This window comes from Argentina anserina, chromosome 6 (genome assembly GCF_933775445.1).
Source record: "Argentina anserina chromosome 6, drPotAnse1.1, whole genome shotgun sequence".
NCBI lineage: Eukaryota > Viridiplantae > Streptophyta > Magnoliopsida > Rosales > Rosaceae > Argentina > Argentina anserina.
The window spans coordinates 719,869-853,088 of record NC_065877.1 but is presented as its reverse complement, the minus strand read 5'-3'; the positions used below and the strand labels follow the sequence as shown (position 1 = coordinate 853,088).

General features: G+C 38.4%; 23 protein-coding genes across 41 annotated transcripts in view; 15 read left to right on the top strand and 8 right to left on the bottom strand.

Annotated features, from left to right (window-relative positions):
- LOC126799032 (cell division cycle 5-like protein) overlaps nt 1-1,594 on the top strand; it is a 4,968-nt gene extending 3,374 nt beyond the window's left edge. Inside the window, exon 4 of the mRNA XM_050526142.1 lies at nt 660-1,594. Within this exon, the coding sequence (XP_050382099.1) occupies nt 660-1,373 (714 nt within the window). The 3' untranslated portion in view covers nt 1,374-1,594. The remainder of the gene's footprint in view (nt 1-659) is intronic.
- An 876-nt stretch (nt 1,595-2,470) lies between these two features.
- LOC126797628 (low-specificity L-threonine aldolase 1-like) lies at nt 2,471-6,519 on the top strand. Of its 2 annotated transcripts, XM_050524299.1 has the most exons (11): nt 2,471-2,598; nt 2,742-2,819; nt 3,318-3,777; nt 4,226-4,337; nt 4,843-4,893; nt 5,085-5,156; nt 5,257-5,389; nt 5,521-5,579; nt 5,764-5,864; nt 6,109-6,175; nt 6,258-6,519. In XM_050524299.1, exons 3-11 carry the CDS (start codon nt 3,335-3,337, stop codon nt 6,297-6,299), a joined length of 1,080 nt encoding a protein of 359 aa, XP_050380256.1. In that variant the 5' UTR covers nt 2,471-2,598; nt 2,742-2,819; nt 3,318-3,334; the 3' UTR covers nt 6,300-6,519. The 2 variants fall into 2 exon arrangements, with proteins under 2 accessions (XP_050380256.1, XP_050380255.1); XM_050524298.1 differs by lacking the exon at nt 2,471-2,598 and having other exon boundaries at nt 2,669-2,819.
- Nucleotides 6,520-11,068: 4,549 nt separating this feature from the next.
- On the top strand, nt 11,069-12,516 carry LOC126797629 (protein LIGHT-DEPENDENT SHORT HYPOCOTYLS 1-like). Its single transcript, XM_050524301.1, has one exon. It carries the CDS (start codon nt 11,617-11,619, stop codon nt 12,226-12,228), a length of 612 nt encoding a protein of 203 aa, XP_050380258.1. The 5' UTR covers nt 11,069-11,616; the 3' UTR covers nt 12,229-12,516.
- Nucleotides 12,517-30,291: 17,775 nt separating this feature from the next.
- On the bottom strand, nt 30,292-40,945 carry LOC126801164 (uncharacterized). 5 transcript variants are annotated; one of them, XM_050528630.1, is made up of 33 exons: nt 40,835-40,945; nt 40,596-40,699; nt 40,064-40,151; nt 39,732-39,840; nt 39,380-39,478; nt 38,767-38,809; nt 38,515-38,586; nt 38,308-38,403; nt 37,965-38,174; nt 37,397-37,580; nt 37,200-37,305; nt 37,035-37,121; nt 36,777-36,915; nt 36,508-36,604; nt 36,346-36,405; nt 36,101-36,210; nt 35,739-35,843; nt 35,227-35,300; nt 34,937-35,012; nt 34,108-34,293; nt 33,721-33,792; nt 33,459-33,530; nt 33,311-33,375; nt 33,106-33,208; nt 32,899-33,030; nt 32,686-32,829; nt 32,102-32,209; nt 31,982-32,032; nt 31,838-31,915; nt 31,643-31,756; nt 31,235-31,431; nt 31,080-31,149; nt 30,292-30,702 (listed from the first exon to the last, which is right to left on the bottom strand). In XM_050528630.1, exons 2-33 carry the CDS (start codon nt 40,686-40,688, stop codon nt 30,514-30,516), a joined length of 3,429 nt encoding a protein of 1,142 aa, XP_050384587.1. In that variant the 5' UTR covers nt 40,689-40,699; nt 40,835-40,945; the 3' UTR covers nt 30,292-30,513. The 5 variants fall into 5 exon arrangements, 2 of the variants coding, with proteins under 2 accessions (XP_050384587.1, XP_050384588.1); XM_050528631.1 differs by lacking the exon at nt 40,835-40,945 and having other exon boundaries at nt 39,732-39,829; nt 40,596-40,611; XR_007672752.1 differs by lacking the exons at nt 30,292-30,702; nt 31,080-31,149; nt 31,235-31,431; ... (1 more) ...; nt 31,838-31,915; nt 31,982-32,032 and having other exon boundaries at nt 32,686-32,822.
- Nucleotides 40,946-41,804: 859 nt separating this feature from the next.
- Nucleotides 41,805-44,526, top strand: LOC126799007 (pentatricopeptide repeat-containing protein At1g08610). Its single transcript, XM_050526112.1, has 2 exons — nt 41,805-41,921; nt 42,330-44,526. Exon 2 carries the CDS (start codon nt 42,524-42,526, stop codon nt 44,273-44,275), a length of 1,752 nt encoding a protein of 583 aa, XP_050382069.1. The 5' UTR covers nt 41,805-41,921; nt 42,330-42,523; the 3' UTR covers nt 44,276-44,526.
- A 287-nt stretch (nt 44,527-44,813) lies between these two features.
- Nucleotides 44,814-46,789, bottom strand: LOC126797772 (pentatricopeptide repeat-containing protein At3g04760, chloroplastic). Its single transcript, XM_050524494.1, has one exon. It carries the CDS (start codon nt 46,670-46,672, stop codon nt 44,900-44,902), a length of 1,773 nt encoding a protein of 590 aa, XP_050380451.1. The 5' UTR covers nt 46,673-46,789; the 3' UTR covers nt 44,814-44,899.
- Nucleotides 46,790-47,008: 219 nt separating this feature from the next.
- Nucleotides 47,009-50,558, bottom strand: LOC126797773 (uncharacterized). Of its 2 annotated transcripts, none has more exons than XM_050524497.1 (10): nt 50,464-50,558; nt 49,785-50,147; nt 49,558-49,668; nt 49,147-49,237; nt 48,693-48,761; nt 48,492-48,569; nt 48,301-48,387; nt 47,736-47,786; nt 47,411-47,647; nt 47,009-47,322 (listed from the first exon to the last, which is right to left on the bottom strand). In XM_050524497.1, the coding sequence occupies exons 1-10, from the start codon at nt 50,547-50,549 to the stop codon at nt 47,167-47,169; spliced, it is 1,329 nt and encodes a 442-aa protein (XP_050380454.1). In that variant the 5' UTR covers nt 50,550-50,558; the 3' UTR covers nt 47,009-47,166. The 2 variants fall into 2 exon arrangements, with proteins under 2 accessions (XP_050380454.1, XP_050380452.1); XM_050524495.1 differs by having other exon boundaries at nt 47,011-47,322; nt 48,301-48,390.
- Nucleotides 50,559-51,413: 855 nt separating this feature from the next.
- Nucleotides 51,414-55,815, top strand: LOC126797625 (probable serine/threonine protein phosphatase 2A regulatory subunit B''delta). The gene is made up of 12 exons (XM_050524294.1): nt 51,414-51,721; nt 52,137-52,379; nt 52,506-52,611; nt 52,688-52,787; nt 53,363-53,462; nt 53,596-53,686; nt 53,864-54,005; nt 54,100-54,247; nt 54,352-54,461; nt 54,713-54,869; nt 55,242-55,367; nt 55,486-55,815. Exons 1-12 carry the CDS (start codon nt 51,572-51,574, stop codon nt 55,624-55,626), a joined length of 1,614 nt encoding a protein of 537 aa, XP_050380251.1. The 5' UTR covers nt 51,414-51,571; the 3' UTR covers nt 55,627-55,815.
- A 3,480-nt stretch (nt 55,816-59,295) lies between these two features.
- LOC126798285 (uncharacterized) lies at nt 59,296-62,770 on the top strand. 4 transcript variants are annotated; one of them, XR_007672503.1, is made up of 7 exons: nt 59,296-59,558; nt 59,642-59,819; nt 60,148-60,245; nt 60,343-60,389; nt 60,593-60,665; nt 61,727-61,823; nt 62,254-62,306. XR_007672503.1 is itself a non-coding variant. In XM_050525204.1 (6 exons), the coding sequence occupies exons 1-6, from the start codon at nt 59,343-59,345 to the stop codon at nt 62,473-62,475; spliced, it is 729 nt and encodes a 242-aa protein (XP_050381161.1). In that variant the 5' UTR covers nt 59,296-59,342; the 3' UTR covers nt 62,476-62,770. The 4 variants fall into 4 exon arrangements, 1 of the variants encoding a protein (XP_050381161.1); XR_007672502.1 differs by having other exon boundaries at nt 60,584-60,665; XR_007672501.1 differs by lacking the exons at nt 60,343-60,389; nt 60,593-60,665 and adding an exon at nt 62,422-62,770 and having other exon boundaries at nt 61,727-61,845; nt 62,254-62,339.
- A 338-nt stretch (nt 62,771-63,108) lies between these two features.
- LOC126798227 (putative lysine-specific demethylase JMJ16) lies at nt 63,109-71,042 on the top strand. 4 transcript variants are annotated; one of them, XM_050525121.1, is made up of 13 exons: nt 63,109-63,331; nt 63,877-63,927; nt 64,424-64,973; nt 65,084-65,155; nt 65,316-65,393; nt 65,511-66,029; nt 66,301-66,525; nt 66,893-67,054; nt 67,258-67,626; nt 68,023-69,322; nt 69,408-69,511; nt 69,931-70,128; nt 70,404-71,042. In XM_050525121.1, exons 3-13 carry the CDS (start codon nt 64,665-64,667, stop codon nt 70,722-70,724), a joined length of 3,657 nt encoding a protein of 1,218 aa, XP_050381078.1. In that variant the 5' UTR covers nt 63,109-63,331; nt 63,877-63,927; nt 64,424-64,664; the 3' UTR covers nt 70,725-71,042. The 4 variants fall into 4 exon arrangements, with proteins under 4 accessions (XP_050381078.1, XP_050381080.1, XP_050381079.1 ...); XM_050525123.1 differs by having other exon boundaries at nt 64,414-64,973; XM_050525122.1 differs by lacking the exon at nt 63,877-63,927.
- Nucleotides 71,043-72,131: 1,089 nt separating this feature from the next.
- Nucleotides 72,132-75,687, top strand: LOC126799417 (uncharacterized). Its single transcript, XM_050526621.1, has 5 exons — nt 72,132-72,402; nt 72,496-72,555; nt 72,923-72,979; nt 73,826-73,897; nt 74,425-75,687. Exons 1-5 carry the CDS (start codon nt 72,155-72,157, stop codon nt 75,017-75,019), a joined length of 1,032 nt encoding a protein of 343 aa, XP_050382578.1. The 5' UTR covers nt 72,132-72,154; the 3' UTR covers nt 75,020-75,687.
- Nucleotides 75,688-76,222: 535 nt separating this feature from the next.
- On the top strand, nt 76,223-78,520 carry LOC126799645 (F-box/FBD/LRR-repeat protein At5g22700-like). The gene is made up of 4 exons (XM_050526886.1): nt 76,223-76,331; nt 76,782-77,717; nt 77,804-77,947; nt 78,095-78,520. Exons 1-4 carry the CDS (start codon nt 76,305-76,307, stop codon nt 78,416-78,418), a joined length of 1,431 nt encoding a protein of 476 aa, XP_050382843.1. The 5' UTR covers nt 76,223-76,304; the 3' UTR covers nt 78,419-78,520.
- A 564-nt stretch (nt 78,521-79,084) lies between these two features.
- On the top strand, nt 79,085-81,268 carry LOC126800216 (putative F-box/FBD/LRR-repeat protein At5g22670). The gene is made up of 4 exons (XM_050527531.1): nt 79,085-79,179; nt 79,565-80,494; nt 80,575-80,718; nt 80,851-81,268. Exons 1-4 carry the CDS (start codon nt 79,138-79,140, stop codon nt 81,175-81,177), a joined length of 1,443 nt encoding a protein of 480 aa, XP_050383488.1. The 5' UTR covers nt 79,085-79,137; the 3' UTR covers nt 81,178-81,268.
- Nucleotides 81,269-81,630: 362 nt separating this feature from the next.
- LOC126798480 (diphthine--ammonia ligase) lies at nt 81,631-87,419 on the top strand. 3 transcript variants are annotated; one of them, XM_050525463.1, is made up of 12 exons: nt 81,631-81,834; nt 82,676-82,747; nt 83,207-83,286; nt 83,463-83,688; nt 83,771-83,803; nt 84,261-84,343; nt 84,509-84,581; nt 84,712-85,054; nt 85,152-85,483; nt 85,647-85,984; nt 86,550-86,892; nt 87,061-87,419. In XM_050525463.1, the coding sequence occupies exons 1-12, from the start codon at nt 81,757-81,759 to the stop codon at nt 87,271-87,273; spliced, it is 2,214 nt and encodes a 737-aa protein (XP_050381420.1). In that variant the 5' UTR covers nt 81,631-81,756; the 3' UTR covers nt 87,274-87,419. The 3 variants fall into 3 exon arrangements, with proteins under 3 accessions (XP_050381420.1, XP_050381421.1, XP_050381422.1); XM_050525464.1 differs by having other exon boundaries at nt 81,759-81,834; nt 83,207-83,312; XM_050525465.1 differs by lacking the exons at nt 81,631-81,834; nt 82,676-82,747 and having other exon boundaries at nt 83,207-83,304.
- Nucleotides 87,420-92,438: 5,019 nt separating this feature from the next.
- LOC126797796 (uncharacterized) lies at nt 92,439-96,063 on the top strand. 2 transcript variants are annotated; one of them, XM_050524519.1, is made up of 3 exons: nt 92,439-92,755; nt 92,969-94,847; nt 95,384-96,063. In XM_050524519.1, exons 2-3 carry the CDS (start codon nt 93,264-93,266, stop codon nt 95,765-95,767), a joined length of 1,968 nt encoding a protein of 655 aa, XP_050380476.1. In that variant the 5' UTR covers nt 92,439-92,755; nt 92,969-93,263; the 3' UTR covers nt 95,768-96,063. The 2 variants fall into 2 exon arrangements, with proteins under 2 accessions (XP_050380476.1, XP_050380475.1); XM_050524518.1 differs by having other exon boundaries at nt 92,439-92,777.
- A 2,576-nt stretch (nt 96,064-98,639) lies between these two features.
- LOC126799623 (uncharacterized) lies at nt 98,640-100,416 on the bottom strand. Its single transcript, XM_050526860.1, has 6 exons — nt 100,134-100,416; nt 99,862-100,027; nt 99,672-99,774; nt 99,452-99,580; nt 99,148-99,363; nt 98,640-99,059 (listed from the first exon to the last, which is right to left on the bottom strand). Exons 1-6 carry the CDS (start codon nt 100,321-100,323, stop codon nt 98,781-98,783), a joined length of 1,083 nt encoding a protein of 360 aa, XP_050382817.1. The 5' UTR covers nt 100,324-100,416; the 3' UTR covers nt 98,640-98,780.
- A 3,926-nt stretch (nt 100,417-104,342) lies between these two features.
- On the top strand, nt 104,343-106,076 carry LOC126797988 (uncharacterized). Its single transcript, XM_050524791.1, has 4 exons — nt 104,343-104,472; nt 104,552-104,631; nt 104,755-105,793; nt 105,890-106,076. Exons 1-4 carry the CDS (start codon nt 104,380-104,382, stop codon nt 105,968-105,970), a joined length of 1,293 nt encoding a protein of 430 aa, XP_050380748.1. The 5' UTR covers nt 104,343-104,379; the 3' UTR covers nt 105,971-106,076.
- Nucleotides 106,077-106,171: 95 nt separating this feature from the next.
- On the bottom strand, nt 106,172-109,886 carry LOC126797990 (peroxisome biogenesis protein 12). Its single transcript, XM_050524795.1, has 10 exons — nt 109,738-109,886; nt 109,546-109,651; nt 109,241-109,389; nt 108,517-108,766; nt 108,259-108,368; nt 108,001-108,075; nt 107,657-107,743; nt 107,106-107,192; nt 106,647-106,784; nt 106,172-106,490 (listed from the first exon to the last, which is right to left on the bottom strand). Exons 1-10 carry the CDS (start codon nt 109,843-109,845, stop codon nt 106,419-106,421), a joined length of 1,182 nt encoding a protein of 393 aa, XP_050380752.1. The 5' UTR covers nt 109,846-109,886; the 3' UTR covers nt 106,172-106,418.
- Nucleotides 108,009-119,098, top strand: LOC126797992 (peroxygenase-like). 2 transcript variants are annotated; one of them, XM_050524797.1, is made up of 7 exons: nt 108,009-108,032; nt 117,553-117,640; nt 117,881-118,030; nt 118,352-118,437; nt 118,561-118,655; nt 118,742-118,867; nt 118,945-119,098. In XM_050524797.1, the coding sequence occupies exons 1-7, from the start codon at nt 108,009-108,011 to the stop codon at nt 119,096-119,098; spliced, it is 723 nt and encodes a 240-aa protein (XP_050380754.1). The 2 variants fall into 2 exon arrangements, with proteins under 2 accessions (XP_050380754.1, XP_050380753.1); XM_050524796.1 differs by lacking the exon at nt 108,009-108,032 and having other exon boundaries at nt 117,502-117,640.
- On the bottom strand, nt 112,204-116,647 carry LOC126797989 (protein PHR1-LIKE 1). Of its 3 annotated transcripts, none has more exons than XM_050524792.1 (8): nt 116,561-116,647; nt 114,648-115,402; nt 114,256-114,454; nt 114,056-114,132; nt 113,914-113,953; nt 113,598-113,655; nt 113,165-113,237; nt 112,204-112,868 (listed from the first exon to the last, which is right to left on the bottom strand). In XM_050524792.1, the coding sequence occupies exons 2-8, from the start codon at nt 115,212-115,214 to the stop codon at nt 112,593-112,595; spliced, it is 1,290 nt and encodes a 429-aa protein (XP_050380749.1). In that variant the 5' UTR covers nt 115,215-115,402; nt 116,561-116,647; the 3' UTR covers nt 112,204-112,592. The 3 variants fall into 3 exon arrangements, with proteins under 3 accessions (XP_050380749.1, XP_050380751.1, XP_050380750.1); XM_050524794.1 differs by having other exon boundaries at nt 114,256-114,448; XM_050524793.1 differs by lacking the exon at nt 116,561-116,647 and adding an exon at nt 115,516-115,596.
- A 1,334-nt stretch (nt 119,099-120,432) lies between the features above and the next one.
- On the bottom strand, nt 120,433-125,203 carry LOC126798843 (histone-lysine N-methyltransferase SUVR4). Its single transcript, XM_050525906.1, has 9 exons — nt 124,989-125,203; nt 124,053-124,316; nt 123,521-123,815; nt 122,711-123,288; nt 121,940-122,205; nt 121,485-121,551; nt 121,299-121,349; nt 120,992-121,085; nt 120,433-120,824 (listed from the first exon to the last, which is right to left on the bottom strand). The coding sequence occupies exons 2-9, from the start codon at nt 124,236-124,238 to the stop codon at nt 120,799-120,801; spliced, it is 1,563 nt and encodes a 520-aa protein (XP_050381863.1). The 5' UTR covers nt 124,239-124,316; nt 124,989-125,203; the 3' UTR covers nt 120,433-120,798.
- A 3,040-nt stretch (nt 125,204-128,243) lies between these two features.
- LOC126800411 (uncharacterized) lies at nt 128,244-129,506 on the bottom strand. Its single transcript, XM_050527779.1, has one exon. The coding sequence runs from the start codon at nt 129,504-129,506 to the stop codon at nt 128,244-128,246; it is 1,263 nt and encodes a 420-aa protein (XP_050383736.1).
- Nucleotides 129,507-131,455: 1,949 nt separating this feature from the next.
- On the top strand, nt 131,456-132,546 carry LOC126799966 (plasmodesmata-located protein 2-like). Its single transcript, XM_050527227.1, has 2 exons — nt 131,456-132,208; nt 132,324-132,546. Exons 1-2 carry the CDS (start codon nt 131,488-131,490, stop codon nt 132,455-132,457), a joined length of 855 nt encoding a protein of 284 aa, XP_050383184.1. The 5' UTR covers nt 131,456-131,487; the 3' UTR covers nt 132,458-132,546.
- Nucleotides 132,547-133,220: the final 674 nt, after the last annotated feature.

Genomic DNA, 133,220 nt, shown 5'->3' with positions numbered 1-133,220 from the left:
AGACTTGAGAAAAACTTTCTGGAAAGACAAAAGATATGGTCATGATTCCAGATATGCTGTCATGTTTTTCTGTCATCATAGCTATTTATGATTATGCAGGCACACAAAAGTGTTTAAATAAGTGATTTCTGTATGCAATGAAAATGAGTTACTATCTATGCATAGTTTGTGTTTCACTATTTTGAATTCTAGGCTCAGATAATTTTGATAGGTAGGTTATATGTAAGGAATGCACAGAGTTTGTGTGGATTTACAATCTCAACTGTAGCTGTCCAGTAGATACACCGTTACTATATCTTAAATTAATTATTAGTATACAAATGCACCACCATGCTAATAAGTTGGCATCGATAAGATTCATCTTCACCCTTATGTCATGTCTGTTGTACTTGTACACTACTAAAACTTGTGATATGTTTTAGAAATAAAAGATGGTTCAAATCTGTGCATCTCAACTTTCCTACGTTATTGTGATGTTCTGAATATAATGTTTTGACCCTTGTGTCTAAGCAAGTTGTTTATATCTTCTTCTTTTTCTGTTTTAATTATGTCTACGTATTGCCTATTTATGCTATCCTTTTCTTTTTTATTTTTGGAAGTTGGTTCACGTCAAATGGACATTATGTATCTGAACCCCTTCTCTCTTTTAATGTTTCCAGATGCGAGCTAAAGACACTCATTGGCCTAAAATAGATGAAACTTTCAAGCAGTTGGACACTGCTGAAAAAGAACTGGAGTGCTTCCGTGCTTTGCAGAAGCAAGAACAACTAGCAGCCTCACACCGAATAAACAACCTTTGGGAAGAAGTTCAAAAACAAAAGGAGCTTGAGCGCACTTTACAAAAGCGGTATGGGGGTCTTTTAGTGGAGATGGAAAGGGTACAACTCCTTAGGGAGAAATACATTGCAGAAGAACAAGTACAAAAAGAAGCTGCAGCAAGAAATGATATCGAATTGGCTGATGCTTCAGCAGATGTGACTGTTGCTCAGCCAACTGATTATGTCGTTCCTACAGGTGCCACAGATGATCTTGCTGCATTTCATGGTGAAAGTACTGACCGTCAAGTGGTTGGTACGGAAGATATGTCAGTTACCACAGATGTTAATGTACCTATCAACACAACTTCTGTGGCAGAGGGTGAGAGTGACATACCATCACAAGTTACAGCTCGGGACTCTGTTACCAGTGGCGATGCTGTTTCAGGCACTGTGGGAAATGTACATCCTACAGAAAATATAACAAGCACAGCTGTAGCCAATGACAAAGTTGATGGGGCAGAAGTAGCTGAAGATGATGGTATTGTCAACACAGAGGTGACCACTGTTTCTGCTGGGGTGGTCGATTTGGTTGAAAATGCGCCAATGCAAATATAAACTTGAGAGCCTAGTTTAGGCGATCGACTTTTGCTATCAAATATGCGAAGTTCCAACTTTATATCGTTGAGTTGCTGATGTTGTATCTCTTTAAAACCCATTACCTTCGTGCATTCTCTGAAGCTTTATGGGACTAACGATTTGCTGGTGCTGAAACATTTTTGTTCATTAAAGATAGTCAACTAAACAGATAGGATGAGTTACGTCCTATTTATGCTACATTGAACTTTGATGATATGGGTTACGTACTCATGGATAACCTTACCAACTAAGCACAAGGTAAGATGGACCATCTTTCTTGCTGGAGGGATAAGCTTGACTGCTTGAGCAACCACTCAAGTTGACCTAATATGTAAAGACTATAAAGCAGTAGCTGTAAACTAATAGAATTCCAAGTAGAATTTCATCGATCTCCATCACCAATTCTGCTAGAGAAGAGGCTTGCCGGTGTGAGGTAACCCGAAAACAATTTCATCTTAATATCTTTTCACCTCTTTTGTAACAGAATTTGGTGCCATGTTGAGAAATTTCGAATCCAAACTTCGAACTTTCGACAATCACTTTACGATCTATGTCACGTCAAATCTTCTATATATGCTAAGCCTTTGTATCTGCATCAATCAGAAAAGATATGCGTGTATGTTCATTTTCAAATATGGTTGAGGGAACCTTCCTTGACCAAGAAAAATGTGTTTTTGCTCCACTTGTAGCTGCCAAACTTCGATTTGTTAGCTCTTGTAGCAGCCAAACATCAGTAATAGATTGATGTCCCAATCAAATAGGATGCCAAACTTGCGAACTAGCATTTGATCCGGTATATATATTAAGGCCTTTCTCTAGGACAAACTGTTGATTTGTTCAGGAAGAAAATGGAGAATTGAAAGCAAAATCAAATTTGGTCGTGGAAAAGTATAGTCCATTTTTTAAGGAAATATAACAAACTAGAATTGCCCCACATAGATTCCATATCAAACCTGAGTGCGATAGGTTAACTACAAAAATAACAAGTATGGTAAATGAAAACTATGATGCTTTGAAAGTGAGTTGTCAATAGTAGAAGCCACATCAGTTTGCATAAACACTTGGTGCATTGTCATCTTGTTAGATGCATGTCACTCCCTCACTCACAACCACTATATTGTTGTTTCTGGTGTGTGAATCCTGTGATTCATTTTAACTCTTTCTGAAGTGTCTGGGAAGAACTACGACCCTTCATTCACATTAGGTCTGGCCCTTTTGGAATCTTGTACAACAGTTTGTAGATACTTCTCGGTCTTATTCTATTATTCATTCAACAACCTTTGAGTATTTGAAAAAGATTATTTTCAGTGCTATTTATAGTTGATGCTTGATCATTCTGGTTCATAGGTTTTCTGGGCAGTGAAGAGTTCTGCTGAGATCAAAGTTGGGACTGAGACCCCATTGCCTTAGCATCATTTGTGATTGGTATGCGCATATATCTCTCTTTTTCTTTCATGCATGGTTTTGTACTAATGTAAGCTTAGGTGTCTTAAATTCCCTAAAGATCGGTTCTTGGGTGTGTTGGAATGGTCCAGTTGGATCCTGAAAAATTCTGTTTTGTTTTGACCATAAGAACTCCGAATCCAGATACCCTTGAATTAGGATCAACATAAAAGAAAGTACATGAATATCAAAGAGGGGCATGATCAAAATTGAACTCTAAATGCTTTTAGTTTCTACCCACATGCAAGAGATTCATACAATTTGGAACTTTCTTGGGATTCCTCTGCCACATTTGTAGAAAACCCTCTCAAATTTTTTCGTACTACTAATTGATCATTTTGGTTAAGTGCCCCAGCCATGGTTGCTGAAAGGGAATTCTGTAAGCATCTGTTATCTGTATTTAGTGTTAAGAATTCCTGATGTGATTCTAGTTGTAGTTAATACTGAACTCATCCATGTGTCTTTGTCGGTTGGCTCTAGTTTCTTGTTCAGCAAAAATGGTGACTCAGACAGTTGATCTCCGTTCCGACACTGTCACCAAACCGACTGAGACAATGCGCAAGGCCATGGCAGCTGCTGAGGTTGATGATGATGTTCTCGGCTCCGATCCAACAGCATTCCTCTTGGAATCAGAAATGGCAAAGATAATGGGCAAGGAAGCAGCTCTTTTTGTACCATCAGGCACTATGGGAAACCTCATTAGTGTGCTTGTTCATTGTGACATTAGAGGAAGCGAAGTCATTCTTGGGGATAATTCACACATTCATATTTATGAAAATGGAGGCATCTCAACAATTGGAGGTGTGCATCCAAGAACAGTGAAAAACAACAATGATGGCACAATGGACCTAGATTTAATTGAAGCCACCATAAGGGATCCAAGAGGAGAGCTTGTGTTTCCAACCACCAGACTCATCTGCTTAGAGAACTCACATGCAAAGTAAGGATTATCTTTTTCTTTCGTATATAGTAACACAATCAGTACATAATCACGTGTTGTTTCTTGAATAGATTATGATAACCGGCCACTTGATTAATTCTATATGATATCTAGACTCCCAGTCTTTCCACTTGGTTTTTATTACTCCAGGTTGTTGGTCTGAGAAACGTTTGTCATCTTGTATTATATATGTTGTTCTGTTGCTCATTATTTTATGTGACCAACAACCATGGCTATGGTTACTAGTTTGTTTTGTTAACTAAAATTCAAGGCTTGACTTGAGTTTCTTAGTTTCTTATATTATTAGAGGCCATCCTTCTCGTAACTGGGAGAAGGAAGAAGGGCCTACTTGGTTGATTTGCACAAGTGAAGCCTCTTTGCTTTGGATATGAAAGCTGTGTGTTTCACTCTGATAATCGGGTTGATTTCCTTATTTCCTGAATTGCAGCTGCGGTGGTAGATGCTTAACTGTAGAGTACACAGACAGAGTTGGAGAGATAGCCAAGAAGCATGGCTTAAAGCTTCATATTGATGGTGCCCGCATTTTCAATGCATCCGTTGTAAGTATATCTATCTTTTATGCTGTTAGTTATGAGCTGTACTAATGTAATGAACTTGTATAATAGTCTGCATAACAATTTATATCAATGATCTGGATTAGATGGATTGAAGCTTAGACTGCAAATGAACTAGTTATGCTTTTTCAACCGAAATGTTGAACTTAGATGCTGACCAGGGGAGTTAAATAAATGATTGTTTCCTATCATTTCCAACACTAGCATTGAGATCTTCAATACCAGATTTTATAATTTCAGTTACTTTAAACTACCTTTACATGCATAAAATTCTTCTGGTCTGTGTTACCGAGAGCATATTTGTGCTGATACATGACTTCATGCTTACTGTGATAGAGCAATTTGGATCTCATCTCTGCTTCATAATGCCAACTTGTTTGCAAAAGTACAGTTTAATTGAAATATTTTGTTTCATTTAATATCAGAGTTTGTCCTGATTTGAATATCGAAGGTACATTTTCAGTATCTAATTCAACATATTGGCTTACAGGCACTTGGTGTTCCAGTTGATAGACTCATTCAAGCTGCTGATTCAGTTTCGGTATGGTTCCTGTCATTGGTACTTTTAGTTATCAGTTCTCATCATGGTGCCTTTATTGACTAAACTACAGTTCATAGTGGAAAATAAGCCCCCCCCCCCCCCCCCCCCCCAAATCTTTGAATAAATTTACCACAATGATTCCTGTATAATGTAGTACAGTATTCACTTAATCACCCTCTCTATTTAACCAGGTTTGTCTCTCAAAAGGTGTTGGTGCTCCTGTTGGATCTGTCATTGTTGGATCCGAAAGCTTCATTACTAAGGTACATTGGAAATTCAAATTCACATTGTATATAAAAGGCAAACCTATCTTTTTCATAATGTTTTCTTTCTCGTTATGTTTATATTATTTTTACTTCTTAGGCTAGAAGGCTCAGGAAAACTTTAGGTGGTGGAATGAGGCAGGTGGGTATCCTTTGTGCGGGAGCATTGGTAGCTTTACAGGAAAATGTTGCTAAGCTTGATGGTGATCACAAGAATGCTAAGACTTTAGCAGGTATATTCTCAATCTAGATGCGGTTCACTATACCAAACTCTTATTCGAACTTTGAAGGAGAGCCATCACATCTATTCTCAAGCAATTGAGCATTTTGATGTTTCTCACTTGCCAAATTTTTGTACATTCAGACGGACTAAATCAAATCAAAGGAATAAGAGTCGATACTGAGACGGTTGAGACAAATATTGTGAGTACCGTGTTTTACCAATGTTCAAAACCTGTTATGCGTACAAACTTAATTTGATTACAATGCCAATCATCTTCGACATGATCTGCAGTTTCGAACTGTTTTTACCACAAGATATCAGAGAGTTGAAATGCCAGTGGTTATTTTCCTAAACTTGATAGCCCCTTAACATTTTGCATGACAGCTATACGTTCATGTTCTTGGGGGTTCTACGATCACTGCAGAAAAGTTGTATAAGAAATTGGAAGAGTACGGTATACGTGTGATGAAGGAAGGCTCATCAAGGTTTGTTTCACTTCTCAAGCTTCTTCTAAGCGCCATATATCAGTATTTTTAACGCACTATTATATTATTCAGTTCATTGCCAAAGAAAAAGGTTTTTCTTTTGCTTCACGAGAAAACTTGGAACCTGTTGGTTTTATTGATAGTTTTATGGTTTCCCATTGCATCAGCCAATGCATCTAGGTTATTGCAGTGGTAAAAAAGCATATACATGTGAGGCTAATCTTAAATTTTTCGTTTTCTTCAGCATTAGGATTGTTCTCCATCATCAGATTTCGGCAAGTGATGTGCAGTACACTATGTCCTGCTTTCAGGTAAACTAGATCATCACATTGATCTCCTACTACTATTTTTCTTGTTGCCCAAATTCATTTTTCTTTTATGTCAATGTCACAGAAAGCTCTGACTGGAGCCCCTGAAGAAAATGGACACTTATGAGAGAAATCTCACCATTGTCCTTCCATCCTTGTTTGAAAATGTTGTTTAACATCTGGGATAGTAATAAGTTAGATCTACCTGGACTTGGAAGTCATGAATATATGTACACAAGGAAAACTTGTTGAAAGTTGTTTGTGTAAACTTGTTGTATGGCACTTCATTTGGACGTTTTGAAAACTTTATTTGTACGCAATCTGTAACCCTCTTATGGGTTCCCTCACTTCAGCTCCTCCTAGCTTATTTCCTTTTGAAACAGACGTTTGTGCAGATCGATTAGGAACCTGAAAATGCATCGGACTTACAAATTTGGTGCAGAAGCTTCGTTTACTTTCCTATAGAAACAAGTCAACAACTTGTCTCGCCCCAAACTTTTTGGACATATCTAATCTCAGTAGACCAAAACTAATGATACTGGTTTATGATCTTATTCTTCCTCATCTACGAGGTGCTTATAGGCAACATATAAGTAAACACATCTCAATTACAACTGCAAAACAAACACAATCCATCCAAAATACGTAAGCCAAGAACCAAACACATCTCAACACATTTATTATAGATGCTTCAAGGTATTTCCCCACAATTTTGTTTCAGCCACATCAACTTTGCTAGTAGAACAAGATTTTTGACTCTTGAATTCAAGATATAAGAGATTTGAGGATTCGTGAATCAACGCTACTTGTACTACTTTTTGCTACAAGTAATCTCATACGTAACAGACTTGTTATCTGTATGTGCATTACTTTCCTACAGCCTTAAGTGTACCACTATTTATTCTAAACTGCCTTTGCATATGCATGTGATGTTGAAAGACTCATTTTATATGCATATAGTGTAAAAGTCCAATTATAATTAGTATAATTGTTCTATTACTAAATCTGGACCTGAATGCATGAATGCGTACTTGAAAAAAGTTTCCGCGAATTTGTAGAAGTCTAATGCCGCAAATGTGCAAACTCAGACGAGGTTTTACAGAGTTCTAACTGCCTTTGGTTACAAAACTAAAACAATGGGGTAATAGACAAGTATATATGTACTAATGTAGATAAAACCCTTGTCTTCTGTAAAACTAGGGCATTAAGGTGACCTAACCTTTAACAAGGGTGCCTACAAGACTATAGGTCCAATGAAGAAGTGCCCCAAATGAGAAATTTTCACGTCAAAGAGTTTCATCTCATCATCTTTTGCCCATAGTTTGTCATCTGGGAACAAGAGAGTCAAGCCAGAATCAATAATGTTAACTTCTTTTCTGACAACGAAATTGGTCGGTGAGTGAGGCCTTGTCAATGTGATCCTTTGATTTGGTGATCTAGCTAGGTTTTTTTTTATTCGGTGGTAATTCGTTATTAAGAACAATCTAGCTTTAGATTCTCATTCTCTATTAGAGAATCGATAAAAGTAGATTGTAAAAATCTATACTCTCCAATAAATTAAGTTGATTGAAATCATTGAGGAAGCTTTGGCTAACTAACACCGTGTTGGAAAATTTAGCGCTGGTTTATTTCCTGTCTTGTGATAAATTGACGAAGATAGGGACACGGGCAGTATTGATTGGAAAAAATTGACAAGTAGAGGAGAAGTCGTACGTTGTTGTTATTGTGGGGGTTTTGTTTTCTCTGTCAACAAGCATTTCCCGTCACGTACTCAAACATATACATAAAGGAAATTAAATCATTCTGGTTGTTTGCTAAAAGTGGGAGAAAATATTCGTTGGTGATCGATCTCTTTATTGGCGATGGAGTTGTGTCAATTCTTATGGGACATGATCGAGCAAGATTTTGGACGAACAAGGAATTTTCTACGAAGGTTCCTCACTAGTTAATGGATTTGCTGCTTTCTTCGATCTGAATTTTTATTGATTGATTACAATCTCTTCGATCTGTAAGCACTTCGAATGGCATAAACATATTACATATTTGTAATAATTCCTCTCAGAAAGCTAACTACCTAATTTTATTTTATTTTCAAACTTTGTTCTTCTGAAAATTATCCTCAAATGTCATCACATTAATTGGAGGCTTGGAGCAATGAAATTTACATCTTAAGTTTTGTGAAAATACAGACGTGTAAAGCATCTTAAAAAGAAATGCTACTAATGAAACTAATAATTGTTTGTTAAGATTGGAGCTGATCAGTTGATCTAATAACTGTGCAGATCAGGCTTAGAGTTGCTCTAGCGCACCAGAAACCTGCTGAATTTGAGTAAAACTATATTTTACCGGTTCTGCTCCCTAATATGTAACATAACTAAGGCCAAGGGAAATTAAAGAAATGTTTGTGACTCTGTGAATACTCGTTTCTTGTGTCTTCCTTCCTTCAACGGACTCCTAGCTAGATTGCTAGGTTGCATAAACTAGGCAATAACGTTGTGCAATGTTCAACGTATTTGTTTGTTGGGTTTGAGATTCCAGATGCAGGAAGTATGTTTCTTACCTTAACTGGAAAGCATGTATATATACTAGATAGAGTTTCCGATTAAGATTTACTACTGTGTAACGTTGTACTGTATGATGATTGATCGACTACTATGATCCTTGTGCGTCAAAGCTATAGGCCGAAGTGTTCTAAATAATTGTAGTGTGGTATTTTCTTATTCATTTATAATTTCAAATTTCGTAAGTTTGTTTCTTAGCCACTGTTTTTAGTGCTTAATCACTGTTGAATGTCAATCCATCAATCAATCAATCAAGTGCTATGTTGGACGAGTCTACTAAAGCAACCTCCCCAACTGGCCCCAACCAAAATAATCACTCCTAGCTAATCTCATCTCCATATTTTGAATTCCTTGCTATTATTGCTTTTCTACGAATCTACTGTCACTCGAAACATCTAAAAGAAAGATATAATTCCATTCTCAAAACATAAGAGTACCCTTTTTTTTTCTCCCACAAGAAGCATCTGAAATACACATACTTATTTTAGAGTCAAGATTAGGGTAGGTTTGGTTGTAGGACTTGTAGCTAGCGGCTAGCATATCGGAGTGTTGATCCTAAATTCCTAATCGACCCCGGAATAATTAACCAACTTGATCAATCCTTAAAGGTTGGAAACCAGATTAAACACTAACAGCTGACCAATCCAACTTTCTTTAGAATTCTGCTTATGCTCTACAGTCTAAACCATGCATTCGTCTCCTTCAATTCTACTGTTCTACAACCGCCTCTACAACACCAGCAAGCAACGTCCTACAGTTGGGAAGAACAGAAACAGAACGGCGAGTGGCGTTCTAATTTTCATCACACTTAGGGTTTGAGCGCAGATTCGCTGAATTGAAACGAGCACCGGCAATGGGATGTTGTGAGGTTGGGAGTGATGGTTTATTTTTCGGCCTTTGTCAACTAAAATGCCATGAACACGAATGCCATCCTAGCTACCTGAGATCAAGTACGTTAAGTGGTGACACCAAAAAATTGTAGGCCAAGTAACTTCACAAAATGACGGGTTACACTATGACTTTTATCTCAAGAGGGTGAAGATCAGCAAGCACATTTTGGTCATATCAAATGATTGTTTGGGGGTATCTCATTTCATTGTTATCAACCATCATAACGAATTGACTGTAAATTAACAGTATTGCTAAGCAAATCAAGATCAAGAAATAGAGGATGGTACAAAATTTTGGTTATAGGTAATTGCTTTGAAATTTCCCGCATTTGTTTCGGTGCATCGTATTATATTCTGCTAAACCTAGATATCAATTGCAGTTTACATTTCCATAGTTAATTTAACAACCGATCAGAGATTGCTTCGTGCGCTCTATTTCTCAATTAATGATGATATATAATGAGTTCCCGAGCCCTGGTGTGTATCATCATTATACTAGCTACTTATGCGTCACTTCATAGTACAAATGTGCAATACACTGCAATACTACCATGCGTACCATCACCACGGCTGCACGGCAGAAATGGCCATATGGGCGCCTTGAAGTTTTACTTAAGAAAGACACTGCTTGGGAAATAATATTACAACCGAGCCTTCATTTAATCTCATTGATAAGGTAGTTAAAGACTTGAAGACATAATGTCTTGTCAAATTTGATTTATTTGAAAGAATAACTATGTATAGCTCTCCACCCTCTCTCTCTCTCTCTCTCTCTCTCTCTCTCTCTCTGCAGATGACGCTCATGTTAGGAAATAGGAACATCCGAACATGTATTCCTTTTTCATTGATGATACATTCTCTCGAGCAACTTCACTAATCATTTATTCAATTAGTGTTTCGATTTCTTTAACCAAACAAATTATACATGTATAAAATCATGATAAAAAATTAAATGATGAGTTTGGTAACATGCACGTATTCACAAAGAATCGGTGAATTTCTGCATAACTTCTAATGTTGATCAAAATTCACATGTCATTTAGTATAAGTTTCATTGAGAACAAAAACAAAATGCGGAAGTAAAAAAGGGTTTGCAAATACGTAGTTTTTCTGAAGCAATTACGATTATACGCGTAGATTAAACTAGGTTCGACTTTAAACTGAGCTTATTGAGGTACATGAGGTACTTTGTAAAAATTACATTGTTAATTTTGAAAACAATTTGGCAATTTCAAAAACTCAAAAGTAATGAAAGTAATAATTTTTGAAGTTGTATGTTTCAGTTTCCATGGAGAGGAGAGCAGAGGAGAGGAGTTGGTGGTTTAATTTATATCAATGTCATGTATGTCAGTGTCTGTGTGGCAATGGTCACCATCAACTCTGCCCTCTGCCTAACTTGTCCTATTAAGGCAAAATATTTTTCCTCCATCTTTACTTCTTCCTCCTGTTAACTTTATTTCAACTCTCAGTCCCTCTCTCTTTAACACAGACCTGCACAGACTCCTCTCTTCCTCCTTGACCACTCTCTCTCTCTCAGTCTCAGGTGCTTCCCTTTATCCTCAAAGATAAAAAGATGATGATCATCATCACTATGATCTGAGAGCTACTGAGACTCCATCTCCTCTCTCGGACCCTCAAAAATTATTATCCAACTGCAGTCTTCCAAAGGTTTCCTCTGCAGGCCGGACTAGTTCGTCACTCGAACCAGCTCATTAAGTTGGCTAGTTTCCTCAACTAGATTCCCAAACCCTGATTCAGTTCCTTTTCCTTCCATTTCTGACAATCTTATTTATGGAAACCATGCACCTTCTCACCTTTATCTTCTTTGGACCAATGGTAACTCCACTCCTACAAGCATAAGATTTTGAGTCTCTCTCTCTCTCTTTCATTTCCCCCACTAAGAGACAATACACCCAGAAAGAGGAAAACCCTAGAAATTAAAAACCAAGGAAGAAGAAGATCCTACTCTCCATCCTCATCACCAGTACCAGCCATGGACTTGATTTCTGCAGCTCCGACCAACAATCCCAGCAGCGCCTTCGTAAATCCATCTGCCTTAGCCATTGGAACTAATCATGGTACAGTAACGAACAGTAGTACTACCAGTCTCATTACTTCTCCCAGTCGATACGAGAACCAGAAGAGGAGAGACTGGAACACCTTCTGTCAGTACCTCCGCAACCACCGTCCTCCGCTGTCCCTCCCCATGTGTAGCGGGGCCCACGTGCTGGAATTCCTCCGGTACTTGGATCAGTTCGGGAAGACCAAGATCCACAACCACAGCTGCCCCTATTTCGGGGTGCCAAACCCGCCAGCGCCATGCCCCTGCCCGCTTCGACAAGCATGGGGCAGCTTGGACGCCCTCATTGGGCGCCTCAGGGCAGCCTATGAGGAGCATGGAGGGCGGCCGGAGGCGAACCCTTTTGGGGCAAGAGCGGTGAGACTGTACCTCCGCGAGGTTCGTGATTTCCAGTCAAAGGCTAGAGGAGTGAGCTATGACAAAAAGAGGAAGAGGCCCAAGCCAAGGCCAACACCATCACCAGTACCAACAGCTAGTACCACGACCAGTGGTACTAGTACAACCTCGTCTGCAACTCTCGCATAAATGGGTATAATTCTCCTTGATCTCTTTTTCCTTTAAAGGAAACGAAATGTACGTTGTTATGATTGGTGATTTAATTTGTTTCTGATGCTCTTGAAAATCCTAGGTTTTGGGGGTTGGAGATCATGAGTTGGCCCTAACTGGGATCTGTGGGTAACTCTGAAATTACTCTTTCAATCTCTAGCAAATAAGCTAGTAGTAGTACCTAGGAAACGTACGTTAGTACCTGAATGTGGAATGGTGAATGTATTGCAACCTCAGTTAATATCAGATATTTTAATTAGTAAATTTGATCTAGTTTATTGGCCTAACTTCTATATTAGATGTTAAATCATCACACCCCCATATATACATGCATCTAGTTAGCCAGTGGCTGTCTGTAGAGATTTATTGTTGATTATGTATGAGTGCATGACATGATGTGCTGATATCATAGCGTTGGTTTTCAACTTATTTGCGCTTATAGTCAATCTAATATCAAGAGCATAGAATTATCAACAGCATTATTCAGTTTAATGTTAATTCCAGTTTGTATTCCCCATTGGGTAAGCGAGGATCATATTCATGCATGTATGATAAATAATTATAAGTGGAAAGCTCACGAGTTTACATATAGTGTTATATCTGGGTTAGGTATCATTTTCTAAGATAATCATATTAGCTCTATAATTAGGCAAAAAGACAAACCTTAAATTATCTTTGCTGTTACTGATTCTGGCAAGAAGACAAATAGATAAATAGATAATATGACCCATCAAGGCAATAAAAGATTAATAGTTTAGAGATTCAGACTATATCTAATCAACCTTTTCAAAGTAAATCTTGTATGGATGGTAGGGTTGTATTGAACAGCCCGTTTTGGACTAAATCTGATTGAATGTCTCCCTTGAAGGGTTTATGATCAGATCATTTTTAAGGTCTGAGAACCAGAGGTGGAAATTTGCATGTTTTTTCTATGCTTGTGCATATTCCAAGTTAAACAGCCTCTAAATTATTTGCCCTAATGAGTTAGGGATTCTCTTTCTTGGGCATAAACTCTGCATATTGATCACCTGTTCATGAATATTTATATATGTATAAAATAGACATAGTTTACCAACTACGTACACACTTTCACTGCACTACCTAATAAATACTCGATCTTCAGCGAGGACCTTGAGACAATAAGACATGAGTTAAGATGCTAAAGGAAAACTTAAGTAAAAGATGTAATACGTATGAATAGAAAGTTTGGCTTGATTGAAAAGTTGCTTTATTAATGGCCACAACGATTCTATAAACATATGAATATTTGTACTGACCAAAAGTCCAAAACATAAATCTTGAAATCATGATCTTTTGTGTATCAAGGCTTTCCTGCATCATGAAATTGGTCAGTTGAAAGCTTGTTCATTCATGCACTGTAACTTGGGAACTAGATTAAATTTTTTCTTTGTTTTTGATTGAAAGAATATCACATAAGTTTAGCTAGTACTTATTTGCTGTTTTTCTCTATTTGGATATATAATTTCATGTGAATTGAGAATGTAATCATAGGTACGTTTATTATTTTTCCATATCCTTGTGCTAGCTCTAAACTTTGTTGAAAGTTGGAGCTTGTGAGATCATTGAACAATGTTTCAACTTAATTAATTTCAGTGTGTCATATGCATGTGGTTGCAAATGCATGTAGTTTGCAATCAATTTATCGATTCAATAATTCGTTTTCATTAGTTTTATTTGTTGTTATACTTTGCTTACCAAAGGATGTGAATATAGCTTTACAATTACAATTTTATTAATTAGCTTCACACAAGAATGCAGGACTACTGAAATTTCCCGAGTCATTTCAAGTAGCTAGATAGCCCTCATAGCTAGAGACCTAGAGTATCTTTGTTTCTCAAGTTGAAAGTTTGGTTCAGGCCGGCTTTGTGAGTTGAGAACTTTTATGACAGTTTAAAGTAGCTTACTATTCAGTTCAATCGAACTATTAAATCTATCGCAACCAGATAATTTTAGAGTTGATCTTCCGAGCATATACCGCATTTGATATTTACGGGTACATACGTTTTATGCTCTGACATAAGATTCATAATAAGCTTGACTTTAAAGTGTTGAGCTAGTGAAATTATTTGTAAGACAAGGTGATAGGACAATTCTTCAGCTAACCAATTTGGCAGCCTCCGTCATTTTTATTTTTATTTTATCAACGGTTTTATAAATATCCGACCTCCTGATGAATTTGATCGATCTCTCCGGACCTACTTAGGCACCCTCATAGTAATTGCGCTTTATTGGTATACCATTTTAGTCACCAAGGGTATTCTACCAACACATGTCTACAGATTCAACTAGCAGGTAGGCAGAAACGTTGTGTTCTAAGCACAGGTCTACAGCATGCAAATGCCACAATTAGCGCATGCTTGAACAATGTTGATCAGTGCTCTTCTTTTTCTGCTAATGTTAGTTTACCATCATATATTCAGAAACAAGATGAGCACCAAAACTTGGTTGCAACAATCCCTATACAATTGACAAATAGCCATGCTCTGCCTTAAATAACTGTTAGGATTCACAATAAGCAATAATGCAAGGGACTCGTAATAATTAGTACAGTGAAAATTGGCAGTGAATCACGTCTCTTTAAGAAGTGACCGCGAGTTTTTTCAATTATCAGTATCGTTTATGTCTCTTTAAGAAGTAATAGCGTGGTGTCCAATTATTGTTGGTATAGAGTACGTAAATTGTGCCTCGTTATTGTGAAATAGATACTTTGAGGTATATATAACACTACAAATTGCATCCTAGCTACTATCATTGTATGTAAAATTAACAAACATGTGTTCAAGAATCAAGACTGAAGTTGCTATTATATCCATACCTAATATACTCTATCTAATAAACCAAAGAAGCTGGCATGGCTTGGCCCGCCGGGGATTACAATCTAGAGGCACCGTACAGGGAATCAAAGATCCCGCAATCCACGGGGTCAGGTGGGTCGGCTCGTGCGGCATCTCCGGTGGCCCCTCTACACCCTAAACTCTTCTGTTCACACGTGGATTCCTGGTGGTCCGTGTCGGCAACAGTGTCTCAGTCTCAGGGGAATGACATCATCGCAATGATGCTGCAGTGTGGCACCAGGGCCTTTTACGGCCGTCGGATTATGACCCGTACGAGCCAACGGAGACGAGGAGATTCGATAAGAGTGCGAGTTCTAGTTTTTACCATATTTGGATGTGAGAGCTTTGGTTTGCTACTCCTCTGTCTAGTGATTCACCAGTGGGGACCGATTTCTACTTCTTCTCCTTCTTCCTTGCCTTCTGGCCTTCTGGGAACCTTGATCATCCAGTTGGGTTCTGTGCATGGTTGCTCCATATGCTCCTGCAAATCCTGCAATGTTGTGGATACGTCAACATCACAGACTCGCTTGATAGAAAAATAGAGAACAGATAAACAGTACTAGAAGAAACCTTAGTTTCAGATGAATTGGTACTCGTGAGTGCACAAAAACTAAACCAAGTAAACACTACTATCGGCCAGGATTCCTTTTAATCAATCTGCAGTTCTTTATTTCTTGGATTAGGATGCCAGTAACTTGTTCATGCGCATATTGATGCATGTATGAAACAAAGTTATAGTTGACAAAGAATAAGTAGACAACAGCTATATATCACACCATATATTTTCTTGAGAACTCTCATTCATGCGACCAAGTAATCGTACAATCTTAATTACATATAATTAGCATTGAGAGTCGATCTGATAACATTTATAATGAAATAGCTGACCGGACCAATTAAGTACATTCAGGTGTCATTTTGCTGAGCTACTTATAGGGTTTAGGGTTTGGCCACGCAAGGTCCAGTCCGTCCAGACGTCCAGTAGTCAATTGGATTATACGGTATTACGTCCATTAGTTTTGTCCACGTACGCCTCCCTCGCACGTACACCTCTCTTTACCCTCTAGATCGACCAAACCAACGCCAAACCAACTACTGAAGCGCTCAATTTAAGCTATTTACAGGTTTCATACGTTAGTTTTGCTTGCATTCTCACCTCGTATAATTTAGTTTATCGAACTATTGTTGTGATTTGAAACAAGCTAGGGCATCGTATTCCATTTCTCGTTGTAATTGGGACATGTACGTTTATGTCAATATATTGCTAATCGTATCGCTTAAATATTTCTCGCTTAAATATTCCTAATCGTAGCTGTGTATATTAGTCTCTATCCAGATTGTACTTTCACTCTGAAATTACAGAGTAAAATTCTAATTTTGGTACACTTTTCGGTCATATGTTTTCACCCATAAGTCATTCAATATTTAGGTATGCCATTCAAGATCATCTATACAAAATTTAATCCAATTTAACAATGGTTTGAGCTTTCAAAATCGAGATTTACACGAACAGTTCACGTTAAACAGCTTTAATTCGTTCATTGATTTAATCTAATTTCAATACTTTAGCAATGTCCGAATTGGATGAAATTTTGTAGATATGATTTTGAATAACATACCTAAATATTGAATGAATTATGGTGAAAAAAATTGACTAAAAAGTGTGCCAAAATTAGAACTTCACCTTGTAATTTCAGAGTGAAGGTTCACTCTGCATGCATAGAGACTGTATGTATGTATATATATATATATATATATATATTTTAGGATAAATAATACATGTCTTATTGGCAGATTGGGCAAATTTGCCCAAGCACGTACTGGATTCACTTTCAGAAAGATTAATATCATCATCTGATTATCTACGATCGATACAGTGCGGTTATTAGTATGCGATGGTTTGGGGTGGCAAATCTGTTGGCAGCATTTCCAGGCAGATTATATGAAGCCTAGTTGGGATCGGAATGCTGCTGCCATTTCTAGGTAGCAGGCCGGTAGGGCCTAGCTTAGATCCCAACCTGTCGATCTGTGCCTGTTCTTTCATGTGGTGGTGATCGAGATCAGTTTGGGGGTATACGTCAAGCCAATCCAACGCCATTTCGGACTTGTCCTGCCTCCCACAATTTGACCAGCTTTATCCATTTTAGATATCGGAGTTAGCCTGTTGTCACCTCATTACTCAACATCGTTAATAAGCATCAGGGTTCTTGAGCAATAACACAAAAATGAATTGAAAGGGAATTAATCCCATAGACCCACCGATTTATAAGGTGCACTCAGGGTTTAGAAATTAGAATCTTATATGAGTTTCGTTCACGCCTCCCTCTCGTCATCCCTCGAGATCCAGATCCAAGGAGCTCGATTATTTTCGTCGAGAAACCAGCTACTGAAGCGTTAGGGGGGGTTTTTCGATCGTTCACAGAGATATCGTGCGTTTTTCAAACTATGCCATCAGGTATGAACTTTCTAGCTTCAATTCTAAGAAAACATGTTCTCCTTTTTGTTTAATCAAGTCATCATCCCATGTTTCGTTCAGCTATTTCTTTAGACTAGAGCATTGGGGTCTTTGGTAATGATACCAGTCCTAATGGGATAATTGTGTTCTTAATTCGAGTTGGGATACATATTCCAGCTCTGATATATAGTATCTACTCGGTTTAGCTTTTGGGCACTCACGATAATTGCTAGTTGGTTGATTATGATTTATCTATAAAATGTTTTCATCATGTAACTGAAATATATACATATGTAATGGTGTTCATAATCCTGACTGGAAATGAATTAATGTGTCTACATTCGTTTTCTTCCGTTCCGATTGTGATTGAGATATATATTTTCACCCAATTCCGTTCACACGGTCAGTAGTTGATTATGTGAACGGAATTTGGTGAACAGTTTCGTTCACACGGTGAGTAGCTGACTGTGGAATTCATGCTCAATTATAATTGGATGTAAATTCAAGAGTTGAAAAAAAAAATTCATAATAATGGAGTACGTGACCGTGTGAACGTGACTGTATTTTCACCATAATTCATTCACGATCCTACTAGCAAATGGAATACGTCTATTTTGAACCAATATATATGCCTCTAATCACATGAGTTTAGTGTGATTATAAGTATTGTTTCATTCATCACGGTCTCAACTCTCAACATTTGATCGATGGATGCTTTTTCCTTCTAAGATTGGGCAAATTTGCCCGAGCACTTATTGGATTCAATTTCGAAAAGATTATTAACATCATCAGATTATCTCCGATTCAGTTTAGTTTGTACGTCATGGTTTGGTGTAGCAAAACATAATCAGAGCCAACGCAAAAGTCATCAAGAACCTCCAATGCATGCTCCTGTTTCTCAATGACAAAGAAGATGCTTGGAGTCTATACAATATAGTCGAAAACAAGGTCCTTGATTTGCAATTAAGACTTCCAAATAAGCGATTTTGTGGTTCTTCAAAGGGATGGTTAGTTCTTGTGAAAGAAGATTTTTCCGTAACATTAATAAAGCCATTCTCTACGTCAAAAGATAGGGCAGGAAAAGAAAATATAGTCATTCGCCTTCCCCAACTAAAACCTCCAAACTGAGTATGGAACAGATCGGGAGCGAGGAATGGGTTGAAAATGGTGACTATTATGTCCTAAAGGCTACAATTATGTCCTATTCTTACGCCTTCCTAGACCGATAGCTGATCCCCTGCCACCCTCACCTACTTCCATGCGCCGCCACAGACGGCGGCACGCGCTCTACCACCACCACCACCTCCACCAAAAACTCCTCAAATCAATAAACTCTCAACATGAAAAACGTAGATCACAAGGAGAGAGACACAACCATGCCTTAAGTTCATCCCAAGCCGGCCGAAAACCGTCGGAATCACCGTCGCAATATTCCAGATCGGGGAGAGGAGATCGAAGCTGAAGCGACTTGATTCGAGCCTTACCCCCGGTGGAATCGTGCCTAGGAGGAGGAAAGAGGACTCGCCGTCACAGCCTTGTGCCCCTGCATCGATGATGCTGTTGATTTTGCCGAAGTTGCTGCTGCGTTTCCTCGGTGGCGACGTGTCACGGCGCGGGGTGGGTCGCCGCTGCAATGGGTCGAATCGTCTCGGTCGTGCGATTCCAACGACACCGGCGGTATCGTGCACGGTGGCCGGAGGAAGGAGATCGCCGGTGGTGAAGTCAGCGGAGAAAAGTCAGATCAGGGGAGGAGAGAGAAGCTCGGGGAAAATCTGATTTTTTTTGGAAAGTTTCCAAAAAAGTCCTTTTATAGCCTTCTAAAATCGGAAACCAACTTCTATTGATAATAATTTTCACCTATGACATCTGATTTAGGAGTCTCGCATGTCCACGAACTCGTATCGATAAGCTCTAAAACTCCCGTGAAGAAAGTTTTCAGAGACGAGGGACATAATAAAAGTCAACTCTCGAGACACAGAAAACGTAACGTTTTTCAATTTAAATTTCCGAGATCAATTTTGTTTCGCTTGACATCGACGAGAAAACAAAAAATGCGATTTTTACTCAAATTCCAAGTTTAATAATCTACAAGAATTATACGAATTTAAACCCAAAAATTCGGGGTATTACAAAGAGAAATGTAGACAGGCCGGGGACGGAGGTACATGACCTCAAATCGGTCGGCCATACTGATAGATAAAGCAAAGAGCTAGAAATGGAAAGGAATTGAAAATTAGATACTCACCCAACTCTCATGCCTAGATCTAGATCCGACACAAGAGAGGGGGAGAAGAAAAACCATGTTTGGGTTTAGAGAGAAGGCAGAGAGAAAGTTTTTAGAGAGAAGCGATAAGGTTGCGGAACTTAACATTACTATTGGAAGCTAGGATATATAGCACCCGCCATCGCACCTAAGCCAAGTGCTTTCCAGTTGCCTGGAATGTTGCACCTTATATTAGGCTCTTACCACTTGAAATAGTAGTAATTAAGGTGTTAGGTATTTGAGAACTGGTTCCTTTAATATGGAATGATACCTTTCTCTGCTCCTCCTGCTGTGTTTTCCAGTTGTGGAACAACATTTAGCTGGAACCTTAAACCATCCAGAGCTATATATCCAGAGAAAATTTTGTTATATTGTCTTGTAGCTCAGTCTACTTATAACTCCATCTGGTTATTGACTAAAAAGTAAAAACACTCATGTTCATAGAAAAATCAGAACGGTGACTTGAATCAGAAGAACAATTCTTTGTAGTCCTAATCAATCGATCATTACCACTGTCTATATAAAAGCAATGATACACTTTAAGTAGCTATGAGTGACATAACATTGTCAACATTAACAAGTTTGGCCCCTTAGATTTAAAACCTAAAAAGTGGCTCAGCGCCTTCTTCCTTCTTCTCTACGACGCCTTCAATTCCTTATCCATGGCTGCAATGACATTGTCTATTTCCCCCTTCTTCTTCCATGTACTCATGCTTATGAACAATCGGGTAATGCTTCTCAATCCCGGACTTGCGGATGAAGTACTTTTCCTTACAAGAGAGACAAGCAAACTTGCCTCATGCACTATTCCTCTGCATTTTCATATCTTCATCACTCTCAAAAGAGAGAGGGCACCTGGTGCATGTACTTCTCATCCCGACTCAAACCAAGCAAATCTTGATTTATCATTAACAGATAGATGACCGAGTACCTTGTCATTGTTATTTTTTAAAATATTATTATTGTTTGAGGATGAAATACTTGTATATTATTGAATGATATGAGGGCCTATATATAGGCATTTACAACACCACAATCCCGTAGGATTCGGAGTCCTAATCTACTACGGAGATGCTAATCTATCTCCTAACAGGAAACCTATTAGGCTAAGACACACACAAGGGTAGAATAGTAATTCTCCCGGAACACTCCCCCTTGTGTCGCATGCCTAGGTTGCATGGTGCACACATCGTTGCCTCGGTAAAAACCTTGTCAAGCAAAACAAAAACCTCTTGGGTAAAACAAAAGCTTGATCGAAGGGAAAAAGAGCACAACGCACCAACTACTTAAGGATCTTAACATGTGATGTAGACTCCCCCTGAAGTCTACCAAACTCTAGTGTTCCGATAAACGACGCATGCCAATGCTCTTCACATGTTTCACAAAAGTAGATTTAGGCAAAGACTTGGTGAACAAATCCGCAACATTGGATTCTGAACTCACTTGATTGATCTGAACATTCAAGAACTTCTGTTGTTGAACATTGTAGAAGAACTTAGGCGAAATATGCTTGGTGTTATCTCCCTTGATGAAACCTAACTTCGTCTGCTCTATGCAAGCAGCATTATCTTCATAAATGCACGTAGGTTGATCAGTTGTAGAGACTAATCCACAAGAATCACGAATATGGCGAACAAGTGATCGTAGCCAAACACATTCTTTCACTGCTTCATGGAGAGCGATGATCTCCGCGTGATTCGAAGAAGTAGCAACAAGAGATTGCTTTGTGGATCTCCAAGATATCGCCGTATTCCCAATGGTAAACACATAACCGGTTTGAGAACGAGCCTTGTGAGGGTCAGAGAGGTACCCTGCGTCGGCATAACCAACTAACAAGTTGTTTGGAGTCTTTGCATCGGGGGAAAGAGCTGCACGGGACCGGTGGCTGCTCTCGGCACCGCGCACGGTCTCCACGCCATGGCGGCCGGCGGCGTCGCTGCGGCGTACGGCGGCAAGGCCGGGGTCGGCGACGGCGGTGGTGTGGGGAGATACCGTGGCGGTGTTCTCTCTGCAATAGGGGTAGAACAATCCCATGTCAAGGGAACCTTTCAAGTATCGAAACAAATGCTTGATTCCATTCCAATGACGTAGCGTAGGTGCGGAGCTAAATCTAGCTAATAAGTTCACTGCGAAAGATATGTCCGGTCTAGTGCATTGAGCAAGATACAATAGTGCCCCAATCGCACTAAGGTATGGAACTTCAAGACCAAGAACGTCTTCATCATCCTCTTTAGGACGGAAGGGATCCTTCTTGATATCTAGACTTCGGACGACCATAGGAGTAGACAATGGACTGCATAGATCCATATTGAAACGTCGAAGCATCTTCTGCGTGTAATTTGACTGATGCACTAAGATGCCGTCGGCCCTATGCACAAGCTCAAGGCCGAGACAGAATTTCGTCCTCCCTAGGTCTTTCATCTCAAATTCCGACTTCAGATAAGACACGGTCTCTTCAATCTCATCAAGAGTACCGATTATGTTCATGTCATCAACGTAGACCGCAACGATGACGAATCCGGAATTTGTCTTTCGTATGAACACGCATGGGCATAGTTCATCATTCTTGTAACCCCTTCTCACCAAGTATTGATGCAACCGATTGTACCACATTCTTCCGGATTGCTTTAACCCGTACAACGAACGACGTAATCTGATTGCATGAGCACTCCGTGGTCTGGAGGCACTTGATGGAGGTAAAGGTAGTCCCTCAGGAGCTTTCATGTATATCTCTGCATCAAGATCCCCATAGAGATAAGCTGTGACCACATCCATAAGCTGCATGTTTAGTCTTTCGGACACTACCAGACTAATAAGGTAGCGGAAGGTAATGATGTCCATAACAGGAGAATAAGTCTCTTCATAGTCAATACCAGGTCGTTGTGAGAATCCTTGCGCCACGAGTCTTGCCTTATAACGCACGATCTCGTTCATCTCATTACGCTTACGAACGAAGACCCATTTATGTCCAACAGGTTTGACATCTCTTGGAGTCAATTCAACCTTTCCGAAGACTTCTCGCTTCGCTAATGAGTCAAGTTCTGCCTGGATTGCTTCCTTCCACTTCGGCCAATCTGCTCTGCGTTCGCATTCAGCTACAGAGCGAGGTTCAACGTCGTCTTCAGATATGATCTCAAGTGCGACGGAATAAGCGAAAACGTCATCAATGCATGTAGTGGCTCGGTTTCGGACCGACTGCTCACTTGTGTAGTTCACTGAGATTTCGTTGTTCTCTGGCATCAAACAAGGTTCCATAGCGTCCCACGGAAACACTTGAGTTGATTCATGGACATAGCTGTAATCAGAGACAACTTCATACGATGGTGATTCATCGTTGATGACGCGCTGTGCCTTAGTCATTCGCTTCTTTCTAGGTTTTGAATCCCTAGAGTTTATCGGTCTCCCCCTTTTTCTTTGAGGAGCCGAGGCCGAAGCTGCTCCATGCTGGGCCATCTCGGCATCGTCGCCACAAGGGGCGCCGGCAACACCACGGCGTACGGTGGTGCCGCCGTCGGCCTCCGTCCCACTGTCAGGGGCGGTGCCAACGTTGCTAGGTCCAGGAGCTTGTCTTCCACGCCCGTATTTCGGGACATCCAACCGTGCCGGTACGTTCACAGCGGGTATGTTTGATCTCGTCACTTTAGCAATATATACAAAGCCGTCGGGCATCGAATCCGCGACTTTCTGGAGGTCGATAATGCGTTGCACTTCTAACTCACTTTGAGCAGTGCGGGGATCATAATGAGACATAGTGGGGACACACCACGTCAATTCCTGACGTTCATTTGGAATGATAACATTCCCATCTCCCCCTAACGACGGGAAGCATGTCTCATCAAAGTGACAATCTGCAAATCTTGCAGTAAAGAGATCTCTGGTGGTTGGTTCTAAGTAGCGGACAATCGTTGGGGAATTATAGCCAACATAGATACCTAATCGTCTCTGAGGACCCATCTTAGTACGCAGCGGAGGCGTAATAGGCACATAAACGGCGCAACCAAAGATGCGTAAGTGTGAAATATTGGGTTCGTAACCAGTTACCATCTGGTACGCACTAAACGCTTGGTTAGCCGCGGGTCGGAAACGAATAAGTGTCGCTGCATGCAACACTGCATATCCCCACGCAGAGACCGGCAGGTTAGTACCCATAACCATTGCCCGAGCAACAAGCTGAATACGCTTGATGGTAGCCTCTGCTAGACCGTTCTGTGAATGAACATGAGGAACGGGATGTTCAACTTCGATCCCAATAGACGTGCAGTAATCATCAAAAGTTTTGGAGGTGAATTCTCCAGCATTATCCAAACGAATGGATTTGATAGGATAATCGGGGTGGTGAGCCCGAAGTTTGATGATCTCAGCTAATAACTTAGCAAATGCAGCATTCCTTGTGGATAGCAATGCGACGTGTGACCAACGCGTCGATGCATCAACCAATACCATAAAATATCGAAAAGGTCCGCATTCTGGTTGAATAGGTCCACAAATGTCACCTTGGAGACGTTGTAAGAATGGAATGTTCTCGGTTGAAGCCTTAGCAAAAGAAGGACTTCCTTGAAATTTAGCAAGAGAACAAGCTTTGCAAAACGAGCGATGGGCATTAGAAATTGCCATGGAGGCATGTGAAAGCACGGGAGGCATCACAAGCTCCTGTGAAGGAGGGGATGCCGCCACCGACGGCATGAAAGCCGTGGAGCTGCCGAGTGAGGCATGCTCGGCCTCACCATGCGGTGCATGGGTCGGCACGGCCTCACCGTGCGGAGCACGGGTGAGGTGATCCTCCAATCGCTTCCGGGACTTGAAAAATGGATGACCATGTGAATTCTTAAGAATTCTAATCATCATATCACGTCCAGGGTGTCCGAGACGGGCATGCCAAAGCATATAAGAGTCCGAATCACAAAAGTTGCGTTCAACCGCATATGATTCAAAGATCCGAATGGAAGTAAGATACAAACCATTCCCAAGACTCTTCATCTTCTCTAAGATGCGGCGATGGCCTGCTTTCTCAGAGGTAACGCAAAGATATTCCTCTCCATTCTCAACATAAGTATCGAGGTGAAAACCATTGGCACGTATGTCCTTAAAACTTAGCAAGGTGCGGGGAGACTTCGGCGCATAAAGAGCGTCTACGACGTTAAGAGTCGTACCATTAGGCAACATGAAAGAAGCAGTGCCTCTTCCTTGAATGATGGATTTCGAGCCAATCATTGTAGTCATCGAAGAAGTCGAAAACACTAGATCCGTGAACAACTGCCTGTGCCGTAGGACAGTGTGGGTGGTTCCGCAATCAGCTAGACATTCGATTTCACCGCGTGACATCTACAAAATGACAATTAAGAGAGTCAGTGACACGGGAACAATTCTATACAATACGTCGTAGGATATTGTAAGAAAGGGAATCGAAACAAAGCGCGATTCCATCGAATGTATCACATGGCAATAGTACTACATTCTCCAACTAAAGAGTTGGAAATCATGGTATTGAAGCAGTGAAATACCAAACAATAAACGAGGGTGGTAGAAACCATCCAATAATGGTGTGGAAAACACACACAAAGAGTACCGGTGAGTGCATAGAACGGACTTGGAGAAAACCGGAAAAACAAACCGGAAAACCATGTCAAAAGAACTCAAAACCGGGTGAATTTTGGGCGAGGAAAACGTGGCAGCTGGGGCTGCTGCAATATGCCGGAAGAAACACGAGAAAACGACGAAAAAATCGTCGAAAAACTCGGTGGAAAACCGGCGGCACCTATTGCCGGAAAAACCGGCCGGCGGCTGTCGAAACTGGCCGGTATGGAGGCCGGGACTTCAGGTCCGACAGGGGACGCCGGCAGGAACCGAGTGGCGGTGCCGGAAACGCCAGGAAATGGCCGGAAGACGGCGAATACGCCGGCAAAACGTGCCGGAAACGCCGGAATAGTAACCGGGGCCGGCCAAGGCAAAACGACGTCGTTTTTCGACGTTCCGAGGTTCGTTTTCCGAATTTTAAGTTCCAAATTCACAATGTAGTGCTATTGGGGTCCCATGTAACCCAAAAGCGTCCAATTTAAAAACCACGTGAGTTGCACACGTTGATCATCATGCTAAGTGTCGGGTAAATAAAATTCTCAAAGAGATCGTCTTGTAAGCAAGAATTGAGAAATTTTATTGAATGCCAATCTTTAATACATCACACATGAACTTCTAATTCCAAAATCAAAAGACTATTACAAAGTCAATGAAAATAACAATGGCGGTCGGCCATAACGATACTTGAATCATAAAGCTAAAGAAGCTAAAACGACTAATCAACGTCGGGAGTATCCATGGTAGCAACCGGAGGCCTAGCTTTAGAAGCAAGGGGCTCGGGTTTCATGGAGATATGGTGAGTCTCGATCTCATGGTCCTCATCCACATGATTCGATTCGGGTTGTAGAAACTTCTTGTAGGCGGAGTAAGCCTTGATCATCTCTTTGCTAGCGCGACAATCGCGATTAAAGTGCTTGAAGGAGCCACATTTGAAGCATGGAGACTTGCCATTACCGGAAGTGGAGGCATTAGGAGGCGCACGACCTCCTTGGAGTGTGGGACGGGGACGGCCTCCCCCTGAGGGTGCGGCGCCGCCACCATCACGGGTCCATGTCTTGGACCGAGGCCGAGATCGGCCTTGTTGCCTCCCACCACGAGAGTTGTTATTTTGGTGCTGATATGGAGCGTTTCTTGATTGATTCTTTTGCTTAGGAGCTTTCCCATAGTTAGCCTGTGGCGTAGAAATTCTTTTAGTGCCAACAGGTCTATTGTTGTTGTTGAGGAGAATCTCAGAATGTCTCTCCTTTTTAGCTAAGAGTGCCATTAGGTCGGCAAAAGACCGGATCTTCCCTTCTTCTACATGAGTGCGGTACGTATGAGCTTGAACCTCATAGTTGATTGGAAACGTATCCAATGTCTTATTGAGAAGATCTAGGTCGGTCTTGATGACACCAACGGTGCCAAGATCGGATTGCAAGCATAGCATATCCTGATTGAAATCATCCACTCTCTTATAGTCCAATAGACGGATGTTATCCCATCTAACGGTCAATTCAGGAAGAAGCTTATCATGAACGTTGTTGTACCGCAAGCGTAGTTTGTCCCATAATTCTTTAGGATCTTTTACGTTCAAGTATTGCCTCTTGAGAGTTGCATGGATGTGACGTCTCATAAAGATGAGAGTCTGAGTCTTAGTCATAGGTGGGAAATCAGCAGGAGGGTCGGCAAACATGCCTTCAATCCCTCGGCTCTCAAACGCGAGTTCCATGTCGGAAACCCAGCGGTGGTATTCCTTTCCTTCTAGATCAAGAAGGCCAAATTCCGGTCGAGATGGCGATGACATCTACAAAACGAATACGGAATCGATTAGATTCAAGTATAATAGGAATTAGAAGGGGTGACGTATATGGTCACAAGAAAAATCGATGCAAGCGGCGATACTCATGATCGCACCCAAAACAGCGGTGCACTCAGGCGACCACACGAAAATCGATTAACTTCCCTTTCAAAACAATCGTGACTCCCCCAGGACCGTCACACAGAAAACATCGACCAAGAGGGGAAACCCATCCCTCTATAGTCTCATCGGCGTTATAAGAAAGGCCGGAATTCAGACAAGAAGAAGGCTAATAGCGCCCGATATAATATATCTATACGTTCAAAAGCGGGAACGTTTATAAAAATTTACCTTGGGAGGTTTGTAGTATACGGGAGTAGCTTCTCTTGAGCGAAGTCCTTGCTTGTGAATTTCACGTCTCTTGCGTGAATATGCGGGAGGAGCAATTTTGAGTGATTTGATGCGGGAACTTGCGGGGCAAAGAGATTTCTTTGCGGGGCAAAGAGATTTCTTTGCGGAGCGAATGCAGAGGAAGCGCTGCGGGGCTGCGGGGCTGCGTGCAGGAGCTGCGGGGCTGCAGGGCTGCGGGGCTGCAGGGCTGTGAGGCTGCAGGGCTGCGAGGGCAGGGGCTGCGAGGGTAGGCAGGGGCTGCGGCGGCGGCAGGAGGATGCGGTGGCAGGGAGTTGCGGCGACAGCAGGCAGGGGTTGCGGCGGCGGCAGGAGCTTGCGGCGGCGGCAGGAGGGTGCAGCGGCAGGAAGCTTGCGGCGGCGGAGGAAGGAAAAAAATTTCGGAAGGCTCTAAAAGATTCAGGGTTTTAGGGCTTCGTGCTGATAACGTGTTTGAGGATGAAATACTTGTATATTATTGAATGATATGGGGGCCTATATATAGGCATTTACAACACCACAATCCCGTAGAATTCGGAGTCCTAATCTACTACGGAGATGCTAATCTATCTCCTAACAAGAAACCTATTAGGCTAAGACACACACAAGGGTAGAATAGTAATTCTCCCGGAACAATTATGAATATTTACCGGTACATATCAATACAGTGTATGACTATTTGTGGCAATCTGATAATTTATAGGGTTGGCTGTGCTTTTTACATCTACGGTGGGGGCTTGGGGCTATAAAAGCTAAATACCAATGTAAAATTCTTTCCCAAATTGCGATCTTGCCCCAAATTGCTTTTTTGGTTGTTTTGCGTCGTGCTCTATTTCATCTTGTTACCACTTGTGTGTGTGTATATATATATATATATATATATATATATATATATATATATGTTTGTTTTAAGAAAGAAAAATATACATGGCTTAATATTTAATTCAGGTCACCGTTCTCATTTTTCTATGAACATATGTGTTTTTAGTCAATCACAAGATGGGGCTGTAAGTAGACTGAGCTACAAGAAAATTTACAAAAAAATTTAGACGATGAAATTATAACAAATTCAAAACTAATTTGACAAACTACGAGAAAAGTCAATACAAAAAAAAAAGAGTCGTTTACAACTGGAAAGTTGGCATAAACTAAATCGGACGATGATTAATCATCTCTAATAATGTCATCAATTGTGTGGAGTTAGGCTTTGAAATGCTTTTCAATTCCACGTCGTACACACAATGTATCCATTGAGGTTTGAGACTGTCTTCGACAAGATACACAGATCAGGAATTTCTCATTTTCGCTCCCTTGACGTGTCGACAAAGAGAAATACATTGCTACTAAGAGTGGTATTGAAGCTCACATGGACAGAGATCACATGCATGCTTATCAAAGCAAGAAGGCAGAAATTGATCGTTTGCTTACAGAGGCAGCCAAAGTACTCAGGCAGATGCGCTGTTTGTGTTTAGTTCTGATCATGTTGCTTGATTTCGATTTTGATGCCATTAGTGTTCAATTTCAGCTTTGAACGAATGAAATTGTGTGTTTACAATGCCGAAAGTCGAAAACAGAGAACATGACTTCTTGATTTTTACTCCATGATCATAGTGTTTAATTCTGATCATGTGTCTACAACCTTGGTCACTATCATCACCATCCAACTCACTCTTCTGAGTCCCAAGGATTTCAACTGTAAATATACATGAATCTCAATCAGAAACAATTTTTTCAACAGATTAAATGTGGCAAGAACTTCAATTGTTTCTTGCAAATTAAAGAATGGAAAAAAAGAAGTTGAAATAAATAGAAACTGGTTAAAGGTTGAAACTTGTTCCGGAGGTTGAGGATGGCTTTGAATCGTGCTCAAGTGCAGCGCAGCTGGAGTTTTCCGGGATGATTTCTGCCATTCGGTTTAGGTCTGAAACAAACCGTCAGAGAGAGAGAGAGAGAGAGAGAGCTTACTCAATGATGTGGACTGCATGAAACAATTTGCTGAAGAATCCAGACGTAGACTTAATTTAAGTATGTTATCTAAAGAAAAATACTTGGTTGCAAAGCTTAACTATTGAAGCTTAATTGAATCCTTTGCATCCAAGAGTACTGGAAGGATGATTTTCAATAACAACATTACATATTTAAGATCTTTATTTGAATTAATGGTTTTGGATGAATTTGTGATTGCTTTTAAAGTTATGTTACTAGCAGATATATGTTGTTTAAATTTTAAACTTATTATATTACATTCATAGAAAAAAATTGTGACCATATTAAAAGATGAGGAGCCCCATTTTTTGTTTTCGCTCAGGGCCGGAGTTTCAAACCAAGCAAACCGTAATTAAACAACAATATAGCCCGTTTTTTTAGGTTCAAAAACAAAATTAATTAAAAATATAGCTACTAGTAACATAACTTTATAACAATCACAAATTCATCCAAAAGAAAACATATTTATTCAAATAAAGTTCTTAAAGTCGTCACATAATCTTGTAATGTTGCTACTGAAAATCACCCTTCTAGTATTCTTAAATGCAAAAGATTCAATTATGCTGTAGTCAAGCCTGTAGACTAATTTTTTTTCAAAGGCTGTAGACTAATCTAGTCAATCATATCTACCGAAATGTATTCAATTAGAAGATCCGATGAGAATGATGCTATTTATTCAACTGATATGCTGTGCTGTGATCAATTGAAAAACAGTCATAAATCATGATAAGAGAACAAATTCAAATAGAGAAAGAGTGAAAATCATTTCCTCAAAATAAATAGGTTCAATGAAATTGATAAACACATAACTTGAATGGATTGAGAGGGCTTGCAACTGTTATTTCCAGGCAAATATTCACAATCTGGGGCATCTATTAAAGATTTGTTCCGATAATTGTAGGAAAAAATGAGCAATCTTCTCCTCATATATTACAAAAATGTCTATATACATGACATATCAGTGATATCACATTGTTCGCATAAATCCTCGAACATCAACCAAGAAGTTACTAAGATTTTTCCGGAATATTTGACAATTTTTACGATCAATGGTAGATGAAAGCTGATTCGCGCTTGTGAGAGATTGTAATGCATTTGATAGTCTTGATTTCAATGTTTCATTTGCCTGCCTCTCTATCAACTCATTCCCTAATTTCTGTACACGCAATGAAACAAGAGAGAAGAGATTAATAAAACCCAGGGAAAGATGGGTGACGTGAAGCATAAAGTAATTCATTCAGCAATGTCGTATAAAGGGATTAACGGCTAGGAGATAGGGTTTGGGCATAGATGATGCAGCTTCAACCACCAGAAAATGGTCATACATAATATAATACAAAACTGTTGAAAATATGTGTGCATGGTAGCCTATATGGTAATTCATAGTAAATGTAGTCTTGAAGCAATGTAAGTTAGGCTGAAGTAATAGACACTTCATCTTACTGAACTAGTGCTTGAACTCTAACCAGGATTTTAAAAGCAAACAGCCAAAATGCAAAGAACATGGAACAGAAAAAGTGATCAAGAAACTACCTGGTATAAGCTTTGTTCACAAAGTATTAACGGTAGAAGAGCATCGGCTGCACTGCTGACCAGGTCAGGACTGAAATCATACGAAGAGAAGCGTTTAATAACATGCATCAAAAGCAATAGAGGAAACCCAACATGTCAATATAAGTGAACCTTACTTATAATCCCCAAGAAGGAGTAATTGCAGTACTGAACGAAGGAACCGGCTCAAAATGCCTTCCTGAACATATCCACCAGGATCCTTGAGGCCTGCAGCATGTGAGCCCAAGCCTACTTTACCAGCACTTGTTTCTAAATGGTGATAAGAAGCAAGAGCTCTTAAAGCTTTGAGACACATATCAACAACTTCGGCATCCTTACAACAAACATAAAGCATACAAGTCACAGATTAGAAATTGTGACCAATTTTGGGAATACAACAATACACAATCAAAGAATCCTCAAGAGAAAAGAGCAGAGGACAGATTATGCGTCGGTTACAGATACTGTATATGAACATTAATCATAGAGCAGCAGTACATGCATTACTTATGGAATTCAAGAATACAATCCAAACAATCAAATACCTGATGGTGAAGACCAAAATCAAGAGTTCCTAGTACATGAGAAAAGGCTTCGTTGCTTAGTTGTGCAACTGTTTCAGGATAGACCTCCAACATATGGGAGAGCAATGAGAAGTACTGCACGATAATTTGCCATATCTATTAGTTTTAAAGAAACAACACCAAGGCTTTTTCCTTCACGAAGGTAGAAGAGCTCACATCAAAACAAAACTTCGGGTATTTCAGCAGCTCCAACGATATTAGAGGAGTAACAATATGAAGACCGAAGTATACAACCTGCAAAAACTGATGCGTAAGGCACTATAATTTGGCATGAGAATAGTATACAAAATTAGGAATTACCTGTGATATGTTCGTGCTCTCTGTCTCAGTGGAATCTGATGAAAAATCAACCTGCAATTTGGCATAATAGGTTCATTAAAAGCTCAACAGAAAACAACCTGATACACTAAGAGGCCATACCAAATCTTTGGAGCAAAGGCTTGAAAGGAGCTGCAGTAGAGCACGCAGATCCTTGTACTTCTCAGTCTTGGCCTCAGTGCATAAGCTGCTTGAAAGACTTATTGATATCTGGAAAGCAATGAAGAAAGTAAGAACATGACCTATCTAGTTAAAAAGGTTTAGCGGGCAGGGGCGCATGGCTACAACAATTACGATAGAAGTAATTTTTTTAAAGCAAAATCAACAGCTAAATTTACTACATAATATACCTTGCTCCAACAAAAAAGGCAGAACAGTGAGAAAAAATTTCTAACACTACAGTGTTGTAAGAACTCCATGATTATTTTAAAACTTAATTTTTATTTTATAAATTATTGTACAGGGACTGCACCAAATAACAAGATGTCAAGTTCTGGCTAAGAGAATGACAGTTTTCTCACAAGAAAGGTCCGTGATTACCTTGCAAGTTGCATCATGATTTGCAAGTCAATAGTTTTTGCAATGACAAAAACATTTTATTCGAATATCTCCAATACATCCACGACAATTCCATACATTAATAAACAAGTATCACGCGAAAACAAGCATAATGCTAGAGAAAATACCTTGCCAATATTGTTCGATGAATACAGACGAAGCAAACTCATACAAAAATTGACAACAACAGCAGTTTCCTGAGCCTCTAGATAGCTTATTTGTCCGTCCACCCAATCAACGACAAACTTAAGTAGCAGATATATAACTGCAGACTATGCAATAATTAAAGATCAGCATAGATCATAGACAAATGTTAAATTTCAGAAGCAAATGATCAATACCTCATGTTTGTAAACCTCAAGAAGAACCAGGATAGGATTCATTGCAGAGAAACCCAGCTCATAAAGTGCTTTCTGCAAACGAGGTTCTGAGGCACTGGCAGCTCCACGAAGCCTCTCCAATAAGCAACTGACCTACAAGATGCTACAATGTTGATTGTGCTTTTCAAAAAGATGAACTAGGTTTCTTCTAAGATTTGGTGTCCTTACCGGCAGGATGATATCTGGTTGTTGAGCAACATTTCTGAAGTCACTCTTGCTAGTGATTTCAATAAGATATGTTGCCATATGACCCATGAGATCCCTTACGTACCTTTAACGAAATGGTACACAAAACTTAATTTCTCTGACATGTCACATGAGAACGACCAGAAGGTAGATGTTTCTATGAAGGAAAAATAAACAGAAGACCTACTGGGTTGATGCCTCTGAACTTCGAATACCAGAAGCTGACCGAACTAGTGTTTGAGCAAGGGAACGCTAGAACACAAGGAAAAAAAACATATAACTAACAAAGATAATTCTATTCGGTAGATTCCGATTAAAGCATAATATATTCTCACCTGATGAGCAGTGTTTAACAAGAACAAAGTTTTTTCATTAGCAAAAGCATTTGCAAGGTCATGCCATGAATCCTGCCCAACAAATTTATATATCATTCCTCCAGTAAAGTGACCAAAAAGGACAATAAGAGAGATTTGAGGGAAGATAACTAATATTTGGGAAAAGCTTGGATAATGGATATGGTTCACAAGAAATCCCATGTGATATATAAAATAACATATGTATTTAATGCATTCAAATGCAAGAAATGATCTCACCCACCAAAGCAACAAGATGAATGCAAATATTTTTTTGCCGAACGAGTGCATGAAGTAGCTGGAAACAAGTAAGCGCCTGCAAACAAGAACCAAAAGGCATAAATCAATACATTTTAATCTCAACAGAATTATATAACTTGCAGCCCAATCATTATGATTAAACACCAAGACTACAATCCTGAATGCTCTTGGACAAGTACCTGTCACATGTCCCTAAACGCTATATGTAACGTAAGACTATAATTTTGAATGACTTGGAATATAACCTTGTTAACCTCTCTCAATGTGTGTGTAATACATTATTCATAATTATTTGAACAAAGGCACAGGAATATCAGTAGGTTATGAATGACTATAAACAGCCACATCAAATAGGTTTTGTAGCACACACCTGCAGATACTTTTCTCCAGGATATGACACTAATGCTGTCAAGGATATGCGAACAACTATGTCCAGCACCAATTTTCCTTGACCGTGTTGTCCAAAAAACTTTAGCAAGACGGTTGTGGAGTCTCGACTTTCTTCAGGAGACATTAGGTACGTACAAGACCATCTAGCAAGGAACCATATGACGGCCTGCACAAAGCATAAGCTTAAAAGAGTTGATCTGATTGTTTTAAAAAGCAATATTAATTAAAGCTTTTGTTAAAGGTCATCAGAGATGATATGGGAGAGAGGCCAACTATCTTCTAAGAAATTAAAATGCCTCAGTCACTCATAAAGCTTTGAACTGTAAACAAGTGAACACTCCTAACAACTGAATGAAATCAACTATAACATCTTAAATTGTAACTTACTCCAGTTCTCAATCTTTTCAAACAAAACTTATCACAGTTGCAGCTTCCAATTAATTATACCCTACCCATGAATGTAAGCCATCTATGACATCTTCAATTGTATCTTTATTCAATTCTCAAGCTATTCAAAACAAACAGAACTTATCAAAGCTGCAGCTTCCTATTTATTACCCACAATAGAATGATTGATTCAATATCCAATGAAACAAGACTTGAGCAGAACCAATTTATAAAGGAATTGAAGTTTTGTAGACACCAGAAGCCTACAGGTTGGTTGGATGCTAAGGACATGTGGGTAACCATGTGCGCTCTCAGAGGTATATAGTTTCATAGTACTTATGCATTCAACACCCAAGATAAGGATATAAGTTATGCATTCACAGTTGGGTAATATGGGACAGCAGAAATGAACTGAATGCTACCTCCATGAGTCGGGGACTGAAAACTGACGCTCTCATTTCCGGTTTTAGACTTTCCTCAGCAAACCTTATGATTGAGCTGTGCTCAAATGATAAAAAAAATATAAAAGAAATAAAGAACAAAAAAAAGACATTAAGCTGTATCAACAAGCTGTCTAAAATTGCAGTACTCCGTTCTACTCAGTATGACTGATTCTATCATTCGTATTCTGGAAAATGAAAAATATACAGTTTTTTTGTTCATCTACATAAGAAAAATATATTCGTAGGAGACCTTATTTGGAGAAACATACCCACAAAGGATGACAATAGGATGCATGTCTGCTTCCAGATTGTGTGGAAGGTGAAATCGTATAGCATTTGGAATCTAAACAACACAGCAACAGAGAGTCACACCTCAATCAAAGTCACACAGTGAATGTTATCATGTTCACCAAGTAAAAACCCAAGTAAGATAAAGTCAAAGGACTTAAATCCACAGAAATTACAGGGACTAAATTTCAAGAGTCCAAATTACATTTAAATTAATTTCAAATTAGAGGTAAAAGTTTAGTGGCACCCTAGAATATCCTGAATTTATGACAATTAGCACACTTTAGACCTCTAAAGATAAACCATAAATCACTGATAAATTAGGATATTATCTCACATATAAAAGCTTTTGCAATGTAATATCTTTACATGAGATGTTTGTTGTTCTTGTGTGTTCCTATGTTAATAAAAAGTTCTTCTATAAATGAACAGTGAAGGATCAATATTAAACAGAAATCACATATGCAGTAGTTACTGCACAGCCCTAACTTACCAGAGGTGTTTCTCCCTCCCCTTCATCAGCGATTACGTGCCCAGTAATGAGTAGCAATGAGTAAAGTTCCTCTAAAGTTTCAGTTGGGTCAATAATGCCCCTGCCCTATAAGAGAGAACATAACTTGAGGTATCAGCAACTGAATGAAAAAGTGAAAAACAAGACTTTTAGTATCAGTTTTAGTTTCAACCAAATAAATCTAAAAGGTAAAGAAAAGAACACAAACAAAACAAAAAAAGTTGTACCATTCTCTTGTGCTTTCTAATGTAGGGAAAACGAATGAAGACCAAACAAAAGAAAATTAAACTGGAATCGTGTGTTTCAACAAGCAAACTGATGGTTTTTTTTTTTCAGAATTTCACCTTATTAAGTCGCTCAAAGCGCTCCGAAAACAGATTTGTGAGAAAAGGTATTGTGACGTCAATTGCTGTTCTACCAATAAGAGCATAGGAGCTTAGCCTCTCATCCAAGGCTGCATAAACCATACATTATACACATGAACAAAATTTCATGATTAAGATGTCGCTTATCCTTTTTCTTGTTTCAGCAGTTAACAATCTGTAAAAAGGAACTTTCGAATAAACATTCTGATAGCTTTCTTCCATACCAGAAATAGAAGCCTGAAAGTAGTCGGAGTCATCATCTTTAAAGGCTGAAGCAGAAGCAGCTGTAAGAAAAAGAATTAACAATTATGTATTGACAATCGAAAAAAGAAAAACAGATGGCTATGTTACCAGATAAACAAGAAAGTAGCATTTTTGGAAATTACCTTTCAGCTCAGCCTGTACAATTAAGGCAAACAAACTGGCAGTAGCATTTTTCCCTTCAGGTGGAAGGGATGCATTCACACCGTTGCTATTTACTGGCTGAATGGAATTGGTACAAGAAAAAGGAAAAACAAATCCAAAAGTTTAGTCTGGTTAGAAATTAGAGTGTCTCAACATATATGAAAAAAAAATACATAAAAAACAAATAACAAAACAGCAATATCCCCACAGAGAAACTAAAGCATATCATTTTGTGCGTTAAAAATTATACCACAAGGTGCGCAGTCCAAGTATCTAATAAAATATCACGTGCCTCCCAGCTCCAAGTCTCTTCTTCAGCGTTGTTAGTCATTAGGTTCTTGACAACTTCAGACATCAATATGCATAACAAGCTAAGAGTACCATAGGACCTGCATTCCCACACCGAAAATTTCCCCAATTCAAATACAGATTCAGTGCAGAAAATCGATCCAACCTAATATCACCCTTCATGTGATAATGTAGTTAACAATAAGATGATCATCAGTACCTTGTTGATTTTAAGAGTTGGTCAAATGTTGAAGGAGTTGTAACAGTTGCAATTGACAACAAAGCACGACAACCATCAAGCATCTCACTAAAGAAAACAAAAATGAGTGAGAAATTGTACATGCAATAAGATCTGGCAGGGAACAATATTATTTCTCAAAGATACCTTTCACTTTTTCCACATTCAATCGCTCGAGAAACAGCATCAGGAGGATCGATCCACTGTATTACTCCAGAAAGAAGTTGGAGGAGATGGTGTTCTTGCATTTGTTCTGTCATTTAACAAGTTCACCACATTACATTTTTTTAACAAGAGTTGATGAAACATTGAATGCTCAATATCAGAGCAAGAAAGAAGTTTACCAGATGAAAATATGGTTCCTGTCAAGGAGCAGAACTGTACTATTAACTTTCTCGCAGAGACAGCAACAGGGCAGTCGAGCCAATAACCTTCGCAAGAAAACTTCTGTCTCAGTGCCGCATATAAGGTCAGGAGCCAGCCGATATGGCCACCAGTAACCAAAACGTCACGCCAAGTAGGTCCAGGCTACAAGCACAGCATACCCATAAACCTTGTCAATGATATATTTTAAGATATTAAATCTGAAGTTTAAATCGAGATTGGAAGGCACATATGTATTTTTAACCAAAATCAGCAGCAGAAGAACAAGATTAATTGTTATTATTATTATTATGGTTATTATTATTACTTTAATCCATTTTTTTCGCTTACAACCCCTGTTGTTAAGCATAACAGACATATTAATCGTGGAATTTTGGACAGCTGATGTTTTATTTCAGTAACTATGCATCAACATAAGAATGGTAGAAAATTGGCAACATTCTCATGGCTGCTTCCAGTCAGAATTTTATGACAGATCATTTCTTCATAACAAGACAAGCACATCATTAAAAATTAAAAAACAATTACCTGGACAAGGTTACACTCCGATTTTTTTGGTGAATCAGTACCCATCCTGACTCCAAGAGGGACTGCAACTGGACTGAACTCCCAGTTCAGGATTTGAAGCATGAGACGCAGAGCAGCAGTGCAGACTTTGACCTCTGGTACCGCGGAGTCAGACTCTACTATTCTATTTGTAACACTTAATGCAGCATCTCGTGCCCAGCAATAGAATGTCTATCCATTGAGATTGACAAAACATCAGCGTCAAAGCAACTAAAACAAATCAGGCAAGACAAAAGAAAACACCCCTCATCTAAAGGAAAATCAAATGTACTTGTAGGCAGGATGAAATTGGCAGTAGTTATACCTTCAAGTAGTCAAGCTCTAATGACTTCCTGCAATGCTCATGAAACTCTCTAGGTAGACCCATCACACTAGATGTAGATGGAGAAAATTCGGAAACCTTAAACAAGATATAAAAATCCTTAGTCTTACATCTGACAACATCCTGAATGCTGAAGCAGAAACAAGTCAAAGATCATAAACTATAAAAGATATAGTAAGATAGATATACCAAAGATTCAAGAAAATTAACTCCAGCGAACTGCACATCTACACCATGAATCCCATAAACAGCCTGGTTTACCTGTTATACATGACATCGCCTGAATATCAAAAAAGATCTCAAGAATTGTTTTTGATAATGCATAGAATGAACACAAGTGGTTTTTTTCCCTAGTAGACTCAAAATTGGAATTAACAGAATTTTTTTAATTAAGGAAGTCAGGTTTCTTGTGTGTGTGTGTTTGTGTGTATTAACGCGCACCTGATAGAAAAATTCCTCCTTCTCAGCAGCTGAGAAATCAAGCCTACATAAAAGTAATTGGCAAAATAAATTTCCAAAGTCTCATTTTCTTCATAGATTCTCTCCTATCATGACTTCAAGTACCAAAAACTGATTTAATAAAATACAAAAGTGCAAAAACAGCTTGTAGAATATAACAATGGAAGCTATTATAACATATACATAAATTCCCCATACAAAATCCAGAAGTAAAGGCCTAGACTTATAATGCTCAACTCAAGAAAGCTAAAGAAATGCATTTTCTAACACTTAACTCAATTTGGTTTTAGCTTCATGAATTGAAATAAACTCATTATGCTCCAAAATCAGAGAATACACAAGCTACTATCCTAAATCCTAGATGAACTGATGATCAACTACAAGTTACATTCTAGTCAAATTTTAAAAAAAATTATTCTTCTGCAGGTCACGATTAATGTCAGTCAAACTGGAGTGCTCCAGTTACCACTAAAACATGAATCTATTATGCTTGGAAAGTCTTGTTAAAGGTTATGTGTTGAAACATCTGAAGGAGCGTTTTTACATAAACATGTAATACATTCAATATTCACATATAAAATCAAGTGCCACTTACCAACCCCTTTTCATCAATTGAGCAGCCACAGAGGACACTTTTGCTTGGACATAACCCTCAGGTGAATTAGCATGTTGCACAACAAAACAAAGACAAAAACTGCAAAAAGAAAAATAAAATCATACAAGGATTGATTATCAATGATAGGAGCTAGGCCTGATTATAAGCATAGGTAGATATGTTTGATCTTAGAAAGACAACTTTAGTGTTTAAGAAAGATCTGTGGCAGTTAATTAATCTTACTTTCTTGTCTTTATGTAACGAAAGCAAACTATGATGGTGATGGACTGGTATTACTAATATTGGTGTTAGAAACAACGAGTGATGATAAGTGTAAGGAGTGTGAGATAACCTAATCATGGTTCTCTTTTCATCTGAGCTAAGAAAACCCCATTCTCTAATAGCTGCATCACGAATTGCCGCTGCAGCTTGAAACCTTGCATTTGCCACCTGAGAGTTCTCTGAAACAACGAATTAGCTATCAGCATGACAAATACATAAGACAGCCAAATGACCACAAATTCATAGGAAAACATTTGCCCATGTATGTTTTTTAACTATATTCTTCTTCTTTTTTAATAAAGGGCTTTTAAACTATATTTTGTGCATGAGGAGAGAGCATAGCATAATAGAGCAGCAAATTCATATTTTATGTCCCGCAAGCAGAAAATGTTTTTGACTTACCCAGAATGAATTTACATGTCTGGTATGGCTGAGGAGCCTGGGAAAGTGACAATATAGTTGCTTCAGCAGCACCTAAGTTCATCTGCATCTGCTCAAGGTTATTGTTTTAGTAACTAAGAGGATGTTCTATGCATATCAGATTGTACACACACACACACACACTATCCCCAAACATGTCCACTTCAACTTCATCATCAGCCTCAAAAACAGATAACTCTGAAAGAACAAAGCTTACACCAAAACCCATCTTTCTTTTCCATTTCCACAACAACCCATCAGCACTAACACCAAACAGGTTCACTTCAACGATTGGCAATGTGGGCTCCTCACCATCACCAATCTCGAAAACAGAAACCTCCAAAAGAACAAAACTTTATCCAGAACCCATCTTTCTTTTCCATTTTCACATTAAACCCATCAACACTAATCCCAAACAAGTCCACTTCATCTCTATAATCAACTTAGCAATGTGGGTTCTTCAACCATCATCAATTTCTACAACAGAGACAATTCAAAAAGAACAGAGCTTTACCTGAATAGAAGTACATGCGATCTCAATGGCGTGCATGGTGGACTGGAGCTGGGCCAAGTCCCCAGAATTACCTCTCTCCGTAAACCCTTGCATACTTTGTTCCTCTGAAAAAATCAAACACCAGTGTAAAAATGGTTACTTTAACACATATTTACTTCGATTCAATACAAAAAGAAGAATAAGAAGATGAGAGTGAGAATGAGGTGAGGGATTGATATAGGGGATGGGATTGGAAGTACCTGAGAAGCAAGAATGGGATTAGATCATAGAGAGGAGGAGAGAAAGAGAGTGAGGCTAGTTTTGGGTTCAAGAGAGGAAGTTGTATCAGAGAAAGAGAGAGCAGAGATTAAACAAATAGTGTGTGTGTGTGTGATTTGTTTGACAAGGGGTTTTTCTTTTATACCATTCACTAATTGCAATTTTTTCTTTAGTTTTATCAAAACTGGCCCCTACATTTTCAAATGTTGTGGTCTATGAGTCTATGACCCTCAAACATTCTAGGACTTCAGTATTGCCCAAGTTTCTTTACGTCTGATTTTTTTCTCTCTTTCGAGTGTGTGGATATATGTCCATTTTGAGTTCGACGTTGATCGTCTTCAAATGATTAAAGAGTTTACACTCGCAATGGTAGAAGCGTGTACTAGATCGGACAAAAAGTGTCTCTACTAATTCTGCATGTTTATGATTTATTAGAAAACTAGAAGCAACATGTGGTGTTTAACTAGAATGTACTCATATTCATATCATGTGTTTTATTTAGTAAAAGATAAATGAAAAATCACACTATGGGAAAAACCAAACAACCCTAGAATGTGAGACGTGCATGCCTTGGGTCAACATGAAGTTATGACCACCATGGACAAATATGATGAAGGCTAAGAGGAGATTTGAGAACAAACTTATTTACTACAGTACGAGAACAAACTTATTTACTACACTACTGTACTAAAATGCTAGATACTATGAATTATTTATGTATGTAAAATTTAGTAAGATTTAAGAGATTAATAGAAAAATAAAATTAGATTCGAGTAGTATGTGACGATGTAATATCTTTTTTATTGGGTAGAATGTAAAAGGTAGAAACTTGAGGGGAGGTTGATGTAAACTTTAATTTGACCTCCAAATGCAAATTGACAAATGACAACCCTAGTGTTCTCCTAGTTACTAACGTCCGCCCAGAACCCTCTACAAGATCTTTTTTAACACTTCTGACATTATCAGCAGCTCAACACACCTCTCTTTCTTCACTCTACAGAGATACAAACAGAGCCATCTTCCTTCTATCACTGCTTCACTGACCAAGACTCAAAACCCAGCTACAGAGTATGTTTCTCTCTCTCTCTCTCTCTGTGTTTATGTGTATATAATGGCTGTGTTTTAAGCTTAAGAAGGTGTTTAAGTGTATATCTATTTGTTGTGCTGATGAAACAATACAAGCTATGAAGTTAAGGTTGATATGCTTGGTCTTTGAGTTATGTAAAATGGTCCAAAAGGGTTGCTGAATAGATGACAAGAAAAGAGGGAGTTGGGTGTTTTGAATTTTGGTAAAAGATTGTAACTTTAAGTAGAATCAGTAATGAATTGAAAACCCATTTCTCACCAAGTTATGTGGTCTGTTGGGACTGTAAAAGATTCAATTTTTATTGCTTTTTCAGTGATTTTGTTGGTTGAAATCATTAGCCGCTTTTTGTTTGATGATTGGTGTTGATGTTGTAGTTTGGAATGTTTCAGAGTTGTGGTTCTCTGTCTAAAGTATGAGAATAGGGAATATGGAGAGATTGTTTTACGCATTTTGGGTTTATTGAAGGAGAATTACTAGCCATATAGTGAAGAGCTGAGACAGTTGGATTGTACAAGCTTGCTTCCTTCGGGTGGTTGTGTCTAGTTTCCAGTTTTATTTCATTTGTTCAAGCAGAAGGAGATAAATGGCGCATACCATTGCCCAACAGAATTGTACAGTTGATCTTCGATGTTTGCATGTGTGTGCAAAAGAGGTTAGCCCCTGTTCTGGCATTAGCCATTTACCAGTATCAAGGTTCTTAAGCAAGTATAGTCGTGAATCTCAGTGCTGTTTACGATGGGGAGGAGGTGCTGGTTCCAGAAGCGACGTGCATTGTTTACAGCATAGGGGTTTTCAGAGAAGTGTTTGTATTGATAAAGTCCATGAAGTGGACCTAGATGAGTGGATCATCGATACTGATGAGATGGGTATTGGGAGAAAATCTGGAGCAGAGATGTATGAGAAGAGACCTCATAGGGCTTCACCATTGGATCTAGATGGGCGCTTTGTTGGAAATGGTGAGGACAAAAATAATGATGCTCTTCGAAATTTCTGCAGCCGTGGTAAGTTAGTTAATGCATCCAGACTGATTGATATCATGGCACGTCGAAACCAAATCCCGGACTTCCCTTCCTGCAAGAACCTGATCCGAGGACTTGTGAAAATAGATCGAATAGATAAAGCTGCAAAGATTCTAAAGATCATGGTCATGTCTGGTGGGGTACCAGATATTATTACATACAACATGTTGGTGGGTGGTTTCTGTAGAAAAGGACAGTTAAGATCTGCAATTGATCTTCTGGAAGACATGAGCTTGAGTGGCTGCCCTCCAGATGTGATCACTTACAATACAATAATCCGCTGCATGTTTGCCGTTGGAAATTTTGAGCAGGCTATTGCATTTTGGAAGGAGGAACTGAGAAAGGGGTGCCCTCCTTATATAGTTACGTACACTGTTCTCATTGAGCTAATCTGCAGACACTGTGGAATCATGCGGGCTGTGGAAGTTTTGGATGATATGGTAGTAGAGGGATGTTATCCTGATATTGTTACCTACAACTCTCTGGTTAATTTTACGTGTAGACAGAATAAACTTGAAGATACTACTCTGGTTATCCGTAATCTTCTCTCTCTTGGGTTGGATCCCAATGTTGTTACTTACAACACTATTCTCCATTCTCTTTGTGGCCATGGGAATTGGGATCAAGCAGATGAAATCTTCACAATCATGAATGAGACTTCTGTATCCCCTACAGTTGTTACTTACAATATTTTGATTAACGGTTTGTGTAAATATGGAATGTTAGAGCGGGCTATCAACTTTTTTACTCAAATGATCTCGCAACATTGTTCCCCAGATATCATAACCTATAACACACTGCTGGGAGCTCTTTGTAGGGAGGGAATGATTGATCAGGCTATCCATTTACTTGAGCTTTTAAGTGGTACCAGTTGTACACCAGGTCAGATCACTTACAACACTGTGATTGATGGATTGGCGAAATCGGGGTCTATGGAGAAAGCCATGAGATTATATGGTCAAATGGTAGAAGGTGGTATCATTCCTGATGAAATTACCCATCGTTCTTTGGTTGGTGGGTTTTTCCGGGAAAATCTAGTTGAGGAAGCTGCTGCTATAATGAAGGAGATGCATAAACAAGGCCATCAGGTCCGAACTAGCACTTTCAAGCACGTGATCCATGGTTTATGTAGAAACAATAGAGTGGATATTGCAATACAGGTTCTAGAAATGATGATATCAAATCAGTGCATGCCAGATGAGGCAATTTATTCAACTATACTTAAGGGTGTGACTGCTGCTGGTATGACAAATGAGGCTAATCAGTTGCGTCAGAAGCTGATTGAATGGAAAGTTGTACGAGAAGATACCATGTAAAACCAGATGGGGCTTTTGCGAAATTTTGACCTGGTCTGCTACTTCTTACTGGACATCTAGAGTCTAGACAGCCATTTCTTGGTAGAAGTTGTGTATAGACATGCAATATTTTAAGGTTGTTCTCTGTAATGTTATTGTGAGAAGTCATTTCAGCTTGATAATTTCTTTATCTTCCATTTCAGGTTGATTACTATATCTTGTTGATCCATTTGATCTCAGTGCTACCCGTTAGTATACTGGTATAAATCTGCTTCAGTAATATGATTGTTTGATCATATCTTTGTTCATTCAATACTTTATCTGACAGCTATAGCAGTTTATTGTAACTTGAGTTTCTGGGAACATAGAGTCTGATGGTAATCATCGTCTGTTTATTTTCTTTCATTTTCTTTCAGATATAGGTCTTCTGCATCAGTAACTAACTAACTGACTATTATTTGCTCTCGTGCTATCATAATCATTAGTGACTTACTGAAAACCTCAGACTGGCTTTGGTGTTCTTTTGATTTTGTAGCTAGAAGTTGAACGAAAAGGAGAGACGTGTATTCATTGATTTTAAAGAAAGAATATGCAAATGTTCATATTAGTAAATACAGAATTCGAAGACAAAGTTTGCAGTGTTCTCTAGTTCTTAATCTCAGACAGAGTAAGCTCTTTGTAAACATCAAGCATGGGAAAGGTTCTGTTCAAGCGTTTAAAATTATCTTCACAAATGGCCCGTAAATTATAAACAGACTTTGCAAGCTCCATAGCTTCAGCTCGCCATCCTGCAAATCCTATTCCTTCAATCAGCAAAATGTAAGTAGTTTCGTTAGGCCGGCAACCCTTTTCAACCATTGCTGTGAACACTTCAATGGCATCAATAATCCTCCTAGCCTTGCTCAACCCAAGAAGAACAATGTTGTAAGTGATAACTGTAGGCTGAAAACCACCAGCTTCCATGTCTACCAACAAACCAATGGCCTCATTCACCATCCCATCTCTGCACAAACACGATATAAGCGAATTGTATGTAATTTCATCAGGCTCAATTCCTTTGCTTACCATGTCTGATACCATTCTCAAAGCCCTCACTCTATCTCCACTGTTCCACAAGGCACTGAACATTGTGTTGTAGGAACTCACATTTGGAGGACAACCGACTTCACCCAAGTTCTTGAAGATTTGCAAAGCCTGATCAGCATTCCCATTCTTGCACAAAGCAGCCAAGATTGTATTGTAGTTCACAATATCTGGCAAGCAACCATCCGATATCATACAATCTAAAAGCTCTATTGCTAAATCTAACCTCCCTTCTTTGCAGAAAGAAGATATCAATGGATCATAACTATATGCATCTGGAGTTAACCCCTTTTCCTTCATAATCTTCAACACATTCACTGCATCCTCAACTTTCCCATCGCGGCACAGCGTGCTTATCAAGATGCTATAAGTCACAACATTCGGCTCACAACCTCTTGCACACATATTGCTCACCAGATTCTCTCCTTCCTCCCATTTCCCACGGTTCAAAAGAGCACGCAACAAAATGTTGTATGAGACCACATTCGGCGCACAGCCCTTGGCATCATAGGACCTAACAAACTCGAAAGCTCTATCCAGCATTCCTTCCCTGCACATTCCTCTAACAATGGCATTGTAAGTATACATATCAGGTTTCAGCCCTCTGGACACCATCTCATCCAAAAGCTTCATAGCTCCATCTATCCCACCATCAAGTATAGTAGCTTCTATCAATATTGTGTATGTAATCACAGTAGGCTTGCAGTTATCATTCACTAAACGATCCATAACCTTTAAGGCTAACCCAAGCTTCCCTCTACTACAAAGACTCCCAATCATTATATTATATGTAACAACATCAGGCTTGAACCCCCGACTCTTCATTCTATCAAGAACTTTGTTTGCTGAGTCAATCCGGTTGGCCTTACAGAACGCACTGATTAAAGCATTGTATGCAAACAAATCAGGCTCCCCATACTGTTCCAAGATTTGCATAACCCGAATGGCCTTTTCGATGTTTCTTGAGTTGAAGAACCCTTTGATGAGCTTGGTGCAGAGAATCACATCAGGCTTGTAGCCCTTGTTGACCATGAGCTCAAGAAAGTAGAATGCTTCATTGTACTGCCCTGCTTTGCAAGACCTGTTGAGGACTTTCATCAAGTGGATCTCTTTGAAATCATAGTTCTGCAACTGTGTTGGCTTTGGTTCAGCAGAAACAGACACCCTTGTAAGGTTTCTGGAGCTGTTGTTTCTGCCATTTGAGATTGAAGAGGAAGCAGAAGCAGAAGAAGCTATGCAACTCAAAGCAGTGGGGTGGTGGGAATGAGAAGAGGGTTTGAGTTGCGTGGTAGGGTGGAAACTATGAGGGAATAACTCAGTGGAAACTACCGCCATTGATAAATGGCAATTGTTCTGCAGAAAGATTGCATGGAGATAGTGACCAAGGAAGTTGGTAGTTGAAAGTATTGTTCTTGTTACCCCATGAGCATGAAGACCATAGTTGGATTTCAGGACATGTATTCAGGATAAGATAAGGTAGGGTTTCGGGTCGGACCGCTTGAAAAAACCAATGACCCGACAAAATATAAAGAAAGATGATGCATACAAAGTGGCTCAAAAATAGAACCATTCCATGCAACTTTGCTCTTATAATCCCAAAATATAGCCCTCTTTTCAGTCTGTTCAATCAGTAAAAGATAAATTTAGACTTTTACCAGGTGTACTTAGATTTCTTCAATCACATATAATGCATCATTTGTCAGTGTTTACATCTTGCTTGATAGGAATCCTATAATCATGTAGCATCTCTATTGCAATTTGTAATTGTTGCAACTAATAATGGACATCACAGACTATATGGTCAACTGATAGTTGCTGGGTGTGGGGGTCTAACCCTCTTTTGCTAAATGGTCGAACGTTTCGACATCAGCCAGTATAGAATCCCAAGTTGAGGACTTTTCATGGCACGCCTTGTTGAGCAGGGCTTGCAGGTTCTCGGTTCTTAGCTTCTCCCGGAATTCAAAGCCACCAGAATCCGGGATTTGCTGATGATGCAAAGAGTTACATAAACATCCAGACAATTTTATCAAAAAGAAATTGGTTTAAAATTATACTATATTGCAATATTACCACCTTACTTAACCATAACATGTAAGTAGCAGAATGTGTAGCCTGTGCTTGGTAATCATCAAAATTATCATCTGGAATGATGGAGCACGACCACAAGAGATTAAACTCATGATCCAGAAAGATACTAAAGTCATTATTCATGCTGGCTTTGTGCTTTAAATCACCAGCCAGACGAGTATCACAAGTTGAAAAATGCTTTATCCAAAATAAGGATAGGAAGCGCCGATGAAGCCATAGGGCCTGTTAACAAAGAAAGCCAGTAGAGTCAGTTACTATAGCTCAATTTACAACAAATGAAACAAGAACTCAGTGGATAAAGAGCATTCACCTCTCTTCCAATGTAGCGCTTTATCAACATTTCATCCCAATCAAGCTCCTCCTGTATGTCCACATGGTCAGGCAAGGAATATAAAAGTAATTTCAGAAAACAAGTAAGACCTAGATGAGTAGTACTACTTTTCTGCTTTATGTTAGACTAAGGGCTTCATTGTATTGTCATTTCTGAGGAATGCTGAAAATGAAATTTACTTTCTCAGAGAAAGAAGGTAAACAGGTTTCAGTATAGAACACCCCAAACATTCCCCTGATTAATTAAAGCTAGAAATGTTGAATTTAAGGCAAAGTATAAAGAGATGATAGGATATTGCACGGTAGTTCAACAAAACTGAAGTTCTCACGACATTGAGTATGGAGTATGGACCATTTAGAAAATGCAAAATTTCATTTGAAGGTTTTGACAATTTAAAGGTCCAATCGTTTCACTAGTACTTGGTAGTAATAAGAATGCATGCATACTGGCTTGAACACTTCCCAGGTGTATAAAAAGATTTGCATGCAGAATGTGACAGTGTAATAGAATATGGACTATTGCAGATGGAAGACAATCTATATACCTTCCACAGTTGATTCATTGTAACACTACAAATGAAAGATATACTTTCTTGTTGACAGCTTCTGTCCTTTAAAATCCTAAGCATTAGCTGCTGCAAAATCATTAAAACACTAATTGTGAGCAATGATCACCTTATAATTTAGTTGTCTGAGGAAATCTTGATATCATATTGAAATGAAAACAAAGACCCACTCTGCGATAATGGAAGCAACTATGGTCCGCAACGTGCAAGCCAGCCCACTTTTTAGATCTCTCTAATTCATGTAGAGACTGCAAGATAGTCACCAAGGACCATATTACATACAGGAGAAGTCAAAATGGATATCCAAAGTCCTAGAAGGTAACCTCAGAATTTTCCATCAAACACAGGAGGATTGAGGAAATAAGCCTAACCTGCTCTGTTGTCATGTAGGACACCAACCAGCAACGATGATACCATGCACGGTAATTCATTTTTGACCTCTGTAAAGAAAGATTTGAGTTAAAGGAAAGAAAACCACAACTAAGAAACTTGTAATTTACCACCTCAAAATGCAGAGTACCAAAGGGATTTTTTATATACTATAAGTTTAAAGAGACAGACTTTGATTATCAAATTTAACATATATTGTTATTATGCATTGTTGAGGAACCTCATTTAAACTTTCATCTGAAAACATCAAAACATAAGTACTGAGCATTAGGAAGAGTGAAAAATAGCTATTATAGCTACAGTAATTGGTGTGACCTCAGCTGATTGCCCTAGGAACAAAGAAAATGACAAACAAACAACATATGCGGGAAAATGACAAAGTTTATATAAACCTTTGCAAATTAAAAGTACGCAATTCCTGAACTGAATATAAACCTCGGCTATTTTCTCCACCAGCTCAGACTCTTTGGTGACAATATCTTGCAGAGGTGAACACTTTCCAGCAATTAATTTGATGACCCATCGCCTGCCAATGAACGATATGCTTATAAATCTGTCATAGCACATACCATGGAAGAAGAAAAAATGCAATTCCGTAATAAGGGACCTGCTTAACACCAAACTTGGATGAACAATTTTAAATAAGAAACTATAAATATCATACAGGTAAACACGTGTGTGGATGTGTATTTTTGAAGTAATGCAGCTAGGTAAGAACAAAATATATGCCGACATGTCTTCTTCAAGTCAATAATGTGATTGTATTGACGGTAGCCATAATGCATAGCCACACTTGCTGGTGTATGTTTCAATTGTATAAATAATAGACATTGTCAAACACATTACCTGTGGCACCAAGCATGCTCAGATTTAGGTGCATATGAAAGAACAAGCGCTGAGAATAGAAGTTCAGCCAATAAAGTTGTTTGCTCTTGCCTTTTTAACAACACCATCTTCCTGTGTCATATATACAGCATTACTACCTTTCAAACACGACACTAACATAATCCGTAGGAAAGTATGACAAAGGAAAGAAGACTTGAGATCAACCCCAGTATGCCTGGGGTAAATACCTGGAATTCCAAGCAGTGCCATAATCAGAACTCACTAACAGAACAGCCCTGGTATGCCTCATGACTTCACTTTCAATACCATCATCCAAAGACAACGACACACACACCGAACTCTCAACCCCAGTCACATCAGACGTGCTGTTCAGCCCCTTATATTGTCGAACTGCTCCAATCAGCGCGTGCTTAGCTTCCTTATACAATGGAATAAGAACGTTGGTTGAAATTCCCAGCTTATGATCCCTATTCCAAAACACTGCACTCCCATCTTCCGAGCACACCACATTACCAACACTATCAGATGATGAGGCTGCCTCTTCATTCAAGTTGACAAACAGGGATGGATGAACAAATCCAATCTCATCACTGGGTTCAAGTGCAAAAAAAACACAAAAAAAAAAACCATAAGCCACTTCCATATAACCAAACACTCCAAATGCATCAATTACAAAAGCCCTAAACCCTACACAGAATCATATTGCTCCCAACTGAGCTAAACACAGTGAAGCACAATTGGTACGGACCCACTAAAATTTAGTAGTAAATGAGCTCAAAGTTTGAGCCTTTATAGCTATATCAACCCAAAATCAATAAACCCTAATCTTAAAGCCTCAGCTGGGTGAAGCAAAAAGCTGCAATATTTGATTCTAATTTGTATAAACCAAATGAATGGGTCACTTACATTGCAGGATCAGACTCCAAAACCTGCTCAAATTGCCTGAGAAGGTCTCCACCGTTTTCTTCTCCGTTCATCGTTGGCCGGAACATCACCGGAGAAAGTTCTATTACTTCAATTGCAGTCGATCACAGAATGTGAACCAGTGCCCTATCTATACCATCTAATTAGGGACAAGATGGTCATTACCGTGGAGGGAGCTCGATTCTGAGGACTTTTCATTTGCTGGTTCAGTTAGGTTGCAGGGAACTAAAATAGGACCGACTTCACCTGATCACTGACAATGAAAAGGCGGGTTGTTAACCAGATTAATATCGGAAAATTGGTCGAGCGGTTTAATATGGAAACCTTATATAGTTATATTTAGACTTTATTATGACTCAAATCCAATAGTTTGTGGCCTCAATTTTTGGATTCATGAATTTGTGAAACCATCTTATCCTAAGATTGATCAAGCGGCCTAACATGTAAACCTTATATCTAGAGTTTATGTCTCAAATCGGACTAACATACAAGTTCATGCATGTAGTAACGAGAGTTTGTTTGACTCTACTATAATACCACTCGTGAAACCTGATTTCATAATTTAAAGTGTGATAAAAATCTAACATAAGTTTCATAATTCATAGAAAAAAATTAAAGAGATGTCATTGTATACATTCTTCTCATAATACCAAATTACAAGTTAAAACTCTGAATGAAAGTCGTGATCATAGGATATTAGTATGAAATCATGTCAGATAATTTACACATTACAGAAAAACCGAAATCAAAGGCTTTAATATTTAAACCAACCTAAGTTAATAAATATTTTCCTTAAATTCTCGTCAGATTTTCATAATTCATATTGAAAATTGTTAAAAGAAAAACTAGAGCTTCTTTAGTTCTTTTCTCTCTCTCCTTCTCTATTCTCTTTCTTTCTTTCTTCTTCAGCTAAAAGTGCATCCTTTCTCTCTCTCTCTCTGATCTGGTTTAGTCTTCAGCTTTAAATCTCGGCCGTTGAAATCTTCGCAGCACATTGTTATCAGAAGAAAAATCATCAAAGGCGGAGCTGGGAAGGTGTTGGAATTGCGAATCTAGGGTTACGATATTTGATCTATTATATGTGTTTCCAATGAGTATGGAGATCGTGGCCGATGTGGCGGCGTTCGACGCCGACTTGTTGCAGCTCAATGAGGTGTCGCCGCTCGCCCTCAAAGCCAATCCGAGCTTCGTCGAGTCGCTCTTCGAGCAGTGGCTCTCTCTTCCTGAAACCAATCGCCTGGTAAAGTTTTCGAAACCGATTTTTGGAAGATTCTGTAGATTGCTGAATGTATTGGATTGTATTATGCATCTGAATTTCTGTTTAGCTTAGAAATTTCTCGATTGGAATAGTGCAATTTGTGTCTGAAATGCATGAAATGTGAGTAGTAATGGTGTTGGATTCGTGCCGAAATTGTAAAAGGAGAGTATAATAGGGGCTGATTAGAGCACATTGCGGTTTGCGGAACGAAAAGATGGAATCTCTGTTAGTCGAAATGTTGTTAGTTTATAACGAAAATGCTGCGAAATCGGTTGTGATGAGGAATCGAAATGCAAGTTGCATTATGTGCTGTATGTTTTTATTGATCGTCGGGTGATTTGTTTGTGTGTGGTGTGTGCTTATTGATTTCGGTGTTTTGTGAACTGTATGGGAGCAGGTGACGCAATTGCTTAATGAAGCCAAGGCAGGCGTGCCCTTGAATGTCCATGGAAACTCTTCTAGTCCGCATTCGTCTGCCAACAATGCTTTGCCTTCCATGTTTCCAGCTGGCAGTGCACCTCCACTGTCACCGAGAAGTTCAACCGGCTCCCCACGCGTAATGAAGCAGAGGGTTGGTCCTTCTCATTTAGGTTCTCCCCTGAAAGTAGTTAGTGAGCCAGCTAAAGAATTAATACCTCAGGTATGAAAAGCTTTCCGGGATGTGATAACCCTTTTTTGCAATTTCTTTCTAAGTATTGTGGACTTTGTTTAAGCTTGAAGGAAAATGTAGGTGATTACTTTTGAAATGGCTCTTATATCATTGCAGTTCTATTTTCTAAACGGGCGTCCACTTCCAAGAGAAATAAAAGCACAATTTTGTTCGAGAATTGATCGGTTTTTCTTCAGCGATGCATGTGGGCTCCAGATAAATGGTGAGATATAGTTATTTTATATGCTTTGTGTAAGATATACTAGAACTGAGCTTTAACTGCTTCTCTGGTATATTAGAATTCAAGTCAATTGCCAAGGACATCTGCAAGCTCCCTTCATTCTTCTCTACATCATTATTCAGAAAGATTGATGTTAATAGCACTGGATATGTGACAAGGTATATTCACTTTTCCTCATTGTAAATGAACAGTAGTTTCAACGTCTGCCTCCCCCATCCCAATTTCTTACTCGGGTTTATCATCTGTCATTTTCCAAATTTCCCTATTGATTGCTACTTTGATTGCTCTGTGTCAATAGACTACCTCTGCAATCTGGGAAAGACTTGAGAGGTGTCAAGTCTTGACCAATGACAACAAACCCTGTATTTCCTTTTTTATCTTTGTATAAACACTCTCCTTAGTAAAATTGATTGGGCAGGAACAACTCAAGTAGCTGTGTCCATGTTGTTTTGACATTGATTAAAGCTAGTATTTTGTCTGAGATTATATTGGTGTCATTTGGTTTTTATACCTCTTAGGTAATATGTTACTATGATTAGCTTGGGTAATGAAATGTGTGAATGTTGGCCAGTGCATCACTTAATTCCTTTCAGTTTGGCAGTTCATTCTTTACTGACAATACATGTCTACCTAGGTTTCAAATTGGGACTGTAATCTACTTGAGGTTTTCTTGGTGTTGAAGTTTGGGTATTTTTGCAAATCATTCTCTTACTTTGAAATAATGTGCTTTCAGGGATTCATTTATTATTTATTGGGGAAACATGTTGATGTTGGATGTAGCTACTCAAATATTTTCCATTTTAAAGCAACCAGATCTCAATTACCTAACTCAGGTACTTCCTTTATTTCATAATTTTTGTCCTTTCATCTTTCTGTTACAAAACTGTGTGCAGCCTGCCACCTATATTCATATAGTAATTGATATTACATGAACTACTGTCTAATTCGTACTCTTTATGATAAAAGGATGACTTCAAACCTGTCCTTCGAGAACTTTTGGCAACTCATCCAGGATTGGAGTTCTTACAGAGCACACCCGAGTTTCAGGAAAGATATGGTCTGTTCTCATCCAATTGATCAATTTTTATTTCATAGTATCATATCAGTTTAAAAAGATCTTCAGTCTCTCTCTCTCTCTCTCTCTCTCTCACATACATAATTTTACTCTGGTCATTTATTTAATTCTTTTAGTACGATACACTCGTTAACATGAAATATTATTGCAATGGACCAGCTGAAACTGTAATATACAGAATCTTCTACTATATAAATAGATCTGGGAACGGTCATCTTACCCTCAGGGAGCTAAAACGTGGAAACTTAATTGATGCAATGCAACATGCTGATGAAGAAGAGGACATCAACAAAGTTTTGAGGTAGAGATGTCAGTTACAGCCCTAATTTGTACTTCTTCTCGTGGTTATATGATAATGTCTTCGCTCCTTTACTTTCTTGTATGAACTGTTACAGGTACTTCTCCTATGAGCATTTTTATGTCATATACTGCAAATTTTGGGAGTTGGATACAGATCATGACTTCTTGATCGACAAGGAGAATCTGATCAAATATGGTAACCATGCACTTACGTATCGGATAGTCGATAGGATATTTTCTCAGGTTTGTGTTGTAAACTATTAGACAAGAAAACTTTCTCTTTAAATAAAATTTCTCCACCAGATTTAGCTCTGCATGTCTAGGTTAATGATGATTTACTTCCTCAGGTGGCAAGGAAGTTCACTAGTAAGGTTGAGGGCAAGATGGGGTATCAAGATTTTGTCTACTTCATTCTGTCAGAGGAGGACAAATCTTCTGAGCCTAGTCTTGAGTTCTGGTAATCATGTACCTCTTATTTTTTGTCATCAGTTTGCTTCACTGGACCTTTGCACTTAATTCTGATTCACGGGCGATCCCTCAAAATACATCTAAATGTATATGTGTGCTTAATTGTTTTTTCTTCTGTAGAGTAGGGGGTGTACTGTAACTGTTTTCATCAGTTCTTAATTAATTCACATAGTTTTGATCTCTTTATGGAGTTAATGTTATATGGAAACTGAGTCCCTGATACTTTTTATTCCTGGTTAGGTTCAAGTGCATAGACTTGGATGGAAATGGAGTTTTGACGCGGAATGAATTGCAATTCTTCTATGAAGAGCAATTGCATAGAATGGAGTGCATGGCCCAAGAACCTGTTCTCTTTGAAGATATATTGTGCCAGATTATTGACATGATTTACCCAGAGGTTTGACTTTTCCATTGTTCTGATTTGCTCAAAAGTGGTTTATCTTGTTCCTTCTGTATTTGCTGTGTATGAACATGAAGCATCATGGTTCTGGCTTGAGCACCAAATGTTTTCCATTTGTGCCAGTTCTTTTTCTATTTTCTAGCAGCGACTCCCTTCTTAGTTGGTGGTTATGTTGCTGCATTGCTGCCGCACAACATAAGAAAAACAAGAGTCCTATAAGGTTTTATGCATCATAGTTGTATAGCAAATTCCTGCTTCATGAAAGTTGCACGGGAAAATGCTTGTGTGAGCAATCTCTCATGTATCTTTTTCCAGACGCAATAGTAAGATATGGTTTTTGGGTGGTTGACTTGCAGTTTGTTCTTGCAGAATGAGAGCTATATCACACTTCGTGACCTGAAAGGTTGCAAGCTTTCAGGAAGCGTGTTCAATATTCTTTTCAACCTTAACAAGTTCATGGCCTTTGAAACTCGTGATCCATTTCTCATTCGTCAGGTATGTAAAGCAAGTGGAGCATTTTATGACTTGGAATTTCTAGGTTTCTATTTGGTGCTATAGAAGTGGATTGTGTTGCTACTATTTGTGACAGCTGTGCTGGTATCAATGTGTACAGGAACGTGAGAATCCAACCTTGACAGAGTGGGATCGGTTTGCACATAGAGAATATATCAGGCTTTCAATGGAAGAAGATGTTGAAGATGCTTCCAATGGAAGTGCAGAAGTTTGGGATGAATCACTTGAGGCTCCCTTTTAAGTTCTGCTCTGGTTTTAGTTGTTTCATTTCAACAGAAGTTTGATGCTTCATTTGTAAAATTGTTTAGTGAAGTTAGACTTTCTTCATGAAACAATGTTTTATTGGATATTAATCGAACTTCATTTCCTAATTTTCATTTACTCTGTTTGCCGGATAATTCTGATATGATAAACTATGATATTTATAGTATGTAGTTTTGGTACCAGTGCAAAACTATGATCCATCGGAAAACCCAAAGTAACGACCAATTCTCAGTGCCAAGTGATCAGCTTTTGGTACCTCTCGCCTTCTCGGAGCTAGGAAGTAGATCTGTAGATAGCTCTCTCCAAAACCGAAATCCTTTTTCATGTTTTTCTTCGAATATAGTACCAGATTATAAATATGAATTTGGCAAGCCTTTAGTTTGAACCTCTACCAGGCCACATACTTTGCTTCTGAGTCCTGATTCAATCTTAGAACCAAGAACAATATAAAGAGCTTTGGTGGAAAAATAAAACTTGGTAATCAATCGTCATAGATTCATATTAAAAGGATAGATAATCATAGGTGGACTGAACAATTGAAAGACAGACATTGGACTAGATGAAAGTGCAAGATTTCGTTTCAATTTATGGAAAAATAAAATAGAAAATGTACATAGTTAAGGGGAGCCTCTCTAATGAGGACCACTAAGTTCAAAACTAGTTTAGGACTCTTTCCCTTTCACCCACTTTTTCATGTCACATTCGCATCTCGACTGTTTAGTGTTTAGATATACATAAGTAGATTATTCATGCAAATTTTTATCCAAATTGATAATCGTTACAGTGTTCATAACTATAATTTACCGATTATGTACTTGAATAGTTCATATTTAACAAATTTGGTCCGTTCATTGATTTTGATGTAGTTGATACCCTAATTATCACTGAGTTGGATGAAATTTTGTAGAAGTGATATGCTTATATATAGCTAAACTCTAAATGGTTAGAATGCTAAAATGTGATAAAAATGGTCTAATTGTTGATTAATTAGAAAGTCCTCAACTTAATGATCCTCATTAGAAAAGCTCCGCCTAGTTAAGAAGTATGAATAAATTTTGTGCATTTAGTTAGTGTTAGTTTCATTATTAGACAAAAATAATGATACAGGAACAGAAATTACCCAAAAGTGTTATTTGTAGTTATGTTGATGAATGGTATAATGCTGCTACAAAGAATCATGTGGATATTGTCTACAGTTACAATTTTGTTGCTTGAACAATGCCTGCTGAAAATTTCTACAAGCTTATCATTGATGGTTCCAAAATCTCTCCTGCTAGTAGGATTGGTGCAAGGGGTGTCATCAGAGATCATCATGGTAATTGGATCAATGGTTTTCAAGTAAATGTTGGCACTGGTGATTATTGAAGTTGAAACTTGGGGTTTATTCTTTGGTCTGAAACTTGCGAATAGTCTTCATATCCACAATCTTGAAGTGGAATCTGACTCGGCTATCCTTGTTCAGCTGCTCTTAAAGGATGATTTCTCTTTACACCCTCTTGGGTCGTTGTTGCAGGGGTGGAAGGCTCTCATGAAGTCCATGAATGCTACCTCTATTGTCCACATATTCGGGAAGCAAATATGACGGCTGATTCTCTAGCTAAAATGAGCCTTAATCATGCTAAGGGTTTTGTTACTTTTGACAACCCTCCGGTTCATGCTGCTCAGTTCTACATAAATGATCTTGCTACTGTTACTAGGGCTAGGAGAGTTTCGTGCTCTAGCTAGTTTTTAGTTTTTCTTTCCGCTTTGTTTAGGCTCTTTGAGCCTCGCTTGTAACCAAAAATTTTTTTTAGAAAGTTCCACAATATTTCTCATGCCATGTATCGGTTTCCTTCATAAATTTGTTTGACTTTCTTTCCAATCAATCTTAGGAAAGAGGCGAGGATATTTGATCATTTTCTATTACACATAGCTGACGGTTTGTTTATGCTAAAGCTGAAGCTGCAGCTCTTCAAGTGTTTTGATGTAGTTATGCATTTCTCTTTTATTCATAAGATTCAAAAATTGAGTTTCTAAAATGAAGCTTTTGTTCATTCTATATATTTGGGGATACAATAATTTAGTATAGGTCTTGTTAGATTCTAGTATATCATGCACCGGCACTCGTTATAATATAAATGAACTGAACCTATTTAAAGTCTACATCAAAATTATATACAACTGCCTATAAATGACCAAACAAATGACCTCTTTGCAGTTTGTTTCCGTTTTCGTTTTTCAAAATTGATGATGAAAACTTCTACATTAACCTTTTAGGATCAAAATTTGTATGGTTCCCATTCAAGTTGTTTCCTCTGATCAATTTCAACCCCAGATGGTAGTGTCGTGTTTTTTTTTACCCTATTTTTTTTATCTGATATTTCTTTTCGCCTCTAGATATTTTGCATTTCCCAACTTTCAACACATATGCTACTGTGTTTTGTTTCCTCGACAATAACAAGTATTTCACTTCCTACTATTTACTTTGTTTGTGATTATTAATACTACTGATTTTGATATAAAAAATAATATGTCCACTTTTAACTATCTGATCTCTGTATTATGTCCAACTATTTGGCTGCCACTTTTGTTAATGATACTCTTAACGTTTTCTACCAATTCATTGGACATCTTAAGAGTACGTGACCTAAAACTGTACGTGGTGTCGTGGTGGCATATTCCTTGGTAAAAAAGTCTGAGAAGAATGTCGATGTCAAAGAGAAGGTGCGAGAAAGAGAAACGATTGCTGAGCCAATATTCGCCTTTGCCTCCTCCAGTGTTTTCTGTTCTGTCAGCACAAGTGTTGGGGCACGAATAGACTCCTACAGCTCGAGGAGTTAAAAGCAAAAATGTTTCGTTTAACTTCAAATCACTAAGAGAATGAGAATTTGAATGTTTCGTTTAATTTCAACATACTGATCAGTAATCTTTCTTGTTACAAATTTGTGGGAGTTGAGACTCATATTTATTAAAGCGAACTTTTATTTATATCTCCCAGAATATCATTTAGACCTCCATTTTTCTTTAAATTAATGTTGACTTTATTAACATATACGAAATTATCAATACATATAAATATATATAAAAACAAAAATTTCAATACAATAATACATCTGATTTCTCATTTTTTTGCTAACAATAATAATTTCAAACGGAGTCCTCCTTCATATAGCTAAACTATGATATTATCGTTTTTAATAATTCACATGTATGCATCGTAACAAAAATATTATTCTCACTTTGTAAACGTTTATATTTATATTTTTAACTTTTTATTCTTCTAATTTATCGTGATCCGCCTGTTTGAATGAATCTTGTTGTTATAAATTGTAGATAAATTATATTGTATTATGATTTTGTTCAAATTTAAGAGACTTGATATAATTATAATATGTTTGAATCGATTGAATGTATTTTTAAAATAAAAAAAATAGAATTTTATGAATTTCATTAAATTATGGGCATTTTAGGAAAATTAAAAAGTCTAAATAGTATTTTAATTGCTCGTCAAAGTAAAAAACAGAGGTCTAATTATCAGGAGGTGCAAGTACGTTTTTGAAGGTGTGAATATAACCTCCATTTATTAATTTTGGTAAAAAAACGTGTAATTTTCAGTTTCACTACTGGCAGTGAAAATACCGTTATAAGTTATTAACTTAAGACCCTTTCTTCAAAACCCTAGATTTGATTCGAGCTCTGCTCCCTCAATCATCCATGGCGACTCCACCGTCTTCTTCAGCTCCGCCCTCCGCCTCCTCCCAATTCACCTACTCCAACTCCCCCGCCGCCGCCTCGTCCTCCTCCTACTTCCCCATGCCCTTCCACCTCCAGCAACCCCAATACCCTGCCCCTTACGCCGCCCCTCCCGCCCCCGCCGTCGTCTACCCCGCGCCGGCCCCCGCCTACGCTCTCCCTCAGCAGTATCAACAGGTTCGTGTCAGCTTTTTGATCAATTAGGGTTTTTGAGACTAATGCCGACGAGGCTTTTTGTGGTGTTGATGGAATGTGAACAGGCGCAGCAGCTGTTTCAGAGAGACGCGCAGACGATCACGCCGGAAGCTCTGGAGAGTGTGAAGGCTGCGCTTGCGAATAGTGAGATTGAGCACAAAGCTGAAGCTAAGAAGAAGGCGGTTCCTCGAAGGGCCGCCGGGCAGTCGTGGGAGGACCCCACCCTCGCAGAGTGGCCCGAAAGTAAGCTTGTTTCGATTCGTTCCTTTGACCAATTAGTGTTGTTTTTTTATGTGGCATTGTTGAATTGGTACCGTAATTGCGCAAAATTGGCATCAATTGTGTGTTTTATTAGGTTTATGTACATGAGTAGTTTCGAATGTTGCCTCACTAGCATAAGGTTTTACTGATAGAATAGAGGTGGGAGCTTGTCTTTTGGTTTTCGGCCACTTTCTTATATGTTTGGTTGTACTGCTAGGTTTCATTCGCAAGATAAGCATGTTGATTCAATTTGTCTAGAGTTGTATGCTTTGTTTTGACTGGATGTCCTGTTGGCCTTTGGCTTTTGCAGATGATTATCGCGTGTTTTGTGGTGATTTGGGTAATGAGGTGAATGATGATGTTCTTTCGAAAGCATTTTCACGATTTCCTTCCTTCAATATGGCCAGGGTAATTTTCGGATGTGCTGTTTTATATATGTCATTTGAAATTCTTTTAATACTAGCTCTTGTTGGCTTGGTATGAACGTTTTACATGTCTTCTTCAGATTTTTATTTGAAGAGCACAGAGAACTTAATGATTGTGTATTCTAAGGTAGGTCTCATCTATAGTTTGCATTTTGGTTAGATGTCTGTTCTAAAAAGGTTACAAGTTAAAATCATGGAATAGATGATGTTTTCTTTCTTGAAATTATGCACCTCTACCATTTGGGCAATAGGAGTCTAGTTATGTAAGTTCGAGTACCTTTTGATTTTGAGCTCTTGAAATTAGTTGATAATTAAACATAGGTCGAACAGCTGAATCAGCGTGTGGAGCCTGAGCTGATTGAATTTGACCAGACTCATGCACTAGCATGAGTCATGTTGTCAGGTTAGTAAACTGCCTCTATGTTCAAGCGGCTTATAATTTCTAAATCACTAACATCAAGTCTGGGTCTTTAGTTTGTATCAGAGCCATGGGTGAATGGTTCTCCTCTATTCCTGTCCTTTTCTTCATGATAATGGCTGTTTCAAGCTGGTCTTACTTGTATGTTTATGTATGCTAGGTCTGGGTCTTTAATTTGTTCTAGCATTGAAGAAAATGGTTCTCTTCTATTTCTTTACCTTTTTTTGTTAGTCATGGTTGATTTAAAGTTTTGCTTCTGAACATGAACACAACATGGATTACAGTGCAGTGTTAGTAAATCTAGTACAGAACTTTATGTTCTAGAGTTCCATGCCATCCTTGATTTCTGAAATCGTATGACACTTGGCTCCACCTAGAGTAGCAATCAGCCCCTGGAAATTATATTTGAAACTGAAATTCATTACGTGATCAATGTCTTTCCGTAGTGACGTCAATGGTCTTCTTCATCTACTTTTGTGCGACAATGCAATCAAGGGGTTGGAGGGAATCTTGCAGTTTGCAAGCAACAAGTGTCATGAGTTGTGGTCTGTAAATCAGACATGGTAATGAGGGATGACGCTTATTTTACCATTTGGTCAAGATACATATGGCATCTTGCATGAATCTGTAGTTATAATCTAAATGGCTACAAGTAATCGTGCGGTCAGAGTCAATGAAGGCAAACCATTTTTCCCTCTATTTTTGGCTACTACTACTGCATGCATGCCCTTTATATGGAGGGGTGCCTTAAAATCTGATCTCTGGGTTGGGTGAATGACATCTAGTTTCATTGTGGGTTTCAGTTTTTCCTCTCCCCATGCAATGTACCTCGTACTGTTTTGTTTTGTGAAACTGTCCAGAAATTTAATTGTTTCCTTTATGCTCAACCTTTTACTTAGATTTGTGGCTGTTGCGTTCAATTCTTGTTATGTGCCGTTCCTAGCTTTTACATTGTGCTTAAAGTTCTTTCTCTCGTGGAATGAATATTTTTCTTGTTTGGTTTGAAACTAAGAACTCTTATAAACCTGGGTTATTTCTATATCTAGGTTGTCAGGGACAAGAGGACTGGCAAAACTAAGGGGTTTGGATTTGTTAGCTTTGCTAACCCTTCAGACCTGGCTGGAGCACTCAAGGAAATGAATGGTAACAAAACATTCCTCTTCATGTATATGCTTCTTATTTTTGTATGATTGTATGCTTTTACATTTGTATGCATGGCATGTAGACCAATGAATTTTAACATTGTTGGATCTTTACAAATAGACTTGCTAAAACCCCAATTGGACGTAAATATGATATGTGAATGTACAAATGTAACATAGAATAGATAATTGTCAGAAGGAAATTGTACCACTAGTTTTACATGCATGACTTCTTCACATTTGCATGGTACTACTAGGAGAGTAAAAGTACTAGGCTATACAATTTGACCACATTTTTTGGTGTTTGATATTATGTGAATAAACTGAATGCATTTTGTGTAGTTTTCTCCGCGTGGTATAGTCATTGCACATATATCCCCGCTTTTATAGTTTAAGTTGAAGTTGTATATTAATTTTTTAAATGATTGCAGGCAAGTATGTGGGGAATCGGCCTATTAAACTGCGCAAGAGTAACTGGAGGGAGAGGATAGATTATGACGCGGTAGAGAAACAAAAGGTATCATTTCCACTTATTCTGTTTTGATTTCGGATTACCAGTTGGCCCTGCTCTTGTCCTTACTACAATTACACAAATGCAGAACTTCTCTCACAAGAAGCCTAAGCATTCAAAGAAGAGTATACTACACAAATGAGTTTGGAGAATCTGTAAAGATGAAGGTGAATATGGAGATCTGTGAAATGAAGCATCTGTTCCCTTTATTCTTCATTCCTCTACTCCAACTTGTCTTCCTGTGATAAATCAAGTTGCTGTATGTTGAAAACAAAGAATGGCTAGCGTACAGTACGATATTGAATTGTGAGGGTTTACTCGGATTGTACTCAACCAATTCATTAGTGTACATTACTAACTTCAGCTTCTTTATGAGTTTATGTGAAACAATAATAATGAACCTAATTGATGTTTGACATGAGATCTGTCTTGTCACTCTTGTTACTATAGTAATTCCATCGATGATCGTTTACATACAATGTGTGTCACATCGACTTACTAATCATGAATGCATTAGTGGAGATTCGTATAGCAACACCAGACGACTGATATAGTAAATACGGATACCAAGAGGTATTCGGAGCGTATAATGTCGAATACAAGGACATTGATCGGTTTTATCCTATACAGCCATACGAGTTGACTACTACAACAAAGTAAACAAGTATACATTGCCCATAGTATTATAGTTGTCCTCATTAGTCATTACCCACACGCAAACCAAACTCACCCAAAGACCAAAGACCAACCCCTCATTTGAGTCATCTCCCCCATCCCCAAGATCTCGTCAATTTCTCGTCCCTTAATTCTTTACAAAATTAAATAAAAACTCCCCAATTCCCCAACCTATATATCTCCCAATTTCCATCACCCAACATCTGAAAAATTCAATTCCACTATTGAACCCAAAATTTACAGAACCAGCACAGCTTTGTAGCCCCATAAGAGGAAACAAGACTATCAATTATGGCTTAGGCAGCCTTGTAATAAAAAAAAAGGTAAAACCCAATTTAATGTTTTTTAACATATAAACTGGGGGAAGCACCCAACCCTATCAATTCTCTTGGAGAGAAGAGCAGCTCAAATTAGGGTTAGGGTTTTCCTATTTTGCTCTCTTTCTGGGAATTTCATATCCACCCCCAGTTTTCTGGGTTCAGTTTTTTTTTTTAAATTATTATTCCCTATTTGCCCTTGCCAGTATTGAATTTCTGTCATATTGAAATGCCCAGATCGTTGTCTAGACGCCTTTGAAAGTCTGGGTCTTGTTTGTCATTTTCAAATTTCTGTGGGGGTATAACAAGAAAAAAAGAAAAAGACACAGAGCTTCACTTTTTTGGTTCTCTTCAGTGCTTTTTTTTTTCTTTTGCCCTGGTGTGGTCTTCTGGGTTATTACAAACAGCTAGGGTTAGGGTTTTTGGATCTCTAATCAGATTTACCAATTTAGCCTTGTAGGGATTTTGGGAGCCTGGGTTTTAGTTTTCTTCCGATCAATTTTGATTTTTAATTTCCTGTTGTTGATTTGATTTTGGGTTTCTGGGCGTAGTGAGTGGAGTTCGAGCTGGCTGTGAATTTCAAAGTGTTAATTCAACGACATGTAAGCTCTAAAGTTTGGGTTTTGATTGATCTCATGTTATTTAATTTTGTGGAATCTAATTTTTGAGCTTGTTATTATGTAATTTGATCATGTAATGCTATATTTGTGGTCCTGGAATTAGTGAATTTGGATATGAGATCTTGTGGAATTAGGATCATAGATATGATTAGTTGAATGAGAATTGTTAGATTATATAAATAAATGCAATGTGCTTGATAAAGCTTGATCCTAGCTGCTGGATCAATAAATGTGCTAAATTACGATCTGGGTTCGTGTAAATAATTTGATTGAGTATATATTCAGCTGGTTTTTTGTAATGATTTAGTAAACTTTGGTCTAGCCGAAGCTATGTTAATGCTATTGAAGATCATGCTTAATCTAACAAATGTGTGTTCATATCGTGGTTATGTTAGAGTGAAGTAGAAGATGTGTATGTGGTCTTAATCATTTTACTTTACTTGGTATAAGAAGTTTATATTTATTTAGTGTTTTGCAGAACCCTATTTAACTGGAGCTTTGTAATAGCGTCTCTGAGTTGAGATTCTAGGTGTAAGGTTCTTCAGAAGATTGTTGGACTTGAGCCACTTGTTGTGGATCCTTTACTTTCGTAACATTGAAGTTTATAAGCCTGAAGATAAGGGATTAAAGCCTGCTTCCTTTGATCCTTACATTGATTATCTCCATATATACGAAACATTTCGGAAAGCTTCTATCCATTATTGGTAGCTGGAGATACTATGGGGACAGAACTCATGAGAGTTTGCATGAAGGAAGACAATGATGAGTTTCCATCTGTTCCACCTGGATTTGAGTCATTCACATCTTTCAGCTTAAAAAGGGTGAATGAAAGTGAGATACAAGATAGCGAAAACCTAATCAGTTGCTGTGCCACTACTAGTACTTCTGAATCACAGTCTGTTCAGATGGAAAGTCTTAGTGATGTTGCTGAAGGTGCAAAGAGGTCTCAACAGCGGAGACCATTGGTGAACAATAGACGGTATAATAACTATGCTGAGGATGAGTCTGATTATGAGAGCCTTGATCAAGTTAGTGTTGCAGTCCTACTCTCTTCATTGCTTTTTACTATGCAGTACACATTTCTCCAGTAAAATTATATACTTCTTCGTAGTGTTTCACATACCACCTGTTATTGCAGAGTCTTCTACTAAGGTCACTTCTTCCTAAGGGGGTTATACGCGGATGTCCCGAGTGTAATACCTGCCAAAAGGTAATTTATCAACATTCTTGCTTTGTAATCTTAAGTTTGATCATGTTGCATGGTTGCTGTGCACCTTATATAGTGCCCACTTCCCCTCTGTTACTCTCTTGAGTTGAAAAACTGTCTTGTCGCCAATGTCATAAAACTAATTTTTGAAATCTTGGAACAGGTATCTGCACGATGGCATCCAGATGATGGTCAAAGGCCTGACATCCAGGATGCTCCAGTATTCAGACCAACTGAAGAGGTGTTCATACTGATCTTACTTATTTTAGTTATTTACCTGTCCATATTCCTTTTTCTTACAATGTAGAGTTAATTACTTAGGGCTGTTCATGAGGCTCTTCATATTTGGAAATTTCAGGAGTTCAAAGATACTTTGAAATACATAGCAAGCATACGCCCCAAAGCTGAACCATATGGTATTTGTCGCATCGTTCCTCCCTCTTCATGGAGACCTCCCTGTCCTCTTAAGGAAAAGAATGTTTGGGAGACTTCTAAGTTTGCTACTCGCGTTCAAAGAGTTGACAAACTTCAAAATCGAAATTCAATGAGAAAGATTCCTAAAAGTCAGAATCATATGAAGAAGAAAAGGAGAAGATGCACACGAATGGGGGCTGATTGTCCTGGTGGTGGTAGAGGATTTGGGGATGATGGAAATTGTGAGGCAGAAAGGTTTGGGTTTGAACCTGGTCCAGAGTTTACTTTAGGAGCATTTGAAAAATATGCTGATGACTTCAAGAACCAATACTTTAGCAAGAATGAACATGTTACTGGTATAGGAGGTCACTTGAGTGAAGTCAAAGAGCGCTGGGAGCCTTCTGTGGAAAATATTGAGGGTGAATATTGGCGGATGGTGGAGAAACCCACAGAAGAAATTGAGGTATGTCCTGAGATATTGATATAAATTCCAGCTTTAGCTGCTCAAATTGATGTATTCTCTATCTCATACCCTCCCCCCTCTCTAGCTAGCTCGTTTTTCATGTGCAGTTTTGCTTTGCGCTAGTACAAATGATCTTTTGGTGTTAAAGCACATTGTACTTGCATACTTCCTTGAAGATGTTTCTCCTAAACAGAAAACGTTAAAAAATTAGTAGGACATTCGCCAACTGAAGATAAATAACTCTAACCCATGTGCTCATAATCTTTTCTAGGTTCTATATGGGGCTGATCTGGAAACAGGAGTTTTCGGAAGTGGTTTCCCCACGATGTCCGGTCCGGACGGTTTTACTTCAGAGGAGCAGTATATAACTTCTGGCTGGAACTTGAACAACTTTCCTAGATTGCCTGGATCTGTCCTTTCTTACGAAAGCAGTGATATATCTGGTGTTCTGGTGCCATGGTTATATATAGGGATGTGTTTTTCTTCCTTTTGCTGGGTAAGATAATTTCTTCGCTTTCTTTTTCTTGATAGCAGTTTGCATGCATATGTGATGTGTCAAATACCGATCTCGAGAATCTCAATTTCAAAGTTAGAAAATTATGTCTTGCAGTTGAAGATTCAGAAAGTAGCTTCTGTTTCAGTATTCTGCTTTTATGTCATTGTTCATTTTGTTAATTGAATATATTAAGACTTGTGGTAGCTGATGGACAGTGGGCCTTGAGGTGTTGGAAGTATTGGTTCTTATTATTGTTTCCAAGTGGTCAGAAATTGTCGGTTCTTACTAATGCTTTCATTCATTACAGCTCCTCTATAGATGTCATTGGTTGCTGACTCTTTCCTTTTCTGTTTTGTTCTGGGGACAGCATGTTGAAGATCACCACTTGTACTCATTAAATTACATGCATTGGGGTGCTCCGAAGTTGTGGTATGGTATACCTGGTAGCGATGCCTGTAAATTTGAAGAGATTATGAGAAAGAACCTCCCTGACCTATTTGAAGAACAACCTGACTTGCTTCATAAGCTGGTGAGTTTACGCTACTATGTAGTTTGGTGTAAAACATGTGTATCCTGCCAAAATCTGAAGCCAAACATATTCTTGATTTTTTATTTTTGTTTTTCTATGTATCTAGCCTTTCTCACCTCCCTTTACATCGTAGTCCTCATAGTGACCATTTTTTCTTCTTATCATTAAATGTCATAATGTTTTTTCTTTGTTTATTCATTTAGGTCACACAGCTCTCCCCCTCCATACTGAAATCTGACGGGGTACCAGTGTATAGATGTTGTCAGAATCCTGGAGAGTTTGTCCTGACCTTTCCACGAGCGTACCACTCTGGGTTCAACTGTGGTTTCAATTGTGCAGAGGCGGTTAATGTAGCGCCTGTTGATTGGTTGCCTCACGGACAGGTTGCCATAGAGCTATACCAAGAGCAGGGACGAAAGACATCCATTTCCCACGATAAACTGTTGCTTGGTGCTGCAAGGGAGGCGGTAAGAGCACATTGGGAACTCAATTTACTGAAGAAGAACACTTTCGATAACTTAAAATGGAAAAATTTCTGTGGAAAGGATGGGATCTTAGCCAAAGTTCTTAAGGTAAGCTCTGCTTTCAAATCATTAGCTCTGCTTTCAAATCATTAACTCTGCTTTCAAATCATTAATTTGTTATAGTATCACACTTGAGTATAATTAACTAAATGTTTAGTGCTAAAGATGATGAAACTCCCAACTGTTTGAGCGTAAAAGTTGGATGTAGAAATTGAAATTCAGATTTATTTTTAGTTGCAAAACCAAATCATGCCGGCAGTTGTTGGTTGGGTGAGTGTGGACGGGAAGGATTAAAGCTCCTGCTTAACAAATTTGTGTTACTAATTTGGACAGAGTTCATTTGGGTGTGGCTTGTTAGTCTCAAACATTCATATGTGTGTGTCTGTGTGACTGTGGTGATATACGATTAAAGATGTTTCCTTAAACCATAATTGTCTTGTCTAGGCACGTGTTGAAATGGAGCGTGTGAAGAGGGAATTTCTTTGCAATTCTTCCCAGGCATTGAAGATGGAGAGCAATTTTGATGCCACAAGTGAGAGGGAATGCAGTATATGCTTTTTTGATTTGCATCTGTCAGCAGTTGGCTGTCATCAATGCTCGCCAGATAGATATGCATGCTTGAATCATGCAAAGCAATTCTGTTCGTGTGCTTGGAGCTCTAAGTTTTTCCTCTTTCGTTATGACATCGATGAATTAAATATCCTTCTTGAAGCATTGGAAGGCAAGTTGAGTGCAGTGTACAGATGGGCTAGATTAGATCTTGGGTTGGCCTTAAGTTCTTATATTGGCAAAGACAGCATGAAAGTTGGTAAATTATCATACGTCTCCAATAACACTATACTTGAAGGTGTGAGCTCACAGCCGAATTGCTTTAAAGATCCACTAGGGAAAGAAATCTTTAAAGATGATCCTGGAAGGTCGACTGGGAGAGAAGAATCATTTCTTAGCACTGCGAACTCTCTGCAGGTTTGCCAGTTGTCACGAGAAGACACATCCTATGCTTTGAACTTGGCTGAAAAGGATTCTGGGATGAAGATGACTGCAATTGAGGATATCATACTTCTTAGTGATGATGAAAGTGATGAACCAAAGAAGGATGATGAAAGTGTTGAACCTAAGAAGCAACAATCAGACAGTATTACTGCGATATCTTCTGGTGACCAGTTAGAACTTTCTAATGGATTGGTGGCTTCTGATGCAAAAGTGAGCTCTTATGATGTTGAGACAGATGCAGTCTTAACTATGCCCGTAACAGATGCAGCTCTGATGGTTGAACAAGTTGCAAATCCGTTGGGTAGTGAGGATGAAAAATCTGATATTCTGAATGTAAAAGATGAACAGGAGAATGATGGTCAATCACGATCCAATTCACCAAATCTTCCTTCCACATGTGATTCTGTTGGGGCAGAACATGTACCAGACATTTGCCATGTTGGTGAAGCCAAGGTTTCTATTTCTAGGAGTGAACCAAAAGATACACAACCGTGTCCCAGTATAAAACCTGAGAATGAGGACAGACATGAAAACAAAGGAAGAAATGTCGATGCAAATATAGTGGATAATGTGAGAACTGCAAATGGAAACCCATCATCGGGCCTAAACAATTTGGACAGATATTATCGCCAGAAAGGTCCCCGTATAGCAAAGGTAGTGCGAAGGATCACGTGCATTGTTGAGCCTCTAGAATTTGGAGTTGTGCTCTCTGGAAAGTCATGGTGTAACAGCCAAGCCATTTTCCCGAAAGGTATTAATTAGATCTCTAGTTATGACACTATACATATGTTTCCTTGTCTCCACATTCTGATTTTAGTTTATTCTGTTTGGTGCAGGATTTCGGAGCCGGGTTAAGTACATTAGTGTTCTTGATCCTACTGTTTGGTGTTATTATGTTTCAGAAGTACTTGATGCAAGACAGGCTGGACCTCTGTTCATGGTATGCAGATCCTCTTTATCTCAAAACTTACTTTTGTTCTTGCTAAATGATGTTGTAATTTTGAAATTACATCTTACACAGTTGGAACTGGGCATGCTAGAGGAATTAATAGAAAGACATGAAAGAAATAGTTCTGAAATTATACTTGGGAATTTGAAAAGTTGAGTACCTCTATATGGGATCTGTAACAGTTTTACACTGAATAACTGTCGTCTCATATATGGAGTATGATGATACAAGGAAGAACTATATTGCGCTCCATGGATACTGTTGTCGTAATAAAATTCGTTGGAATCTAATTTTGGCCAGAAATAGTGAGATCATTATTATACGTGTAGCTTTTGCTGTTCAAAGTGGAATTGAATTCTGATTTAGGTTTTCAAAAAGTTTATATCCGTGATTATTTCCTGTTCCTGTAGGTTTCTTTGGAGCAGTGTCCAGGTGAGGTTTTCATCCATAATACAGTTGGCAGATGCTGGGAAATGGTGAGAGACAGGGTCAACCAAGAAATCACAAGGCACCATAAGTTGGGAAAACCGAACCTTCCTCCTTTGCAGCCACCTGGGAGTCTTGATGGCTTTGAAATGTTTGGGTTTACGTCACCAGTTATTGTACAGGTAATTTCACCAGAGAAACTTGATATTATTATGCTGGAAAACCCCTTCGCAATGATGTGACTCCTGTGGAATATGACTTCGTTTGCATCTGTACCTTGCACTTGCTTTCATTTACATACTCATTTCATTTTTCTTGCATAACCCAACATTCATTTGGGGATGTTAATATTAGAAGCTTTAATGCTTGGCATTATTAATGGTATACTCCGTTCAATACTAGTTAATAAACATTCATGACTAATCTTCAATGTTCATTTCTTCTCTTATTCGTACAGGCTATAGAGGCAATGGATAGGAATCGCGTTTGTTCCGAGTACTGGGACTCTCGTCCCTACTCCCGGCCTCAAGTGCAGATTCCACAAAAAAATCAGTCTGAAGAAACTAGAGAAAACTTTAATAGGAATGATCAAGAGGCTGCCGGCATCAATCTCTTGTCTAGTGGGGTTGATACAATACTTGGAGGCCTGTTCAAGAAGGCTAACCTAGACGAATTAAACTCATTGTACAGCATTGTAAGTGACAATCAGCAAACTGTTGGGCGAGGCCTGGTGACACGACTTCTTCTTGAAGAGATTCAAACTCGTCGGCCAACATGACTATGAGCTATGGCTTGGTTTAATTTAGGATTAGACACCAAACTTGCTGAATCTGCCAGGTTTGGACTTGTGTAAATACTGCTTCCCTGATTTCAGGTTGCATGTACATCTCACTCAACCTGCCCATTCATTTATACTAGGAAAAAGGGGGGCGGGAGAACTAGGGGGTGAAGAAAAGGCTCTTCTGTGGAGTTTTGGTTTCCGTGTAGCAGTAGGAACCAATCTCCAGCTATTTGTACTCGCCAAAAATCTTAGTGTATACCCATATGAATTGTCGCTGCTCCTCAGTTATCTAAACAATTGGTAGCATCTACTAAATCACTACATGTAGCTAAATTTTAGGTTTTAGTAATCGATTTAACTGTGTGTTTTTTTTTCGATTTACCAGTGTTGATCCAATAATAATTGCTAAATATTATATTTTAGAAAATTGTAGAGTGACACGTGTGAAGTGAAATAGCTAGCTAAATAATATTCGGCCATGCTTGACTCTATTGACAAATTTTGCAATTCTATCTTAGCAAATATCAAATTTAGCGTCTTTAGCGAATCTGTTGGAGCTCAAATTTACCTCGAAAGTTTCAATTTAGCAATACAGCTGGAGGATTCAAAATAAGTGTTGACTCAATATTTTCCTATTTCAACTAGGAATATTTCATAATTGATTTTTTGTTGACCAAGTTTTCCGCAGTAGACTGGTGATCAACTATTTCTTTTCGATTTTTTCTTTTTTAGAAGATAGTTCCACTAACCATGTCTAGAAAGAGCGCTTATGATAAGTTGTCTTGAATCTTAATGACTACGGGTGGTACTCTAAAGGGTGTAGTTGCTTCGAAAAGCTCATAGGTCTCCTATTTTCTTTGATTTTCATCTATTTAGCTAATCAACCAATGAATTGATTCAAGGTTGGAAGACCCACAAATTTTCGAAATCTTTAAGCGATATTATGGGTGGTACTCTGAAAGGCGCAGTTGCTTTGAAAAGCCCAAATGTCTCATATTTTCTTTGATTTTCATCTATTTAGCTAATTAACCAATGAATTGAATCAAGGTCGGAAGATCGAAAATTATGTAAGTGATATTCAGTAATGTTTTCATACCCATATTTTCATTTTCGAAAATGGAAATAAGCTGAAAACGTATTTGTTATGATATTTCTTAAAATACAGAAAGTAAAATTAAAAGTATTTTCAACATCAATTTAATGTTTTTCACTTTTTCTCAATTTCAATTTCTAAAATTAATTTTCGAAAAAATTATATTCTCATTTAATAATAATAATAATAATAATAATAATAATAATAATAATAATAATAATAATAATAATAATAAGTCTCAACCATGCAGAGAGGGGTTTATAAGTATAGGGTTTAAGAGGTTTCCAATTTCCCCCAAAAACAAACACGAACGAAGAACCAGAGAGAGAGAGAAATGGAGGTGGAGATAGTTCGTCACTTCGCCGGTGAAGAACAACCTCACTCTTTTCCGATCTCGCCTGCGGTTGTCACCGTGGGAGACTTGATGACCGCCTTGGAGAAGCAGCTCGGCCTCGACTCCCATTTCTCCCTGGCTTTTGTTCACCGGAAGTCCCATCCCCTCTCCGAGATTGGGCTGGTCAGCGGGTCCACGATCTCCGTCACCGACAGGAGCGCACGTCTTCTTTTGTCGTTGGACGATCTGTGAGTTTTCTCGATCCTTGTGTAATCTTCTTGATTAATTGTGGTTTTTAGATCTTCTTGATTATGATGTTTGAATCATCACTTTTTTCTCAGGAACAATGAGGATGATGGATTTGTCGCCGTCCCGGATGAGCCTGCTGCTCCGGCGGTGAGGTAGTTTATCTTTGAACTTGACTTTTAAGATTGCTAACTCTGGCTAGAATGATAAATGAACACATGACTGTTGCCTTTGATTTATGTGTGGTGCGGAGTTTCTGCATATTTAGCTTGTCAGATTGAAGGTCAAGTTAGATGTATAAAGACCTATAATGCTAAAAGTACAGTTGGTAATTAAGTGCTTTGTTCAACTTAATGGTGTGATGTTGTGATAATAGCTTCCTTATCTGTCAAGTTTACTTTAGAAGCCACATCGAATATTACCCGGATGTTATGATGTTTCGGTTCTGGCATTTGAACGTTCTTGTTGAGGTTCAGGGTTATTTGTATTATATATTTGATTAAATGTTTTCTGTGGTTTTAGGACTCAAATGCCTGTGGCGAAGCTTTCAGAGAATGTGTCATCTGATGGTATAAAATGGTAATTCATCGCCTTCTGTTTCGTTATTCTACTTCAATTGGTGCTTTATCTTGTATCGGTCATAGAAACTGCTGACTGCGTGTCTATTGATTCACTGTTATGTTGTGGGTTTCCATGATCTTCTTTTAGAGGAATGCTACTTTTGGTATTTTAACAAATACATTCAGTGATGGTATTTCTTCTACATATTGTTTGCTGGCGTGCAATGAAGCCTTGATTGGGTTTTTTAGTCACCCTGGTTGGTTAGATGTGTAGAAATATTAGATATGACATTACATTGTTTGGCCATATCTGAAACCTTATTGAGCAGCAGCTGGTTATGAATTGCTCAGTTATGGCCTGCTCGTCGTGTTAATGGTTGAATATTCTGCTTGCCTTTCAGGTTGGAGAAAATGCTACACAGTGGAATGATAGGACATTATTCCTTGTTTTATGAAATCTCTTTTGAACTAGACATGTAATTTAACTTTTGTATAAGAAGGAAGCAGCTCTTGTTAAAATTTGAGCGATCTTTTACATCTTTGTTGTTGGTTTATGTAAAGAAGCAGCTCTTGTGTCTTTAAGTCTACAATTATTTGTAATATTCTATGAATCTATGTCTTATAGCCACTATTTATCAATGATTAATACATTTATTTGAACTAGACATGTAATTTAACTTTCGTATAAAGAAAGAAGCAGCTCTTGTTAAAATATGAGCGATCTTTTGCATCTTTGTTGTTGGTTTATGTAAAGAAGCAGCTCTTGTTTCCTTAAGTCTACAATTATTTGTAATATTCTATGAATCTATGTCTTCTGGCCACTAATTATTAATGATTAATACATTTATTTTGGTTCAATTGCTAGCTCTGAATTGCTTTCCAGCACTACAAACTTAAATAGGATCCCAGAAGATGTGTTCCCGGAGAATATTACATGGTACTTCATTACTTTTGTTTCTTTATTCTAGTACAATTGGAGCTTTAATTTTTTTTATCAATCCTAGAAACAGCTGCTGCTTGTCCAGCGATTCAGTGATATATTGTGGGTTTGTTCTATGGATATAATGCTCCCTATTAAGAATATACAGATATATGTGAAAGGGTAGCTTCATTATTATTTTTGTTCTCTTATATATAGGAATTTTCGCACTGTTGATCTTAATCAAGAAGAACAATGTAGTCGTAAAAATTCTCTGCATTTTTCTTCTTCTTCTAAAGGGTAGTTTCATTATTATTTTTGTTTTCTCTTATATATAGGAATTTTTCACACTGTTGATCTTAATCAGGAAGAACAATGTAGTCGTAAAAGTTCTCTTCAATAAATCATAAATTTAAACACTCCCTTATTCTTTTAGATGTTTGCTACCTTTTGTCTTTTAACATATATTTCAGTGAGAGTAATTCAATAAGCAATGTACTGCACTTTTTTCTATTTATATTCTGACTTGAATGCTTTATTTTCAGGTTTGATGCAGCTAACATGATTGGAAAAGTGGAATATGAAAAGGAAGACTTGTATAAGAAGATTGTTGCCCCGAAAATCAAAATCAGGGTTCTGTTTGGAAACTTTTCGGTTGAAGTGAAGAAATCTGATGATGCTATTTCAACTAGAACCAACTGGGTTGCAGGCGCTGATGTTTGTTTGGATGCATTTGACTCTATATATGATTTGAGGAATGTTATTGAAAAGGAATCAGTGCTTCTGCCTCCTATGTTCACATTTTTCACCCTTTCTCATACAAAGTTAGATGAAAATCTAACCTTGTATGAGAATGGAATCAAGGATGGAGATGTTATCCTGCTATGCTCAGAGCGGGTGTGGAAAGTCAAGGTCTTTCTTTCATTGGAGGGAGCATCTCTTGAAGCATCAGATGTTATCACTGTGAGCCCAAGCAGCACTGTAGGTCAGTTAAAGAAGATGGTCCGAAAATCCGTACTAGGGAGCTACCTATCTGGGCTTGAGGACTTCAGTGCCATATGTGAGGGTGTGGTATTGGATGAGACAAGGTCGTTGGAGTGCCAGATAGCAGAGGAGCAGGTTGTGCACATAAGAGGATGATGAGGAACTTTCGTCTAATCAAGCTAAACAATGATGACCTTTACATGGTTGGATGGGACACTGGCTTTTGTATATGCTTGACCAGTAGTATGAGAATAGCTAGAGTAATGACATGATTTTTGTGGTACTTTGAGGCTCTCCTTTTGTCATGGATGGAGACATGGAGTTGCAATCCATTGCCTTTTAACTTGCAGCCTGTACAGAGGCATGAAGTGACTTGTTGTCTTGTTTCAGGAAGGGGACTGCCCTTCTGTTTTTGTTCATTATATGCCCCTGATGTTTTTAAATGTGGTGTTTCAGGAAATGTCCTTGTGTTTTTCTTCTGTTTTCTAGATTTGAATTTGGAGTCCTTGGTCAGAGAAATCGTTGGATACATGGATTTAGGCATGAGTCCAACCCAAGATGCTTATCACTGAAACCATAGCGAGCATCTGGATTAAGGGTTCAGAATCTTCTACTCTATTTCATAGTTTGAATAAGTTAATTAAACTCGTACCCTACAACCTTGTCCATCCCAAAACTCAGAAAAACCTTCAGAAAACATGTAAAGATCCGAGTTCCATTGGAGATTACTGGTGAACGGAATTAGTTCAATTTTGATACTCGATGCTTTTTTCTTCAGTGGTACGACGATGTTGCCGTCAAAGTGGCCGTGGCTGTCAGCATTAGATGATTACAAGTCCAAGTTTTCTAGATTTTTTTTTTGGCAATGCATAGTTTTCTAGATTAAACTAGGAGTCCCTGAAACTTAGCATTCTTAGATTTGGATATGTATCATTTCAACCTAACTAGTTTTTCCTATTACACTAGGAATGAGTCCTAGATATCTACGAGTACAATCTCACAATGTTTTCTGTTTTTTTGAAAGGTACAATGTCACAATGTTTTGGTGTATATATCGGATAAAATTCATCGATCGATTAGGATCTTGTTCCAATCCATATATTTCTTCTAAAAAAATTCGGGAGCATGATTGTTCTTTGTTTTTCAAAAGAAAATTTACATGCAAGTCTATGAATCCAAAACAAAAATATATAATTTTAGATTATTATTGTAGTGGAAGCAGGAAAGCATTTAAATCCTATTACAACTCGGAACTGAATTCTTTTGATTTGATTATATAATTCTACTTTTAGATAATACAATAAATTTGGCTATAAATAGTCGCACAACATGAAAAGGAGAAGACAAAACAAACAAAACAACATCATCAACCTCTTCATTTCACTCAAAACTAGCAGCGGAGATATCTCTGCTCTTCTCTTGGTCGATCCACCCAAACCCAATGAAGAGAAAAAGACCAACCTTTCAGGTATCTAATTCCTTTTACATCACCGCTGATTTGGATTTTGAATAATGTTTACATTTCTCAGTTTTTTTTCTATGTTTACATTTCCGGTATCTATTTCATAGTTTCCGGAAACGTTAATGGTTTAAAGTATGCGTCTTTGTCATTCTCCAGATTGAAATTGAATGCATTAGGATAAAGTTTGCATCTTTCTTACTACCCAGATCGAAATTACTTGCATACATCTCTGTTTCATTTGAATGATTGAAATATTGCATCCACTGTATGTTAATTGAGCATAATATAGTTTTGCAGATAAGAAACTACTTTGATTTTAGTTGAAGATTTCATATCTGTATAATTTTCAGGTATCCAACAGTAGAGAATTCAATAGTCTGATAAGAAGTAATTGACTGGGAACTTGCTACTTTTCAATTCCCCACATATTTACATTTTGGTGTTTGTGTTTATTAGGTTGAGAACAATGGTAAGAGGAGGAGAAGGAAATGTTGGGATGAATACAACAAGTTGGACAGGATCAGTGCATTGCCTGATGACATTCTTGTTTATTTAGTGTCTCGCTTGCCGCTAAAGGAAGCAGTAGCTACCAGTGTCCTTTCTAGGCGATGGCAGAATGTGGGACTGTCTACTAAGACCCTTAGGTTTGATGCTGTTGACTTCTCAGTTTATAATAATTTCCGGCGCTACTGGCCAGACCGACCAGAAGAATTTATAGAGCAGGAGAGCTGGAAGTACATCAATTGGGTGAATCATGTGCTGCAACAGCATAGAGGCAAACATGTAGAAGAATTCAGGGTTAGCTTCTGTCTAGATGGTCGCTTTTCAAGTTCCATTAATCGATGGATTCAATTTGCAATGGAAAATAGAGTTGAAATGCTTGAATTGGATTTTTATCCAGAAGCTTTTCTGAGATTTGGATTTGAAGATTATAAGTTTCCTCACAAACTGTTGGGGATTTGTATTCCAAGTCTGGGCTCTTGTGGGTACAATATTGGTTTTAAGTCCCTTAAAGTTCTTCAAATCCGACATGTTGGTGTGACTGGAGAAGTCCTCGAGTATTTCCTTTCCAGCTGTCCATTACTCGAGAGATTATCAGTGAGTTACACCCAAGATTTAGTCAATTTAAGAGTTATTGGTCCATCAATTGCATTGAAGTATTTGGTGATAAAAGATTGTGATAATCTGAAAAGCATTGAAATCAGAGACGTAAACATCGTCTCATTTATATATTATGGATACCGTTCGACAAACCTGGTTATCAGTAATGTACCATTGCTTACTGAGGTAAGCGTTTCCAAGGAGACTTGGAAAAAGGAATTCATAAGGGACTTTTTCACCCAATGCTGTCTTTGTAACATAGAGATTCTGAAGCTGCATATCCATGGAGCGGTTAGTATTTGTTGTTATTATCTGTCAGTTTTCTTTTATCTTCTTTTTGTCACTAGTTTCTCACTCTTTGTTTGTTTGGCTTTCAGTCCTACGACGAGTATCCTGCGTTACCTCTATTAGCAAGTCTGAAGCACTTGGAATTACAAGTTGTAGCAAATTATAATAGGGCACTTCATCATTTATATACCTTCCTTAAGTCATCTCCATACTTGCTGAGACTTGTATTGAAGGTATGTGGAACACTTGGTAGATTATGCAGTAAAACTTGGTAGTTGTAATTTTCTGCTCTTTCCCAGCTGATTTGAAGAAAATAGAAGTTATATTTTCTGTGGTATTGATAAACTATGCTAATAGAACTTATGTATGTTCTTGTGCAGTTGCAGCTGCTACAAGGGGGTCCATCATGCCCAGAAATTGGGGACATTAAGAAAGCACCTGATTGCCCCCATAATCACCTCAAGGTAGTAGAAATAGCTGGCTTTCGAGCTCATTTATCTGGTGTCGAACATGTCATGTACCTAATAAAGAATGTTGCCTCACTGGAGAAAATTGTTATTGATCCTGTACGGAGATGGAGATATCCTCCTAATGGAGTGAATAGGCCAGCTACAGAACTCAATAAAGAAGTCGAGGCTAGATATCATGCTAGCCAAAACCTTAAACCAAAAATCCCTGCAACTATAGAATATGTGTGCCTTTAGTCGTCCTTCTGATCTAGAATTGGCTTTGTATGTATGATGAATAATCAGACATGTCATGTTCTATGTAAAGATGAGTTATTTATAGATTATACACCTTTTATTTTTTCTGTTTACAATTTTGCACCACATGATCGATCTCCGTCCTTTTTAGCAATAAAATTGTTACACACGTCTTCTGTATTGCAGTTTACTGGTAAACTGGAAGAAGAACTGGTCTCTTAACCAGAAAAGAAATTGCCAGACCCATACTTGGTTCCATTCTCCCATTTAGAACTTCTAAACCCTGAAATCATTCATGTACGTCTTGTTATCTTTCATTTATTCCATGACTGCAAACCCAAAGCGTTAGTCAATTGCTTTGCATCGATCCTTTTTCTATCTTTCTCTCAAAGTTACATTGTATGATACTCTATTAAGTGCAGACAGCATGTTTGTTTTTCAGGATTTTTTTCCCCACTTTTGTCAGCTCTCCTTGATGGAACTTGTACATTTTTGTTTACATCAAACCGAACACAAGTAGAGAAGTAGTGTTTTTCCTCTGCATTTAAGAAATTGAATCCTAGTTGTACTAGGTATTGATTTCTTTTTCTTTTTCCCCAAAAAGAAAAAAAGAAGAAGATGAAAATCACACAACCTTATGTCAGCGAAGATGTCTATGCTCTTGCCTAGATCCATCTACCTTCACATCAGAAACACGAAAAGTCGAAAACTCATACCCAATGAAGAGAAACGGACCAACCTTTCAGTCTGTGGAACACCAGGTTGAACCTTTTACATCATCATTGATTTTGTGTTTTTATTTTCAGTTTTTAATTTCTACATTCCCAGAATAGTTATTGGTTTAAAGTACGAGTCTTTGTTATCCTCCAGATTCAAATTGAATGCATATGATTGTTTCCACATAAAGTCTGCATCATTCTTACTACCCAGATCGAAATTGCATGCATACATCTGTGTGTTCATTTTAATGATTGAAAATTGCATCACATGCATGTTAATTGAGCATATTATAGTTTTGCAGATGATCAACTGCTTTGATTTTAGTTGAAAATTTCATCTGTATATTTTCAGGTATCTAACAGTAGAGAATTCAACTAACTGCTTTGTTTTTCTTGTTCTTACAATTTTGGTGTTTGTATTTATTAGGTTGAGAACAAAGGTAAGAGGAGAAGGAAAAGTAGGGAAGGATACCATAACTTGGACAGGATCAGTGCATTGCCTGATGACATTCTTGTTTATTTAGTGTCTCACTTGCCGCTAAAGGAAGCAGTAGCTACCAGTGTCCTTTCTAGGCGATGGCATAATGTGGGACTGTCCACTACTACTCTTAGGTTTCATGTTGTTGACTTCTCAATTTGTGATAATTTCCGGCGCTACTGGCGATTCCAAACAAAGGAGTTTATAGAGCAGGAGAACTGGAAATACATCAATTGGGTGGATCATGTGCTGCAACAGCATAAAGGCAAACATGTTAAAGAATTCAGGGTTAGCTTCAGTCTAGATGGTCGCTTTTCAAGTTCCATTAATCGATGGATTCAATTTGCAATGGAAAATAGTGTTGAAAGGCTTGAATTAGATCTTTATCCTGAAGCTTTTTTGAGATTTGGATATGAAGATTATAAGTTACACAAACTTTTGGGGCTCTGTATTCCAAATCTTGGCTCTTGTGGAGGCAATATTGGTTTCAAGTCCCTTAAAGTTCTTCAAATCCGACATGTTGGTGTGACTGGAGAATTTCTCGAGCATTTCCTTTCCAGCTGTCCATTACTCGAGAGATTATCAGTGAGTTACTCAAAAGATTTGGTTAATTTAAGAGTTATTAGTCCATCAATCGCATTGAAGTATCTGGTGATACGAAATTGTGACAACCTGGAAAGCATTGAAATCAGAGATGTAAACATTGTCTCATTTAGTTATCGTGGTTTTCGTTCAACAAACCTGGTTATCAGTAACGTACCATTGCTTTCTGAGGTAACCTTTTTGAAGAACGCTTGGCCAAAGGATTTCATAAGGGATATTTTCACCCACTGCTGTCTTTCTAACATAGAAAATCTGAAGCTGCATATCCACGGAGCGGTTAGTACATGTACATATGTGTCAGTCTTTATCCTCTTTTGGTTATGTAATTTCTAACTCTTTGTTTGTTTTCCTTTCAGGCCTACAATGAGAAATCTGCATTGCCTCTATTAGCAAATCTGAAGCATTTGGAATTATATGTTGTGGCAAATTATCGTAGGGCACTTCATCATTTGAATAGCTTCTTGAAGGCATCTCCTTATTTGCTGACACTTGTATTGAAGGTATGTAGAATACTTGTTCAATGTTGGTATTTTGGCCGATCTTTCCAACCTGATTTTGAAGAAACAAATAAAAAATAGAGGTTGAATTTTCTGTGGTATTGATAAACTATGCTAATGGATGTTGTCGTGCAGTTGGACAAGTATGAGGGAAGGCCATTATATTCATGCCTGGAAGTTGGAGAGATTGAGAAAGCACCTGATTGCCCTCACAATCACCTCAAGGTAGTAGAGATACTTGGCTATCGAGCTCATACATCTGGTGTCGAACATGTCATGTACCTATTAAAGAATGTTCTTGCACTGGAGAAAATTGTTGTTGATCCTGTACGAGGATGGGGATATCCTCGTGGATTGGATAGGCCCGATACAGAAGTTGATGAAGAAGTCAAGGCTAGAGATCATGCTGAGCAATATCTTAAACCAAAAATCCCTGCAACTGTAGAATTTGTGTGCATGTAGTATCATCCTTGTGATCTAGAATTCACTTTGAGACATGTCATGAACTCTAATAATAAATATGAGTTTGGGTGAATAATTCTTCCCTTCTGTATTTGTTGATTATGTGATCTAGAATTGGCTTTCCTATGTATGATGAATGATTCAGACATGTCATCCTTGTGATTTAAAGTTCTGTCATTGTATTCGTTCATTATATTACATATTAGTTTTATTTTTTATTTCGTTATTTCGTTTACTAATATATTTTTTATATATATTCTAAATGAAACTTTTTATTTTTAGGTTTGGAGAAGTGGACTATACAAATAAAGATGCGTGACCCTGAAATTGAAGTCAGAGTTCTCTCTATTTGAATAATAAAAGTGTTTTAAAATGAATTTTATTTTAGAAGTAAAAAACAATTTCAATGGAATGGGAATGATTCCCTATATTCCTATTTCCATTGCCCTTGAGTAAAGACACGACCCTAAAAGCTTGGAAAAGGTAATCAAACTAAAACCCACACCCTAAACCATCGCAGAACCCATAAGAAGAAGAAAAAGCTCAAAGCTTTTGGGTTCTTCGTTTGTTGCTGTGGAGATGAAGGTGGTGGCTTTAGTGAGCGGTGGCAAGGACAGCTGCTATGCCATGATGAAGTGCCTCCAATACGGCCACCAGGTTTCTCCACAACTTTCTTTGTCTCTGTTTTATGCTTAGTTGAGAATGTAAATGGCTCAGAATTCAAATAAAGGTTGAAACTTTTGGATTGTTTTGTACTTTTTTTCACTTGTTGGATTCTGGGTTTTGGGTGAAATGTGAAAAAAAAAACCCAACTTAAGTTGAGCTGAGTTTGATGATGGGATTGGAATTTGATGAATGATGGGAGTTTGTGGAATTGAATGGAGGAGCATAAAGTTTGTTCCTTTTCGGGTTTTCATTCAGTGGTCTATTTGGTTCCTGGGAAATGTAGGAGACTTGAATGAGAGAGCATACAGTTTGTTAACTTGGGTCCAATTTTGTTGGGTGAATATTGGTTTAGTACAAGTTATTGGAAGATATGGATTAGCCAAGCTGTTTGAGTCTGAATTGGATTGAAATTTTTGATCAAGTGATACTACAGTTGAAGTGTGTTCTACTTTGCTGTGGCAGCTTAGGTGAGAGTTCCATTTTTTGAATTGGGTTAAGACATTGGCAGCATGGTATACTTGACATGCAAAATCAGTTGTTGTTTCAGCCAAATGTCGTTCTCATTCAGAATTTTAATCGAGTTGCCCTGGGCCGGTACAAAAAGCAAAAACCTTTTCATGGTATGCGAGCAGAATGCTTGCTTGAGTATTGACTAGTAAACAGTTTGGTTGGTTCTGTCATAATATGTATCCAAAAGAAAACGTTTATTATAATACCCCTGGCAATTGCTCCTGCGTTTGTTTCTTCATTTTTCTCTGCAGAAGATGAAAAGGGAAGTCTTTCTAATATAGTTTATGAATGCTGAAGATTGACATGTGTTGCTATCACCCAGATTGTTGCTGTGGCAAATTTGATGCCAGCTGATGATTCAGTGGACGAGCTTGATAGCTACATGTATCAAACTGTAAGTCTCCTTCCTCTTGTCTATATTTCACCTTATTTGTTTGTTTCTTTATTAAAAAACGGAGGAATTGAGTTATGTATGTTTGTTAAAGCTTAAGAGTCGTCAACAGATCATACACAAAACTTGGGAGAAATGAAAAACATGCATCGTTACTCTGTGGTTGGTTGTATTTGAATTGCACTTGTGTAAATAGCCAAGTTTCTCAGGTTACTTCAAATAATAAGAATAAGCAATTAAATAGAGCATTTTTTTAACTTTATTTTCTTTATATCATAAGCAATTGGAGATCCCAAACAACTCCATTAGAAAAAGATGTGTGCATCTGATGTTGTATTGACATGCTTACTTCAGATAAACAGTCTCTTGTTAAGTGACTTGTTTTTATGTATAAGTGAAGCTGGCGATGACATTCATGCAATGTCATTACTTTATCTACTACTTGTTGATCACTTCTCTCAGGTTGGGCACCAGATAGTTATCAGCTATGCAGAATGCATGGGAGTGCCATTGTTCAGAAGGCGAATACAAGGATCCACAAGGCAAGACTTCTGAGAAGGGTATTTTGGTATATCTTATGTTGGCTAAGTTGAAAGTTCTGTTTTTGTTGGTCACTGATTCTTTCCTGCAAAAAATTTCTATATTGGGTTTATCTACTTCATTTATTGTTCAGGTTAAACATATTTTAATTTTCCAGTGGCTCCTGTATATTGTATAGGCATCAGAAGCTTAGCTACAGAACGACTCCTGGTGATGAAGTTGAAGATATGTTTCTCTTGTTAAATGAAGTGAAACGACAGATTCCTTCTGTAACTGCTGTATCTTCTGGTGCTATTGCATCAGACTACCAAAGGTTGAGGGTTGAAAGTGTCTGTTCAAGGTTAGGGCTTGTCTCTCTGGCATACTTGTGGAAACAAGATCAGTCATTGCTCCTTCAAGAAATGGTAATTTGTGTTAGCGAATTAGCAATATAAATGTATTCAAGTAATCATAAGCCTGTATTAATTTACCTTTTCTGCCATTCAGATAACTAGTGGGATTGTCGCGATCACAGTGAAGGTAATATAGTCTTTAAATTTATATAATGCATCCATTTAAATTAAAGCTTCAAGCCTTCAAAAATTATGCTGCTAGCTTTACCTGGTTTTTGCATTCCTCTCATCTTCATTGTGACTGGCTATGTGTAAGCTTTATTCAAAAAAGAAGGCCAAGCTTGAAAAAGTGTCAATAAGCCTCACCTTGTTCGAAGATAATTACACTTCAAGTATGAAATAAACTGTTAATCACCTTCCTGCTGTCAGTATACGTTCTGTACATTCAATTGATCCATGGATTAGCACACAATTCTTAAGTTCATAACCTTGCAATGGAAACTACTAGACTCGGATTGTAAGAGTTAAGATCAGTCAAATCATGTCTGGCTATTTGCCATTGTCTTACAACATATTAAATGACATGACATCATGATTATTTGAATGGTTTCATGGATGAGATGCTAATATCCTCACTGTCATAGGTTGCAGCCATGGGGTTGGATCCATCAAAGCACTTGGGCAAAGAATTGTCAGTATTACAGCCGTATCTTCACAAGCTGAAAGAGTATGCCATTTTTTTAGGGTCCCTTTTGTTTATGATATCAATTTCTTTGAAACTTTTATTAGAAACCAGAAACGATCCATCACCGCTGTTTCATGGGTCACCTCCCTTGTTCCTAGTTTGAGCATAATCCAAAAACTGGCATCTTGACATCAATTTCCGTGGCAGTTTATATGGTATTAATGTATGTGGTGAAGGAGGGGAATATGAGACATTGACACTGGATTGCCCTCTCTTTTTAGTAAGTTTATTTCATTCCTCATGTTATGACTAAATTTACAAATTGGAATTAGTTGTGGTCATTGTATCTTTGTTTTTGAGTTTTGACTACTGATACTTTTCCCTTTTACTCAAAAAATTCAAATATCCAGAATGCCCGAATCATGCTTGTTGAGTCGCAAGTAATTCTGCACTCTTCTGATTCTATAGCGCCTGTTGGTGTGCTACATCCAGTGGCTTTTCATTTACAAAGTAAGGCAGAGTCCCACTCTTTGGAGAACACTGACAATATCCCTGAAATCTGCAAGGAGAAGGTGGGTTTTCTATATGAAGTGCAAGGAGACACAGAAGCATGTGATGCAATTTGCCAAGCTGATGCTGCAGTTGATGACTCTCTTAAACTTCCTGAGCATAAGTTTCACATTTCAAGAACACAAAAGGGTGATACTTTTTCTATATGTTGCTGGTTGCAAGATTCCTGCACAACTTCTGCAGGTATATGCTTCTCTGTGAGTGAATTTGTTCATCCAACTTAGGCTATTGTATTCTTTGTCCTTCAGACAGATTGATTACTTCCAGTACTGTATTATAGGTATGCAAGAAGACCTGGAGGTTATTCTGAAGAAAATTGAATCGCTGCTCGTGGAATATGGTTTCGGTTGGGAATATGTGCTCTACATTCATCTTTATATCGCTGATATGGGTGGGTTTTCTACAGCAAATGAGACATATGTGAGACATATAACCCAGGAGAAGTGTCTGTTTGGTGTTCCATCTCGCAGTACAGTTGAACTGCCTTTGTTGCAAGTGGGTTTAGGTAATGCATACATGGAAGTTCTAGTTGCGAATGACCACACCAAAAGAGTTCTTCATGTACAAAGTATATCTTGTTGGGCACCCAGTTGTATTGGACCATATAGCCAGGTAAAACATATCTTTTCTGCAAATACATAGTTCTATATTGGTTTTTATGTTTTGCTTTGCCTTGCTTTTGTTCCTGCACTCCTGCAGAACATCGTTGTCTTAAATGGTACAAAGTTCCTTTATTAATGTGGCTGATTTATAGATCCAATCGATTTTTTTGCAGGCAACTTTGCATAAGGAGATACTTCACATGGCTGGTCAATTAGGGCTCAACCCTCCCACAATGACGTTGTGTAATGGTGGCATCATGGATGAGCTGGAAACAGCACTGGACCATTGTGAAGCAGTAGCAAATTGCTTTAATTGCTCAATATTCACTTCGGCTATCATCTTTGTTGACTACTGTTCAACTAAAATTCCGCCGTCGGATAGATCTAGCATTCATGACAAGCATCAAGCTTTTCTTAAACAAACAAGGGCCTTCAATTTGGATAAAGGAAACAATTCCGAAGCATTGAACCCCATATTTCTATATCTCCTTCTCCCTGATCTGCCAAAAGGGTAATTGACTATATCTCTGAGTTGGCCTCCTTTGATTTTATTTTTTATCATGTTATGCACTGAGGAGAAGTCTATGTGTTCATATTTATAGTATTACTGGCGATGAATGGCCTCAGTATACTAAATGTATCTGAAACATGAGTGTAGGATAATTTTATATATTCCTTGCTTTAGTGTACTTGATCTATTTGAAACATAGCTCTAATGTTTTAAACACTGAAGAAGGTCAACTTAATACTTAATTGTTTCTAACATTAGTGTAATATTTATAGGCTCAAATACTATAGTTACCGATATATAATTAGCAAACTTCTGAGGTCCCCTTAAACCCTAAAGATTCCAACACATTGAAATGAATCTGTCTGGTACTCCTTGGTTTGCATACAAGTATGCCCCTCGGCAAGGTTAAGTTTGATTAAGTATCGTCTCAGCAAGGTCAAGTTTAATTTAGTATTGTTTCTTTGCCTGTACATTTGTATCCTCATCAAACATCACCCCTAAATGCACTGAAATTGGATGAACTATGATGTATAATCAGGTGCCGTTCTGTTTTATGGCATTGCAGGGCACTTGTAGAAGTAAAGCCGGTTTTATTTGTTGCAGAGGATATTGAAGCTACAATTGGTGATGTGGAAGACCAGTCTCACTCGAGGTCCACTGATTACTGGGGTTTTCGGCATGCAGATTGGCATGAATCGTGCATTCAAAAGTGCATTGTTCCTGGAAAGTTATGTGCAGTTGTTTTGTCTGTGAGTAGCGAACTTGCTGCCTTGATCTGTGACAAGGACAAAGGGGATCATCATCAAAATTCTGTCATAGGGAGTCAGATGGATAGAGTATTAAAATGTTGCTTTTATCTTCTTGATAAGATTATCATGGAGAATGATTTCGGTTGGGAAGACACAATGGTATGTCTTTCGACTAACACACTGGTTAAGTTACCTTTTGGATTCTATTCACATAGTTATGTTTGAAATTTTACGTATGAATTTTAGTACCTGCACTTCTAATATTCTTGAACCTATTTAGGTGTTTACAATAATGTGTTTCTTACTCGCTGTCGGCTCCTTGTGTAGTATTTGCGATTCTACTTCCCAACAAGTCTTCAAGTGACTCTGGATGCACTGTCTCTCATGTTGACCAATGCATTCAGCGAATTGGCTGAGATGAATCGGAATATCAGTATTGGCAAGGAGCCCATCTTCAACCTAGTTCCTGTCATAGGTGCTGGGAAGTCTTCAGCATCCATGAATGATATCATCACCTGTGAACTAATGGCTCGGAAGTGAGCTTTCAAGCCGATGTTTGGTGCAAATACTGAACAATCTTGTAATGTTACCTAAGTCTCATATGACTGATCCTGTATCTGATGCTTGTGACATAATCCGTCACCTAATTTTGTATTCAAATTCTATACAACAACGTTATTCCTCAATCGTCCTTATCATCAGGTTGATAAAAATTAACGTATTCCTCAATCATTACAGTTGAATCAAGAACAGGTGGTGCTCAGTCCTGAACAAGTTGGATTACTCTTCATCTCAGAAATGATTTCTTCTTGTCTTGGCTGGTTTATATTCCAATGACATAGCCTCGACAGTCAAGACTGATGTGTTGAACTAGTACAACCATTAGAGATAAATGTCTTTTCTTGTACTTTTTCGTCGAACAAATTTAACTACAAGATTTTGTTGCCATACCTACAAGCGTGGTGGCCATCATTGCATCATTTCAAATCATGTGTCTCATTACTGGCAAACAAATAATGAACGCAGTGTTCAAGAAACCGAATCAACAATCATTTGAGTACATCAAATGATTATCATCATGAATGTTTTAGTGGTCATCGATTATACATGTCTTTCTTTCTTGTTCACCAACTCCCAATAGTAACTGTTCGATCATCTAGTTGGGAGAGAATGCTTAAGATAGCTCTGGTGGTGGCAAATTCTTCATTTTGATATGCAAAGTCTTCATTTTGATATTAAGCCCCACAACATTCTTCTTGAAAGGTTTTACCCCATAACATCAACTCAATCTATATCTTGGAACCGACTAGTCCTCCTCTACGATGCGAAAGAAGGCTTGAGATTTATAATTGTTAGTGCGAATGATCAAGGAATAGCTGTGGGAATTGAAGGGTAAAGCCTAGCCTAGCTAGTACATTATTGTTAACACATTCTTCTAAGGATCGATGCCAATTCACTGACTCGATCAGAAACAAAAACGAGTTCTCGATCATTGGAGTTGAATCATGAGCATGTGGTGTTCAGTCCTGAACAGGTTGGATAATTCATCATCTGAGAAATATGCTATATTCTGATGAGTTGCAGTAGTACGTACAACCTTAAGGTTAAGAATTTAAGACTGATCAAAGTGATGCCTAAATGTCTTTATAACATTCCGTTTTTGTTGAACACAATTAACAACACTAATGGCCTTGTTGCCATACGTACAAGGGTGGCCGCCATCATTACATCATTTCAAGTCATGTTGCTAGTTCCTCACAAACAAATAATGAATGCAGTGTTTGATAAACCCAATCAGCAATCATTTTACCAAATGATTATCATCATGATTTTTTTCAGTGGTTAAGTGACTAGACATGTCTTCCTTCTCGTTCACAAACTCGGAATAGCGAAGAGAGATCCTAAGATCATATACCAAGAACATTGTATTTCAACTATTCGTTTGATTATTGTTGAATGATCATACAGTATATATCCAATTTGATAATTATTATTTTTGTTTCAAAGATGAGCCTTTGGAACCATTGGAAGATATTGTGAAGTGGCTCAACAATGTAAGCATCCACATTGCAATACCCCCAAAATATTAGAGTACGTACTTTGAAAAGAGCCCTCTTCCCTCAGCATTTATTTAAATTTATGATGAAACACAGTGGCAGTTGCCTGAATGTACCACATATATGTCAGTAAATACATGCAGCCAGGTACTGAGCAAACTTTGATGGTGAGATCACTAAGATGACCTTTACTGTAAGGACTTGTCTCTCTAGGACAAGCAGCAAGGCTCCTTCCACAGGTCTCAAAGGAAGCCCCAGAGGGTCTAAATTGAATTTGAAAGCCATCAAGCCATGTTGCAGAGAGCTAGGTGGTCACAAAGCACAGATAAGAGAGAACCATGCAAAGCAATTAAGTGCCAGCAGCTTCTTTGTTGCCATGGCTGAAGTGTGGGGGCTTTCACTCTGAAAGGGCAAACACAAAAGGTTATAATTCTAGTTATAAGCCAATGAACCATGGCCTGGAAGCCACATGCTGGAGGGACCATATGCATCATTGATACAACTCTTCCTTCCATTGCCAAGAAATCAGAAATGTACTGACTACAGAGAAAAGAAGAACCCCACAGAGACCAGTCACTGAGGTGAAGTAGCAGTACGTAGTAGTTGAGAAGCTTCAAGGCACATATAAATTCTCTAGCAAATGAACTCCTTGGAATTGATCAAAAAAATGAAATCCTTGGACAGCCAGCCAGCCTCATATTTAATTTGGCTATATGGACCAAGAGCAAGCAAGCTTCTATCGTCTTAGCTTAACCAGTTAAATATTTAGCAGTCCATCGTGGTGCACGCTTGAATTTTTACCTTCTCTATCAAACAGGGGCAGAACTACACTCATAGATGAAGGGGTCCGGACCCCCTAACATTTGCAAATCTTTCCATAATCACTTCATATATCTCATAAATATGCTGATTATTTTGTGCTAATTAACAACCGAACCCCCCTTAATCAAGAACAACAAGTAAAGGACAATCAAAGAGGTTAAGTTTACATTTAGTAGTACTTAATGTGTGCTAATTACACCAAATTTGAAGACCGAAATGAGTAAATGTTGCTTAAATTTATAATATCTTGCAATTGATACATTTGTTTAGTTGTTTTATTTAATGAGATACGCCATTATCCTCTAATTGAGAAATAGAATGTAGAGGTCGCCACGAATTCGTCATATTTTTCGGTAAATTTTTCAGAATTCCAAGTTATTTTTAACATATTTTAAAATTTTCTTCAAAATTTTGTCACATAATAATGTTGCGTGCTCTGATTGGACCACGTGTTTACACGTGCCAGGAGACCAGCTGACCCATGGGCTGCTGATGTCATCGTCATATGTGAGTCATATGACATTTGTCACTTAGTGAAATAAGGTTGTGTGACATTCTCTTGTGCTGACACGTGACACTAAGACCCCAATGGGTGAGTGACACGTATCATCTTCAAATCCTATAAATAGGGTTGTCATTTCCTATTCAGCCCCATCTTCTATTTCTCTTGAAACGCTCTCTAGTTTTTATTATTATTTTATTAGTTTTGCGACGAAACTTTCGCGGATCATAACTTTTGATCTGTAATTCCGATTCGCAATCCATGAGTGGAAACTGGTTTGTATCGACGTCCTCTTTCTATTCTAGAGGTTTTGGCTAGATCCAACGGTGAATTCTAGAAGGCTAGTTGTAGGATGTTCGTTTACAGTCTGAGTAACGATTTGTACTTTCGAGGTGAGTGGTTTATATAATGTGTTACAAATATTCATGTATGCTTTTAAAATAGTTGAAAAACATGTTTTGGATCTATTTATGAAATATCTCTCTATTTTAAATAGTCGAAAAACATGTCAATTTGTGAAATGTGTTGAGATTATACGTATTATGGTGTTGGAGTAATTGTTTGATTAGTTATGTAACATGTGAACTTCTTGATTGAGTTATGTCAAATTAAGGATGTGACACACGAAGGTATAGGGCAAGAGGTCATTAGGTGTTCCGTGAGGATCACTAAATTGAAGAATAACAAATATAAATGGATTGTGCGATGTGACATTTTTGTGAACTATGCATATATGATATATTGTTTTTCTTATAGTGTGAGTAAAATGACATGGTTTTGCTGACATATTACATTGCTCATTCACTAAGCGCATGGTTTTGCTCACCCATCCATTTTTACACTCTTTTGCAGATAAGTGTAGATTTGTCGAGTCAGGAAGAGATTGGATGAACTTAGAGTGAAGAGCATAGAAAGAAGTTTATATTTTTATTACATTTCGCACTGTAACATCAAATCTTACGTCAGGACCGGCATCCGGTGGCGTAAAAGCCACCAACCTCGGGACCGGGGGGGTGACAGCCACAGCTATCAAGGACTCTTTCAAGCTTTCAGCTACAATGTTTCTCTCGCTATAAGCTTCTTACCACGACTGTTCGTGGCTAAGCATGAGAACTATGTTGTTATGTTAGACTTCATCCATGTGAGGCTTGCATGGAACCAAGTAGTCCCAATAATAAGTGGGTGACACAAATCCTTTAGACCAAATTAAGGTAGATCTCATATTGGCAGATTTAGCTAAGTGTCGGTTGTATAAGTCTAAATTAGCCAGCTACTGAAATCCCCTAGTACCTAATCTCGAATTGATTGGTCTTTCGAATTCCTTTTACATAGCTGCAGACTCTACTGCTCTATCTAGTGAAATATGAGTGGGGCATGCATGAACACAATAATAGGGTATTATATGACATAATCCCTGGAAAGGAAACATGTGTCATGTTGTAGTCGATGATGAAGCTCACCAAGCTCTTAAACTTGTTAACCTTTATTTGAACAAGTCCATTACTTCTTGTCTAAGTTGTTATTGTTTACTTCGACAATCGTCTTCATTTACAATGATTTACTATATTTATGTGGAAGGATGAATTTTACTCCATCTCAACTCGAATTTTACTCTCTTACTAGTTACAAGGATAAAAAGATACCAAATTTCTTATTTCAATGACATATTTACATGATAAATAATTTATCTGAATCCTATCAATATAGGTACATATGTTGTTTATCTCATTACAAAATTCAGCTTTACACTATTAAGTGTTGTTAGAGCATTGTGGTTACCGGCTAGAAGTAAGAGCTGAATATCAAACTTGTTCTCAACCTAAGTCTAAAGATCGCAAATGTTTTCTTAGAGAGTCAGCCGTCTTCCATTTCTTGTGAAAATTTCTTGTTTTCTCTTAGCCAATTTGATAAATTATTTGATTCCAAGACCTGATCAGTCAAATTCAAACCCAGTGGAAACTTTCATGAAATTGTTAGTTGTAAAGTAGTCACAGACTGCTAAAAATGGTACCTTAAAAACTACCTAACCTAGCCTGTGTCAACGGTTTACATCCCCCACAAGAAACAAAATAACAGTCAGTCAATTTTAGCAATAACTTCCTCTTCCTCCACCAAAATGGAAAGCGTGTTCCTTCGTGTAAAAACAATTTAATTACCAATTCACCATCCTCCTGGAAAAGTGGAAATGGCACAGGTAAGTAATTCACCCCATAAAGCTGGGCAAAGCTCTAGTCTTTGCTCTAAAGCTGAGAAACAGAGCAAAAGCGAAAGTGAAGAAGAGACTCTTCAACCTGGAAAAACAGAGAGAGAGAGAAGAGAGAGAGAAGAGAGAGATCTGAGGTGGGGGAGAGAGAGAGAACACTGAGTCAGGAACCGAGTTGGGTCTTGTCTTCTACATTAGTTGTGAGAGAGTGAACATTGGATTGGAACCCGAGATCCTGGACCGTTGGATCCCTCCCTATCTGACACCAACCGTGGGATTAAGCCCACAACCATCATCATTTGATTCATTTCTCTCTCCCTCTCCCTCTCTCACCTTTCTGACTAATTCAACAGTTGAATTGGGAGAGAGCCCACAAGAGGTTGAGGGAAGGTGAAAGAACTCAGCTTTGAGTTTTCACTCCAAAAACCCAATCCAAAGGTTCTTCCTTTATTTGGCTCAGGTGAATTTCTAGGGAGAAAGAAAATCAATTTGTGATTTGGGTGTGGAGAAAGTGATGCTTTGGGGGTTTTGGGAGATGGGATTTGAAAATGTAGTTGAAAGTTTTGGTTTTGATTATTGGGTTTTGATGGGTTTATTGTTGTGTGGTGATTTGAGCTAGAAAGTTTGAATCTTTTTTTGTGTTCTTTACAGATTTGGAGCTTTGGGGATGCTTTGGTGGAGCTGAAGATCAGGAGATCAAAAGTGGTTAAAGCTTTGGCAATGGTGAGGAACTTCAGTGTGATTTGAATTTGAATTGAATTATTGAGAAGGGTTGTGTGTTTGAATATCTCTGGGTTTTGAGAGTTATTGGGTTGAACTGCAGTGATTCAGAACGTTAGTTTATGAGTACAACTGGTTTAGATTTGAGTTCCAAAGCTTTAGTTCACCGAAAATGAGACGAACATTAGCTTAGGAACTGAAAGGATAGTTAAGCAATACATAAGCAATGGAAGATGTTTCCAAATATTCTCATAGTCCAGCTCATTTGGCGGTCGCTCGCCGTGACTATGTTGCCCTTAAGCGCATTATCTCTACCCTTCCCCGGCTTGCTAAGGCTAGTGAAGTAAGCTCTGAAGCTGAATCTCTTGAGGCTGAGCTCCGAGCTGATTCTGTGTCAGCTGTCATTGATCGTCGTGATGTTCCTGGTCGTGAGACCCCCCTGCATCTTGCAGTGCGTCTCCGGGATCCAATCTCAGCGGAGATTTTGATGGCTGCTGGTGCTGATTGGAGTCTTCAAAATGAGAATGGTTGGAGTGCTCTCCAAGAAGCAGTGTGCACTAGAGAGGAAGCAATTGCTATGATAATTGCACGCCACTACCAACCGCTTGCCTGGGCCAAATGGTGCCGTAGACTTCCTCGTATTGTTGCCTCTGCAGGCCGTATACGTGATTTTTACATGGAGATAACTTTTCACTTTGAGAGCTCAGTGATCCCATTTATTGGTCGAATAGCCCCATCAGATACTTACCGCATTTGGAAGCGTGGCTCTAATCTACGTGCTGATATGACTCTTGCTGGTTTTGATGGGTTTCGGATTCAAAGGTCTGATCAGACATTTCTTTTTCTTGGAGAGGGCTATTCTTCAGAGGATGGTAATGTGAACTTAGCCCCTGGTTCTTTGATTGTTCTAGCACATAAGGAGAAAGAAATCACAAATGCTTTGGAAGGAGCCGGTGCCCAACCAACCGAAGCCGAAGTTGCCCATGAAGTGGCCTTGATGTCGCAAACAAATATGTATAGGCCAGGTATTGATGTTACTCAGGCTGAGCTTGTTCCCCACTTAAATTGGAGGCGACAAGAGAGGACTGAGATGGTTGGAAATTGGAAAGCCAAAGTTTTTGATATGCTTCATGTGATGGTGAGTGTTAAGTCTAGGCGGGTTCCTGGGGCTATGACAGACGAGGAGCTATTTGCAGTGGATGATGAAGAAAGGGTGGCAAATGGTGGTGACAATGATGAATATGATGATGTATTAACCGCTGAGGAGAAGATTCAGTTGGATTCTGCACTTCGTATGGGAAATTCCGATGTTGTTTGTGAGGACGAGGATAGTGGGGTAACTGAGAGCCATGAAAGTGGCTCAGGCCACTTTGAGAATGGTGAATCCAATGGTGTTGGTAAGGACAAGAAGAGTTGGTTCGGTTGGAAGAAAGGTGCTAAGGGAAATGATGATTCTGAAGATCCGAAGCTTTTGAAGAAGTTTTCAAAGTTGGCCCCAGAAGGTGGCAACCAGAAACAGCTTGATCATCAAAAACCATCATCTGAAGTTTCTAAAGATGATATGACAGATGCCAAGAAGGGGAAAGACAAAAGCAGTAAGAAGAAAAAGAAGAAAGGGTCTACTGAACCTAAGCATGAGAGTGAGTACAAAAAGGGTTTGAGACCTGTCTTATGGTTGACACCGGATTTCCCTTTGAAAACAGATGAGCTTCTTCCCTTACTAGACATCTTAGCAAACAAGGTCAAGGCTATAAGGAGACTAAGGGAGCTTTTGACTACTAAACTGCCCCATGGCACTTTTCCTGTCAAGGTACTCCAAACGCTTTAGCTCAATACATATATTTTGTCAATATATTCTTCTGCTTGGTTGTTTACAAGTTTACTCTTGATTAGGCTTTAGGTACTTTTCCCAGATTCAGCATAGCTCACCTGATCAATATATTAGGGATACTGTATAGCCATATCAGAGATAATAAAGTACGTTAATTAGACTTGAGGCAAAGACTTTCTATCTTCGTATGTGCTTAGGATGGTAACCTTTTGTGATTACATCGCCCACTGAATGTTGATTTGGGCATATTTTGGTTGGGAATTGTCCATCTTTACAAATCTGTTTGTGACTCGTGCGTTATAGTCGTACAAAATAATAAGACTTCCCCTTCCGAAGTCCTCGGACTGATTATATGACTAACTTGTAGTTGTCACAGTTAGTTTATCTGTTGGCTATTCAGTTGATGAATCATTGCTCTGATTAAACAACATCTTTGTAATTATAAGTTTTACCATATTGAGTTCTTCAGCTTCTGCTTTTGGATGTCAACCTAATGTTGCATTTCTCTGCCACAGGTTGCCATCCCTATTGTTCCAACAATACGAGTTCTCGTGACCTTTACAAAATTTGAAGAGCTTCAGCCTGTGGAGGAGTTTTCAACCCCTCTCTCTAGTCCAGCCCATTTTCAGGATGCAAAGTCGAAGGAATCCGAGGGTTCCTCATCATGGATTTCATGGATGAGAGGGACCCGTGGTGGACAATCAAGTGATGGTGATAGTCATAGATATAAGGATGAAGTTGACCCTTTCCTCATACCTCCTGACTATACCTGGGTTGATGTCACTGAGAAGAAACGCCGCATGAAAGCCAAGAAAGCCAGGAGCAAGAAGCACAGGAAACATGCAACTGCAAAGAGCAGTGATGCGACACATCAGGCAAATGAGGATGTTGAAGAATAGTTTCCACATTTAAATCAATCTTGCTCTGCCTCTGCTAATGGACTCACTCGGTAGGACAAAAAATGTGGTAAGCACCCGTTCTTTTGCAGTCCTGACATTTATTCTTCCCTTTGAATACAATTTAGGCCATCAATTGTTGCTTTAGAAGAAGGGTATCTTCTTCAGTTGCTGTATTGTTATGTGATGTGAAAATGGAAAGAAACCCACTTTTTTCCATTCCAATAGCCTCTGCCTTTCCTATTAATCTTTCAGTAATCTCTGTATCTAAGGTTTCCCTTTGTCAAATTCTTTCTGTTTTTTTTTCTGCTTTTTTCTTTCTTTTTGGTGTTTGGTATATACCATTTGTTTCACTACTATTTTGGTACTCTAAAGTCTAAAATACTGTACGTCTACCTCAGAAAATTTTTGCAAGCCATAGTTGTGATGATGATACTCCAATCTGGCCCTGTTTCTTTTTCTTCTTCAATAGACTAAGAATTAAAAAAATGGGATAGTTAGGAAACATCATCTTGAATGCTTAGTTGAAGCATCTAAATGGTTGAACACTATAGCAACTATGACTTTGTAGTTGTTTCTGGCCTTGACACATAACTCAAGCCAGAGTCCAAGCCAGATCTAACTCAACCATGAAGGATAGAGCTTAAGAATTCAAGATGAATATAAATGAAGGATAATATAATCTCAGTGTCCTAATCTAGAGCAAGTATGACTAGTTGTTTCTTGCCTTAACACATGTATAACACAAGCCAGAGTCCAAATCAAACTCAACCATGCAGGATAAAGCGTAAGAATCCAAGAACAATATGAATGGAAGAATATATGTGTCCTAATCTAGAGAGACGAGATAGAGACTCATCTTATTTATGAGTGTTAACGAACCATGCAAGACCATAAACCGCCGCCACCATGTCAACCACCACCACCACCATTAACGGTCTCCCAGATTTCCTGTTGGTCGAAATCCTGTGTAGACTTTATGTAAAACAGTTAATCGGTGCAGAAGTGTGTCCAAGCTTTGGTGCACCCTTATCTCCAAACCTTATTTTATTTGCCGCTTTCTTTGTCTCCGGAGAAAGCCATTCCCATTTACTCTAGCTCTGATACCCCAAGATCAACAGGGTACACAGCACACATCTTTGCTCCTACTCACCAGGAAGAATTATTCTGAACGACAACGTCTGGTATTGCCGTGGAAGAAAACACATCGTTTCTCATTCCTCCCTGGTTTGCAAGGCCATGACCACAAAGCTTCTGTGCTAGGGGTTTGTAATGACCTAAAGCTCTGGACTTATTGACACGATTACTACATTTGCAACCATTACACCAAGAACTGAGTTCGTCTTCCTCCCATCATCTGGACAGAAGGACCAGTCGGGTTCATTTCTGATCCCTACTACTACTACGAGGATGATCAAGATGGCTCTAATGGCATTGCTAGTGTTAAGGTTAAACCCGACTATAGGTGGTGTGTTGTGAGACTCCTTCCGAATCCAATCACTAAACGGTTTCAACGTCGAGATCTTCTCTTCCGAGACTTGTCAATGGAGTGTGTACGAGATACGCCCGCAGCAACAATACGTTAGCTCATTCCAAGCTCAAAGTTCAGGTGTTGCTTGCAATGGAAAGCTGTATTGGTGGATTCATGATGGCTTTACTGTCGAGTTGGATCCCTTCAGTATCAGCAAAGGAACCCTGGACAAATGCCGTTTCACTGATTCCTTCAAAAAGAGAGGAGCAATGCACATAGGCTTGTGCCGAGGGCGTCTGCGGATGTGCCTTGCTCAGTTCCCTGTTGGTGTTCATGATCCCTTCACTATCTGGGAGTTGAAAGAAAACAAAGAGATTGGAACTTCGGAATGGTGCGTAGTGTTGGATCATATTTTTCTTCACCAGATGATTTGCATAAGACGGTTACGTATACACAGCGGACAATGAATTGTTTACTGTAATTGATTTCCATCCAGAATTTGAGGATATATTGTACTCAACAATCATCGACGTTGTAGTGATGTGCAGTGTTCGTAGGAAGACTTTAGACCTTGCTGCCGCGATTCCATCCGGAGAGAAGATTCGGGCCTTCCTCCATGTGAAGCCACAGTGGCCAACACCAGTTCCTAAACTGCATCACTAGTTGGAGTTCGTTGTACACAGCAGCTTAAGTGGTCTCCTGTGGAAGCTGTGAATCATCTTGGAAGTTAAGCAATGGAAGAGGTACATATACTGGTTACTAAATAGACACAGCTGAGATTGCCAAAATGTTGGAGAGTTCCTCTATTCAATCCATTTATCGTTGGATATTAGCTGCATTCTTATATCAGATTACTAACTTATACTCAAGAGCAACTCAACGTTATGCTTCCTAGCTTTAACAGGAATTATTTTATGAAAAATGTTCCTGAACAGCCTAGTTCCTTAGGGATTTGTTTATATCATTATACGTGTACTTCCCAAGATCTTCAATTGCATATATTTGCTCCACACTAACATTCCAAGTAACCTACATCATCAGTTGATGCATTGTATCAGAAATTATACCGAGAAAATGTGAATTACTTAACATTACACGAGCTCAAGTTAGTCAATAGTGTCCATTGTAGCGTGACCACTAGTTCGTGTTCCTAATCTGAAACATCCTTATCAGATTTGCCAAGCCTATAGCGACTAAACTGAAACCACAGGGGACACTAAAAATTGGACAATAAACTAACCAAATAAAGCAATATTAACTTCCTATCTTAACCAATTAACATAGATGGAGGCCTTAACCAATCTAATCTCTTGAGCTAGGTCTCACATATTAAACAGAACTGATTTTTAGTGATATGAAACCACCCATTTAAGATATACAGAAGAGATAAAAGGTGTTACATAACATCATTAACATGTACAGGACGGAAACTACTATCCTTCATTCATGTGTACAGAACAACAAAATTGTTGGTCTAATCACTAACTCGCTATTTACATATTCATGCGACCCTATTATTTTCCAGCTTAGATGAATCAGAAATTCCTACCAGAATCGGTCCTTGTTGACACTCAAGTATCCAGCCATAACTTTCCCTCCAGTGTTCCTCATGCCATCTATGAGAAAACACCAAGTAGAACCCAGTGCTCCAATGAAAAAGTCAGACTCGGTTGCCATCAAGAAATTGGCAAGCGGGTAGTTCGTGCTGGTTTCTCTACCAAGACTTGTTTCATATGCAGCCATTGTCATGTTTCCAACCTGACGTATCACATTTGTGTAGTAGAAGTTCCAATGAGGGTACCCTTTAGATTTATCGATCACTTCCTGGTTAAATTTTTCGCACAAGGCATGAGTTCTATAGCTATATGGACATTACTGTTAATGGAAAATTTGGCATGCAAGAAAAATGGACCTGCATTTCAGTTGATAGCCAAACACTACTAAGCTGCGGAAATCTCTTCCTAATGCGGTCAGCAAGACTCATGTAATCTTCAAATTCAACAACCTTCATTTCACATGCTTTGTCTCCCATTCTTACATGCATGCTCAGTAGTGGCCTAGGCATCCATGGCTTGTGATTAGACCAAACGAACTCTTCAATATCAGACCTTTCATTCAATGTAACATCCTGCGACAGAAGAATCAGAATGAATAGGAAAGATTTTAGAATCATGATATTAATTTGGGCAGACCTTAAAACTATAAAACTAACGAACCTTAGACCATTCCCCCTCAAAATTTCTGACTACCATGTTGGCAGCTTGCTTTCCAAATGCCGCATGGCGAGCAACATTGAGTAAGTCACATGTGTACTTGGTTTGAAATCGCATCAAGTATCGTACTGCCTGACATTGTGAAACAATTCACAAGTCATTATGGAAAATTCAAGGATATATTTCCACATTTTAACAAAAACACACCACCTGCTTTGAATACCTGTGCTCGCCACCACCTTCTATCCATTTTGCGATGATAAGCAATCAAAGTTCCGTTTATATCTGTTGTTGGTTGCATTAAACTCCAAGGTTCACCCCATATTCTGCATCAAGTATTTAGCAAAACTGAAATACCTCAAATAAGGATAAGTGGGCTGAAAATGAAATTCTGAGTTGGAAAATAATGATACCTAGGTGTTCGTCCAGCCCATATTTGTTTTGAAGTATAATTTTCTTTCGCCTTGATGTTGCCATTTCTCCTGGCATCTTCACTTTCCATAAGCTCCAATGCATGATTTCGACATTCTAGGGAGGTTTCTGGGACAAAGTAGCAGGACCAACTGGAGCGGGCTGAACCTACGAGTATAAGGAACTTATCAGTTGTCACCAATACCTTAATACTTTGTGTAATACTATTCCATTAGAACAAATGAGATGAGAAGCTTTCACGGGTATGTTATACCTTTGCAACCATCATGGTCAGCTCGATTATAGTAGTTGGTAACAAGGACCCTTTTTTCCTTCATTGCAATAGCAAGAAGTCCACACATTCCAGCAATCTGGGCTCCAATACCAAATCCAGGTAATCTCTCCCAGTCGGCTACAAGAAACTTTACACTAGGATCTCTGCAGTTCAAAGGGTGTTGATGCATCCATATGTCCCGTTGCACTTTTCGTGTGGAGGGGTAATTTTCTTCGTCAGACCCTGAAATCTACAGAAACTTTCATAGTATAAATAAGATTCCAGAACAATATCATCATAGCTCACTTAGACTAGGTCATGAAATTGAGGACTCAGAATCTTAATTCATTCATTGCATCATGTTACATCCAGCATATAGAATAGAATAAAATGTGTATATATTGGTGAAAAGAAAACTGAGTCATGTATATGCATGTATAATTAATACAGTTGTTCCATGCTTTTCTACTTTCAATTGCTTTTCTACTTTCAATTCCTAACTTATAACTTCCTCATGCTTTTCTGCTTGTGAAAATCTTGCACAAAAGTAGAAAAGCAATTGAAAGTAGGGGTGACACTTCCGAACCGAAAAATAAAAAACCGAGCCGAAGTCGAAAAAACTGAAATTTAGAAAATCAAACTGAACCGAATTAATTTGGTTTGGTCACATAAGAAACTGAACTGAACCGAAAAACCGAACTATTCATAAAACGATGTCGTTTTACGTTTATCTTACTGAATATTTGATTGATGTGATTTTAAGTTTTATATAGTATATAATTATATGTTTATCTTTTTATAGTGTTATATATGTATATATAATCATCTATGTATATATATGTAGCCCATATATATATATATATATATATATATATGTTTCAAATAAGTTTGCTAAAACCAGGCGCGGATCCAGTGTATAGCATGGGGGGACTCAAGTCCCTCCCAAATTCTTAGAGCAAAAAAAAAAAAGTAGTACTAATATATACCTATAATCTCAAGACTCAACTCAAGCTCACCCGAAAACAAAGCTTAGCCCAAAATTTGGTCAAATTGTCAAAATACTTATTAGCCTTTTCTTTCCTAACCATTAAAAAAGAGAGAGAAAAAAAAAGAGGAGGTATGTTCAACACTCCTTGAGTCCATGCGTGCTTCTCCAATCTCCACTCATTCTCTTTTTTATTCTTAGCTCCCAGAATTGGAAATCAAGTCCCTATGAGCTCTTCATCATCTCTGCTATCCTACTCAAACTTAATGGAAGTATTGCAATTCAATCAATTGAATCAATACAGATTTTACTCATTTATGACTAAATTTTGGGAGAAATCTTGTAATCTGCAATTGGGAAAATCTAATCAAGATAGAATGATATGTAGATATCATTGAATCATTCAATTACGGATGTGGATCCAGTAGTTAGTCCATTACAAGTTTACAACCATGTAGTCTGTTGAGTGTTGTTGAGGACTTACTATTGCTCTGCTGATGTTTTGTCTTGTTTTGACTATTCCAGTGTCTACGACAACCACTGAAAAGACATTTTTAATGATGATTTTCTTGACTATTGCATGGTCCTTCACATTGAGAAGAAGTATGCTGATTCTATTGACAATGCGGTGGTGATTGAGGATTTTGAAAATTTATCACATCGTATAGTTAAATTTAGTTAGTTTATACTTGTGTATTATATATGAGGAGTAAGACTCATTATTGTTTGAGATTTTTCATTATAATATTCTTATTTATTTAATTAACAAACTCAAGTCCCCCATACTCGAGTTCCTGGATCCGCCACTGGCTAAAACAAACATATATATATATATATATATATAAGCGGATGTGTAATTACTAAATCCGCCTCAATATAATATAAGAATATATGTTTTTTAAATAAATATATATATAAAAGAATATATATATATATATATATGCATATATATAAATATACATATATAAATATATTTATATACATAGTTATATACATATATGCATCTATAAAATTTCAAGATGTGTAAATAAAGGATTGAGAGTGATATGTTGCCTACAAAATTAAATTTAAGCCCTCATTTTTTTCCGGTCGTATTGTAGTTATATATTCATATTTACATTTTTTTCAAATAAGTAAAAAAAGGGGAAAAAACCTCAAATATTCAATATGCCAATTTTAGTTTGATTCAGTTTTTTTTTTTTCAGAATTAAAAAAAAACCGAACCGAACTAATTTGTTCAGTTTTCAGTTTTACATGTTAAAAAACTGTGAATCGAACCGAAGATCAAATTTAGTTCAGTTCCCGGTTCAAGTCCAAAGCCGAATCGAATGGACTGAAGTCCACCCATATTTGGAAGATTCTAACTATTCCTAATTATCACCAAAAAGCTTGAGCATTTTCAGGTTGTAAACAATTCCTACAAAGAAGAGAGAAGTTTATATGAAGAGGGATCCATGAAGAGGTTGGCTAAAAACAATTATGGTCATCTTAATCCCGTAAAAGTTTTTGACAAATTTCTTATTAGAGTTAATATCTCAAAATATCATAGAAAAAAGAACCATGGATGTGCATTCAACATCAAATATCGTTATATTGAACATAGTTTATGGACTATAAGTGTGTGCGAGGGTAAAACTTATGAATGAGGAAATGATCTCAAAATTCGTGAATCAAAGTAGCATGCAAAATGAATGAGCATATTTGACGAGATTGGTTTTGAGTTCGAACCTTCACTTACATCAAACTTGAGTAGCATTCAAATATGGATGGCTATTGTACATGGGTGGATTGCTTCAAACACATTACACTTGAAATCAATACATCTTTTCCTTACAAGACCAGCTTTCACCCCTTTCCAAAAATACAATTCAGACCAGCTTCAATTTCACACTCTCTATCTTCATTTTATATCACAGCACTTATGGATGCTTCTTGTGTCCCCATCTTTGCAGTACTGATCATAACCCTGAAAGAACATAACTTCAAGACCGATTAATATATTAAAAGATGAGGCATGGTTGCTTCATTCGTTCATATATTCATTGGAGAGTAGAATATGAGTCTATTGGGAACGGTTGAGCATACGTGACCTGCTTCAAATTGGCAATATTGTACCCGTAGGCATGTTAAGTCTTATGACCCTGCAGCCTGCAACTGCCATAACCATAGAATTGAAAGTCACAGACTCATAAGCTTGCAAGTAAATGCAGCAGTTGCCACAAGGGTGATTACCTACCCAGGCAGAGGACCAGAATAGATCTGCTCCTTGTTTGAGTTCCTTCCTACTTGTTCCACTATAGAAGAAAGTAGAGGTCCTCCAAGGTCTATAGAGTATGGGTCTACTACAGGAAACAAGATTCAAGACTACGAGATCATCCCCTTGGTTTCATTTTTATCTATTTTCAGAAGTTACCAAGTATTTTAATCAGTTGGGAAGTACCAAAGCTACTCTGCAGAATTTTGGGGACCTCAAGATGGCAGACTGGGTAGGAATCATGAGAGCACCAATGAAAACCTGCTGTAGTAGTGCACAAGAAGTATAGCATTGAAGATTGTATTTATCTCAGGTCCAACATTACATCCGATTGCATGGACCTGTACGAGAGGTAGCGTTGAACAAAGAGAGAGATTTAATATATGGGAAAGTAATGCAGCACCATATCTAGAAGAAGCTGGAAATTAATTTGTACAAGAAAGGGAGAGTTCCATAAAGAGTATGCTACAATAGAATGGTAAAAGGTTTTGAGGCAATGTAACATGTTGATCGGATTTTGTAATGATATTTTCTCTTAACTAATGAAATTGTATTGAGAGCTACTAGAGCACATAATTGAATTGGGACCATATGAGACACATTGTAGTAGTGTCCCAAATCCATGAGTTTGTTCATTCACGATGTTTTAAATCACAATTCGGTTCATTCGACTTATATCATAGTTCTGGATGAATGAAATTTAAACTCGACTATTCAATCACTAGTATAAATCGTAAAAATTAAGTTAAAGAATTGTAAAAATTGACTAGTAGATTTCCATTTGCAGTGTAACAATAAATCCATGGTCAGCACTCATTAGTGCACATGCCCAAACAGCTAGAACTGACTCTTCCCTTAAATAAAAGCCACGCACAACCTCAACGGTCATATTTTTCAAGCTTCAAATCCCTTTTCTTTCTTCCTTCGTCTAAAAAACCAGTCTCCCTCTTTTCTGAATCAAAAGGCACCATCATATTCAAATCAGCTTCCACAGAAAAGTAGCTATAATGGGTTGCTTTCCAACTTGCTTCACTTCCTCTAGTCGCAGAAAGCTTCAAAAACCAGTAGCTGTAACTCCATCTACACAACACCAATACCAAGTAAGCTCACATTTTCCCTTCCTCTGATTCATCAATATTCACTTTCACTTGGATTTAACATATCTGGGACTCGTTGCAGCTCCTTGAAACTACTGAAGAAGCTGTTCGAGTTGAACCCGCAAAGCTAGATGACATTATCAAACCCATTACAGATTTCAAGTAAGCAATGAACTGAAGTCATGGCTTTCTGTTATATACGTTAAAGTTCTACATAGTATTCTAATTATTGGGCATAATATGTGCATGTTTGTGATTATACCTGTATGTTTGTCTATATGTAAGTGCACCCAGAGAGGTCGTTGAAGAGCAAACCAAGATTGATTCTAAAAAGAAAGCGACATGTGATTTGGTGGAAGAGAGTGTTGATGAGGTGGAAACACCAAAAGAGATTGAACCAATTTTGGATTCTATTGGATCAACTGTGGTACCAGCTCCACTGAGTTATCGGTATGAGAATCGCTCAAACAGTGAGGATGGAGATGAAAGTGTGATTGATTTATCAGGGAGTGATCTGAATGGAGATGATTATGGTGAAGATGTTACTAATGAGGTTGAGTGCAGTAAGCAAACTGTAATTCAAGAACAAGAGTCTTCAGATTCTTTGTTTTCGATATCAATTGATTCGAGGAAGCAATTTTGTGATGCTGAAGAGGATGAGAAGGAGGTGAATAGTCCAATGCCAAAGCCAATTGGTAGTGTTAATAGTATTAAGAGGCAGCATTGTGATTCAGTGTTGAACCCAATTGAGAATCTTAGTCAATGGAATGAGGTAAGAGCGAAAGCGCTACCTTTAGCTTTGAATCACCAAGAGAAGGAGAACATGAAAGCGATTCCTTATGTTTCAAACCACCAAGAGAAGGAGTACATGAATGCTGAGCAACAATATTCCAACATACCCATTAGTCCAGAGCCTACAGTGAAGCTGTCAAAACACTGCAGAAGAAAACCACTCAGCTCCAATGAGCTAAGGCTTGTTGATCAAGAACTTGGGGTCGACACTAGCCTTTCGAGCTGGTTGGTTGAATGTGAAACTACGCCCAAGTCGAATGCTAGTGACAGTTCAGTGGGGAGCTTGATGTATGAGGGAGTGAGTTCATCAAAAAGTCATGGAAATAGACCAATTTTGGGAGCATGGACTAGTGAAGAGCTTAAGCAGTTGTCTGATACTTCTGCTCCTAACCAATTGCCAAGCCCGAGTTCTGATCAAATATCGATCATAGGGACTGTAGGGAGCTACTGGAGTCACACTGGCCAGGCCACGGATTCAGACTCAAGCTCTTCCGGCAGACAAAAGGAAAACACAGCAGGCATGAACAAAGAGGTATGAGTGAGTTCATCCATGTGTTTTGTTTGTTTTTCAAATGTATGCCTACTTGATACCAGTGTGTGATTTGATGGCTGTTCTTTGATTCTGCAGGATGAGAAAGTGAAATGGAAGACTACACCATCCAAGGAAAGATTGGAGAGAGTTTTAGATATGGGCATACTTGGAGTCTAGTACATCTTGTATATATGTAGTTGTGGTTCCATTTGCTTTGATTATCGAGTGTGAAGTCAGTTTGTCTAATGACTAATATGATCAATAAGAACGAGACTTGTTACTTCTCTGACTGACTATTCCGGAGCAAGTTATTAAATTGCACTAACCAAATAGATTTGATAAGTTCACAACTGTACTGCCACAAAGTAAAGCAATACAGATACCTAAAGATCTCATTCAAATTGCACCAAATAGTGCTAAAGTTTCGTAAATCTGCAAACTTACCATACATCAGAAATACATAGTACCGAAATGATGAAAAAGAGGGAATAACTATATTCTTCTTTCTATCTCCCCCATACTACATCCTAGCATCAGCTTCATGTTTGACTCCATTACCAGCCCTCTGGAAGAGGAACTATATTGTTTCTCCTTTTATATGTTACCACTTACCAATTTGGGTTTTCTACACATCATGGAAGAGCCTTCTTATCTGTTCAACGTTAGCAGGCATCAATGTGACTGGACATCGCTTATACTGGATCAAGAGCAACACAAAATATTTAGTTTCTGATATTGGTAATGATAATTTTCTAAGCCTTATGCAAGGAAAACATGAACTAAAGCAGGGAGGGTCTGCAGGAAACATAGCATAGACCAAATTTTACAGATTGACAGCTTCAGGAAAGCTCACCTGAGTAACATACTTGAAAACACAAGCATAGCAAAAGACGAACCCAGAAACTGTAATTACAGATGGATTCGCACGTTTTTGTGAGCAGAGAGGACACAGAGTTCTATCGGTAGGCAACGGAATCCCCTCTTTGGCAACCTGTTCATAATGATGAATTAGACTACGTAAAGTAGCAAGACACTGAGCGACTTGAACTCTTGAAGTGCTAACAAGCCCAAGGAAATGAATGATTGAAACTAAAAATTGTAGGTGGTGTTTCACTATATCAACACTACTGCAATTTCTATGCAGAAAAACAAGCAAGTACTCAGTGTCATATTAATCTAGGAGTGACATCATTTTGATGTCTAATTTATATCTGCGATCAGATCACTAGATGCTCAGTGCAGCTAAATATACGGAACTTGGTATGGGGGAACTTAGAGAGCAAAATCTAAGATAAATTGCAGATCACTTCACCTGGGGAGAAGGAGGTGGGGGAGGTGGGGGGTATATGGTTGGAGCTGACATTCTCTCTTCAGCAGATTGGTACCACCATTCCATCATCTGCAATTTAGATCAATTCAATATTAGTTAGCAGCGGTGGCCCACGTAAGAAAACAAAATATAAAAATGGATGATTAGCTACTTCATTCAAAGTGAATTGAAGATGAGAATGTATGTGAGAAATTTATCTATTTGTCTTAATATAAAAACATATAATTACATTGGGCTATTTAAACTTTTCATTCCGAGACGATTTGGGAAAAGACTTTCTGTTTGCAAGCTATCTACAAAACTCTGGAAATGAGAACCAGTTACACCTCTGCTATGTCCTTATAGGTGCAAGTGCAACCAGCTTATTCTTGACCAAATTTGTTCAATTGAAGGCCCCTTTTTTCCCTTTTATTGTTTCTATCAAAATACATGTGACAATTGAAGAAAGAGCAACTTGCAAGCTTAAATATTATCCTTCCTTCCTCTTTCTCCAATTAACAAAGGGCATAATATCATAAGTAAGCCATACTCACCTTAAAAAAGAACACTGCTGCAATCAAACCAGTCTGTGCATAATCCAGGACCGTGTATGTACCACTGAGCAATGCTCCCTGTACTGCCTGTGTATGAAAAATTATGTCACATAACCAGAAGAACCCAAAGACAGTTGAACTGGTGTCATTTCACATGTGATAGATCACCAATGAAATAGAATCGGAATTGTTGATCACTTGCACATCTAAGGTATGTTGTGATATAAATCAAGATGACTATGAATAAGCTAATATACTATGGACTAGCCTTTATTGCAGTTCAAAAATAAATACAATACTGTACAAGTTGGATTGAGATGTTAACCAAATAGATGAAGTTATACCTTCAACCATGGAGGACCACGTAGTCTCCCACGTTCACGGCTCCTTGTTTTCGAAATTCTAGAAGAAGTATCCATCTACCTTGACACCAAAATATTGTATTTCAACCATTGCACAAAATAAGTCATGAGCAATTCAATCTCATAAACTGTATCTAAAATCAACAGACAGAAGCATAAAACTAAGCTGTCACTGCTTGCACTAACACTATATACAAGAAGAACACCAAGGAACCAAAACAAATTGTAGCTACAATATACCAGCTCTTGCCCAGTAGCTCGACAAACTTGAATCCCAAGCGCATGTAATCCTAAAGAGTAAAATCCCGTTGCATCCAATAAGTATAACATCTGGTAAGCAAACGAAAATCCTGCATCATCAGCGCTGGGTTAGAGAAGATTTTTTCTGTTTTTACTAGCATAAATTTTGTTTCTATCCTCGTATTTTCTATAGGAAATGTTGACATAAAATAAGTGTATGTAGGAGCAAGCAAAGGTCCAGCTAAAAGATGCATATACCTTCACTACTAGCATGCACCCATGGGTAGCAAGCACCTATCAATCTCTGGATCTTCTTTGCCAAACGTATCCTAACTGATGCTTCCACATCCAAACTTCCTCTAGAAACACCAGAATCCTCGCCTCTATCAAATATGCCAACATCGTCAAATCTTTCACCACTATCCCCCCATAAAGTTGCTTGCAGTCTGGCTTCCCTTTCTCGATTATAGATTGCATGCAATTTTGACTTGAAGTAGGGCAACACAACCTGGTTCACATCATTGCAAAAATTATATCTTTTTATCCGACCAGAGAGCTATAACAGAAATCACATCAGCTCCATCTTCCAAAAGTTAATATGGGAGCAAAGTTCCAAACTTTTCAAGGTATTCTTAAAACTTCTAACCATCCCCTATGAGCTAATCAATCACATACTCTACACACAAACATATACAAAATCTACACCTGCTGATTGTATTGTTATCAAGAAACCACTAATTCATAGATCATAAACTCCTCATTAAAGGTAAATAAACTTAACATTTCCAGCCATCCCTTCAAGTAATCAACCACATACCACACTTAAAACATTTACAACATCTACACCTACTAATTGTCCTATCCTCAAGAAATTCATATATCGAATATCACCGCCCAAATGACCATTACCTACCACTAAAAAACCACTCATTCATATATCGAATATCATCAAACAACAACCAAAATAAACACACATTCTCACCAAGAACACTACAGAGAGAACCTTCTGCCTCTTCTCCAACCCAGAATGATGAAACTCATCACCCAAGTTCAACCTCGCATCGTCCTTCTGCACCTTCACCTTCACAGCCCTCCTCCTCAGCCCATACAACGACTCCGAAAACGAAGCATCTGCAATAAAAATCCAATTTTTTTCTTTCAAAAATAAAAAAAAAATCCAATCTTTCAACCGCAATTCCACACAACAACAACACTCAATCCAATCCCAAACATCTCAATTCTCCTAATCAAACCGGGAATAAAACAAACCCTCGAAAAGTGTCAAACCTGTGGTCCTCAAGCTGTGAGTCTCGAGAATGAGCATGAGGAAAGCGAAGAACTCGTCCTCATAGTCCAGAACTCTATGCAGAAACGGCCTCCGCAGAGCCAAAACCTGAGAGAAATTCAAAACGAAAACCCTAAGAAATCGACAGAGTGTGAAAATTAGAGAAGGAATAGGAGGATGAGGGAGAGAGTTACGCCGACGGAGTAGGTGAGGGCGGCGCGGAGGCTGGCGGGGAGCTGCTGGGCGGCGGCCATCTCGAAGAAGGTGGGGCGAGTGCCTTGGCCTCCCACCTGAAAAAGCATCGTGCTTTGTTTATCTCTCTCAAGCTTTTTCAAGAAGAAGAAGAAGATTGAGTGAGTCTGTTTGTTTTTGAGCATAAAAGTGAGTGACAAAGTTTTATCGGGTAAGAACAAAAACAAGTTAATCATATTCACACAAACATGAAAGTGATAACCCGGCTGTTAAGTGGAAAATAGCTTCTTTTTCTTTAAGGTTCTCGAGTTCGAGCCTTGACAATCAGTGTTGGAAGAGCTTTTCCGTCATAACACGACGGTCCGACGCGGCTCGAGCCGTATAATCATTTCTCAAAGGGCGAGGGATTTCTTAAGAAACCAAGAAAAAAAAGATGAAAGTGATACAAAATTTACTTTTTTTTTTACTTAACAAGCAATCTCTAGTACATAGCGAGGCTTGGACGGTTTTAGGTAATGATGAGCTACGATATTGATCTAATTTTCTACTAGCAATACTTAATACAGATTCGAATGCGCAACTGTAGACACAAGAATCGTGAGTGCGTCACTAGCTAAGCAAAAGACTATGAGATACCGAAATTGCTCCATCTTCCACCGATAAAGAATATGAAGTCACTTCGGATATGTTAACAAAATAGTAGCACACTCATTATATGTATATTCGTATCAAGGTTCACAAGATGATGCATAACTATATATCCTTATAATAGAAGGCTAATTCATTGTCGCAGATGCACAGAAGTATTTCTTAAATCATATCCTATGTACTAATCAGGTATAAATTTCTCAATTTCCAAACCTTCATTGTCATTGATTATAAATTTCATCTCTACAAAGCTAAACTTGTTTCGATATAGAACAACACTTTCCACATGCTTGCAGCTGGTTACGTTTTTTTTCAACGTTGCATATGGGTCAATCTTAACAACACCAGTAGTCTATTACCTCAAACCACACTGCTCGATCTTGAGCAAGTCCCTCAACAGAAATCTTCTAATTTGTACTTCCTGGAGGCCGACCCCTCTTCATGGCAACCCCTGCAGATGGCTGCGGCGAGAACTTGACTGCTCTCCCTAGCTCCATGGCATGAGAAGCTACACCATTAGATAGAGGGCTCATCATACGAGATCTCTCGTCACAAACCCTAGTCCTCTCATCCTCAAATGGCCTCGGCGAGAACTCGCCTCTACCTTGCTCGCTGGCATGAGGACGTATGCCACTATGTAGAGGGCTCATCATAGGAGCTCGCAGGGCACAAACCCTAGTCCTCTCAGCCTCAGATGGCCCGGGGGAGAACTCGCCTCTCCCTAGCTCGCTGGCATGAAGACGTACGCCACTACGTAGAGGGCTCATCATACGAGCTCTCTGGTCACAAACCCTTGTCCTCTCGGCCTCAGATGGCTTTGGGGAGAACTCGCCTCTCCCTAGCTCGCCGGCGTGGGAACCGACACCACTAGGTAGAGGGCTCATACGATCTCTCTGATCACATAGCCTAATCCTCTCATCCGCAGAAGGCTGCTGCGAGAACTCGCCTCTCCCTAGCTCGATGGCCTTGGAACCTACATCATTAGGTAAAGAGCTCATACGAGCTCTCTTGTCACAAACCCCAGTCCTCTCATCCTCAGCTTTCATTTTTCGACGCACACCACTGAGATTCGGAGATGAGGCAGAATTTGGGTTGACGTACATCGGTTTAGGCTTGATAAAAGGGTTGTCGTAAAATGGCTCATCCATTGTTAATAAATCCACCGGCTGAAGTTGCCCTTGTTTCACTGATTGAATGACACCCAAATCCCAAGGCCGTCCTTCTTCTTTCACTTTGAGGATCTCAGGACTCGATGGCGTGGTGTTCCTCTCAACTACGTGAAGGAGTGCGTTCTTGGGGAGACGATAGTTGGCCAGTTGGTCTCCATCCTTGAGTTGTTGATTCTTGTAAACAAGGGTTTCTTGCGGCAAAATGTGCCTACCATTTGGATATTCCTTCCTTAGATTTTCTTTGATATCGTCCACCGTCTCATCTTTCGAACATAGCTCCACAGAGTATGCTACAGGCACATCTTTGAACTGAATGAATATGAGTTCGATGTCCCTATCCCAATCCATTGTATGATCAGATGCAAAAGAGGAAAACAGACTCTTCAGTCTTTATTCTACTCCAATTGGGAGGGCTTATTTATATACAAGGGTTAAGTCTATAATCCAATTAGGAATAGGAATCCTAATCTGAACTAGGATTTTTAACTTTGTCCGGAAGCATGCATAATAAGTAAAACCTAATATAGAAAGGAAAATCCTGATCAATCTTGGATTATTGTTTAAACTTTAATAGGTTAAGGGCACCGGTGATGTCTTCTCGAGTATACAGCTAAGTACCCCACAAACCCTTTTATTACCACTTGAAAATCCCAGATATCCGGTATCGAATCTATAAAAATTAACGGAAAAAAAAAAACTGGAGGGCCATTTCCAGATATTATTTATACATTTGTGCAATTGTGCTCCAGGAGCCAGTAGTACATCTATACATGATAATCGGCCGATGTCAAAGTTGAGGAAAAACATCAATACAATGATTGGAGAAATATTCCATCTATCAATAAGGATTCTCACCTAGTCAGAGAATACAATCAGGAAAGTAACCTGTCTTCACTTTCAAATGAAAGCAAATATGTCAAGTTTAGATAATATGAATATGAAACTTGAACTCTTAAGAGTTTCTCGATTTGAGTCCCCTTGGTTCATCCTACCATACGTACATGCTGTCTATCAAAGCTGCGAATGCAAGGCACGACTATTCATCCAGTCCGTGCTCGTTTTGTGGGGAGGGCACCAGAATCAGCATCACCTAAGGGATCATGATTAAAATGAGTTTCAGATTCTTGTGCCTTCTGTTTTAAACTTGCATCTTGTGAACCTTCATCCATGGGAGTGCTGGTTCCTATTTGATTATGCTCATCTGAGGTAGATGATGTCGGTCTGACCCTGTTGTCTTCCATCTTCCTTTGTTGCTCAAATATCTTTTCAAGGTACTTGCCTTGTTCCTCAATTTGCAGCTGCAATTTTCTTTGACTCTACATGAAAGATTATGATATCAGAATACGTGACGGCCCCCACCCACCACACGCACTCTCCCTTTGTTCATGCGCGTCTTATTATCAGAACATGGATTCATCAATTGAGTGTTTAAGTATGTAACCCAGAAAAGCAGGTTGAACAAGAAACTAATGGTCGTATGACTGCATTTTATTTTGCCCTCAGATTAATATAATACTACGTATCCTTTAGTACTCTACCTAGTTCCCAACATGTAAACAGTTGCACATTTGTATACAGCCATAAAAACAGTCCATGGCTTCCGAATGCATACCTCAAGTTGCTCATGAAGCCGCTTCTGGAGTTCTACCTGCAACCGCAATGCTTCAGTAATCCCCATACTGCTCCTGCAAGTACACAAAAATGTATCAAGAACATTTCAAATTAATAGCTCAAAGACTAATTAGTAGACATACTGATAATATGTTACTTTAGTAGCTAATGCTACAGTCAAGTTGCATACTTGAACATTAAAGTTCTCCAATTTCAAGAAAAAATGGTAAAATTTAACCAGCAATAAACTTTAGCTTTGGCAATCTCCCACTGATTCGTGTGACATTGAAATTTGCACTGATTTATACATGAACTTCTATAACATAGACATAGACCCGGTCCCGACATCCAGAAACATAAAAGAGCAAAAAGAAAGATAGAGATAAAAGTAATATTTATGATCTTCAACTCTCTAGTTGAGAAAAAGTACATACGTTTTCAAGTCTACAGAATTCAGTTCTTCAGCAGGAGTCAGATTCTTCTCACAAATTCCTGAAAGAAAAACAAGACACTTTACTTGATCGCCTTTTGTATATATGGTAATTCTCTTTGTCAGATAATTTATCTTCACTAACTATCTATCAGATAGTGAAAATTGCAAGGCTGCTTCATTGCAAAGAGTTAAAATAACAGTCAAGATCATATATGCCAGAAGACTGAAATTATCAGCAGCCAGTCCTAATTGATCACACAAGTCAAGGCTTTTCAAGGTGCTAAGGTCATCAGAAGAGAAAAGGAGGTAGGCATTACCTTCTGATGACTCTGGTTTGTATCTGGCCGTTCTATATTTCTGAAAATTAAGAAAAGGAAAGGAGTTTCAGCAAAAGTATGAACCATATATTAACAACCATCTTGTTAGAACAGTGTCAAGAATGGACCTATTGATATGTACCTGTAAATGACTTTTTACATGATAGATTGTCAAGCCTTCGACCTTCATGACATTTAAGATACCCTTAGGAGTGGCTCCTGTTTATTAAAGTTATTAGTCAATGACAAAAGAAGTTTTGCAATTTACAGACTGACTGAAATAATCAAACTATAACAAGATATAATGATGGAAAATAGAATATTATAATTTGTACCACCCACTTTCACTACCACCAAGCTGGTCGACAGCTTCAACAAAAGCCTCATGAAGTTCTTGTGTCCAACGCATTCTAGCTTTGGTTGATGGTGCACTGGACTCCGGGTCAGGGCTAGTAACTCTCTCTCCAGATGGTACTGGTTGATGCTGTTGAATATTTGGCTGCTGCCCCAGGATATCAGAAGAATGATTCAACACCTGGCACTTCATTAAGAAGTAAATACAAACAGAATAAAGAAACCTTATGAGCCAAAAGAAAATTGTTACAAGCCCTATAATAAGGCAACAGAATTACTGACTAAAAAACAATATAATAATGCAGATTACTCTGTAGATAATCGGAAAAGCTATAAGAAAGCCAAAGGTAACAGGCACCACAAAAGTATGAAAGACTCACCTCTGGTATAGGATTCGTGACAGCAACATCATCAATCGGAAGCTCCCAATATGGATCCAGTGGACCATCACAAGATATTAATGGATACAAGTCAGACCAATCAGTTTTTTCAGCTTGATCATCAGATATTATAGCACCAATACTAGTATCTACCAGGCCATTCTGATCAGGAACATTTTCAGGAAAATGCAGAAACTCCTCAATTGAATCCGGGCACCAGGAGATATCTCTATGTTCTTGAGGGTAACTGGCCACTGGTGTAGACTGTAACTCTGAATGGGTAAGTGACAATGATTTTCCATCAGTTGGCAACTTACTGAATGGAGAATTTCGGGAATGTCTTTCATGATGGTAAACTGAAGAAATTCGATTGTCAAGGGGAAGCATGGATGATGTTGAGACTGAGTTCCTAAGGGAAGAAGGCTGTGGTAACATTGAATGCATAGGCTTTTCTCTTTGTGCGGAACCCTGAAATGAATCTGGCAATCTGGAGTAATTGATATCCAGTGGGGTAGGGGGATTTGGAAATGCTGAAGACATAGCTTTGGAAGGCCCCATATTACTCATCTATTTGGTTCTGATCCAGAAAATAAATATACAGTATGTCACTAGCGTCTGATATCGAACGTGCAAACAAGTTTCTTCTCAGCCACCTCGCACAAACTTATTCTTCATTGGTAACACACAATAAGGAGATTTGAAATCCCGTTCTGGCGACAATTCACACTAAACCACTCACAGGGCTCCTCTGCAATCTGTGAGAAGAAATGTCAAAGAATACTCGATGTTAGTAAAATTTTAGTTTTACCATTTCTATAAAGTCAACATGCCTAAACCAAGTCTCACAGTTCCATGAGCAGAGTCTTACACTTCCTATCTTCTCTTAAACAATACTTTTGAGTTTCCATCTTTTCAGCTGTGGATTTTTTTTCTGAAGGTACAGCAAAGATTTCCATCCCAAATGAATATGAATGAAAAACCAAACCTTGTACAGAGAAGAGAAGACCACACATATCCCAACAATTTACCATTTTTAGAAATTCACTCAATCCAACTTCCATATATAAAGACGAATATAGCAAGAAATCAATAAGAAGTTGATTAAACAGTCTACTTGCAGAGCATCCAGATAATTATACCAGTTATACTCTTTCTTACTTGTTAACTGCCATCATAATTTATTACTCCCGAGGATCATATGATAGCCATATTGCCATAACATGTGTGCCCCCCAAAACCAGAACAACCTAGCTACAGATTTCAGGCATTTCAAGAAATTGCATTCATCACCCAGTACTGCTTAGTCGGTAGACACACTCTCATTCAAAACTTAAAGTTCTTGAGAGAACACACCAATTCATTAATCTTAACTTGTACAAGATCACAATTCACAAGCATAACAATCTGATCACCTCAAAACTCTAAACTCTTTACTATAAGTCTATACACATAAGGTGAATCCTTTTGGGAGCTCTATAAGCATTAGACCAGTGTACACTCCAGTTGAAATTTCGTATCGAAGTAGCTGCAAAGTTCATACACGGCATTAAGCTAACTCATCAGTAAATCCAACATACCCCAGTGTAATTTGATCACTAACTATAAACAAATGAGAGTTACAAAACAAAGTCAAATTCACAAAAGGTTAAGACACTGACATCAATATGAGCTAAGAAGCTAACTGAAATCAACTTCCACATCCAAATTTTCAACCTCATTAATCATCCTTAAACAACTAAAGTCAATGAACTAAATCACATAAACCAGTACACAACCAAACTATCAAGTTCCAAGTTCATAATCACCATGCAAAACATTGAATTGGGTACAAATATTCCAGGAATCATGATTGATTTGGATACAACAAGATGTAAAAACTAACAATTAAGAAGTGGGTAGTGAGCAAATCTTACCCAAAGTGAAAAAGACTGAAACTTGAGCCCAGAAAGCTCAAGACTTTGTGGCAGCAAAAAGCTGTTGTGGGTTTAACAAGATACAACGTACGACGGCTGAACAAGAAAGAGAGAAGAACAACGTAGTCGTGTTTGTTTTGTCTCACTGGATTTCAGCAAAAATGTTCAAGAGCTGCGACCAATAGAATTTGACCTTGGATTCTGGCCGTACGTTGACGTTAATATGTGAGTAATTAACAGCTGTGATTTCTTCTCAATTTTTAATTTTCCTTTTTTGTTTGATTTATCATCTGAATTAAGTCAATTTTGACTTCTTAAAGTTCTGTGCAGACTATGCTCCTCTTTTGCTTATTCCCATTAAAAATCAGCATTTTCTGTATTTTTTGGGTGAATATTCTCTCCAAAAGAAGTTTCCATTCTCTCTTCCATTGATATTTTAAAGACGAGAGAAATTGTTACTCATATACATAACCAAAGACATGGATTTTTTATTCAGGAATCAAGCTACAATCGTTAAGATTATATATCTGCGTTGAAAGCGCAAGTTTAACGTAAACTTGGGGGTACGTAAGTATGTGCATTCGACCCTCCAAAGTTGATCTGTGGTCATTGTTTGGGAGCTTTGGAGCTATAAACTAAGGTTACAATTAGCTTATTAGCATGTACGGACAAGAATAGTGTATATATATGACAGAACCCAATTTGGAATAGTCAGTTTGTTACTTGTTAATCATATTGTGCTATTACAAGAATACAAAAGTGGGTTTAATTACGTGTAATTGTCTAGTTTAAGATCCAAACTGTAAGTAGCTATAAACAATGCGAGTCAGATGGAGTTTGTTGTGCTTAAATCTAATTAATAGTGATAGTCAGTATACTAAGCAAAGTTGATTAGCAGCACTAAATCCAGCAAAATCAGAGAGAGAGAGAGAGAAAGAGAGATGGCGACCGTCGAGAAGACGCAACAGCCACAACCGGAGGCGGTATCAAAGGAAGCCATGGCCACGGTGGCCGAGTACGCACCGATCACAGGGGAGAGGAAGGTCCGCAGTGACTTGGAGACCAAGCTTCCGAAGCCTTGTAATCTTCACTCTTACGTGCATATTATTTCATAGCAGAGTTCTATTCAGTTCATCAATGCATTAATACGTTAATGTAGATCATATATAACTATAGACGAACTCGCTCTTTCATTATGTGAGCTAGTGAGACATCTTTGATCTCTCACTACATATGAAACTAATCAACGTACCTTAAATGCGTTATTCATCTCTATAAATGGATTTATTTGATTTGGGTTGTTTGCTTCAATGATTTAAGACATGCCTCGAGCTATGGTTGCACCTGATATGGAGAATATCAATGGGACATTTTCTCATAAACATCAGAATATGTCTGTGCTTCAACAGCATGTAGCTTTTTTCGACCAAGACAATGATGGTATCATCTTCCCTTCCGAGACATTCAGAGGTACATATACTGATACATGTTCGTGTACTTGTGTTGGCTCATGAGTCATGATCATCAGCATACTATTTGACTCACCAAATGAAAAGTTTCGTTTACAGAAAATGAAAATTTTTACTTTCAAGATCAAGGCATGTGCAACTTCGGTTGAGTAAAATTCTACTTCTAACTTCTGTTTTGGGCAAATTTGGTAAATATCCATGATTAGTGGTTTTATGATTGAGCTAACTTTGTCATGTTTGGCCATCATACATTTTAAGTAGTTGATTTTGTAAGGTCACAGTTTTGTAGATCTAATTGTTGGATGATATATTCTTAATGCAGGGTTTCGTGTACTCGGGTTTAATCCGGTTGCTTCTTTTATTTTCATGATTCTTGTTCATGCGGCAATGAGTTATGCTACTCTTCCTGTAAGTTGTAATCAAATTTGATGTTTTTCACGCATCAATTCCTACCTTTGGTGTATTCATATGCCAAAATAACTAGAGCTAGAATTCTTATCTTATATGTCGATCGGTCTTCTCTAATTGCAGACATGGATTCCTTCACCCTATTTCGCCATTCACATTCGAAACATACATAAGGCAAAGCATGGAAGTGATTCCGGGATTTATGATACAGAGGGAAGGTGAGAAACCAATTTGTTGAAGTTTCCGGTTGAGTTACTCTTGACCAAAGCTGAACTGTTTTCCGGCCTTGATCACTATGATGTAGGTATATCCCTGCACACCTTGAGAACCTGTTCAGCAAGTATGCGCGAACAGTCCCTGATAAGCTTAGCTTTAAGGAACTATGGCACATGACTCAAGCTAATCGTGACGCCTTTGATTTCTTTGGCTGGTCTCTCTCCTTCTTCCTCTTGAACACACAATGCATACTTATTCAAACGCCGCAGCTAATCTCTCACTCTATTGCAGGGTTGCAGCCAAATTGGAATGGGGAGTTCTATATGTTTTGGCAAAAGATGAACACGGTTACTTGGCAAAGGAAGCTGTGAGGCGCTGTTTCGATGGAAGCTTGTTCGAATACTGTGCTAAGCTTCAAAAGGGTGCTTCGGGTAAGATGAAATGAGGCCCTCGTTCGTCATCACGGTTAGGGCTTCTGTTTGTATGATCAGTTCATTTCAGCTTGTTAGACTGATAAGAGTGACAGTAGAAAAGGCTTTAATAATCTGACTTCAGGAGTTGGATGAATTACTCCTAAACTTTTCTGTTAACGATGCTATATCAGTATATCCTATATGATGAGGCTTCAAATTTCCAGTAAAACTTTGCTACCCTTAAGACAAACCCATAGCCTTCTTTGTTTGTTCAAAACAATCAGTTCATCAATGAAACTTGGGGAATACTCAAGGTAGATGAAAAAGAACATTGAACAAAAGAAAGTAAAGACACAAACGAAGGTGCAAGCAACAAAGAATGAAGGCCACCGAATCCACAAGGCACTGACTTATCCCTGTGAGTGCCAATTGTAACTGTAACCATGATAGCAACACAATAATGGAAATATAGTACCAACAGTCTAAGGTGGTGATCTAAGGCTCTTTCACAAGAAGGCTGTTGTTGCAAAATGCAAACTAAATTGAAGCTTGAAGCACTTAAACTATGGCATTAGCTGCGCTTGCAATTCTTGGCCACAGATCAGCGCATTCCTTTCCGATAGGTCCAGTAATAGCAGATCCTGCATGCACCAGTAAAATATGATTTAGACTTCAAACTCAGGTGCATGAGGAATAACATCAGTAAGAAAGTTCTGATACACTTCTATAAATTAAGATTGATGTATATGCTTTTACCTTTCATTTCACCTTTTGGATTCACAATGACACCAGCATTATCTGCATCAAATAAGAACCATGGTCAGAAACCAGAAACACAGAAGAGTAGGATGCTCACTTTACTGGAGTTACTCAAGAAGCGTTGTCCAACAATTGAATATCTATACTTCGTTTTGTTTTGAAATTATTTTAAGCGCTTCACACGCCGTTATTTGCCTAGTGTAACTTCTATTTGGAGTGAATCTGTCTCTCTATCTGTTTGGTCCGGTCCTTGTGGCCGTGCATGGCTGTTACCAAATGAAGTTATTCATTCCCCTCAAAAAAAATTTATTTTAAAATTTCCTTTCATTGTTCGTACTATTACATCATCTGGCTGAAGAGAAATGGATATAAAAGAAGAAAACATTTTTCAGAAGAAAAAATCATCCCTGGAAAACAATTTAGAACAATGCTTTTCCTCGGGAGGCATAGAATCCCATAGATCATACTTATCATAGCATAAGCAGAACCGTCACTTCTGTGACTTAAATCAGTTCTCAGTGACATTTTGAAGACAGAAAATCATATATGCCCTTACCTATATGACCTACAAAATATGTCTGATCTCTTTAAGACTATCAGTATCAGGAGCTCAGAACTCGAATACTCCATCGCTGTCTAAAATGTCAATAACATTGGAGTTGGAGTGAGCGGACTCAAAAGAACAGAACCCTTGTACAACACTCCTACAAAATCTCAAGGAGCAGGCACCTTTGCATCCTGATCTATGATATCTGTCTAACATTATCTAACACTCTAATCTCAACTGAACAAACAACAATACAAGACTAAAAAAACAAAAATTCTGTAGTTCTGCAGCAAATGTGGCATAAGCCACATATGTGCTTCGAAAGTTAACAATATGAACCCCATTTAAAGCAAGTTTTTTTTTTTGAAAGGAAAAGAGAATTCCGTTCCATTTAAAGCAAGTTTAAGTACAAGACTTTGTCATTGGTCATCCAAGATTCACCACTTTTTTCCCTGCACATATAAACACATCAACATGAGATATCAGAAGCTATAAGAGGAGCTAAGATGTAGAGATGAACTGTATATGACCGAGACCATGTTCATCTCTTCTGATTTAGCAGAAGATACCAATCACATTTGTCAAGGAAACTGAAAAGGAGACGATGGGATACACCAACCTTTCCGCTTTGTGTCTCGGCAGTATTGACTGCCACAGAGGCAGGAAAATGCGTCTACAGGATGCTCGTCATCATCAAATTCAATAGTATAATCCTAAAAAAAACAATTTCACAGATATTTATCATTAAAGATGTTTAACCTTTGCATAAGCACATCATCCAAATTGACTGATTCAAATTCGTGGAATCAGTCAATTGGGATCACAATACATAATTGTGGAAACGATATTCAACAGGTTGCAGAGCACGTCTAACACTATATAGAATTAGGTAACCCAAGTAGCAGATAAGAAACAAGATCACTAACCCAAGTCAACTCTTCAAGGGCTTTCACTTTCCTGCTAGTGAAAAAGGCAACCTGCATCGAATGAGTAGATAGTCAGGGCTGCGTCTTCACACAATCACGGTCTAACAGAAAGACCAGTCAAAATGTCTCATCATAAATGTAATTGAGCAAGTGCAGGCATTTAGAAAGGAAGCGGCAAATTCATACATGATAATAATGGCGGTCAGGGGTCTCCACTTGAACTGGAATATCAACTAAGTTCGCGTCAAAGCATCTGGAATTGTCAAGGGAATTAAATATAAAGTAAGACAAAGAAATAGAGAGAATAAAACCATCAATAACTATCTATGGAACTATGGAAGGCATTAGGGTCTTTTTTCAAGACAAATTAGGATGCTATGGAATCATCTCAAATATACAAAAATAATAGTCAGGAATAGTGAGGCAAAATTATAGTAATGAATTGAACATTGCTCTTATTACAACCAGGTCAGGAATAGTGAGGAACTTGCATGAACTTCTGCAATCTAAGTTCTAAACTACAGGCAACAAAAACTGGTGCAAAAATGGATTTTTATGCAGATCTGCTTAACCCCAAAAACACAAGGCCAAGCAATGAACAAACTAAGATAAAGAAATTCATATGAACCGAAAAATATTACCTATGATTGATAAACCTTGCAACATTTCCGTGAAACGTCGCATCCAGACAGAGTGCATCATCATCGCTCAGACCCTGTTCAGATCCCCAGTCTGCATCCAACGTGACTGGGTATGTGTGTCTTCCAGTACCCTTGCTTTTCATATTCCGATTATATAATTCTGTATTCGTCAGTATCTCCCCGACATATTCACACACAAAGGATCCTTTTTCCAAGTCCTCTAAAGTTCTCAGTCCCCAGCCTTTTCCTTGAGTAGTCCAGAACACCTGAAGTATAGTTTGTTAGGATGACTAATTATCTTCATCCAACAGTATTACGACCTAAATAACATTATTGTTAATATAAAAATAACTGAAAGGAGGCATTAAGCTGATCTATGCTTTTATGTGGTCGAGCAGTTAATGCTTCAAGAAGACACTACGTGATCAATTAAGTGATAAAACTCATTCTACTGCACTCATTTTAGAATCTCATTATCAGAAAGAATCTCGGTGGGCATAGATATGCAGTTTCCACTAGCTAGTTCTCGGAAAATAACTAAGATAGGAACAGTTTTGTTAGAGGTAAAAGCCTCTGCAGACTCATCTAAAATATACCTGTCGAATATTTAATTTTGAGACAATTTGAAAGTATCAAACTTTAATTTAGTCGCAGAAAAAAAAAGGGGGGGGAGTAGTTAGAACTCTTTTTCTAAAAGAAGCTTCCATTCATTTTTGATGCTACTTACTTAGCAAGATTTGATATCTAAGAGAGAGGTAAGGTTAAACTAACCTGCAACTTGCATGAAATCCCCCTTTGTACGACTCTGTTTCCACATTGCATGTCACATCCACATTTTAGCCAGCATTCTTTGATGAACTTCCGGACAGGATGTCCTTTGCAGCGTTCCGGCATGTCTGCATTCTTATACTTCTCACGGGGACAATCTAGACAGTAAACCTGCTCCTGCTTCTCCAGTTCCAATATCACAGACAGACGCTTACATAGAAATTCTTCTTTCAGCAGACCTTCTGGTGTGTATACAAACTCCCCACCAGTTTCATGAGCACATGCACATGGTACTGGTGATGAAAGACAATCTCCAGAACAATCCAGACAGCAATCCTCATCCGCAATACGGGACAGTGAAATATTCAGATGGGCATCATCGTATATGGTGTTTTGTGGGATGTAATTGAACTTTGGCAAGCTCTCACTTCCCTTTTCATCTACCAAGGATATTGCCACCTTTTCAGTTGATTTTGTTATGTCTGGTATATATTTCGGTAGCTTCTTATCCTCCAAAGTGATTGATGTAGCATTTGGGTCTGGCTTGGGTCTTTGTATTCTAGCAGCTCCATTCGCCGGTCCTGTTGTAACAAGCAGGTAAAAGCCAAGGCTAATTCAATAGGATGAGTAATGGAAAAACGTATCATGTACGTAGAGGCCCCTATTGTCTTCATTATTCAAGCATCCAAGAAATACCAGAAATTTTGCAGCCCATGAAATATCCCAGCAAAAGATGCAACCAAGAAATAACAGGAAGAACAAATTTATATAGTAAATTAATACATACATGCAGGTGAAAGAAAAAATATGTACCTGCACGCCTGATTGAAGTTCGTTCTGCAGAAACTGTAGCATCATCTGTGGACAACTTGTCCTTTGGCTTCTTGGAATTGTTCGTGTGATTACTACTCGCGAATGCAGAAGCTGATGCCCTCTTAATATGTACTGATCCGTCTCCAGATGCCAAATGACTAGTAGGTGGGTCATTTTTATTACCACTGGAATGTCTGAGGGATAGTTCAGAACTTCTGGGAGATGTATGGTCTTCCTCATCAGCCACACAACGTCTCTTACGCGGGTTCTGATCTCTGTACTCGTCCTCCTCCACCTGTTTAGTGGAAAGGTAAAAGGTCAACCTTAACTCGTTCCATTCAACTGTTTCTTATCATGCTAATTACACCACAAATTACATCTTCCGCAAATTAGTTATTCTCTAGTAATCTTAAACTGGGAGGTAAAGTTCTCATCTAACACTTAAATTACTATCTAAAACACAGGCTTATAGTTCCTTCCCAACAGAGACACAAAAGCCACACACACACACATAAAAGTTTCAAGGAACTACCTTCTCCTTCAACTCAAAGTATGTCTCGATTAGAATCTTGTAGTCGTCTTGTGCAATATCCTCCAATCTCCCGTCAATGGCCCTATATAAGTTCACGAGGACAGGTTTGACTTCTTCTTTACTGATACCCCAGGCCTTTGCAGCTTCATAAGCCTTGACTAGGTGTTCTTTTTTACTGAGACCCATTCCCAATCCAAAAGTTTATGAATTATTAATTCAAAGGCCACTGGCTCTTTATGCTCCAGAGCATTGAAGTGCTGCTACCTGCAAAAGAATGTGCAGCTTGTGAGATAAAGCACACAACACATACATTCTTAACATTTTACACACAACCAGTTTATTATGGATGCTTTATTTAGTAAGAATTGATGGAGTCCTTGAAGCAATGCAAGCACAGGGAGATCAGTTATACCATAAATTTTGCAAGTGCACTGCTAATCGTTAACTTTGTTGGATTTGAGGCTCAGGGGCAGAGATATCAGTCTCTTTTGCTTAGAACACAGAAGTCATATCAAGATGAAAGACTCACCTTATATTCTCTCATGCTTAGCAGCCAACAATACATAGCACAATCTCAAAAGAAAAGAAGTCACTCAAACTTTCACAATCTGTAAACCCACAACACAAGACCCGTTCCACCATAATCAAACACACTTGCATGCAATGTCATTCATATATCCATCAAAACAATAACAAACAACAGAAAATGCAAGTAAAAACAGAAACCCAGGCTTTCTCTTCCTCTGCCACAAGACTTCCCACTAACCAAAACAAAAGAAAAAAACACAAGCACACAATGCACCATTTCTTTTCCCAGTCTAATAAATAATAACTAAGCAACCAACTCAAAATGTAACTCTAAACTTAAACTAACACAAACTTTCACACACACAGACAGCCAAAAACCCAGAAAACAATACCCACCATTTTCATTACCTTTCTTCTTTCTTCTCCAGAAAATGCAACAAATTTGGGGATCCCAAGTCATCACCTTTATTGTATTCCACATCAAACCCACTATCACATACATCACAATTTCACAACCCACCAGAATTCTCTCAAGAAACTCCATCTGGGTTACCCAGAAAATGCAGCACAAATAGAAACCAAAATCTTCTGAAGCAATTCCAAAACCAAACCCACACATTAAAACCCTTCAATATCTTCACCATGACTAAAACCCCTCCCTGGTTCTCATAAAAAAAACATAAACCCATGACCAGAAACAACCCAAGAACCCATCTTTCACAGTACCCAAGATAAATAAATAAAATGTGAATTCAGATTGAATAGTATTTGACTGTAAAGAGTGAAAACAATAAAGAAAAAATAGAGCTACATAAGCTACAACCAATTTTTGACAGTGTTGGGTAATCAAAATTCAAGGAAAAATTCAACAATAAGATGAAGAAGCAAGAGACATGTATTGAGAATCAGAAATTCTATGTGATCAAAAGGAGGTACCTTTTTGTATTAATAAAACTTACTACTTGTGAATGAAGCTAAGTCTTGAAATTGATAAGAGAATGCCAGTAATTTTTCTCTTAGGGTTATTTTTATAAGAGTTTTAGTGGACCCCATCACTCCACTCTTTCAGGCGTGCTGGTCACGTGACTGTACAGGTCAGCAGGAGTTCGTTTTCTTGAAAATTGTTGAGCTGAGGTGGGAGGACTGTGTGGGGGGTAAAAGAACGAAAAAGAAACATTTTCTTTGGGATATTGGTGCAGTAAATTTAGGTTCTTGGTTAAAAGTATTTACCTTTTGCCTTTTTGGGATGCGGATGCTATTAGCGAAAATGTCGTTTTTCCTTTTATTCTTCTTTCTTCTCTTTGAGGGTAAAATTGCAAAGCAAATGATTTGAAAACCTAATTTCGTGCTTTAACTCTATCTTCAATTGGGGTTACATGAAATTCTCTTTTTCTTTTTTCCGACAAGTACATATTCTTTAAGTGTGGAGTAATTATTCTGTGTACCCATCACACTACGTGGCAGTAGTGGTGTATTCAGTCAATCATATTACGTCATGGTATAATTAATATGCACGCGGTGAAAATAACAAACGTTTATTTGTATATAAGAACCAATCAGAAACAGTCACAGTAAAAATATATACTAATATCATTAAAGAAGTACCACACGTGTAATATGTGGCATGTATATATAAGTGTGACTTATATTAGTCGCGTTAGTGTATTTGTACTAAGGTCGAACATGAGATTTGAATACCTGAGGTGAGTACTAAAATTAGTGCCCTCAAATGATCAAGATCACAAAACTTTGCACAATTTTTCAATCTATTTGTTCTAAGAAAGTAATTAGTAATGAAAGCAATTTTTTCATTACTAGCGTACACACGCACCAGGAATCTGCATCTGAAGCTTGTACTACTGATCATATATGGCCGACTTCCCTTTATTTTCAGCCACAAGAGGAAGAGAGATCAATAGCATTTTATGCCAACACTGGACCTGTGGTAAAGGTCTTCCTCAACTTCTTCATAAATGAAGTAGAGCAATTAAGTGAATTAACAACACTGAGCCAAGTTCTGATTTCTGAACCCTCTGATAGTCTGATTCAGTCTGACATCGGACATTAATTCCGGTGACATTAGTAATAATGAATTAATGACCCGGCTTTCAGTCGCGTGGCCTCAGCCCTCAGGAAATGTGTTGAGCTTTCTGCAAAACCAAACCTCAGTGAGATCTGTACAAGTCCAGGTAGGTATTAAGGTATACCGTATACGTATATATCTGCGGCAAATCTGCCAGGTTGATCTTTTCACTGCATGCGTCTAAGTATATAGATACTTAGGTGCATGCAAAGATGAAGGGGTTTCTCTAAATACATATTCCCATATACATGCTAAATATTGAACGGTACATTATATATTGGTTTTACAAAACCAGTGGAGGGAGCTCCTAGAATAAAAGTATACAACGACCTGAGGCAAATTCAAATGGTGCACCAATCACTTGTGAAAACAATAATAAGCCATTCCAGTAGTATATGGATAAGACGTAACGAAATTTGAGAGCTTTACCAAAGTTGCATATGCATCCTTCAAAATATATATACTATACGGTCTACGAATTAATCTCATCCAAGAGAGAGAGATATATATACATATAAGATTGATAATTTGATATGTATGTTCAATCCTCCGATCCTCATTGATATAGCTCGACGAACTTTGTTCTGCTCGTTAATTTATCTAATTGAAGTCACGCTGTTATTGACACACTAGCTACCAAATGATGTTAGTGATGTAACTGATGTTACTAACATGATTCCTACTGATTAATTATATATTTAGGACAATCTTGATGTGACTTTGTAAAATTGTAAGTTTAGCATGAGATTGGTTCTATAAGGTTAGCCATATGTCAATGCATATCCATCTAATTTCGAAGTACGTGTGATTGAATGATAAGCCAGGATAGCTAAGAACTAATTATATGTAATTATGTATACTTTTATTCTGATTTGGGAAATCGCGCGAAGTGTTACTAACTTACTATAGGCAAACGGCCTTCAGTTAATTTGTCCGCAGGAATAGCATTGTAAAATTTAAATCCAAAAGTTTCTGACTTGATGTATATATATGTACGTACTATTTTCTAGATTGCGGCTTTGATTAGTGAAATGTGAACTGTTAAAAAGAAATAGTGAGAAGAGTATAATTAATAGTATCTAGACTTAGATAATTCAAAAGGTCGTTGTTTCTGTAACGAAAGCAACTACGTACCACGATCACATTGCAACAAAACTGAACAATCAAACTAGGGATGATGATCGTTTATTGAAAGTACATAATATACACAAGATTACATGTTACACCAATAGAAAGAAAAGTTTGTATCCACTTTTTACAATTTGTTGCAAAAGAAAATGAGACGAGTTACATACTTCTTATCTTCCTTCTCATTCTCTCAATTGTGAACAGTGAAAATCAAATAATAAGTAAAAAGCAGAAAAAGAATTAGCATAATCAAGAGAGAGGAGGCTCTTAGCCCCTGATTGATATTTGACCAGTGTCACACCCTCAATTCATCTAACTCTAAGCACCAATCGATCTCCGCCCAAGCGACTCGATAATGTTCAACCCCAACAAAATTAATGTGATTTTAAACCACACCAAAGTTGTGATATTAACATTTGATTTAGCCTCCCGGAAGAAATGCTTAAGGTGTGTTATTGTACGTAGGAGTCATCATCGTAAGTAAGTTCAGATGGGCTAAGATGAACTTTTCCACTACTCTTTTTGGGCTTACCTTTGCCACCACAAGATATAGAAATCTCGCAACCTAATGCAAAGCAAGAGAACAACCCTGCGCGGTTACTCCGGCTCCTCCGCTTCGGCCTTGGGCGGATGATGCTCCGGTGCGTCGATGGCATCAACTTCATGTTCTGACTCGAATTCTTGGTGTCGTACACTGGTGGCAGCTCGGTGCGCCACCTCTCGATCTTGGTCTTCAACCCTTCCACACTGTCCTCATCCGCCCACTCATCCATTAATGAGCTCCCTGACTCAGTATTCGACGCCCCATGCGGCAAGGGGTAGATTCCCTTTGCAATGGCGGCAGCCACCACAGAAGGTGACGGCCCTACGTCGGAGCACAAGGACCCGTTCACTATGGAGCCACCATTTACCATGGAGCCATTGCCGTTTGGGTTGCTAATGGTCTTTGTCCCACTTTTAGGAGTTCCACCTTTCTTAGGAGTCCCTCCTTTCTTAGGGGTTCCACCCTTCTTAGGGGTCTCATCTTTCGTAGCATAACTAAGCTCCGAACCATTCACAATAGAACTTCCAATGCAGATTGAGCCTGGACCCTTCTTTGTGTAATTGTTACCTGCATTGGATATGGAGCTCGCCGGCTTGCTCTTTGAAAAGCCGTAATCGCTGGTGGTCCTCTCACTCTGGGATCGATACAACGCGTTAAGTTTATCGTCCATTTTTGAGCCATTGTTGTTCGACGACTTTTTATTGCCTTTTGCGTCCATGATATCCCGATATCCGACGGCGGAGGTACTAAGCTCGCTATAGAGAGGCATGCTACGCATGGTGTTGTCCAACAAACCCAGGCCAACGTTGAGAATCCCCTGAGGGCGGCCGGACGGCCGCCGGAGCTGGATAGCCATAAACCGCATCTTGGAGTTGTTTTGAATATTACTGACGACGATCGCAGCAGTGCCGACGAGGACATCCCGGAGCCATGCGGAGGCGTAGATCTCGATCATGATCTTGGAGGTGTCGTCCTTGAGGAAGTCTTCGCCGACGCGGAAGACGAACTTCTCGTTCCACGTAGGGTTGCTGTGGCCGTTCTGGTCTACACGTGTGATTAGCTTCCGCTTAGGGTTCACCCACGCGACGGCGAAAGTCCGCATGGATTTAGACGCCGTAGCAAGGTCCTGCGCCGAGATCAGGTTGATCTCCAGAAGCTGGAAAGGCGACATATGCGGTTGCTTAGGCATTGTGGTGGCGGTGGTGGGGATGAGTGGGATTAATTGTGTTGTCGCAATAAGCACAACAATTAGGAACGAAAGCAGTTGCAGCATGCAACTAATTGTGGTACGTATCGGTTGCAACGACAATGAGCAATGAAACCGTGGAAATCACATATGCTTCTAAGGATTATAGATCTAGATTGAAAAATTGATAACTTAGGCGGTCACGACAACGACTACTACGGTGGTAGATGACCGACGATAGTCGTGACCGGGCCGCCGAACGGGTGCTGAGATGAAGAGAGGATGTGCGGCACTTGAAAATGGTTTGTGGACAGAGGCTTATATTGTATCCGTGGTGATAGGGAAGGTTGTTACACATGAGGTTTTTAGCACCATTCGTAACCTTTCATAACAAATTGAGTTGGCAGGGAAGGAAGAGAAAGGGCCTAGCTGGCTTGTTATGACTCTCTGCAGTCAGATCTATGTAAATTTGGTTGTTAAAAGAAAATATACCTTATTGGGTATTAATTATATGGAAATTAGGTCAACACTGATCAACAATGGGTTGTTTTCACATACTCTCAATCAGATGAAAATAAATTTCACCTCATTGGTCAGTGGACATTAAGGAAAACAAGCTAGAAATCATAAGCCAATTACGTACACATGTGTACGTCACGTTCACAGTAACTAATTTCATAAGCCATATATTACATTTGTTTGCTGTTTTAACTTGTTTAGTTAATTTCCCGCCTTTCTCAAATTAGCTAGTGTCTAGAAAGAACTGTACGTAAATTTTCATTTGATTTTTCTGAACTAGAAAGCTGTTTTGATTCTGATTTTTAGAAGATTCTTGCACATGCATAAATCAAGAGAAACCTAGAAATTTGACAGATTACATGCATGAACATATTGCAAACACGTAACTCCCTAGCACAAACGTTTATAAATGAAAAGCCAACTAACAAATTGGTATGAATCCTATAACCTGTAAGGGATCAGTCTTATTGTTTTGGTTTTGGTTTTGGTTGATTGTGCTATATATAGTTCGAGCAATCTACATTTTCTTTTGAAAACTGTATAACCATAGCATGGGGCTCTTTTGAATGAGCACCATGTTGTTGATGATTTGTTGATGACCTCTTTAATTTCATATGCATATTTTGACCATTTACTTTTTAGATATATATGAGTAGATTATCTATGCAAAATTTCATTAAAATTGATATCGTAAGACATTCTTGAATGTGATTTATTCATTATGAATTAGAACGGTTTAAGTTTTATAATTTTGATTCGTTCATTTATTTAATCCACTTTAATACCTTAATGATCACTAAATTTGCTGAAAATTTGTATATTTAATTTACGTTTATATACTTAAAATCTAAACGGTTGAGATGAAAAAATGTGATGAAAAAATATATCTTATTAACAATTACTTAAAAAGTCCTCAACTAGTCCTAAAAAAATAGTCCTCATTAGAAAATCTCTCACCCTACTATATATGATGTCCCAAATGATTTTCTTTTTGTTTACCAAATTCGTAAAATCGTTCAACACACTTTTGCACTAATTTCCGTAACACAAGTTTCGTTGCATTAATCTAAAGGAAAAAGATCTTCCAATAGCCTTACAAAACTCAAAATGGTAATACCTAACTCCTAACCATATATAAGACATCTTTATTTTCTCCTTGCTTTAGTAACTTTATATTTCAGCCTGGTTCGAATTCAAAGCAGTTGTAGCGCCTTCAAGGTTGTATAGGCATATAACTTTGCGCGCACTCTATATATTGGTAAAGAAATTTCATGCAATCTAACTTTCTCCAAGTTAGATACAGTTGGGTAGGACTAGTAGCCTTAAGCGCGCATTAACCAATATAAAGACTAATCATAAAATGCTCATAGTTCTCTTAACTTTGCCTCAACTTATATCATGCATCCTCTTCAGACCTGGGTTTCAACCTCCACATAATAAAACCCAAATGGATTCAACCTCTGCGGTGTTTCTCTGTTTCGCGACCCTATTTATCTCATCTGTAATATCGATCTCCGATCACAGTTTATTAGTCTACAAAAACTGTGCAAACCGAACATTCACAACCACAGCTCCAACCCTCACATCTCTTTTCCAAGAGCTCACCGCCCACTCAAACCAGTCCAAGTTCTTCAAACACACCGAATCAACAGACGACGATGAGATTTCCGGTGTCTACCAATGCCGGGGAGACATCACTAACCAAGAGTGTCACAGCTGCGTGAACACGCTTCCGGATATCTCGAAAACAATGTGCAGAGAATCTGTGGCAGCTAGGGTTCAGCTCCACGGGTGCTACATGCGATACAAGCTCGAGGGGGTTGACTCAGATTACTCGGGCAAGAAAAGATTGCTGCACAAGAGCTGCGGCGAGGGTGGTGGATCCATCAACGGGGGTGTGGGCGGGTTTGAGGAGATGAGGAGTGCAGCATTTGGAGTTTTGGAGAGCGGTGTGGTGAGTGGTGAAGGGTTTTGCAAGACGAGATATGAGTTGATTGACGTGATGGCTCAATGTGAAGGAGGGTTGGGGGGTTGTGAATGTGGGGAGTGTGTGAGTAGTGCTGTGCAGGTTGCTGAGGAAGAGTGCGGTGGTTCGCTTTCCGGTGAGATTTATTTGGCGGAGTGCTTCTTGAGCTTTGCTTATCATCCAGATGACGAGTCACACTCAGGTAAATTATTCTCGTCCAAAAATGTTATGGAGCTAAAAATGTTATTTGTTAATTTGATTCCGTGCTGTAGATTGGGATTTCTAATATTAGGTATGGCTATTCTTTTGGCATGCAGATGAAGAACAGAGAGATAAGAAAGGTAGCGACGGGAAAAAGTTAGCAATTGTTGTGGGAGGGGCAGCAGCTTTGTTTTTCGGATTCATCTTTTTGTTATTCCTCAAATCTTGGGGCAAGAAAGATGAATACTAGGTTAACAATATTGATCGATTTGTAGTTACATTTACGTACGTATAATATATACTAAGTTCCACCACAATACGTTTTCAGCTCTCATTCTTGCTTGCTAGCAATATTACCGTCTATCGGACAGACTTAATTTCTTCATTTTGTTTGCCCTCGAAAAGTGAAGAAGTCCAAAATTAGAAGCAGTATGCCGTTAATTTGAAAACCAACCCAACTATTGTTTTTCAGCCTAACGTCGGGGTAGTCCTCCGTCTCCTTCCTTTTCAAAATACATTAATCATTCATCGACACATAATCAATTTAAAATTTGGCTTTCGGAGAACACGACTTTATCAGAACTTGCCATCAAATGTCGTTGCCACAGTGAAGTTGGGTTAAACAGTTGAATTTAGAAGCACTGAGCAGCCATAAATCGCATTACATGGTAAACAATTAAACTTAACACGAGAGAACTGGACACGTGTCGTGCTCTTGTATACGTAGTTCCGAAAAGTGGGAAAATGGCGATGAGTTCGCGCGTGTGCTTCTGTGCAACGGTTATTTGAGACCTGTAACTTGTTTGGGATGACCTTTGGTTGTAGTGGCTGACATTTCGTTGTCGTAGCATTCCTACCTCAATTCATTGAAAGCTGATGAACCTGTAAATCAACTTAAAGTTTGGATGATGATTATCTGCGAGTTTACCTGGGAACACTACTGTTCGTGCAAGTTAAAAAGGAGAGACTGAGATCTGTGAAGCATATAAGACATGGGTTCCTCTGTGGTATAT

Excerpts from the sequence above, each read along its gene's own strand:
- LOC126797628 (XM_050524299.1), top strand. The coding sequence starts at position 3,335 with ATGGTGACTCAGACAGTTGATCTCCGTTCCGACACTGTCACCAAACCG. Across the intron at positions 3,778-4,225 it reads TTAGAGAACTCACATGCAAA|CTGCGGTGGTAGATGCTTAA; the intron begins GTAAGGATTATC and ends CCTGAATTGCAG. Across the intron at positions 4,338-4,842 it reads GCATTTTCAATGCATCCGTT|GCACTTGGTGTTCCAGTTGA; the intron begins GTAAGTATATCT and ends ATTGGCTTACAG.
- LOC126797629 (XM_050524301.1), top strand. The coding sequence starts at position 11,617 with ATGGACTTGATTTCTGCAGCTCCGACCAACAATCCCAGCAGCGCCTTC.
- LOC126801164 (XM_050528630.1), bottom strand. The coding sequence starts at position 40,688 with ATGCAAGGGTTTACGGAGAGAGGTAATTCTGGGGACTTGGCCCAGCTC. Across the intron at positions 36,211-36,345 it reads CTTTCAGGCTTCTATTTCTG|CCTTGGATGAGAGGCTAAGC; the intron begins GTATGGAAGAAA and ends TGGTTTATGCAG. Across the intron at positions 31,757-31,837 it reads ACCCGAAGTTTTGTTTTGAT|TACTTCTCATTGCTCTCCCA; the intron begins GTGAGCTCTTCT and ends ATTATCGTGCAG.
- LOC126799007 (XM_050526112.1), top strand. The coding sequence starts at position 42,524 with ATGGCGCATACCATTGCCCAACAGAATTGTACAGTTGATCTTCGATGT.
- LOC126797772 (XM_050524494.1), bottom strand. The coding sequence starts at position 46,672 with ATGGCGGTAGTTTCCACTGAGTTATTCCCTCATAGTTTCCACCCTACC.
- LOC126797773 (XM_050524495.1), bottom strand. The coding sequence starts at position 50,549 with ATGTTCCGGCCAACGATGAACGGAGAAGAAAACGGTGGAGACCTTCTC. Across the intron at positions 49,669-49,784 it reads GGCACTGCTTGGAATTCCAG|GAAGATGGTGTTGTTAAAAA; the intron begins GTATTTACCCCA and ends TATATGACACAG. Across the intron at positions 47,787-48,300 it reads CAATGAATCAACTGTGGAAG|GAGGAGCTTGATTGGGATGA; the intron begins GTATATAGATTG and ends GTGGACATACAG.
- LOC126797625 (XM_050524294.1), top strand. The coding sequence starts at position 51,572 with ATGAGTATGGAGATCGTGGCCGATGTGGCGGCGTTCGACGCCGACTTG. Across the intron at positions 52,380-52,505 it reads CTAAAGAATTAATACCTCAG|TTCTATTTTCTAAACGGGCG; the intron begins GTATGAAAAGCT and ends ATATCATTGCAG. Across the intron at positions 52,788-53,362 it reads AGCACTGGATATGTGACAAG|GGATTCATTTATTATTTATT; the intron begins GTATATTCACTT and ends ATGTGCTTTCAG.
- LOC126798285 (XM_050525204.1), top strand. The coding sequence starts at position 59,343 with ATGGCGACTCCACCGTCTTCTTCAGCTCCGCCCTCCGCCTCCTCCCAA. Across the intron at positions 61,824-62,253 it reads AGCACTCAAGGAAATGAATG|GCAAGTATGTGGGGAATCGG; the intron begins GTAACAAAACAT and ends AAATGATTGCAG. Across the intron at positions 62,340-62,421 it reads ACGCGGTAGAGAAACAAAAG|AACTTCTCTCACAAGAAGCC; the intron begins GTATCATTTCCA and ends ACACAAATGCAG.
- LOC126798227 (XM_050525122.1), top strand. The coding sequence starts at position 64,665 with ATGGGGACAGAACTCATGAGAGTTTGCATGAAGGAAGACAATGATGAG. Across the intron at positions 65,394-65,510 it reads TATTCAGACCAACTGAAGAG|GAGTTCAAAGATACTTTGAA; the intron begins GTGTTCATACTG and ends TGGAAATTTCAG. Across the intron at positions 70,129-70,403 it reads CGTCACCAGTTATTGTACAG|GCTATAGAGGCAATGGATAG; the intron begins GTAATTTCACCA and ends TTATTCGTACAG.
- LOC126799417 (XM_050526621.1), top strand. The coding sequence starts at position 72,155 with ATGGAGGTGGAGATAGTTCGTCACTTCGCCGGTGAAGAACAACCTCAC. Across the intron at positions 72,403-72,495 it reads CTTTTGTCGTTGGACGATCT|GAACAATGAGGATGATGGAT; the intron begins GTGAGTTTTCTC and ends CTTTTTTCTCAG. Across the intron at positions 72,556-72,922 it reads CCTGCTGCTCCGGCGGTGAG|GACTCAAATGCCTGTGGCGA; the intron begins GTAGTTTATCTT and ends CTGTGGTTTTAG.
- LOC126799645 (XM_050526886.1), top strand. The coding sequence starts at position 76,305 with ATGAAGAGAAAAAGACCAACCTTTCAG. Across the intron at positions 76,332-76,781 it reads GAAAAAGACCAACCTTTCAG|GTTGAGAACAATGGTAAGAG; the intron begins GTATCTAATTCC and ends TGTGTTTATTAG. Across the intron at positions 77,948-78,094 it reads TGCTGAGACTTGTATTGAAG|TTGCAGCTGCTACAAGGGGG; the intron begins GTATGTGGAACA and ends GTTCTTGTGCAG.
- LOC126800216 (XM_050527531.1), top strand. The coding sequence starts at position 79,138 with ATGAAGAGAAACGGACCAACCTTTCAGTCTGTGGAACACCAG. Across the intron at positions 79,180-79,564 it reads TTCAGTCTGTGGAACACCAG|GTTGAGAACAAAGGTAAGAG; the intron begins GTTGAACCTTTT and ends TGTATTTATTAG. Across the intron at positions 80,495-80,574 it reads AGCTGCATATCCACGGAGCG|GCCTACAATGAGAAATCTGC; the intron begins GTTAGTACATGT and ends TTTTCCTTTCAG.
- LOC126798480 (XM_050525463.1), top strand. The coding sequence starts at position 81,757 with ATGAAGGTGGTGGCTTTAGTGAGCGGTGGCAAGGACAGCTGCTATGCC. Across the intron at positions 83,804-84,260 it reads TTGTCGCGATCACAGTGAAG|GTTGCAGCCATGGGGTTGGA; the intron begins GTAATATAGTCT and ends TCACTGTCATAG. Across the intron at positions 85,484-85,646 it reads GTATTGGACCATATAGCCAG|GCAACTTTGCATAAGGAGAT; the intron begins GTAAAACATATC and ends ATTTTTTTGCAG.
- LOC126797796 (XM_050524519.1), top strand. The coding sequence starts at position 93,264 with ATGGAAGATGTTTCCAAATATTCTCATAGTCCAGCTCATTTGGCGGTC. Across the intron at positions 94,848-95,383 it reads ATGGCACTTTTCCTGTCAAG|GTTGCCATCCCTATTGTTCC; the intron begins GTACTCCAAACG and ends TCTCTGCCACAG.
- LOC126799623 (XM_050526860.1), bottom strand. The coding sequence starts at position 100,323 with ATGCATCAACACCCTTTGAACTGCAGAGATCCTAGTGTAAAGTTTCTT. Across the intron at positions 99,775-99,861 it reads TGGGCTGGACGAACACCTAG|AATATGGGGTGAACCTTGGA; the intron begins GTATCATTATTT and ends TACTTGATGCAG. Across the intron at positions 99,581-99,671 it reads GAAGGTGGTGGCGAGCACAG|GCAGTACGATACTTGATGCG; the intron begins GTATTCAAAGCA and ends TCACAATGTCAG.
- LOC126797988 (XM_050524791.1), top strand. The coding sequence starts at position 104,380 with ATGGGTTGCTTTCCAACTTGCTTCACTTCCTCTAGTCGCAGAAAGCTT. Across the intron at positions 104,473-104,551 it reads CTACACAACACCAATACCAA|CTCCTTGAAACTACTGAAGA; the intron begins GTAAGCTCACAT and ends GACTCGTTGCAG. Across the intron at positions 105,794-105,889 it reads CAGCAGGCATGAACAAAGAG|GATGAGAAAGTGAAATGGAA; the intron begins GTATGAGTGAGT and ends TTGATTCTGCAG.
- LOC126797990 (XM_050524795.1), bottom strand. The coding sequence starts at position 109,845 with ATGCTTTTTCAGGTGGGAGGCCAAGGCACTCGCCCCACCTTCTTCGAG. Across the intron at positions 108,369-108,516 it reads GGTGCATGCTAGTAGTGAAG|GATTTTCGTTTGCTTACCAG; the intron begins GTATATGCATCT and ends CTGATGATGCAG. Across the intron at positions 107,193-107,656 it reads CAGCAGTGTTCTTTTTTAAG|ATGATGGAATGGTGGTACCA; the intron begins GTGAGTATGGCT and ends TCTAAATTGCAG.
- LOC126797989 (XM_050524792.1), bottom strand. The coding sequence starts at position 115,214 with ATGAGTAATATGGGGCCTTCCAAAGCTATGTCTTCAGCATTTCCAAAT. Across the intron at positions 113,238-113,597 it reads AATTCTGTAGACTTGAAAAC|GAGCAGTATGGGGATTACTG; the intron begins GTATGTACTTTT and ends GTGTACTTGCAG. Across the intron at positions 112,869-113,164 it reads GGCTTCATGAGCAACTTGAG|AGTCAAAGAAAATTGCAGCT; the intron begins GTATGCATTCGG and ends TCTTTCATGTAG.
- LOC126797992 (XM_050524796.1), top strand. The coding sequence starts at position 117,502 with ATGGCGACCGTCGAGAAGACGCAACAGCCACAACCGGAGGCGGTATCA. Across the intron at positions 117,641-117,880 it reads GACCAAGCTTCCGAAGCCTT|ACATGCCTCGAGCTATGGTT; the intron begins GTAATCTTCACT and ends CAATGATTTAAG. Across the intron at positions 118,656-118,741 it reads ATTTATGATACAGAGGGAAG|GTATATCCCTGCACACCTTG; the intron begins GTGAGAAACCAA and ends ACTATGATGTAG.
- LOC126798843 (XM_050525906.1), bottom strand. The coding sequence starts at position 124,238 with ATGGGTCTCAGTAAAAAAGAACACCTAGTCAAGGCTTATGAAGCTGCA. Across the intron at positions 122,206-122,710 it reads GGATTTCATGCAAGTTGCAG|GTGTTCTGGACTACTCAAGG; the intron begins GTTAGTTTAACC and ends ACTATACTTCAG. Across the intron at positions 121,350-121,484 it reads CTGACCGCCATTATTATCAT|GTTGCCTTTTTCACTAGCAG; the intron begins GTATGAATTTGC and ends CATTCGATGCAG.
- LOC126800411 (XM_050527779.1), bottom strand. The coding sequence starts at position 129,506 with ATGTCGCCTTTCCAGCTTCTGGAGATCAACCTGATCTCGGCGCAGGAC.
- LOC126799966 (XM_050527227.1), top strand. The coding sequence starts at position 131,488 with ATGGATTCAACCTCTGCGGTGTTTCTCTGTTTCGCGACCCTATTTATC. Across the intron at positions 132,209-132,323 it reads AGATGACGAGTCACACTCAG|ATGAAGAACAGAGAGATAAG; the intron begins GTAAATTATTCT and ends TTTGGCATGCAG.